Source organism: Callospermophilus lateralis, chromosome 6 (assembly GCF_048772815.1).
Source record: "Callospermophilus lateralis isolate mCalLat2 chromosome 6, mCalLat2.hap1, whole genome shotgun sequence".
NCBI lineage: Eukaryota > Metazoa > Chordata > Mammalia > Rodentia > Sciuridae > Callospermophilus > Callospermophilus lateralis.
The window spans coordinates 102377897-102522075 of NC_135310.1; the positions used below are offsets into that span (position 1 = coordinate 102377897).

Consider the following 144179-nt stretch of genomic DNA (forward strand, 5'->3'; position numbering starts at 1 on the left):
AAACTGTGCAGTGTTCATGTTTCCCCATTAAAGTGGAAAGGGGTGAATGCTAGAATCATTACTGAGTTAAACTGATTGTTACTTAAGAGAGTCAGGCCAAAGTAGATCTTCTCATTTTTTCAAATAACCACCCCTACTTTGGCAAGGATAAACATTGCCATGGAATGCCTTAGGATATAGTGGAATACAGAAATAGCTTTCTTCCCAGAACTAACAATAAGGAGTAATATATTCTAGCAATTCAATTACTTGTAATACTTTGAAACTTACAGCAAAGTCCTGGCCATGATCAGGTCATCATACTAGCAGCTACAGATAAATTCCCATCAATGATACTACTCGACCACACAGGTGTAGTATGCAGAAATTTAAATGGTATTAAATATATAACTCATTCATCCAGGGATAAGCAGCAATGCTCTACACAGGTTGGGGCAGGAGTCAACTTTTGATAACTGTTAGCACTGTCAGACTGAGAAATAGTATCAGACCTTCAGAGATATTTTTAAAAATCTTATACTTTAATCTAAAAATAGCAATAAAGATAATAGATCAATCAACTTATTTGGTGCGAACTTTTCAACAGTTCTACCATGCTCCTAATTTCATTTGGGCAGAGAACACTCAAGCCCTGTTTTATTGCCTTCTTCCATACCTTTTATCCCTGGATCCAGTGCACATTCCTGAATTTGGGTCAGCACTTGCCTGGCTTATGGGTGGCAAGGATGTTGAACACTTGAAGATAATCATTATCTGAGAGCTATTTTCTTAAAGTGGTTTTTGGTACAATTTTGGAGGAGTGGGTATCTTTGTTGACATAGCAGGCATTCATAATAGAGGATCCTTCAAAAGGTTTTACATGTAAGATAAAAAACATGTGCCACTGTAGAGAAAACCCCAGTGAGAGTTTCTTTAAGGAACAGCTGATGGGTGAAGCATCACTATGAACCCTTAGTGATTAACCTCACCTGACACCCTCCCTGTGCCTCTCAGCTCAGATTAGAGAGATCTGTTCCCACACATTAACACATTTGATCCCACAACAAATAAGGAACATCACACTGGGCTTATGGCCAAGTTATCCCATTACACCAGAGAAAACAGTATCTCTAGCAGGTCCCTACTTAAGCCCAAGGACAGCCTTTATTCAGATTAAATCCTTTTGTACTTTTTTCCCTCTATAGCACCCCGCCCCATACTGTTTTATACATATTTTACCAAATCCTAAATTCATGGGCACATCATTATCTGCTACTTTCTTGCCCTCCTTTCAAGCCACTTTTCTGGAGCTGCAGACATTAGGGAAAACTTTGACACATGAATTTATTCTTCTCAAAGGGTTCCAAATTCTCTAACCCAGTGCTGTCCAGTAGAAATGTGGGAAAGCCACCTTTCTTTATTTACTTGTTTATTAATTTATTTTGTGGGTATGCAACTTTATTTGACAATCAATGGTTAGTTCTCATTCATGTTGAGTATAAAGCTTTTAAAGTGGTGACTGGTATGTGAGCAACTGAAGCATAGAGTTTGTTTGACAAATCCTTATCCTCATAATGTGTTGTTTGTTTGGGGCTGTGCATGAACACAGTGTGGGACATGGCTTGTTCTTTGGTCCAGTTTTGTTGAATTTGGTATTAATATACATATCTGAGTTCCCATTACCTTTACGGCAAATTTCTGGATTTCTCAAAGTGCCAGAAATGCAAACTTGTTGACACTTACTCCATGCACACACTTGTGAATGTTGATAGGGTGTCCACAACCTCACTGATGGCAGAATGACACTTCTCACCATTCTACTTTAAAAGAGCCATTCTGCCAGTTCAAGTAGAAATCTGGGAAAGCCACACCTGTAGTTTAAGTTTTTCTAGTGACTACATTTTTAAAAAGTAAAAAGAGCTGGGTGCAGTGGTACATGCCTGTAATCCCAGTGGCTTGGGAGCCTGAGGCAGGAAGATCATGTGTTCAAAGCCAGCCTCAGCAAAAGAGGGGCACTAAGCAACTCAGTGAGACTCTGTCTCTATATAAAATACAAAACAGGCCTGAGGATGTGGCTTAGTGGTCGAGTGCCCCGAGTTCAATCCCGGTACTTCCCCCCCCCCCCGCAAAAAAAAAAAATGTAAAAAGAAACAAATTACGTTAATTTAAAAATATTTTATTGTGATAAATTGTGCATAACATAAAATTTACCACTTTAACCATTTTTAAGCATGCAGTTTAGTGGCAATAAGTACATTGATAATGTTATGCAACCATTACCACTATCTATTTCCAGAAACATCATTATCTTCCAGATGGAAATTCTGTTGTTAAACAATAACTTCCCATTTCTTCCTCTCCACATCCCCTTCCCTTTTACCATTTTTGTTAATGTGCCTTTCCTAGATAACTTATATAATTATAATAAAAACATATGTGTCCTTTTGCATCTGACTTATTTCTCTTAGCATAACTTTTTCCTGGTTCATCCATGCTATACCATGTACAGGTTCAGCATCCCTGATCTGGAAATTTGAAATCTGAAATGCCACAGTCTGGCTGGGCACAAAATCACGAGCCACTCAAGCAGGAACAAACTTTATTTTTTGAAACTGCAGCCAATGCCCCCTACGCACCCGGGAAGATTGCCGATCCACACACCGCGTTCTCCCAGATCCCAAAAGGAAATTCCTCCTCCGGAATTCCCTCCTACCGCACTTCCCCAACCAATGGGAACTCTCCAGGAGTCCCGTAGTAGGCCGAGGTGGACAGCAGGAGTCCAATATCCATATGAATGCAAATCTTAACATAATCATATCATCTCAATGGCTTCCTGGTGTCACCTTTCAACCCAAAATGCCATGCATCATATTACTTGGCTGTGGAAATAAATGGAGATTATTGCAAGATTTAAGAGCCATTAATAATGAGATGGTTATTATGGGACCTGCTCAATCAGGGATTCCCCAATTGTCTGCTTTACCAAAAACCTGGTTTGTTTTAGCTATAGATATTAAAGATTGTTTTTTTTCAATTCCAATTCATCCTGAGGATAGTCCACATTTTACATTTACTATCCCTGCACTAAATCAGGAAGGTCCTGATCAGAGATATGAATGGAAAGTACTCCCTCAAGGGATGGCTAATAGTCCAACTATGTGTCAAATTTATGTTAACAAAGCAATCCAGCCACTTACAAATCAAAATCCTGAACTACAAATATTTCACTATATGGATGATGCGTTATTGGCACATAAAGATAAAAACACATTGCTACAATGTTATGCCACACTTACAAATTTATTAAAAAATTATAATCTAGAGATAGCAATAGATAAAGTACAATTAAATCTTCCAAGTAATTATTTAGGAGTTCTATTATCCTCAACCATGGTCCATCCACCAAAAATTCAAATACGAGTAGATCAACTCAAATCACTTAACGACTTTCAAAAGTTATTGGGAGACATAAATTGGATAAGGCCTTATCTAGGCATACCAACAGGAGAGCTAGGACCTTTATTTGATATCCTAAAAGGTCCATCAGATCCAAATTCACCCCGCATGTTAACGCCTGAAACAAGAAAGGCATTAAAAATCATTGAAACATATATGGAATATATGCATTTGGATAGAATTGATATAAGTTTGCCTTTATTATTTATTATACTACCAACAAAAAATATTCCTACAGGAGTATTTTGGCAAGAAGGTCCATTATTGTGTATACATTTATCTTATTCTCCTAACACTATTCTTACTAGGTATCCTGAGGCTGTAGGACAATTAATACTCAAAGGAATAAAAGCAGCAAAGGGAGTGTTTGGAATTTCTCCCAATAAAATTATTACTCCATATACTATGGATCAAATTGATGAGTTAGCTAATGAGTTAAATACTTGGGCAATAATCATGTGTAAATCTAATGTTTCATTTGATAATCACTTACCATCTAATCCTTTGTTGTCTTTTTGGTCTAAGCATCCTGTAGTTTTTCCAAAAATGACAAGAAAAACCCCTATCATAAATGCTCCAAATATATTCACCGATGGGCCAAATAATGGTACAGCAGCAGTAGTTACCCCTGATCAAACTTTTACATTTTTAGTACCCAAACAATCAGCTCAAAAGGTAGAACTTAAGGCAGTATTACAAGCTTTTATGATGTTTAAAGATTCTGTATTTAATTTATTTTCTGACAGTCAGTATGTAGTTAATGCTATAGTATTCCTTGAAGATGCTGGTAGGATTTCCCCTTCTTCTACTGTTTTCTCTTTGTTTTCCACTATACAAAGTCTAATCTGGAACAAAAAAAGATCTATTCTTTATAGGTCATATCAGGGCACATACAGGATTGCCTGGAGCCCTTAGTTTGGGCAATGAATTAGCAGATAAATCTACACATGACATACATATTTTCTCCACAATAGAAGAAGCTATAAACTTTCATAAAAGGTTCCATGTCAATGCTAATACTTTACAAAAGTGTTTTAAAATAACTAAAGAACAAGCCAGACATATAATAAAACAATGTCAAAATTGTGTGACATTTTTACCACAAGTTAATCTTGGAGTCAATCCTAGAGGACTGATACCTAACCATATTTGGCAGATGGACGTCACACACTTGCCAGAATTTGGAAAATTAAAATATTTTGCATGTTACAGTTGATACTTCTTCTGGATTTTTGATGGGCTCCCTTCATGCCAGAGAAAAAACTAAAGATGTTATAGCTCATTGCTTACAAAATTTTGCCACTGTGGGCGTTCCAAAACAGTTAAAAACAGATAATGGTCCTGGTTATGCTTCTACCTCTTTTAAACAATTTTGTTCATCATTTGGCATTACTCACATAACAGGAATTCCATACAATCCACAGGGACAAGGCATAGTTAAAAGAGTTCATCAAACTTTTAAAATTTACTTATTAAAACAAAAGGAGGGAATTGGAAAGGGGTATATATCCCCCAAAGATAAACTTAAAATAACCCTTTTTACTCTAAACTTTTAAAATTTGGATTCATCAGGGCTTAGTGCTGCGGAAAGACATTTGTATCCAAAAAATGTACATAAGCCTAAGGTACTTTGGAAAGATATTCTAACAGGACAATGGAAAGGTCCTGACCCAGTGATTGTCTGGAGTCGGGGCTCTGTTTGTGTTTTTCCACAGGGAGAACAGCAGCCAATTTGAATTCCAGAGAGATTAGCCAAAACAATTTCTACAGACCAAAAAGAAGATGATTTGACTCAAATCCATAACAGCTGATATCCAGAACTCCAGGTTGGCTATTCTTACATCTTCGACAGTGATTAACCAGGATGCTTTTTTCAATATCTATTTTATTATTGCTTTTTCCCACATCATAAAGTTCTATTTTATTTTTGAGCTCATACAGACCTAGGTTAATGTTTTTCTGATCAGTTTTATTTTTTGACTGTGGAGTTTTTAAACATTGCAATGGAGATTTCACCTAGGTAAAGCTACAAGGCCTTTACTAATGTCTTATGTGTTGTATGTTACGTGTGCACACTTCTGTTTTGTGTTGTATGTCTGTATATGCGTATGTCCATATATCATATATGAGGAGCGCTCATGAATAAATGGATCCGAATTTTTTTTACTATTCACGTGATTTTAATGGTTTAATTTAAATTGGGTAAACAGCTGTTGAGGATTGTTTTAATATGTGTACAAATAAGCAGGTTAACAGATCTGTTTGTTTACTTTCACCTTTCCTTTTCATTACATTTAATAATTCTGTTCAGGATAATGTAAATTGTTCAAAAAATTGTTTTCTTAGTACCTGTTGGGATGTTACATAATTTTTTTTTTTAGCATCATTGTCAGAATTCCTATCTTCATCCCAGTGCCGGTGAAGACAAAGATGAAACCAAACTACAGTTTCTTCGATAGTTATCACAACAAACTGTATAAACTGATGCATCAATGAATAATAGCTCAACAAATAATGCTCAATCAATGAGTCGATTTATTTTGGGAGGAAATGGACATATTGGTAGATTCCTCCGCTTTGAACTGCTTACAGAACTTGCCTGGACTATGTATCACTTGTATGCATTGTGATCTATCTGTTGATGCAGCAAATTATGGTAATGCTGGCTTATCTTTGCTGATGTTTCACCAGTGATGCAATTTTTCCTAAGGAGCCGTCAATTGACTTGGTGTCGTGGCATTTCTGTATCCTCCTCCCTTCTACTAGTGATGGTCTAATTTTGGGGGCCAACAGAGGTGAGGCAAAGAACCTTACCCCTCCACTGGTGCATAGGCCTATCCACAAGTGTGGCTATATGCTGGACCGGTAGTCAGTGATGGGTATGATCCAATTGCAGTGGTATCAACCTAAGACAGGTGGCTGACGCCTAGAGGTCAGTTCATCCCATGACGGGTAAGAACCATATGTTGAATTGGACAAACCTAACAGGCACGGTCCCTAGCCACATTGCTTATTGCTTAATTAAACAGAAGGGGGGAGATGCTAAGAGCCACAGCCAAGTAATATGATGCATGGCATTTTTGGTTGAAAGGTGATGCCAGGAAGCCATTGAGATGATATGATTATGTTAAGATTTGCATTCATATGGATATTGTCCACCTCGGCCTACTACGGGACTCCTGGAGAGTTCCCATTGGTTGGGGAAGTGCGGTAGGAGGGAATTCCAGAGGAGGAACTTCCTTTTGGGATCTGGGAGAACGCCGTGCGTGGATCGGCAATCTTCCCGGGCGCGTAGGGGGCATTGGCTGCAGTTTCAAAAAATAAAATTTGTTCCTGCTTGAGTGGCTCGTGACTTTGTGCCCAGCCAGACTGTGGCACTGAAATATTCCAAAATCATATACTTTTTGTAGGGGGGATACTGAGAATTGAACTCATGGAAATTCAACACTGAGCCACATCCCCAGTTCTATTTTGTATTTAGAGACAGGGTCTTACTGAGTTGTTTAGTGCCTCGCTACTGCTGAGGCTAGCTTTGAACTTGCAATTCTCCTGTCTCAACCTCCCGAGCTGCTGGGAAAATCAAAAACATTTTGAGCATTGATATGACACTACAAGTGGAAAATTCCACACCATGATTCCTTGTTTCATGCACAAATTTATTTAAAATATTATTGTATAAACTCTGGGTGTGGTGGTGCACACATGTAAGCCCAGCTATTCAGAAGGCTAAGTAAGGCAGGAAGATGGCAAGTTCCAGGCCAGTCTGGGCAACTTAGCAAAACCCTGTCTCCACTGCACACCTTTCAAGTCACATTTCAAGGGCTCAGGAACCACACAAACTAATAGTTTCTGTCTAAAACAGCACAAGTCTAAACAACTGGGTAAAAATGCCTTTCTCTGACCTCTCACAATCTGGTTCCATCCTACTTCACTCAATCTGTCTCCCATTACTCCCTAACATGTATCCTGCACCAACTGATCCTAGACATTAAATCAACAAATATCTACTGAGCATTGGCCATGTATCAAGCATTGTGTTAAGCACTGGATGTAATAGGAAACAAAACCAGGTCTTCATAGAGCACAAAAACAGGTGGAATCAGCAAACATAAACACTGCCAATTGCATAAATAAATATAGGATGCATTATAAGTCCTATGGGGAAAAGGATGTGATAATAGGACAGGCAGATATAAAAGAGATAATCAATAATGACATCAATAACAGTTTCTTGTAAATTTTGATAAAAGTATGTTGGGAAGGATTTGATAAGAGTTATAGCAGTGTACCTTATTTATATGGAAAGCTTCTCAGAGGAAGCAACTTGAAGATAAGATGAAAGGACCAATGAGATGAGAAAAGGGGTAGAGAAGGGTCAGGGTGGTAAAGTGACAAAGCAGAGGGGACAGCATGTGCAATGGGCCTGAAGAAAGAACAACTTGAGCTTCTGAGAAACAGAGATGAATAGCATAATGCCCATGAATGGAGTGGTCCTTGGTGAAGATGGACAGGGAGGCAGGCCCTAGCTCATGCAAGCCTTTCTGCTTCCTAAGGATTTTGTACAAGTGCGTGTGATGAGAAACCTATTACAAGTGTTTAAGAATGTTGGCATTTTCTTTTTAAAAGCCAGTCTGTCTGCTTGATGTAGAAAAGCCCCAAGTCCTCAGCTTGGAATCTTAAGGAACCTCCTTTCTTTTCTCTGAATTTTGACCTCTACTGTTCTAACAAAGTTCATTGCGTCCACCATAATTTTTGCCTTGTACTTATCTATTGTCTCTTTATATGCTACCTTCCTCTACCAGTTATAGGTAGACTTGATCCATTGATAGACTCTACCCCAATTGTAATCTTTTTTCAGTGGACAGAAAAGTTTTCTCACCTATCTTTATGTGCCTGGAGCATTAAACATAGAGCAGATATACTTGGCACATCTGTTCAACCAGATAGAGTTAAAAGTTTTATCACAGTTTGGTACTTTCCCCTCAAACTGTTGTCTCTAATCTCACTGATCTGTCCTCCATTTGTCACAAAGACTGAAGTCCCTAAACAAGCCTTAGGCAGCATTCCAGCATCTGGGCTGGCAATACTTAACCAAAGGGGTTTGTTTTAGGTCAGGCTGGGGTTACAAAAGGCATCAACCCATATGTAACCTGGCCTTTAAGAGCCTAAAGTAACTTTCCTTCTAACCCTCAAAGTTCTGGCATGGAAACTATGTACTTAACTGAATTCTCAAGAAACAAATCCACCGCCAAGAAGAGCTTGCACTTGGTCACAAGCACCATCCTTATTAAGGATGCCAAGAGCATTAGATTCCCTTTCACCTTCCATTTATTGAGGACTGAAATTTCATGATCTGGAGAACAAAGCAGGGAAAGGGCCTACATTCTGTAACTTAAAACCGATGTCCTGGCTGGATGTATATGAGTTTGTTTGATCATCTAAAACTGGTGACACTTGCTCCTACAAACTTATCAGGAGGATTAAATGAGAAGTGAAAATATTTAGCAGCAGTTTATGATCAAACTATTTTGACTTTAAGATTTTTTTTTTCCCCCTGGGGGGAAGGGATAAGAAGGGAATGACCTTTGGCTACAACTGAAAAGCCAGTAAATTTCCTCCTATTATCCTCCCTGGTGAGGCTTTATAAAAGATAATCTAAGAAAAAGAAGCCTATTTATGAAATACACCAAGAGAAACATTTGCAATATTATACATTTTTTGAGTTTACAAAAAACAAATTTAATGATTACTTCAGCAGCAGACTTTTTGTGTTTTATCCCCACCTTAGGCAGTCTGGAGAAGCATTGACGAAGTCTACAATGCCAGTCACAGATTATAAAGACGACTGAAAGATGAGTAACTATTTAAGGCTTCTCTCCAGAGGCCTTTCCCTGAAACCAGATGGCCGAGCTGCCCACTGCACCTTTTCTTGCTTCCTCTTCTCCCCTCTTCTCTTTCACCCAAGTCAAGCATATCTTGAACCGAGAGCATCTTAAGCGTCAGACTGGATGTTCTGGGCTTTGGATCCAGCCACCAGCAAACCGGGCCGCTTGGCTTTCTTGCCCCAAGGCCTCTACCAGCCTCCTATCGATCGCAGAGCTGGGCTGCCTAGACCGCACAGCTCGCTCAGCGCCTCCCCCACCCCGTTCCATGTCCCCTTAGCAGGGTCATCGCCGGGACTCGGTCGGGTCATTGCCCGGGAATAACCCGGCCAGAGCGCCAGCTCGAGCCGGGCGGGGCCAAGCGCGCTCCCCGCAAGGCCCCGCCCCATCGCCAGATGAGGCGCCATTGGTGCGCGGTGATTGGTGGGTGCGGCCGCCGGATGAATGGGGTGACCGAGGCGGGGAAGCGGGGCGGTGCCGCCGGGGGGCGCGGGGGCGACAGCGGCACCGCCCTACGCCGCGGGCGGTTAACGGTCCCCGCGCCCCGCGAGAAGAGAAGGGTCCAGGTGGGCGGGCTCCTGTTCTGGAGCCGCAGTCGGGCGCGGTTGTTGGGTAGGCCCTGCCGGGTTCCAGGGATCCGGAAGGTGGCCCCCGAGGGACCTCGGTCCGGATACCGGAGGGGGCGAGAGGGCTGGGTGCGAGGGAGGTTGTGTCCACCTCTCGGGCTACCGACAAAGGGCGCCCCCACCCCTGAGGCGCCCTCCGGGTTGCTCGGTGCACGACGTGGAAAGGTGGCCTGGTTCCTTGGAGGGAGAACTAAGGTTGAAGTCCGTGGCTGGACATCCAGGCTTTTTCTATCCCTGCTGCAGCACCCCCTTTTTTATTCAGCATTTTAGTTTTAGTCATTCCAAACGCACCTGTTGCGCGCGCATTGCTTATGCCAGCAGACCCTGGGGAACAAAGTCGACTATCATTCTGAAACATTAATAATGGGGAAGATAGGGAGTAAAAATAAGCCAAACAGTGACAGATGGTGACAAGTGCTGTGAACGAAGTAGCCTAGTGGAAAGAGTAGATATCGATTATAGTTAGATTGATAGAACAGACCTGTTTGAAAAGATGTGCGAGACCTGGGAAGCGGGGAGGAGAGTGGTTTTAAGAGGATGGTGTATGGTTAGCCTTTGCAGAAGCCTGGTTGCTTCAGTGCCATGTTCCTCATCTTCTCAACATCTGAATTTCCATCACACCTTTATTGTTATTACTACTACTATTATTTTTTACATTTCCTAAAGCACATCACTTTTCACCGTGTATTGTATTATTTGAGTTACACACACATAAATACACACCAGTTCCCCCAAAGAATAGTCAGTAAATAGGTTCTTAGCATCCACTGGCTTTTAGATATTCTCCTAGGTACAGAGGGTAACTTAAAAAGTGAACAGAGCATTCATGAATGCTTTCTGAATATTGGTCCTGTCCTTTTATGCCCATCTTATACATCCTCGGTGGCTCCCTTTATCCTTACTCCTTGGGAATTTTTCATTAATATTTAACCACAACCCAACTTTCCAGGCTTTCTTCTGGCTTTCAGAACCTAGTTACTTAATTGATGCATCCAATAAACTAATTGGGTCCACCCATTAGTGAAAAAAAAGTACATGTATTATTCTTCCCATATGATGTTTGTGTTTGATTTTGTTTGGTTATAATAGTAACCTGCAAGGTCATAATTCACAATGATGAATGAAGTGAAAATTTGAGGCACTTGACTAGCTAAGTTGAGAAAATGTTTAATGATATTATGAATATGGACTAGAAAATGATGGTCTCTTCTAAGTCTTAAAATGAAGAAACTATTTGTTTAATGGCCTACCTTGATCTCTGCCTTATTTATTTATTTATTTATTTATTTGACATTTGGCAATCAATATCTACACTTGCCAGTGTTTTCCTGTGACATGAGAAGCCATATTGGGAAAGCCGAATTCTTCTAACTGGAATATTGATCTAATTATCAAAAATTAGTTATACCTTGATTATTCTGAAAAGTAAGTAAACTTTAATTCAATTCTCCTGATTCTGTTTTAAAAAGTAAGAGTATTGATATTGTCTGTTCCAAATAACCAATTATCCCCAAATTTAGTGGCCTGACACATTTTTTAATTTCAAAGTTTTTGCAGGTAAGGAATCAGGGCAATTGTTTGCCTACCAGGGTTCTCTGCTTCAGAGTATCTCACAGACTGCAATGAAGTTATGGGCCAGACTTATAATGATCTCAAGGCTTTCCTGGGGAAGTGTTCACTGTCAAGTTCTTTCATATTCATTGTCAGGATTCAGTTCTTTATAGGCTGTTAGACTGAGGACATCAGTTCCTAGCTGTCTGTTGGTAAGAGATCAACCTTAGTTCCTTGCCACATGGGTGTCTCCAATATGGATGGCACCTTGCTTGATCAAAGTGTACTGCTAAGAGGCTACAGAAAGAGTGCCAATAAGCTAGGCGTTACCTTCTTTTCTAACCTAATTAGGAAATATGATTCCATTTTGTACCATTGCTGTATCTACTAAAAGCAAGGTACTGGGTCCAGCCCAGGTGCAGAGATTATTTGGAGCCATATCAGAAACTGTCCACCACATAAGCAAAGCACAATAAACTAATTATATTAATTTGAGGCTCTAAAAATTTTTCTTGAATGTCCTGAAACAGTCTTATTTGCTATCTTTATCATGAAGACAGTAAATGGTCTTCTGAGTGTATGACTTAATAAACATTTGTTTTTTGCCTGCTGTGTTCTGGCACAGCACCGTGCTAGAGGTACAAAGATAAATGACACTTTTTTTTTTTTTTTCTGCCCTTGACTTACGGAAGAAAGATGTAAGAAACAATTACTAATTAATATTATACATGATAAAACAAAAGCTTCACAGAGTGCTCTGGTCATAGGGAAAGGAGGAGAGAAACATTTTGTTCTAGGTCACAGAGAAGTAAACAGAATAGGAAGATACGAGGAGAAAAAGGAAAATATTATATGTGGATTAAGACTAAGTAGAAAATTAATCTTATGCATCAATAAAATATAAAAGTAATATATACTGTATTCTGTATTTTCTAGGCTTTAAACCATCTAAAATTGCCCCCATTGTATGCTCATAGAGTATCTTTTACAACTTTTAAGTTTTATAACTGAATTCCTTCCATTGAAATATACCTGATAGATCATATCATGTCATTTTTAACCACAAAAAATTAGAAAAAAAGGTAGTTATTAAATGAAATAAAGCAATTATGAAGTGTATCTTTTGATAACCAACACAGTAAAAAACACTTGAGACTCTGTCCTAGTTCCAAAATCTTATCTTTAGCCTATTGTAGCATTTGAAGAAGTTGAGAACTGAAGCTGATTCAAATTTTAATTTTACACTAACTGGCTTTGTAGCCATGGGTAGTTCTCTCCAAGTGTTCAATTTTCTCATCTCAATATGGTGTTGAAAGAATAAAATGAGAGTCTATTGGGGATTAACTTAGAACTTTATAAATAATAAAAAGGAGAAGATTTGGTTACAAATTTGATTCACTGAAATAAATATAATCACATTTTCTATTTCTAGAGGAAGTACTTCATATTCATAATAATTGATTCACTTATATAGAGTAAGCTACCCTGAATAATACTAACTTAAGATTTAATATTTTTTTCATCATAACATCAGTTGTAAGCATGTTAACTTTTCAGATTTTAAAATATCAGTAAGTAGAAGGAGAAATTGATCATCATTGTAATAGGGAACAAAAAAATGATACTTATTGCTAAGAGCCATAGCCAAGTAGTATGATGCATGGCATTTTGGTTGAAAGGTGACGCCAGCAAGCCATTGAGATGATATGATTATGTTAAGATCTGCATTCATATGGATATTAGACCCCTGCTGTCCACCTTGGCCTGCTAAGGGACTCCTGGAGAGTTCCCATTGGTTGGGGAAGTGTGGTAGGAGGGAATTCTGGAGGAGGGATTTCCTGTTGGTGTCCGGGAGAACGCTGTGTGTGTGTGTGTGTGTGTGGGTCGGCATATTTCCCGGGAGCTTACAGGGCATTGGCGGGAGTTTCAAAAATAAAATTTGTTCCTGTTTGAGTGGCTTGTGATTTTTGTGCCCAGCCAGACTGTGGCAACTTATATTTTTAAAATTTTTAAAATTATTGTAGTTGGTATTTCTCTGACTTAATTTTTGACCAAATGGTACTTGAAAAAGTATATCCTGGTGATTTGCATTTCAATTATCCATTCACTCATTTGTTCATTTATCCACTCAATAAATATTTATTTAGATCTTACCAGGTACCAGCCAATGTTCTAAGTGTTGGGGATACAATTGTGAACAAAGTCTGTGCCCTCAGTAAGCTTTTTGCGGGATGGGATAATAAATAAATATTAAAAAGGAAATCTAGGTATGTCAGACAGTGATATACCCTAAAGGTGAAAATTAAGCAGAGAAAAAGGGTTTCTGAATGTGGGAAGCATAGGGAAGTGTTGCACATTTAAACGTAGTGGGTTTTTGCTCCCTAACAAGATGACATTTATGCATGAATGAATGAAACAAAAATGTAAGCCTTGGCAATTTCTGGGTTACATCATTTTAAGCATGGGGGAACAGTAAGTGCAAAGACCCTGAGGCAGTTTAGTGTTTGGTATATTCAAGGAATTAGGAGGAGGTTATTGTGGGTAGAAGGCAAGTAGCTTTAGAAAATCAGAGAAATGGCAAGGCACTAATAAATCATGAAGGACATTATGGGCCACTGTAAGGACTTGGTTTTTCATTCTCTGGTGAGACATGATGTTGGTCGATGGTATTGAGCAAACATGTGATATGATTTAGCTTTGGTTTTAACAGAAATCACTCTGGCAGCAGGGTTCCCAATAGACTATAAGAGACAAAGGCAGAACTAGAGATCTAGTCAGGAGGTGCTCTGTTTTGGATAGGACTTGTCCCTTCTGAAAAACATGTTGAATTTTTTTGCTATTGTGGTGGTGTTGGGAGGGGGGCCTTAAAGAGGTGGTTAGGTTGTTAAAAGGGATTAATGCCTTTATCACAAGAATGAGTTCTTATAAAGGGAACCCAGAACCTCTTGCTTTTTTTTTTTCTTCCAAATGTGCTCACTTGCTCTTTAGCTTTTTCACCACGTTGTGGAAGAATACAAGATCCTCACTATATGCCTGATCTTCCCTTCTCCAGAACCATAAGCTAAATAAGCCTCTATTTATAAATCTCCCAGACTCAAGTATTCTGTGATAACCACTGAAAACAGACTAATACAGGAAACTATTGCAAAACTTTGGGGAATGATTGAGAGTAACTTAACCTAGATCATTGTAGTAGAGATAGTGAAAAGTGAACAGATTCTCAATATATTTTGAAGACTGAGTAATAAGATTTAATTGATGCATTGGGTGTAATAGGTGAGAGAGAGAGTTAAACATAACCGTAAGGGGATTGGCCTGAGAAACTTTATTGATAGAGTTATCATTTACACATCTGAGGAAGATCAGATATAGGGAGAAATCTAGAGATCATCTTTGATTACACTAAGTTTGAGGCGCCTTTTAGACATTAATAGGCAGTTAAATATTTGAGTCTGGCATTCGGCTGAAAGATATGAGCAGGAGAAATACATTTGGAAATCAGCAGTCTAGATGAATTCCAAAATTCTGAAATTACCTTGAAGCCAATATAAACAGAGAAGACTGCAGACCCAGACCTCTTTCATTGTCAAGTCACTCCCAGAGTATCAAAAGGAAGTGGAGAGGAAAAGGCTAGAGAATTCAGAAATAATACAAGTTGTTCATTCATTTGGTAGATATTTTTGAGCATCTGCTATTTGCCAAAAAATCTGCTGGGGAAACGACATGGCAGACCAGGTACAGGTAGGGCCTTCAAGTAACTGACATTCGTCAAGTGGAACACCAAAGGACAGGAACAGAGATATACTACAGTACACATTGTTGAACAGAAGGAAGAGAAGGAGTGACAAAGAAACAATGGTAGTGCAGAACAGATTCCAAGGTCTGAGAAGGAAAGGAAACTGTCTTTAATCTCCAGTTTATCCAAAGATATGCTGGGCCAATGGCAATCCCTGGCAGCAAGATAACAGAAAACAAAAATTATAAGAGAAGAAAGTAAGGTTACAGGAAGTGGCTGGGGGAAGGAGGAATGTAGGAACAATGGAGACTACATAGTGTCATCCTTAGCATAAAATAGTTCATACTTGGCCTATATTTTAGACAACTTTGAAAGACAAACACAGGCTTAGATCTTGTAAAAAGTTTCCTTATATCATGCAAATACTCCCAATAAAACAGCAGGTTTACTAAATAGATTGTATTCTAATGAAACTTTCAATTGTATTTTTTGTTGTTGTTGTTCAACTGCAGCTGCTCTAACAATAGAATAACTTCCCCAGGATGATAAATACTTTCTTTCTCAAAAGCAACACTGAAGCAACCTTTAAATACACTTGGAGAAGTGTGTGCTGGAGGAGAGTTGAGCCTACTGATAAAAATTAAGAGTAAAAGGAAAAATGCTACCAGAATTTAAAAATAAGGAGAAAAAGAAAATAGTTTCTTAATGAAGATAATTAACAATCATTTTCTGGGTTACTACCACAAAGATGCTATAAAGAAATAGAGAAGACTTACAGGGTTTTTTTTTAATTCACACTGCATCCTAGATCACATGATAGGTCAGTTAAAATTGAGCAGTCATTTGAATTGTCGTGTTTCCTGCAGTTTTACCCAAGAATGCAAATTATGCTGAAATATGGAGTAACTCATACCATTGTCATGTTCACTCTGGTGTGTAAGATTAGTTATTGGGGCAGGGAAAATTTCCCACAAATTTCCGACTTATGTATATTGAGAACTCTAGGTCTCTGATTAGAGGAAGAATGAGACCATGGCCTTACTAATTTATGTTCAAGAGAAATTAATAATCCTGGGATATGACTATCTGACAGAAGGTTGGAACTATGGAGCAGGAAATGGAACCACCAGGGTGATGATGGAGTTGGGGAGAGGGAGTAAGAGTTAATTTACTTACCCAAAACATATTTATTGAGCTCTTATTATATACCAGGGATTATAATGTAGATCTGCAGATAAGTAACATGCAAAATCTGATATATTTTCCTTTCCAGTGGAGTTTACAACCTAAAGCAGTGGTAATTAAAGAGGAGTACATGTACCCTACGGACTGAGTGAGATGATATAGTCAGGAAATAGCTACAGTGAAGTGATAAATGCTGTAATGAATTCAAGACTCATATCAGCTATCTGTGAAAGGTATATTTTAGGAGATGGAAAGAAAATATTAAAGCTTTATATCTATTTTAAAATAAAAAACATTTCACACAATGTATAGTTTGATAGTTACATGATCTATAATTAAAAATAAAAAATATAGGTATTTTGATAGTATGGGCTTAAAACATGTTACTGATAAAAACAAAAACAATTAAGTAGGGTGTTAAACTTGAGATTTTTGGAATCTTGTTAAATATAAGACTTATAGCCCAGCACAGAGTACATGCCTAGAATCCCAGCAACTCTGGGCTAAGGCAGGAAGATCACAAGTTCAAGGTCAGCCTCAGCAATTTAGCAAGGCCCTGTCTCAAAAAAAAAAAAAAAAGCATATATATATATATATATATATATATATATAGAGAGAGAGAGAGAGAGAGAGAGAGAGAGATAGATAGATAGATAGATATGGGTAGCCCAGTGGTAGAGTGTCTCTGGGTTTAATCTCCAGTACCACTGAAAAAAGAAAAAAAAAAGTTTAAAAACCAGGAATTTAGTGTTACAGAAATTTAGTATGACACCTCTGGTCTTGTATTGTTGTTGCACAAAGAGTGAAAAATACAGGAAATGCCCAGAAATCTTTTATACCAACAAAATATGCCTTCAACATATCCCTTGAAAGAAACTTCTGTGTATTTGATTCCATTGTAGCATTTACCACTCTGCATTGTAATTATTTTCTGACTCTATAATTTTAAAGGTCGGGGAATCCTTCCCCCAACCCCCCCTTTCCCCCTAATGCCTTGTGTAGTAGCTGGCAAGTTGCATTGAATGACTGTTAATAATCTCAATTATTTGTGTATGTTTGAATTACCTATTTGTAGGTAGTTTGTATACCAGTATTTCTATGGTAATGGTCCACTGTCTGAAGCACAGCTAGCAAAAGGTAATCATTACTTTGTAAATATATAAAAGAATAAGTTTGCCTATATTAAACAATTGACTGTTTTGGGTCCTTGGACATTGAGTAGTAGAAATACAGCAAAAGGGGCACTAGAAGAAAGGCTAAATTTTGAAGGGTTGAAATGGGGGAAATTGTAGGACACTAGGATGATGAAGACCTTATATTACCCATACATCAATGAAAAACAGCCTGAGTATCTTTTAAGTGCTTAAATTTGCCCAGCTGAACAGCACCCTGCACACTACCATCATTCCTTCTTTTACAACGCCTTTGAAATAATTTTATACAGTAGGCATAGGTGGCAGTACCTCTTAAAAAAAAAAAAAAGTCTAAATCCGTAAGAAAAGCACACAACAAATCTATCTAAAAGGAATTAAGGTTGTAACAAGAGTTTTGAATGGTTTTGTTATTGCTTTGTTAACTTCAGCCCACTGCTCCAGTGGTCTCCGTTGGCATTTAATTATTTCAGCTAAAAACAAGAACTGGTTCCCATTCAGAGTTGTAGAAAAGACCGTTGTGAGGGTCGGTTTCTGCCGCTCAAATACTACCAAAGAATGTCACTGGCATTAAAAGAATCAGAGTTCAGGGCATTGGGAACTTCACTACTGCTATTGCGCAGACTCTGGGTTCCACGCAGGCTTATTAGGAAGAAAGAGGGCAAAATTGCCCGAAGACACGTGAACTAAGGGGGACCAACCCCGCGTCTGCTCCCCACTGCATCAGATTCTGGAATTTACAATCACGAAAGTTCTATTGCCTGGGGATTGGCTCCGGAGCCCCATGACATCATAGCGCTTGATTCATTCTTTGGGCCCGGATTGGCTGGCCGCGCCATTGTGACGTCACGGTCAGCCCACGTTCTGATTGTAGATACCGGGCGCCTTCCTCTTCCCATCGCGGCGGATCCTCGCTACCGGTGCCTCCCTCCTACATCCTCTCTGCTTCAGCTGGCCAAGGGCTCTCCTGCCGCCGCCTTGCTGCTTCTCCAAGCTGCTGCTGTCCCTCAAGCCAAGAGGTAAGCCGTCAGCTCCAGGAAACTTCGCCGGGGCCAGCCGCTCGGCCATGACACCCTCGCGAGCGCGCGGCCGGAACGCGGGCTGCAAGCCGCTGTTAGGTCCCGAACCTAGTGCAGAGGAATAGCTGCCGGCTCGGCCAGAACTCCGCTCGCTCCGCCAGCCGGTCGGCTCCTGGGGGCAGCCCGGCCCCTGGAGCGTGGACCCCGGGTGCGGGTACAGCGGTGGAGCGCACGGCAGCCCACCCCGCCACCCAGGTTGAGGTAGCGCGCCTCGGGGGTTTCCACCGGGATGCTGTCGCACCTGTTTGGCCGTGCGAACCGCAGGCAGCCCCTTTTGCGTGCTGACAGACGCCGCGGAGGCTAGACAGTGCAGGAGACCAGAGGCAGGATGGATATGTTTGTGCGCCCAGTTCTCCCTCCTTGTCAGCGCTTTTCTTTAGGAGAAACAAAACCTGGATGATTCGCAGAGCCTCTGCGGGGACGTGGGTCGGGTGGGCACCCTGCTGCCGGGTGCGTTTGCCCTAGCTTCGCGTGGGGCTCGCGGAGGGAGTGATGCCGATCCTCTCCTCCGGCCTTTTTCTCTTCTTCCTTTGCCTCCGCCCCTCTGAGGAAAACCCGCTAGCTCGGGACCACTTCAGTTTTTATTAAAACCAGATAACTGCAGCCCTGGGATGGGGTTGATAGGAAAACCAGAGGGTGGGGACTCGCTGTCGACCTGGGCGGCCCTTTTAGGGAGTCCGGGCCTCGGAGAGGTGGGGAGGAAGGCGCGGGAGCGGCCCTCAGCCTGGGGAGCTGTGGGGTGCGTTTTGTTGTGAGTTATTAGGAAAAGTGCCCTTTTACTCCTTACATACCAGTGAGACTTCCCACTTCTTTACTCGAGGTGGAGGTAGAAATGCCTAGAGCAAAAGTTGTTCTTTTTGAACTGTCTTGCAACCGTTCAGTGCGTTTGCACTTGGCAGTTTGCTCTCCTCACAATTAATTGTGAGTTAAAATCATCTTGCTCCTTGATTGCAAATTTAGAGAATGCATTTCGCCGAGTTTTGCAAGGGTCTCTGTGTGTCCTCTTTATTCGAATGTAATGTATAACTTATGTGCTTGGCTGGATAACTGAGAGGTGCTTGATGGGGAACCAGCAGCCCCCCCTTTTTTTAAGCGGGACCCGTGGCAGGAAGTGTTTTATGGGGTTGTACGGAAAACCTAATGTTGCTTGTTAGGTTTTGTAATTCGTTCCCCTAACCACTTGGCAAAAACCTGTTGGTTTGCACTTGTTTTGCTTGCACGTCTCAGCAGCACTTGGTGCTTCATCTACACATTCAAACAGATAGTTTTGCATTAGGTGGCTGTGTATAAACACTTTAGCTTTTATCTGCGATTGGGGACAAATGGATCACTTTTCTAGTTAGCTCAGACACTGACTGCTGGGGGTTCTCCAGGAAGACTCTGCCCTTGGAAGAGAAATGTTGCTCATTTTCCTTTTAGATTCTTAACCCAGTCATTGCCAGAAACTTTCTGTAATCTCTCTCTCTCTCTCTTTTTTTTTTTTTTTAAATTCCATTCCTAACTTAAGATAAAAGGAAAAATATTATGGATATTAGATGGATAATTTTACAGAATCTGGGATAGGACTCTGCATTAAAGTGAAAGCAGAAAGCATATTAAAATTTGGTTGTCAAGATTTTTCAAGGAAAGTATCTCCTATGTTCAGATACTATCCTCATCGCTGTAAATCTATTTCTTTGTCTATCAGTGGGAGAGGGGGTCCACATTGCATATTTATTATATGGATTTCAAGAGATGATACAAATGAAAGAGACCAGCACAGGTCTGCCAAATGGTTGATTTGATGAATGGTTCCTTTTCTTTCCTGAAGCTTTTGGTTAGAGACCTTAATTTTTGTATCTTTAATGTTTGAAAAAGTCTTTCTTTTTTAATACTGCTTTCTCTTTTGCTCTCAACATAATTATTGCTTGTTCTCCTATTTGTAGAGGTGAGTACTTATCCTTGGATGTCTTAATTCTAACTTGAATTATACAAATCAAGGCAAAACTGTTTACCTTCCTTCAGGGTAACTGAGGAAGGTTGTAGAGTGTGAGTAGATACTTTTACCTTTTTCCTTCCTGACATTATACTTTCCCTCTTCTGATACATTTTGTAATTATTTTTTTTTAATTTCTTTGTATCTACCAATTCTTCTGTTACCAATAGTCTAACCCTCCCATTAGTTACCTATAAGTCTTTTCCTTGCATTTATTCTGTTTCTGGTACTATTGTGAAAATACTTACTAATGGTTTGTTTTCCACACATAATTTATATAACCTCCCTGTGAGTTTTATCACCCACCTGTTTTTCTTTTCTTCTTCTTCTTCTTTTTTTACACTTGAGAACTAAAGCCTAGAGATGTTAGCTGACTTTTCCATATTCACAAAACTTTGCCTCTTGCAATATACCTTCTCCTTCACCTGTCTAGGATTATTTGTTCAGTTTGCTGTGTGCCATTCACATACCTTGTTAAAAATCTAATTTTGTTCCAACCTAAGCCATTCAAAATTAACATTTGTTGTCTCAGTTTTACCTAAAATCTGTTCCCCCTTTTAAAGCCCATACATGGTTTCTTTTTTATTAATCCATTAACTGTCAGTTATTTGTTGTGTTTAGATACAAAGATGAATGACACAGTTCCTGATTCCAAAGGCTTCCTGATTTAGCCTTTTACACACACTTTGAACAAAGGGGTGTCAGAAGCATATTGCTGGGGTACTCGTCTATGTGTATCTGGGAAAGCTTTATAGCAGAGCCATCCACATTAGGCATATCAGTTTCTTGAGCTGCTGAATTGGTCAAGATGCTCTTGGTGCAAGAGGTAGAAAGCCAAATTCAATTAGGTTTAACCTCACACCTGCCCTGAAAAGTCCTTGAAGGCAGGACTTTGGCTTTGTATTTAAGAGTCCTCTTAGGTATTGGTTATGTTCTTAGGTTGATTTTATAAGATGACTGCCAGCAACTAACTGGACCTTCTTGGCACTACAGCAACACAAGAAAACTTTTCTTCCCAACATCTTCAAAGAGGGGGCTTTGGCCTAGGTCTTGAAGAAACCTTTGGTTTCTTGAAGCAATAACTTGGAATATATCTGATAATAGATTATCAGTAAATATCTGATAATCTAGGACCCATCCCAGAAGTGAGGTTGAATCTCACCTCACCTAGCTGGCTATTGTACCTTAAGGAAGAGCCTGGGAAAACAATAGAAAGTCAGCCACAGTGTCTTCTGTAAGGTCTTCCAGGATGTCAGTACCCAAACAGGTGACTGAATTGAATTAAACTGAAGTGAATGGACATTGAAATTTAACCTTCCATGTTGTAGAGGATCTTAGTTGGCAGGCATCAATATGAGGACTTGTTTTATAAGCAAGAGGGAATTTGGAGAGCAAACAGGTACAGAATCATTGGGCAAGAAATAAGTAGCCCAGTTGGCTGATGCTGAGAGGACAGAAGTGGAAAAAAAAAGGTTAGATAAGCAAGGTACTGGTGTAGTAATAATGGTTAACTTTATTTACTGTGTGTAAGATCCTATATAGATCATTTTGTGAGGACTTATCTCAGTTATCATTAATTGGTACTAGAACATTCCCACTTTACAGATGAAGATCTGGAGACTCAGAAATTTTAGGTATTTGCCCAAGGTCACAAAGCATCCAGCCCAGATCATCTTGACTCCCTAGTCTGTTCCCTTTCCTGAGGTGTTTGCTAATTGAATACCACTGAACTTTTGAACCAGGAGGGTAAGTTATGAGTGATGTGCTCCAGAAATAGGAGTTGTCAAAGTATGTAAGATGGATCAGCAAGGACAGAGACTGGGAACGTAAAGAGGGGAGAGAGGCTATTAGAAGTGACAAGGTCTGACCTGGAGCAATGGTCACACAGACTGTAGACAGGTGACTGTAGTAGATTGTGTTTAGGATAGGGCCTAGAGACCACTGGGACTCAAGGGCCAACCAGAGGAGGAGCATTCCAAGACTGGGTGGTGGAAGAGGCATGATATTATAAGGATAGGAGTGACATTATAAAGACAGGAGGAAACTTTGAAACCAGATGGAAATATCCTAACAGCCCAGTTTAGATATTCAAAAAGGCCATTTCTTCTTCTTGAGTTTAGATTCCTATTCTTTGTGGTTAGCTTCTGTCTTAAGAGGTTGGTTTTTTTGGTGGTTCTTGTGCAAGTACACATTGGTACTTTATTTCATCGGTTCTTAAATGGTTTTCCACATTTTATCCTCTTGGTAGAGATGTAGCTTATAACCAACAGATCTTAAAATCACTGTAGGTATTTTCCAATGTTTTAATATTACTAAAAATGGGGTGCTTTTCATATCTTTGAGTTAAATGGCATTGGTGAGCAAAAGGAGAGCCCTAATATTATTGAAGTTTACACAAATAGTGTCTAGCAGAGCCAGGAGTAAGAATCAGTCTCCTGGGCTCCTTCCATCAAATGAGTTACCTCACATAATAGTCCATATAATAGATACTAAAGTAAATACAGTCCCCTGATGCAGGATTACGTAAAGCACATAGGTTAATCTTCTGCTTATTAAAACTTTAGTTGAAGAAGACTGCAAAACATGATTGTAGGTAGGGTGCCCTATTGTATAGAAACAGACTGTTGTTCTGGTTTCTTGTCCTAATTTGCTACCAACCATGAGAAAATCAACTCTGGGCATTGGTTTCTTTTCTTCAAAAATGGAAGATTAAAATTTCTTATTTTCATTTCATTTACCAAGAATAAATCTTTTGTTTCTGTTTGACAAGGGATAAAAAATGAAAATGGATATCATTTAGATCTTAGGAAGATGATGTCAGAGTTGGTGATGGAAATCGCAGTAGCAGAAGCAAACTGTCAGTGTTTTTTACTATTAAGGGGTTAAAGCATAACTGCTGAGGAAGATCTTGCATAGTGAAGCAAATTGTCACAGAAATATGAATCTGACCTAATTTTAAATTTCTGTAATGGGACCTCCCTACCTACCCAACCCCAATTTCAACCCATAAATGTTGCTGTCGCCAAATATTTTGGTTCCTTCTGGGCTCTCACTGACATGTTTCCTCCATGGGGACATTTTTAGTTCATTTGTAGGCACTTGCTCTTAGAATTGTGTAGCCCCTAGATTTAAAATATTCATACTTGGTGATTTTTTTTTTTTTTTTTTTTTTTTTAGAAAAACTAATTCCACTCTTGCTCCTCCTCCCTCTTCCCTGCCAGTACATTTGTAATTGTTTTCAGGCAAAAGTATGTCTTAGTATTCCTTATATTTTAAGGGGCTGTGGCTATGGCTCAGCAGTATTCCTTATATTTTAAGGTAGTCTTTTGTACCTTTTTTTGATGTCTTTTTTTACTGTCTGGGATTTAGGAAATTGTTTCAATTTTTAGTGCTGATACTGTTGTTTTTTCTGTAATTGAGAGAATAACTTTTTTTGGGGGGGGGTGGGTGGATGGGCAGTACTAGAAATGGAATGCAGAGGCACTCTACCACTGAGCTACACACCTCCTTGCCTTTTTAACATTTTTTAAAATTTCAAGAAAAGGTCTCACTAGGTTGCTGAAGCTGGCCTCGAACTTGTGATTCTCCTACTTCAGCCTCCTGAGTAGTTAGGATTACAGGCATGCACCTCTGTACTGCCTGAGAATAACCATTTTCTTGAAACATACATACAGTTTTAAACTATAATTCTTATAGTAGCTAACACACCCCTGTTAGCACATGCTGGTTATAGGTGCCATTTCTCCTAAGTTCTACCTTTGCCTTTTCCTTTTCTCCAAGTCAACAGTTTCATCCTGTCAGAACTAATCTTTTGTAAGCCCATACTAAACAGACCCTAATTAAAGCCTTGCTGCAGAATTGGCCTCTCAAGTACATATTTTATCTGAGTTTCTGAACCCCAGAGTACTGTTCCCCTTTTGCCTTGGCACAGCAAATGCTATTACAAAGTGATTGTTATGAATTTCTGCTTCCCCAAAGAATAGTTCTCAGGACACCAAATTCAGTAATTATTCATTTGCTTCCTTGGGAGTTTGGGCAATGTGGTGTATGTCCCTAGGGGTGTGTTCAGGGTACCTCTGCTTCAGTCTGTGGCAGAAGAAACAAATTACTTTAATATTTACAGATCAGCTGTATTTGTTAGTTGATATGACCCAGTGAGAATTTGAGTTTGCTTCTGATAGAACTTCTGAATATTTACCTGTTATGGATCTGAGTTGGATGTAAGATACCAGCATTTATTCTTCTTTTAAGTAATGTAAGAAGTGGATTGAAGATGATGCTGTTCAGATTAGCAGCCACACATCTGTGTGGAGTTCCTCCTCTGCCACATAGGTCTGTGTAGACTCAGGTAAATCATCCCTCTTCTTTGAGACTTCAGGCCGTATCTAGAACTTGGAGCTCATAGTACCTGTGCCCAGTGGAGGGTATTGATAGATGAGTATTGTGCATGACAGTTAAGTAGGCATTGGCTAACTTCATTAACATGATAGAAGATACATCTTATATAAGATATTAAGTCATTATTTACAATAACGGAAGATTATAAGACTTAGAGAAGATATCCTTTAGAAGAATAAGTTGTGCTACACTTGGACAATGGAATACTTGGCAGATTTAGAAAAAAAAAACAAGACTGTTCTGTGGGATTCTGAATATAACTGTTCAGTGTCACATACCAGGCATCTTTCCAAAGTACTCAACCTAAATTAATTCATTTTGTGCTCACAAAACCACATGTTGTAGGGATCCCAGTTATACAGATAAGGAAACTAAGGTGCAGAAAGGTTACATCACTTGTCCAAAGCTGCACAACTATTAGATGACAGAATCAGGATTCAAATCCAGACAGGTGGGCTGAAGTCTGCTTATAGCCACCCTGCTCTTCTGTAGCCTGTCAGACCTAAATAGTCATGTGCATCTGCAGCCTTGGGTTCAGAAATCAGAAGAAACAACTAAAAATTGAGTTTCTTATTCATCATTACATTCTGAGAGGTTGATAGTACAAACAACACAGGGCTTTTGTGGATAGTAATTAAACATTTAGACAAAGAGAGCTGGTAGGGAATAACATTTATGATCAGTCCTTGAAAGGGGTGACCTTTTGTTTCCTGCCTACTATTCTTTTGAATATTGTGCTTTGTTTTTGGACATCAGAAATGCAGAGCTGGTGATATTAACTCTGTGGTAGAGCACTTGCCTACCTTGTACAAAACCCTGGGTCCTATCCCCAGCACTGGGAGTGGGCGGGGGATACAAACATAGAACTCTATTGGTATGAGAAATCAGTGTTTAAAAGTCCTGCCTCCAGTTGAGTAGCCTATGGAATCTAGCATTGGTGTCCTTACCTGGCCCCAGCCCTATCTGGGTTTGATATATAAGATGTGTAAAAGACCTAAGAGGTGTGGGAAGGGAGGGAAAGGTGTCCAAAACCCCTAGGGAGAGCTTTCATCTCTAGGTCATCTAATTTCCTTTGGGTGGAGGCTTAAGTCATATGAGTATTTTGGAAACACCTACCAAGTCATTCTGATACAGACCCTGTTAAGGGCTGCCATGTTGGGCCATAGTATTCAGGGTGTTGGATACCTTTCCTGCCTTTAGTTGTCTCAGGATTCCTAGACTCTTTCAGAACTGAGTTTTCTTTCTGGATAAGAGTAACTAGTTCTGATTAGATGGTGATGGCTAAAAATACCGTATTTTCTAAAATTAAAAAAATTACAATATTTACATGATGTCTTACATATTAACATGGAATCTGACCAGGTGATTATACCCTGTTGACTTTGGCTACCTTGTCTAGAAAAGATGAATGTATGATTACTAGGTTGTGTTTGCTTTTAAAAAATTCCACATTTTTTGGGTACATTTTATTCATGCTTCTCCCTCCTCATTTACCTCCAGACCTAATCAACAATTATAAAATTTAAATTTTTAGATCGTTTTCAAAAAAAGAAATGTGTTTTTGTGTTATATTCCTTGTATTACACAGGCTTGAGTTAGAATCTTTTTAAGACATTTACACTGGGGGGAGGGTGCAAAACTATATATTAATTACATTTCTAAACCTTCTTTTAATTTCAGCCAAGGCTGTAATACTGCCTTTGTACATTTTGTTACAGATTAGTTTGGAGAACATGATAATTTATTTTGAATATTCAAGTGATCACATAGGTTATGAAACTGCAGTCAGATAAGAATTATAAGTAGCTGCCCATAGGAAAATATGTTGCTTAAAAGCCTCTTGACTATTTGTCTCCCAACTATTTGCAGCTGCAGTGTGTTGGTTCAGATGTTTAGAGTATGACGGAGATAGAGCCAGCATCTCCAAGCCAGTCTTTAAGGGAGCCCTTAGAACATGTGTAGTATCTCCATGTCTGTTATCTGCATTGTCTGTCAATTGTCTTTTCTACACAATGCTCCCTTCAAGCAGGTAGTTGTCCTGTGAAACAGGTGGAAACTTCTCCAAAGAGCCCCATAAAGACCGAGTCTCAGGACCTCCATGTTTCTCCAGGACAATGCAGTGGTAGTTTCATTTTCAGAGCAGCTTTTTTTGTTTGTTTGTTTGTTTCTTTTGCAAGGAGTAGGAGGGTTTGGAATGAGCTCAGTGACCCTGAAGAAAGTTGGCTCTGATTGTAGTGACAGTGAGATAGGTGATTGTCTTTTTTCTTTCTTGGTGCCAGGGATTGAACTCAGGGCTTTGTGCATTCTAGAATGGCAATGCACTTGACCACTGAACTACATCCCCAGCCTGACTAGGTGCTTTTTACTGAGCCATGGTAGAGAGTTTAGGATTGAGTTTACCATCTTTTTGAGAAATGAGACTGGCTTATTTTAAAGGGACTCGCATAATTCAATACTAAGGTAAATAGTTGCAAAGTACAGTTGGAAGACCAAATTTCACTAGCTCTTCTGCTTATGACATCTGTAGGATTCTATCCACTCACCCATTGTCCATCTCAGATGTTTATTTCTGAGAAAGTAACCATATGTTCTTCTGGGTACTAGATTCATAACTCCTCATTAACTAGGTTTACCTGGATGCCCCACAAACCTTTCCTATTGGCCAACATGGTCAGGATCATCACTGTCGATCAGTTTGTTCAAACCATCAAGCTGGAAGCAATGCTTTGGTCCTTTTCTTTCATCAACCATTTTCATTCTTCAAGTGAGAATGACCAGTGCTTTCATTTCCTTGATTCCTAGGAATTTGTCTGGCATGTTTATCTCTTATCCCAGTACCCACATACTGTCTAGCAGGTGGTATAGGTATTTAGCAATTAATGTGCATAATTAGTGCTCTAGATAAACATGTACCTTTCAGATATTATCGGTTTTGTAATCTGCACTAGTGGCTGTGTGAAACTGAATATGCCTTGATAGCCTGAGATATGTTATACTTCACGAGTAGCTTAACTGGGCAGTAGACTCTGGCAGGAGCTTCCATGCTTCCAGCCTGAAGGAGTAGAACGCTTTAGATTGCTAGATGCTCATTCCACCTACCCAGAAGCAGAGGTGATGTGCTTATTTGCATATTACCTTATAGAATTTTAAGGTAGAATGTGCCAATGATAGACTACTCTGGTGGTACTATGCCCACGAAAGGAAATGAGTCAATTCTGGTGTCTAAGCACCCAAGTATTCCATGAGTAAAATAATAGTGGAAACCCACTCTTTAAATCTCATTTTGATTGAAAGCAACATTGAGCTTAAAGTAGATCACATACATGGAAAAAGCCTGTTTCAGTAGCCACTTGGCCATTAATTTATTGATGGCTTACAATTCTGTGTACTGCTTTCTGCTAAGGAACATAGATACTGCAGAGACATGACAGTACACTTAGCAACAAAAAGATGACGCAATAGAAAAGGTGACAGTTTTTACTTGAATCAGTAAATAACTAATTACTGATACTGCAGATGTTGACTATGTATGTTGCAGTTAGGTTTGGCAACAAATGATGGGGAATTCCCCAAATTAATAGTGGATCAATTATAGGATCCCCAAGTATGTGGTAGTGTACTGGTAAATGTTCTAGGGTTGGTTTAACCCTTTGTAAGCTGCTTCTAGCTAACTATACATCAGTCTTAGTGTGTGACTTCCATCTTACAGGTAGCAGAATGGGAGAAGAGACAGAAAGTAGAAGAAACATGAATGGCACTTCCTTAAAAGGGAAATTCCCTGAAACTGCTCCTGTGTACTTTTGCTTATGTCTTATTGGCTAGAACTTGAAAATGTGGCCACATGAAGCTGCAAGAGGCTAGAAAAATTTCATCTTTTCTTTTTTCTTTCCCTTCTTTTTCCCTTTCTTTCCCTTTTTTTCCCTTCCTCTTTTGCAGTTCTGGGGATTGAACCTAGGACCTTTTGCATGTTAGGCAAGAGCTCTTCCACCATGCAACCAGCGCACTGGTTTCATTAAAGAGGTTTGTGGCATAAAAGTTAACTAGTGAGATCAAAATAAACACACAGACTCAATTACCTTTTTCTATGACCAGGTCCAAGACGGCTCTCACCTCTTTGGCTCATACCTCGAACCACCCGGTAGGGCAGCAAGGCTTACTCAGGGCTAGCAGGAGAGAGAGAGAGAGAGAGAGAGAGAGAGAGAGAGAGAGAGAGAGAGAGAGAGAGAGAGAGAACACGCCAGGGAGTGGCCTTTTATTGGGGAACAAGAAATTCGTGGGAAAATTCCATCCAATGAAGGTCGAGGGGGGCAGCATTCCAAAGTCAGGGTCAGTGATTGGCCTCAGGGTCAGTGGTCAGTCACACCCCCACAGGGACAGGCTCTGCACCTGGAGAGGGTGGGGAAAGCTCCGACACAGTTTAGTCAGAGTGCCTCACACCCAATCCGGGAGATGCCCAATCACGTTCGAGAATGGCTTCCCACAAGCTCTGCTACTGAGCTACATCCCCAGCTCCAAAATTTTGTCTTGATTCTGGGTATCCACGTACAGTTAACAGTTTTACTGCTGTGTATATTGGGTAACAACCCATAGTCTGTACCACAGGCAGGGACAAGATCTGAGTCTCCACCTACCTGGAATTTAGAGTTTGGAGGAGGGTGCTGACAAAAGGAACAGATATGGACGATGAAGTGACAAAGTTTGTGGTAGAGTAATGAGGAGTGCCATGGAGCAATCAGGAAGGATACTGCAGATTCAGGGTACTGAATCTGTTCGGTGGAAAGAGGAATTGGGCAGGTGTGGGCGATTGAGGAGCACATGAGGGCAATTGAGGAGCACGTGAGGAACCTGACAGCCAGGGAGGAAAACAGAGAAGCAGGAGCCTTATGTAAGCATAGGGAACAACACTGAGGAGTCTGTACATTTTCCTAAAAGCCTTTTACTGGCTTTGGGCAGGTGAATAACCCAGAAATATGCTTTTGGGGTCAAAACAACAAAAGACTGAAGGCAAGAAAGATCCATTGGGATGGGAGTGTATGAATCCAATTGAGACATGATCGTAGCCTTAATTAGATAGTGACTTTGGGGATTGAGAGAAGTAGATATAAATCTCATAGAGCTTAGGGACTGGGAAAGAATTTAGAAATAATTTGGTCTACCTTTTCACTTTACATATGATGAAACCAAGTTTAGAGTTTTAAATGGCTTGCTTAGGGTCACACAGCTAGCTACAGAGCAACACCAGAAACTCCTTCTCTTTCTAAAGTCTTTCCTTTACTGTCACTATCCAGTGATCTAAATTTGGGGAAGCAGCATTGTGGACAATTTGGAGAAAGCATAATTCACTTCTGGCAGGGAAAGCAAGACAGCTGTGGAAGGTGGGTGATGTTTAATTGGGATAGAATGGAGAGGGCAAATTACATGAGGATCCGTGGGGAAGAAGCTCAGGGTATTTTGGGTGCTCCTTACATTTGTGATCTGTGTATAGTTCTAGAGTACTTCTACGAAGCAGTGTAAGATAATGCTGTAGACATATTTTGAAACCGTGAAGGGCTTTACTTTAACATAAGTGGTTCAGTGGGCTAAGGATGTACCTCAGTGGCAGAGCCCTTGCCTAGCATATGTAAGGCCCTGGGTTCGATAATCCCAGCACTGGGGGAAGCAGGGAAGAGTTTGTAAGTGATTTAGACTTAATTCTCTCCCCCCCCCCCTCTTTTTTTTTTTTGGTACCAGGGATTGAACTCAGGGCACTCAACCACAGAGCCACATCCCAGCCCTATTTTGTATTTTATTTAGAGAGAGGGTCTCACTGAGTTTGCTTAGAGCCTTGCTGTTGCTGAAGCTGGCTTTGAACTTGAGATCCTTCTGTCTCAGACTCCCGAGCTGCAGAGCCACCATGCCTGCCTAGACTTAATTCTTTAGCAACAGGAAGCCAGTTAATATTTGTTATGAAAGGACTAATGCAGACTTTTAAATACTAAGATCTGTATTTATTAGGCAGTTGCCTTTCACAAGTTGGTGGCTGTGGTCATCAGAATAAGCCCCTCCCCTTCCCCCCAAGAAACCAAAAAACATACCCGTCTTCCCTAGCTTTTCTGTCTTGGAGCCAACCATAAAGAAATTCCCTGACCTGCCTCATCTGATAGCAGATCCTAAGTTGCTCATTTCCGAAGGGGTTCTGCCCCACACCTGGAAGGAAGGAATGCTGCAGAGAGAGGCCAAGAAGAATCTGAACAGACAGGCCTTGCTGGGTTTCCCCACTCAGCCTATTCACATGGACTATACTCTTTTTGTCCAGTCACATTTCTACACTTGAAGCCTCCACAAATCCCAAAGAACAGGTTTCCAGGAGCTTTTGCACAGTTGAACCCAAGGAGGCTATGTTATTATGTAACTGATATTATATTAATTATATTAGTCCATTTTCTGTGGCTTTATCAAAATACACAAACCTGGGTCATGTATAAAGAAAAGAGGTTTGGGGTAAGGATATAGCTGAGAAGTAGAGAGCTTGCCTATTGTGCATGATGCTGTAGGTTTGATCCCCAGCATTGTAAAAATAAGTAAAGAAAATTAAAAAGAGTTTTTGTTGTTGTTGTTGTTTTTATAAGAGGTTTATTTAGCTCACAGGTAGAAAATTCAAGATTGGGTGGCTACATTGGTTGTGCCTCTGGTTGAGGTTTCCCTTGGCTGCCTTACAACATGGCACATGATATCATGGTGGGAACACATGCAAGAGGGTGAGATAAGAGGACAGAAAACCAGTTAGCAGGGAGGGGAATAGCCCTGCTCTTTTTATAACAACCCATTTTCACAGGGTCCCTGAAAGAAGTGCATCAGTCCTTTCTGAAAGCAGTGCCCCCAACAACCTAATTACTTTCCCCTAGGCTCTACACTTCTCATATTGATACCCTGGGAACCAAGCTTCCAACACAAGAACCCTTGGGAGACAAACCACATCCACTGTAGCCAATGTCTGTGTCCTAATCCCCATTACCTGTGAATGATTCAAGTTATAGGCAAAGAAAAATTAAGGCTGCATATGGAATCGTGTGTCCACCTCCCCACATGTGGATGAATTCTTGTTTACCTTCCAGTGAGCCTTCTTGGGTTCAGCTGTGCAGAAGCTCCTGGAAATTTGTTCTTTGGGATTTGTGGAGGCTTCAAGTGTAGAAATGTAATTGGACCAAAGAGTATGGTCCATATGAATAGGCTGAGTGGGGAGACCCAGCAAGACCTGTCTGTTCAGATTCTTCTTGGCCTTTCTGCAGCATTCCTTCCTTCCAGGTGTGGGAGAGGACCTCTTTGGAAACTAAGGATCTGCTATCAGATGAGGCAGGTCAGGGAATTTCTTTATGGTTGGCTCCAAGACAGAAAAGCTAGGGAAGATGGGTATGTTTTTTGGTTTCTGTGACCTGCTTTGAGAAAGAGAAATTGTCCTTGGGCAGGAAAAGGAACAGATGAAATGGTGTCAGGGATGCGTCAGAGGGAGACTTTGCTTTCTGAGGCCTGAAGTGCCCCAACATTACAGCAAAAGACTGACTGTCCTTTATCATTCTGAAGCTGCTTCAAGAACCAAGGGCAAAAATCCAAATACTTTAACCTCATTGTTCTAGTGATTTAGAAAGGGTAGTGGAACATATAAGCCAGGAATTACAGAGGAAAACCAAACTACATAGTCACAAATTGCTTAATGGTGATGCTTTTCAGAAATGCATCATTAGTGAATTATATATTAGTGAATTATAACATCATAGAGTGTACTTCCACAAACCTAGATAGTATAAGTCAATGAAGAGATACAGGAGATGTAGCCAAGAGATTGTAAGAGATGGAAGAGGCTGCTGCCAGTGTAACATGGTACATGCATTGCTTCACATTGTATGCAAAAGGGGTGTACTCTAAAATAATAAGTATAATGCAAATCTATAAACCAGTAATATAGTTATTTTCCTTACCAAGTGTTATGTACTTACATGATTGTGTGCTTTTACAAGACTGGCAGTACAGCAGGTGTGTTTATACCAGTATCAACCCAGACATGTGAGTCTAGAACTCACATGTGGCACTAGGACTTTATGACAGCCATGATATCACTGGGTGATTGGAAGTTTCTGGCTCTGTTACGGTTAGTTCCAGTATGTTCCTTTGGATGGACCCCCTTTGTATGTGTGGTTCATCATTAACTGAACATCATTGTGGTAGTGCATGACTGTGTACAACAGTATCACACCTGCCTTTTTTCCTAGTGTTCAACCTAAATTACTTTTGCTGCAATTTTGAATTCTATACCCTTGAGCTTTTAATGCATAAAATATAATAAGTTAATACTAATTAGTAAATTAAAATGAGCTAAAAACAATTCTGTAGCTTTCCCTTGCCTATTTTTCCCAGTGCTACTGGTCTTCTTTCCAGAAACATCTCTGCTTCCAGTTCCTTTGTCACCTAGTCTCATCTGGTCACAGGCTCTGCTGAGGGTAGTGATGGTAGAAGCCCAAACTACACTTTATGGTGTACTGGAAAAGAGGAAATGGAAGCTACTTGATATAACATTTTTACATGTTTTGCAATTCCTGGGTTTTAGAATTCCTTTCTTCTTCATAATTAACTTGGCTATAGTGATTAAAGTTAGTCTCTGTATCCCTAGAAATGAGAAATGAAATTATTTTAGAGCAACTTTGGCACTGGAGATTTTTTTTTTTTTTCCTGTGATATCACCTTGCCCCTCTCCCTCTCCTACCTTTTCTTTTCTTTCTTTTTTTTGGCACTGAGGTTTAAACCTAGGGAAGCTTTCCACTGAGCTGTTTTCCAGCTCTTTTTACATTTTTCATTTTGAGACAGGGAAGTTGCTAAGGCTGGCCTCAAGATTGCACCCTTCCTCCTCAGCCTCCTGAGTAGCCGGGATTACACCACCATGTGTGGCACTGCTTTGCCTCTCTACCTGTCTGTTGATGCTGTTTCTCTCTGTTTGATCATTGTCCTACCTAAGGACATCTTCACCATGTAATTTGAATTTACAGGTGGAAAGGAAGATTTTTCAATGAAAGCTGTACTGCATGTAATGTAAAAATTTTAAATCCTATAAAGATGTGAGATATGACTAATAAATGAATGACTTCCATAGCCTTGCATGAAAACCACTTTAATTGCAATTATCTTTACTTATGTTTCACCCTCCAGGAAGGGAATAAGGGTGAAACAAGAGGTCCCATTCATTCTGAGTTGACCAGCTAAACTTTCTATTCTCTTCCCTTTGACTTGATTAAAATATGATTGTTGTGTGCTAAATTGTGGATTGTCATTTACATAAGTCACATCTCTATAAGACAAAGCCCCCAAAGCATAAGCCACATGCAGCATGACTGAGCCATGATATGGGGAAGAAAAGATGGGTCAGTTCTGTTCTTCAGTGTTTCAACTGTACTATCCACTGTGAATAGTCAAGATTGGTTTTTTTCTTTATTTAAATCAAGTTGTTTTAGACTATATATATGGTTCATAAGCATTTCTCTGTATTGTTTTCCAATCTGCAAAAGGCAAACAGAGAAAACATTTTGTAGGGAGAGACCTGCAAATGTTTGTATGGCTGTGACCTGATGATGAATGCTCTGAGCTCTAGTCAAAAGCACTGAGTTTCTTCATATTCAGGGGGATATGTGATGTACCCTTATAGCAGGTAGGTGTGGAGCTTCATTGAAGATTTCTTCTCATTGACACTGCGCTTTTGCAAAGAAATACTTTTCCAAATCATGAAAAGTGTTCTCCAACAGGTGAAATGTTATTTTCAAATTCTTATTTTGGAGAAAGAAAAGTCATGTAATTTCCTGTCTTACTTATTAATTTGTTCATTCATTCATCCATTTTCTCCTTCTTTCCTATCCCCTGCTTTGTCCCCCTTCTATCTCTTTTCATAGGTATGTGTGGATATAAATGCTTGAGCATTTATGCAGAGATTGATAATTAAATCCTTTCTATTTGTAGTACTATCTAATGCAGTTTAGCCTCAGGAAACTTCTGAGAGTGTCCTTATTTGGAAAGGGAGCTGGTATCATGCTTTGGCTAAAATAACTGTTTTTATGTCTGCACAGTAATGTGAAACTCAGCTCACTCTTGTTTGATTGGTTCTTTCCAATTTCTCTTAATATCACACTACATATGTGATAATTTGATGAGTTAGTAGGGAACTAATTATCTCACAAATACTTTTAATTATAATGAATTTATTGTAAGTTTGATTCAATATTGCTAGCTCATTTTCAAAACGATGATTTTAACAAATTTTAAGTACTAAGTGTTCTGTTTTTAAACTGTGTACTCCAGGTTTAACTCCTGAAATATAAAGACTAATATTTTAGGTGCATTTATGATATTTATTTTTAAGTATGGAAGGTAAATTTATGTTCTTTTTAGAAACAAAATGTTTGGGGAGAAATTCTATACACGGTTCTTAATACAACAGCTGTGAAACTTCTTGGTCTTATGACCTGTACTTTTAAAAATTATCAAGAAGAGCTTTGGTTTATGTGGTTTATATCTGCTGATATTTACCCTATTAGAAATTAATTTTAAAATTATTTTTAAATAAAAATTTTAAATCATTACCAATCCATTTTAAGTAATAATCCATTATCTGATAGCATAGACAACCTATTTGTGAAAACAAGCAATGCTAGGTGTTTTTGCCCGTCCCTTGCATTTCTGGCTTAATGAAAGACAGCTGAATCCTTTATCAGCTTCTGCAAACCATTGAAATATCACACATCATGATATTTCTCTTTACATGCTCTTTTCCATGGTGTAAAGCTGAAAATAAAAAGGTAGTATTATGAAAGTTGCTTTTATCTCATCAAACTCCTGAAAAAGGCCCCAGAACCCTAAGGGTTAACTGGATTCCATTTTGAGAATCCTTCTGCACATAGATTCTTTTTATTGTATTTTAAAAGACCACCCCCTTTTAGTTAGCTATTAAAATATCATTTTTTTTCCTTATTTCAGCAGCTATTGCTTCTTGTTTTCTTGAGTGTGACACAGAATGTATGTATGTCACATTTGGACTTCACCAGGTGGACTGGTTTTGGTCTTTTTATCAACATGACTGTATCTGCAGGCTACCCTACTTGGGTGGGATAATCTGTAAAAGTATATTCATGCCTCTCACTAACACTGGTTGCTTGGTTGGGCTCTATTAGTACTATAGTGGTCAATTTTAAAAGTACAAATATGAAAGGAGTAAAGAAGACTTTTAATGTAGCCATAACAGTTTTTTAGATGTTCATTTTACTTTTTAAATTCGTCCCTTTCTCTTTGCTATCTTTGTTTTATAATATTTGGCCTTTTGGGGTTGGCTGTCATTTGGAGTAGTTTTAAAAATAGCCAATTTCTTTTTGGTTCATGCGTGTTTTTTGTTCAATACTGTTTGACCTTTTCTTCTACTGTTGGTGTTGGACAATGCCTTTGTTTTAATAAAATTTTGCTGCATCATGTCACACATCTCCATCTTGTTTTATATAACTATTTAACTCTTAATGTGTTACAGAAGATTCCTCTAGTCTTTTTGTGTAACATCTGATGGTATAGAGCTCTACTTAGTCTCCCCTTGACCTTACTCTGGGGAATTCTTTTGAGATGTTTATTACCTTGGATTTTGTGGTAATCAAATCAGGTATCAGTACAGTGAGCTACTGTATTTCTAGATATTGAGATTTATAAATGGAATATATTTTTAAATTAATTTTTAAAAAATTTATATGACAGCGAGATGTATTACAATTCATATTATACATATAGAGCACAATTTTTCATATCTCTTGTATACAAAGTATATTCATATCAATTCATGTCTTCATACATGTACTTGAGATAATGATGACCACCACATTCTATCATCATTTCTAACACCATGCCCCCTCCTTTCCCCTCCTACCCCACTGTCTATTTAGAGTTTGTCTATAAATGGTATATATTTTGCATTGTCCTGTGTAGTGGTCACTAGTTAAATGTAGTTATTGAGCACTTGAAAAGCGGTTAAGGCAACCTAGGAACTGAATTTTTAGCTTTATTTAATTTTAGTGAATTGAAATAGCCACATGTAGCCCCTGTCAAGGGTATCTGGAAGGCTCTTATACAAATTTTTAGTTGATACATAATAATTGTACATGTTCATGGAATACAGTGTGATAATTTGATTATGCATAACATGTAATTACATATAACATGTAATGATAAAATTGGCTAATTTGTATTTTTTTTATGTTAGGAACCTTTGAACTCCTTTTTCTAGTTATTTTAAAGTGCATAATAAATTGTTGCACACTGTAGTCATTCTACTGTGCAATAGAACACTAGAAGATATTCCTCTTATCTAACTTGGGTACCTGTTATCTTACTTGTCTCTATCCCCTTATCCTCTACTCTTCACAACCTTTAATGACCAATATTCTGTTTTTACTTTTATGAGATGAACTTTTTTAGCTCATTCATGTGAGTAAGAACATGTGTGGTATTTATTTATCTTTCTGTATTTATTTTACTTAATACCTTCTAATTCTATTCATTTTGCTGTGCATGACAATTTTATTCTTTATGGATGAATAATATTCTATTTTGTATATATATCATATTTTCCTTGTCTGTTCATTTGTCCATGGGTACTTTGGTTAATTTCCTGTCTTGGCTGTTGTTAATGGGCATGCAGATATCTTTGACATAATGATTTTATTTTATTTTATTTTTAATTTTTTTGGTGGTAGTAGTGTACTGGTGGGGATTGAATCCAGGGTCTCACATGTGCTAAGCAGCTATAAGCTAAGCAGGTACTCTGCCTCAGGCCCCCTGACTGACTTTTATGTATAAACTCACTAGGGGATAATATGATAGTTCTGTTTTTAGTTTTTTGAAGAGCCTCAGTATTGACACCAACAGTGTTTTCTAGTAATAGTTATACTGACACCCCCAGTGTATTGGAGTTCCTCTTTCTCTCCATCTTCACCAGCATTTATTTAATAATAACCATTCTAGCTGGGGTGAGGTGATATCTTGTTATAGTTTCCCTGATGGTTAGTGATGTTGAACATTTTGTATACTTGATGATCATTTTCTTTTGAGAACTGTCTGTTCAAATCATTTTCCCACTTTAAAAAAAAAAATATAGTTGTAGATGGGCAGAATGCCTTTACTTTATTTGTTTATTTTTCTGTGGTACTAAAGATCGAACCCAGTGCTTCATACATGCAAGGCAAATGCTTCTCTGCTACTGAGCTATAGCCCCAGCCTGCATTTGCCCATTTTTAAACTTGGATTACTTGGTTTCTTGTTGCTGCGTTATTTGAGTTCCCTGGATATTCTGGATATTAATCTCTTGTTAGATTAATTATTTGCAAACATTTTCTCTTATTTGGCTGATTGTCCTTGACAGCTTTTTTAAAATGACTCATTCTGATCTGAGTTTCTTGCAGGTTAATCTTTATCTATTCATTTTTTAACGGGATTTTCTTCTCTCAGTCAATTTTATATGTGTTATAGCAGGGAGGTTTTACTATCTGCTTATTACTGGAAATGGAGCTAGAAAGATATAGGAAGTGAAAAATTGGAGGCTCTTCATATTGGCTGCTTTTTTGAAATCTTGAGATCATTCTAGATAAGATTAAGGGAACAGTTCAGGAAATGAATTTCAGATTGGGGAGACTGGACCTGTTTTGTCAATAGGAAGAAGAACCCTGTGGAGAGGCAATTGAAGGTAAAATGGGAAGTGAATAAATTCTTGAAAGAAGTAGGAAAGAATTCAGAAGAAAATAGAGTAATGGAAAGACATTCTTTGAACTATCATTTGATCCAGCAGCCCCTCTACTGGATATATATCCAAAGGAAAGGAAATCAGTACGTTTGAAGAGGCATCTGCACTTATAAGTTTAATGCAGCATTATTCACAATAGTCAAGAAATGGAAATGACCTAAGTGTCCATCAACTGAGGAACAGGTAAAGAAAATATGGTAAATAGTACACAATAGAACACTATTCGGTTTGTAAAAGGAAGGAAATCCTGTCATTTGCAGCAGATTGAATGGAGGACATTTCATTAAGTGGAATAAGTCAGACAGAGAAAGACATCACAAGTTCTCATTTACATGTGGAAGCTAAAAAGTTGATCTCATAGAATGGTGGTTAACAGAGATTAGAAAGAATGTAGGAGAAGGGGAACATGGAAAAGAGAATATTTAATTACAGGGGTACAGTAGATAGCAGCAATAACTTCTAATGTCTTGTATCTTGTATCATAGATAACTATGATTGACAGCAGTTAATTAAATATTTCAAAATACCTAGTAGAGAAGATTTTAATGTTCCTACACAAAGAAATGATGTTTTGGGGCTGGGGTTGTGGCTCAGTGGTAGAACACTGTGAGGCACTAGATTCGATCTTCAGCACCATATTTAAAAAAAAAAAAGGTATTGTGTCCGTCTACAACCAAATATATACAGAAATGATATGTTGATATGATCATTACATATCATATACATGCATTGAAATGTCTCACTCTACCCCATAAATATGTACAATTGCTATATGTCACTAACAAAATATATTAAAAACAAAGACACTGTAGAGGGAAGACTTTTAAAAACATTTGAATTTTTAAAATTGAAGTTCTCATAATAACCATTTTAAAGTATTCAATTCAGTAGCATTTAGTACCAGTCCATGATGTACCAGGTACTCTAATTCCAAAATGTTCCAACATCCCTGAAGAAGACCCTTGCCCATTAGCAGACACCCTCTTTGCTCTTCTCACCAGCTCTTGGCAACCACTGCCTGCCTTCTATCTCTCTGGATTTGCCTATTATGGATTTTTATATAAATGAGATCATAACAATGTGTGATCTTTTGGCTCCTGTCACTTAGCATGTTTTTGAAGTTCATCTACTGCCCTTGCAGTGTGTAAGGAGGGATGTTTGAAAAGTAATTTTATTCATATGGACGTCCTGAGTCTTGGCAGAACAGCTGTTCAGCCAGTTGGATTTACTTAGGATTAAGGCTTCATGGGGCGTGTGTGACATCAAGAGTATTTGTGGAATGGCTGATGGGGAGTCAGCCCCAGCAAGGGCATCCTGTCATGGGGCTAGAGATGGGTGTGGACCCCAAAGGTCTGAATCCTGATGCTGTCATTCACCAAGAGCAGATGGAAAAGAGGAGGGTTCCAGGTATTTCAAGGAGGGAGGGGTTGTCCTTTTCAGAACCAATGGGGTTTGAATGCATGTGGAACCAGCCAGGCACAGTGGTACACATATGTAATCCCAGTAGCTTGGGAGGATGAGGCAAGAGGATTTCGAGTTCAAAGCCAGCTTCAACAACAGTGAGGTGTTAAACAACTCAGTGAAACCTGTCTCTAAATAAAATACAAAAAAGTGCTGGGGATGTAGTTCAGTGGTCAAGTGCCCCTGAGTTCATTCCCCATCCTCCTCCTCCCGCCTCAGGAAAAAAAAGAATGCATTTGGAACCAAGTGCTCATCCAAAATGGGGACATCCCTTCTGTTGTACCTTAGGGCATTCACCCATGACTTAATATTACAGCAGGCAGGTGGCCACTCCCAAGTTTCTATGGAGGCAAATGATTGAGGGTAGTCTATATTTTGTCTGGCTGGGTAGTGGCATTGCTTCAGATCTCTGGGCTTCCCACTCAGCTGGAACAGGGTGATGGAAAACAGACCTTGAGTTTCTTTCTGCTTTGATGGAGGACTGGAAAGCTGAGCCAGCCATTCTTGTTGTGCCTAGGGCAAAGGCCATCACAGAGCCATCTGTCTTCTCCAACTGCCTACAGAAAAAAGGTCACAGGACTTCTGGCCTTTAAGGTCTTCCCTGTTTTTCCCCCAATATGCTTTCTAGCCTCACAATCCAGCCCACTGTTCATCCTACAGAGAGGGAATGGGCAGTCTGTGTGCCACGTGGCCAGTGGTTCATGGTGCACCAGACAGGAGCAGCCTTTGCCTTCATGTTAACTGCACATTAAATAGTTTGTATTTGAGGTGTGATTAGAGTGTCAACAGAGGGACATAACCTAGCCTGGGGATTTAGTGAGGAGTCAGAAGATTCTTTGGAGTATACCTTTCAGCACAGTGAACATGGGAGGTAGGAAACAAGTAAATGTGTAAAGGGAGCTTTCCCTGTGTATGATCTGCCTGAGAAAAGGGCGCACTGGAGAAGGTGAAGGGAAGCAGTTGTGGTGGTAGAGGGCAATGAGCCAGGAAAGGGAGGTGAGGAAGGGCAGAAGTTACTGGGGATTGGGCCTGGACGTGAAGGAACCTCTAAGCCAAGTGGGAGATTGTAGACTGCATCCAAAGAGTAGGGAGATTGAAAGGCTTTAGGCAGAAGTGGCCCTGTCAGTTTTGGTTTACAGTTCTGGTGCAGTGTGTTGATGGATAGGCAGGGGTTAAGAGTGTATGCCTGGGGGCTGGGGTCATGGCTCAATGGTAGAGCACTTAGTTAGCATGTGTGAGACACTGGGTTTGATCCTCAATGCCACATAAAAATAGACAAATAAAATAAAGGCATTTGTGTCCATCTTTAACTTAAAAAAAAAAAAAAAGTGGATTCCTGAAAGCCAGTTTGGACTCTCCATGTGAAAGAAAATGGCCTTGGTCTGGGGTGGAAGCACAGGTGGGAAGAAGGGAATATTTATGAAGTTATTGGGTAATCACATCAACAGTATAAAAGAAAGGGATGAATTATTCTGATACCCTGCTCCTTCTTCTATTCTGTATTTCTTTTCATCTGTGCCTTCAGCTTTAAATAATCCACCAGCATTCTGCTTACTAAGCTCTCTGTCTGGTAAAATCCTTACCAACCTGGCCAAATGCCACTTGTATGAAGTCTTGTCTGATGCTCTGCCTGGAATTAATTCATTCAGTAAATATTTGTGAAGCAGTCACATGTTTTAATGTGCTTTGAATGGTTGCCTATTTGGTTTCTGGTGAAGCGCAGTGTTAACAAGCCAGTCAATTACATGGCTGCTTAATAAGCTTGAGGTGGAATTTGATACATTCTCAGAGTCACTCAGGTTGCAGTCCTTCCTGGTAGCTGTTTCCATTCCCCTTTCTTGGCCTGATCACATCACCAGCATCCTAAGAGGCTGGGGAAGCCCTGTGTCTGGTGAAGCCCCTCCAATGTCCCAGCCCTGGCTCACTCTCCTCACTGCAGCCTTCTGGAGACCCTTGGGCTCTCCCTTTCTCTTGATGGGTGCTAGTGTGATATTAACTCTCCGTGTACATGTGAGTAAACTCTTTCAGACCAATTCCATCCAGAAGAGTGCTTGTAAATAGGTAAACATCTTCATGGCACATCAACTTAATACTTTCCCATAAGTGATAGGTAAGATATGGGCACTTAAAAAAAAAATGACATTTTGAGCCAGGCTTGCCTGTAATCCTAATGGCTTGGGAGGCTGAGGCAGGAGGATCTTAAATTTAAAGCCAGCCTCAACAACTTAGCAAGGCCTAAGCAACTTAGCAAGTGTAGTTCATTGGTTAAGCACCCCTGGGTTCAATCCCTGGTGCTCAAAATAAATAAATAAATAAATAAATTGACATTTGGACATTAATAACATTCTTTTGGCTTGAAGACATAGTAATGGGTCTCTTAGCTTAGACATTGTGTTTTACATTGAAGAGTAATGCCCAAATGATTCTCCTTTGCTGTATTTTCTCCTTAATTGTCCTGTCCTTGGATACAACACTTAGATACATGCCAGTTTGGTGAGTAATGAACCCAGTGTGAAGCCCAGCATTTTGAAGGGTAAGTCATGAATCAGCCTTCCTGGAAGAACTTAGCAGTCAGTTAGGGTGTTGACCCTAGAGAGTGGACCTAGAGTGCGGGCCACACCTTGGAGACCAGGTGATCTTTAACATAGTGCTTTTCTACCTTGATTTAGTCTGTGTGGAACAACAGGGTTATCAGTGTCCCAAAAAAGTCCTTGGCCTCAAGTTAATCTGTACTTGCAGCTGCTGATAAGAGGTGGTGGTGGGGGGTGCATTTATGCAACATCTCCTCAGGCCTTTTCTACTCTTTTGCACATTTCTCTGAAAGAACTTCCTTTTGTCAGACCTCAAGCTAATCCTTCTCATTTTTGACATCTGCTTTGGAGATGAAATTCAGAATTTTTTCATTTTTATTGTGACCCATTTCACTCCTTTCTGCTTTAATCTAAAACTAGGTGTTATCTCTAACTCACTGTCATCAGCCCATAATTTTTTCCTGTTCTCTATTAATGTTTTTAAATATGCATTTTAATATAACTTACATAATTAATATCTAGATATAATTCTATAACTGATTTTCTTACATGCTGCATATTTGTATTTTAAAGGGATCTGGGAGAAACTTATACTCATTCTGGCTCTAGAAATCAACCAGTGCCAAACACAGTAGACACTTGTTATTCCATGTCCCGTTGTCCTCCAAGATACGCAGACCAGAAATTTCTGCTTGAGACTTTTTTAGTTTATAGCCTCACTGAAACCAGGTTATCACTATATTTGCTTTTTGTCATTTCTAAGCAGTCCTGCTGCCCAAGAATTATATGACCTCCCTTATGCTGTTTCCAGGACATCAAAGTCTGTCTGATGATTCATTTATTTCTTTTTATTTTGGGGGTACTGGGAATTGAATTCAGGGGCACTCGACCCCCAAGCCACATCTCCAGCCCTATTTTGTATTTTATTTAGAGACAGGGTCTCATTGACTTGCTTAGCACTTCTCTCTCTCTTTTTTTTTTTTTTTTTTGCTGAGGCTGGCTTTGAACTCGCAGTCCTCCTGCTGCCTCTCAAGCTGCTGGGATTACAGGCTTGCACCACCAAGCCCAGCATGATTTATTTAAATGGGGAAGAAAAACTAAATCAAGTGTATGTCACATAAGTGTTGTAACTATGGGCTGACATACCAGCATTCTATCATGTGCATCATTGTCTTGATGTTAGATTGCCCTGAGCATGAATTGTTTCTTACAAAACTTCAGGTTATTACTTGAGAATCCATAGTGTGTCATGGGCATCTGTGGATTGCTTGTTTGATTCACTTTTCTATTTTTCTAGTAGAAATGATTAAATTTAGTCTCATTTGAGTGAAAGTTTAGAGTTCAGATTATGGAGCCAGCAGCCAGGGTTTGAATCCCATTTTCTATTAGGTATAGGCTCTGTAATTTCAAGTGTGTGAGCTTCCATTTCTCCTGTGAGTGGGAACAATAATCCTTTATAGGGCTATTTTTATATCAGATTAAATTGGAGAAGATTAAATTGAATATATGATGTTCATGCCATAATGCTTAGCACCTATTAAGTGTTCAGTGTTATCTGCTATTATGATTATTATCATTGTTGTGTTTCTATTTTTAGTGATGTTACCAACCCTGAAGCCAAGGAATCACCAAAGGAAGAACATTATGGTTTCATAATGAAATCCTCTTAACTCATTAGCAGGGCATCATAGTTTATAATGATGCAAGATTTGTTTAATGCTGGGACAAATTAGGCCAGAGTTAATGCTGTCTCATCCTATTAAACCTTGGACGGCTTATCTCTGTACTTGCCAGACATTTTGCTGAGGAGAAGGTTTCCTTTCAGTGTGACTTAATTCTGGTTAGTGGGCCACTTGTCACTGTGGGGATTTTATGACCCACGTTGAAGTGACTAATTCTAAATAGAAACTGTTCTGTCCTGCCATCTACTTATTGTGGTTGTGGTGACTGAAAAGTGTAAGCAGAGGGCTCTTCAGGGTTTCTCCCATGTGCCCTCTCACATGCATATGAAATTTCTCTGTGAGCAAGTCAGAATCTTTTCCTTACTGATCACTGAATGCTTTCACATGGGATTGGAAAAAGCAAGCTATTTTATGCTGCTTTATTTGTAATAATACTAATGATATAAACTGAATTTGACTATCTCAGCGACTGAGTAACAAAGATGGCTTATCTTTTGTTTTTATATGCAGAATTTAAAACCAACTAGAAGTTTTTTTACTTCAAGTTCTTAAATATACAAGAATTTTGGATTTTTAAAGGTAATTTTATGACCCTCTCTCATCAGAACTGAAGTTATGCTGTCGTAAGAGGGCTCTGTTCTGATTGGGCTTGAAGATTCCATTTTTTTAAAAACAATAGTCCTCATCCTTAGACAAAATAGATAATAAATGCTTGAACTGTGCTTCTTAAAAAAAAAACATACTTATTCTCAAGTATTACTATTGTTTGTATAAGGTATGATACTTCTTAGAGGTTTAAAAATAACCAGACTTAGCTCCTTGGTTTAAGGAGTAATTTTTGTGGAATACAGACAGTTGCACATACTATTTGCTAATAAACAAAGAAAAAGAAATTTCTTAACAGAAATGTCCAATTAGCAATTACTAGCTTGGATTCACAGATTAATCTTTTAGAAAGCCAAGGATACAGAATTTACTAATCATTTTTCTGATGTGTTAGCCAGAAATGACTATTTACACAAACTTTCAGTGTATATATTCAGTGTTTACTTTTTCAGCTATTGGGATTTCTGTATGATTTATATTTTTTTTTACATGCCCACAGAACATTTTATATCAGATTGAATTGGTGAAATTATTTTCCTTCATGTCGGTTACTCCATTCTGGCCAGGGGCAGTTATGTGGGTTTTTCACACAGCCTTGCTGGTGGGGATAATAGATAAAAATGTTTCGGAAAAGAGATTTCACAGTATAAATTAAGTGTAAATTAAGACCCTTTGAGCTAATTAGCCAATATCTGAGGATTTCACCCATGGAAATAATTTAGAAAACAACTAAGGTTTGATGTGCAAAGATGCTTGTTGCAATATGATTTAAGAAAATAAAAACTTGGGAATGTTAAGTGGCCAATGATGGAGGAATAATTAATAGCATTTATAAAAAAAAAAGTATTGCTCCAAAACTCCAATTAGTTGTATGAAGAAAATGATTGCTACAGTGTTAAAATTTAATATCATAAGTATGTGTTTTATTAGAGCACAGAAAAAGGAAGAAGAAATAAAATTATGCTTATTTATATATTAGAATAGCTGCATGCTAAATGCTCTATATGAACCATTTTTCCTTCAAAATAAAATGTTTTTTCTGGAGTTCTAAATTTTCACAAATAAGCATCTCTTTTTTTTTTTATATTTATTGTAACTTGAGGAGTTCTATTTTGGGTAAATATCTCCCAAAGACCTATGTTCAAAGGTTTGGTTGTCAGCCTGCAGCACTGTTGGGAGGTGGGATCTGGTGGAAGGAAGTTAGATCTTAGGGGGCATTCCCTTGAAGGGGATATTGGGACCCTAGATACTCCTCTCTCTCTTCCTCCCACCTGCCATGAGCTAAGAAACTTCTTCTGCCACACCCACCCACCACTGATGCACTGCTTCACTGTAGGCCCTAAAGCAGTGGGCGAACCAACCACAGAGTAAAATGTCTAAGCCTGTGAGCCAAAATAAACTTTTCCCTTTTTTTTTTTTTTTTTAAAGTTGATCATCACAATGAAAGAAGTTGACACAGGGAGGCAGCAGGTATAGTAGTTTGAAAGAGCTTAAAAAGTTTTTTCTCTTATTAAGTTGATCATCACAGTGACAGAAGCTAACACGAAGAGGCAGTAGTAGGTACAGTAGTTTGAAATACCAGGCTCTGGAGTCAGTTGGCTTGCTTTCATTGTGACCTTGGGAAAATGATATAAGTTCTCTCTGCCTCAATCTGTGAAAGCGGGGAGGTACATCCTACAGGGCTGATATGAAGATTAAGTTAGAATATTCTTGTAAATTTATAGTAGAAAGACTGGCACATAGTACAGACTGAATTATTGTTAGTTACTATTATAATAACTGGGATCTTCAAGGAAAAGGGCTTGATTTTAATTTGTCATTTGAAATGGTGATTTTGGTTAGGTTCTAAATGGTTATGATTCTCCTGGAGAGAGATGTTAATGGGATAGGAGAAGGCACTTTGGAAAGCTTTCTTGTAAGCAGTCATTAGCAGACCATTTAGTGAAGGAAATAGCAATTTGCTAAATATTTAATTCAACCTCCTAAAATGTGTAACTCATGGTTGGGCATAGCTGGCTTAATGTTTTCTTAGGACCACAGTGTAGAGGCAGTCCTTCTTATCTGTGGATTCCTCACTCTTAGATTCAACCAATGGCAGGTTAAAAATATTCAGAAAAGAAAATTTTGTCTGTGCTAAACTTGTTCAGATTTTTGTTATATTAGGTATTGTAAATAATCTAGAGATGATTTATAGTATTTTGGAGAATGTGTGTAGGTTATTTGCAAACGCTGTTATTTTGTTATTTACTTATTTTATGAGGAACTTGAGCATCTGCAGATTTTAGTAATCTCTATGGGTCCTGGAATCAGTTCCCCCCATTGATGGTAAAGAGTGATGACTGTATGTAAGTTCCTAAGAAAACAAGTGACTTAGGTCCGAGCTTACCCTTGGCCTTTTTGACACTTAACATTATTAATTCAATGCACAGTTTATCTTCTGTATTTCCCCCAAGAACGTGTCAGCACAGTGAGTTTTTACTAATTATCACTCACTAATCCAAATTATATAGTTTGCCTTTTAACTCAATAGGCTATAAAGCATTCCCATATGATATTGTATAATGGACTTATGATTAATAAAATTAGTAGTAGAGCATTAAATTTCTAAGTGGGCAAAACTTTGTATATTCCCTTCTTCCACCTTGCTTGTCCCTGTGCTCCCTGTCCTGTTGTGTGATACCCTCAGTGTGCAGAGTGAGATTAGTTCTAGGACCCCTCCACAGATAAAAAAAAAAATCTGCAGGTGTTCAAGTTCCTTATATAAAACAGCATGGTTTTGCAAATAACCTACACCCATGCTTTCCATATGCTTTAAATCAGAAGGCAGAAGCTTGTGCTTTCGCTTCTCTCTACCCTGTCCACCCCTGGACATCTCTTCTTTGTGGACCTTGCATCATCCCCTCCACTGCTCCCTCCACCACCACCTTAGGTTGCCCTCATCTCTTGGGAACTACTGCAGTCATTTTCTGAAACACTGATCTCACCTTCTTTTCAGCTTCCTGCCCACCTCATTCTTAGCCCCACAACTACTGTGTTGAAATCACCAGCGCCCCCTACCATCTCCTCCTGTACTGTCTTTCATTTTTGTTTCCCATCCCCTGCCTGTGCCATCCCCCACTGGTCCCCATGTAGAACTGATTGCTCTCTTGATCTCCCCCTGCCCCCCCCCCCCCCGTTTCCCCTAGGCAGACTTGATCACAGCACTTTGGTCACTTTATTGTAATTATTTATCGTTTCTCTATCCCTCTGAGGATCTTAGGGGTAGCAAACACAGTTTCCCCTACTGTGCACTTAAACGCAGATCACTTTTCTGATCCCAAAATGTGTGGGGATTATTCCCCACTGGCAAACAGGCATCACTTCTGCAGCAACACAGCTGACTATTCTCTAATTCAATTCAGTTCTGACACCATCTGCCTGGAAATAGGGTTAGATCCCATAACTTGAGGGCTCGGTCCCCCAAGACACCACCACCACTGCCACCACCACCACACACACAGATACCTCACTTCAGATTCCACTTCAGATCCTGAAACTTCTGACCAACCATCTATAAATTGGGGTTACCACAACCCCCTCCTTGGGTTCCATTAATTTCCTATATCTGCTACAGAACTCAGGACCATTATACTTACATTCACACTTTTATTTTAAGGATATTTTATTTTAAAGTATACAATTAAGTAGTCAGATGAGATACATAGGGCAAGGTCTGGAAGGGTTCCCAACACAGAACCCTGTCCCGGGAGTTGGAGTGTGCCACCTTCCCCACATGTGGATGAATTCTTGTTCACCTTCCTGTGAACCTCTTCATATTCAACTGTCCAGACGTTTTTGAAACCCTGTCTTTTAGGATTTACGGAGGTTTCTTTGCATAGGCATAACTGAAACATGAACAACCAGGTAGTTATATTATTGGACAAAAGGGTATGGTCTGTGCTAATAGGCTGAGTGGGGAAACCCAGCAAGGCATGTTTGTTCAGATTCTTCTTGGCCTCTCTCTGCAGCATTCCTTCCTTCCAGGTGTGGGCCAGGACCCTTCAAAAATGAGCAACTTAGGGTCTGCTATCAGATGAGGCAGGTCAGAGAATTTCTTTATGGTTGGCTCCAAGACAGAAGGGCTAGGGAAGATAGGTGTATTTCAGGTTTCTGTGACCTGCCTTGGGGAAGAGAAATTGCTGTTTCTGTGGTGCCCTTGGGCAGGAAAAGGAGCAATGAAATGGGGTCAGGGGTGTGTCAGAGGGAGAAACTTTGCTTTCTGAGGCCTGAAGTGTCCTAACATTACAACAGAAGACTGGCTGTCCTTTATCACTCTGAAACTGTTCTGAAGCTGCTTCAGAACTGAAGATTAAAAAGGACAGAACATACTTGAACAAAGATATGCTTACTGTTCTAGGCATTTAGGCAGTGACCAGTTATGGGAGTTATGAGCTGGGAACCATGAAGGAACACACATTCTCTCCCCCTTTCCCCTTCTATCCCTCCCCCTCCCCCTCCTAATAACACACTCTCTTGTGTTCTGGCTGTGGTTGGGCATCTAATATAACTTTCAAACCTCTTTGAAAGCAGTTTTATTTTCTTTTGGAAATTTTCCCCCATGCATATGATATAAGTGTATGTTTGATAAATGTTTACGGAAAATAATAAAAATAGCCACCTTGAGTTTAGGTGTTTATGCATTGAGCCAAGTGTTTCCTATAATCTTATTTAATCCTCACAGCAAACCTGTGAGGTATAAAATTTATCCTCCTCATGCTTATGGATCAGGAAATGGAGCTCTGTGTGGTTTAGCAGCTTGTTGAAGTTCTTATTTCAATATGTACTATTACAGTATAGTGTCAAAGCCCAGAGGACTCTACTCAAATTATACATATTACAGGTTGCATTTTCTCTTAGGAATAATAAGAATCTGTAGTCCTGTCATTACCACTTGATTATGAATTAAATAGTTTAGGACTGGTCTGGACTTCTGTCAACTATTGACAGCTAGATTCTTTACTCAAGTACTGAGGACTCCTAGGATTTTGAGGACTCTATAAATCTCAGTTGGTTTTATCAAAATTCTCTCATTTGGGATAGAGAACAGGTCTCCTTTGCTTTAATAAGAATTTCATAATTGGTGTGGGACCCACAAAGAGTTAAGAACTTTTTAATATTATTTCTATGAAAAAAATCATTTTCCAAGGCTAACTGACTAATTTACAAATCAACATCTGGAATATAGCCTTTTCATAAAGGGGAGATTATATGTTTTTTTATTAACTTGACTGAATGAAATGAAGGAAATGTATTTACCTTAAGTTTTTTTTTTTTTTAAAGCAGCAATTTTCTTTAGACACTGTAAACAGGTCATCCCCTTTACCTCTTAAGTGGAAGATATCTGTGTGTTGTGGGCTAGATCTTTGGGTTCTTTTTGCTCCATTCCTAACCCTATGCCCTAACCTGCAATGGGATGGTATTAGGAGGGAGGGGCCTTTGGGAAATAATTGTTTAGATGAAGTCATGAGGCTGGAATCCCCATCATAGGAATTAGGGTCTTTATAAGAAGAAGAAGAAGAGAGACCAATGACCCTCCCCATGTCCCCAAGTAAGGATACAGTCATATGCTGGGCTATTGTTAATTTGTGATGAATTTCTATATTTTGAAATGAAATGAAAATATGGATTCCAACTGGATGACAGCTAGATTTCTGAGCTTTGGGGAAAAGATCACCTTGTCAATCCCCATCACCTGCCATTACTGCCTTGAGTACATTTGGTGCTCAGTATAGGCATGTTAAACCATTTTACAATCTAAATTTTTTTTCCCTAAAATTTTTACCTGTTTGACTTCTCCAGGAGAGAATTTTTATAGCTTCTATACACAAAAAGGGGTTTGTTGTTGTTATTTTATTTTCTTGTTTTGTTTTTTCTTTTTAACTGTGTCCTTAATTTTCATTCTGGGACCTGTTAGTGTTTCTCCCTTTGTGTTCTGGCTGTGGTTGGGCATCTAATTGACTTCAAGTTAATTTGATCACTAGCTTTTGTCTTTGTTTCATTACAGCAAAATGGCTTTTATGACAGCTTTGTGTTGAATATTGGTGCTTGGGGAGATCTGAAATGAAGGAAAAAAATCTTACTAGCCAGTCAGACTCTTCAGTTACATTAATATAACTTGCTCATATCCTTGCAGTTCTACCAAATTGAAATCACCTTTGGGCCTAATACTCACCTATTTTACTTTTAATGGTTGTCAGGGAGGTTCTGAACATGATGGCACACATGTTCAAAGTAGCCCTTGGTAAAAAGAGGAAAAGCATTGTCAGGAAGAAGTCTAATCTTGCTGAAGAATTTTCAGAGATGATTACAGAAGTCACCTCAGCCTTTTCTGGAGAGCATCCACAGAGCTTTGGAGAGCTGTGGGAGTTGAGTGACTCCTTCCTGTGGTCAGGTAGCAAAAAGCCCAGTGCAAAATGTGACCCCTGCAAATATGGCTAACCCCCGTAACCTGCAGTCACATAGTAACAGGACTTCTCCATGTTACAAAAATGCTTCTTAACCACCTTTTTTATTATTCAGTGGATTATTGGTCAGAAAATTGTCCAAAAGATAGAAGAAAACACAGTTTTTATAATGCAGTAAAATTTTATTATTATGTTTTCATTTTATCAGAAACTCCTGGATTTTATGAGCTAAAAATTGGTGAAGTTTTCGGTGTTCCATGTCCAAAAAAGGGAAGTAGCAAGGAAACTGAAAGCAGGAACTTCTTACATAAAGTCAGAGTCATAATAATACATAGATTTATTTTGGTTGCTATGTCTGTTCATCTACAATCCTATAAGTGATATTTGCATTTATATTTCTGACTCAAATATTTCAAGATCACAGAATACCTCTGAATCATTAAAGATAATGTTTTGTTCAGGGAGATTTTATTTGGCATTTCTCGCTGATTTTCTTCCTCTTTGAAAACTCTGTGTGAGATGTATGATCCCTTGAAGTGAATCAGAACATTAGGCTTCTCACAAGGGTGTTCCTGTCACCTGAGTGGTCTGGATAGGTCAGTGTGAACTGGGAAGCAAGTTGAAATGCTGTGAAGATGAGGGCAGTTAAAACAGCAGCATTTGGGTAAAGAACCTCTAGGGAATGGAGTCACACTTCAGAGTTCCCTTTCTAACACATACCTTCCTTTACAGTTGCAGATGCCCCAAAAGTCACCACTGTGTGGATTGGGTGACAGACACTGATTGCATATTCATTCATTCATTCATTCATTCATTCATTCATTTATTGCTCTTTATTTATTTATTTATTTTGTTGAGGATTGAACCCAGGGCCTTGTGCATGCGAGTGGTTGCATTTTTAAAAGTCAAATGCTTGGGGCTGGGGTTATGGCTCAGTGGTAGAGCGCTCGCCTCGCACATGCAAGGTCCTGGGTTTGATCCTCAGCACCACATAAAAATAAATAAATAAAAGGTATTGTGTACAACTACAAAAAATAAATATTTTTTAAAAAGTCAAATGCTTAATCTCATTTGTTTGGCCCCTTTTCCTCACTGTTGTGAATTTTTTTCATGGAACTTTTTGAGACAAATGTAGATTTGTACGCAGTTTAAGAAACACTAGAGAACCCTAATCCCTTTACCCAGTTTACTCTGCTGGGAACATCCTGCAGAACTGCAGCACAGCATCACAATCAGGACACTAGGACAATACAGAGTGATTCCTGTCTGCACATGTCACATACTGCCACTTCCCTCCTGCCCTCATGCCGTTTCTAACCTTGGTAACTGCCAGTCTCTTCCCCATATTTGTAATTTTTTTCATTTCAAAAATGTTATATAAGTGGATTGGCTCTCTTTCCATTCAGCTTAAGGTGGTTGTGTATAGCAATAGTTTGTTCTTTTTTACTGCTGAGTACTGTTCCTTGTGTGGATGTACCAGTCTGTTTAACTACCCACCTGTTGAAGAACATCTTGGTGTTCTGGTTTTAGACTACTATAAATAAAGCTGCTATGAATGTTTTTGTGTGAACATATGTTTTCATTTCTCCAGAATAAATGTTCAATAACTTCATTTTAATGATAGCATAATATTTGTCTGCCTGTGCTATAATTTTTATAGCTGGTTGATTTGCAGATGGATATTTAATAATTACTCCCTCTCCCCCAGTTTTTATGCAATTATAAATATCACTGATGACAGTCTTTAGGTAAATATTAACCACATCTGCTTTTATTTCTTCAGTATATATTTATAAAAGTGGGCTTGAGGATCAAAAATTTTAAGCTGCATATTTAGTATCTCTTTTTAAAAGTTTATTCTTAAGTGTGTATAATTCTAAAGCATTTTAATCACACAAAAAAGAAACACTATACATACATCAGTCACTGCATTCTCCCTCCTCTTCCGCCAGCCTCTGGCATCTACTACTCTACTTTCTTCCATCCACATATTAACCAGGCCCTACCCGTGCTTAGCTTCCAAGGTCAGACAAGATCGGGCACGTGCAGGTGGTATGGCCATGGACTGTGCTTGCTTTTTCTATGATAATTTTCCGATTCAAGACATTTCATGGAAATGGAATTATGCAGCCTGTGGTCTTTTGTGCCTGCCTTTCACTTCCCAAGATGTTTTTGAGGCTTGCCCACAGTGTAGTTAGAATCAGTATTTCATTCTTTTTTATGGTTGACTCACATTCCATTGTATGGTTGTACCACATTTTTGTTCATTGATTAGCAAATGGAATTGGGGGTTGTTACAAATAAGTTGCTGTGAATATTTTTGTATGTTTTTTATATGAACATATGTTTTAATTTCTCTTAGATGTATACCTAGGAGTGAAATTGATGGTTCATGTGGAAGCTTTGTTTCACTTTTAGAGGGCCTGTCAAATGATTTTAATAGCAGATATACCATTTGATAATCCCACCAGTGATTAATATGGATATCACTACCAACATTTCCTATTGTCTGTTTTTATGAATATAGCTATTAAAGTGGCTATTACACAAGTCTTTTTAAAACAAAGGGCCACTGTCTTGCTGACCCACTATGTGACCATCATAGGAACACTGCTTATGTTGTGGTGTCAGCTGTTTCAGGACTTCTGAAGAAGAGAAAGTTTTGTAACAGCTGGTCCCTCCTTCCAGAGCACCCAACTTTGTATGAAGATTTGGTAGTTGCCCACGCACTCATTCATCATCTCTTCAAGCCATACTGGAGGCCTACTGAGACCCAGGGGTTGTTATTTGTATCCTTTGGATTCCCTTGTTATTTGAAACAGAAATTTTTGGAATTTTTAAAAAATATATATATTTTGTAGATGAACACAATACCTTTATTTTATTTATTTATTTTTATGTGATACTAAGGCTCAAACCCAGTGCCTCACATATGCTAGGCAAGTGCTCTACCACTGAGCCACAACCCCAGCTCCAGTTTGTTGAATCTTGAGATGAAAATTTCTATGCTAGTATATATCATAAGAATAGCAATTGTTTCACTTTCAACAGAAAACAGATCCAATAGCATCTTTGGTACAGTGTGATTAAAAGCTAGAGAGGTTTGTGGTTTTCATTTTAATAGCAGGTAATATTTCAAAATTCATTGTGGATCATAATCTGCCAAATGATAGCTATAAGATGGACTTTAAAAAGTCAGCTGTGTGGTGACTTGCAGAGGGCACAAGATTTGGACTAACCCCAAAGTAACACCTTTCTGATCTACTGAGAAGTAAGGTGACCCAGTGCTTCCTGTGGTGTCTGAAAATTTCCTGGTTTTAGCACTGTAAGTCTTGCTTCCAGGAAACCCCCAAAACTGAGACAGTTGTCTACCCTTACAAACCTGGAGTTAACTGAATGGCTCTATTTGTTTGTTGTTTGACTGAGTTACTTAAAATTCCTGAGCGTTAGTTTCCTTACCTAGACAATGACGATAATTTCTTACTGAGTCTGAAAAACTGAGTTCATGGTAGATAACTCAATATGTTAGGTCCCTTGTCTCAGGCTAGTGATAAAAGTGTTATTTTCACAACCACATGCTATACTTTAGATAACAAGTTTTTCATTTCTCTTCCCACTTCTAGTTCAATGATGGTGGTGGGGTGTATTTATATTTCATGTGACCATGCTTGTGTTTGGTGGTATGTAGTAACTTAGGAAGGCCAGCAAGGCAAAGGAAAAGTTGTTGACTCTTAAGAATTTCTTCCTCCAGTCCCCTAACTTCAAAATTTCTAAGCCTTTTATCTATTACTGAGTAAAAAAAAATTATGCCTTACAAACATTTATTGTCCTGAAGAGTTTCTGAGTGTTAAGAATCCTGGAGTGCTTAACTGGGTGGTTCCAGCTTAGGGTCTTTCTTAAGGGTGCAGCCCCAGCTGCAGTTATCTTAAACTGCCTAGAGTCTCAGGACCTGCATCTAAGCTCACTTGGTGGCTGTTGGCAGAAGGCCTGTTTCTTGCCACATTGACTTCTCTGCAGGACTGTCCCCACCATGACAACTGGTGTCTCTCAGAGCCAGTGACGGAGAAACAGAAACACAGCGCTGACCAAGACAGAAACCACAGCATTCAATCCCCGAATGCCAAAGGTGATCTATATTTCTTTGCTGTGTTCTGTTGGTCACATATACAACCCAGGGTCAAGAGGAGAAGTCACTGGGGAGTATCACAAAGGCAGCCTTCCATAGATACCAGGTTCACATGAAGAAAGCCTGAGCTCATCCAGTCCAAGTAATGAAACAGCATAATAGCCGGTGGCTCAGCTTAGGACGGATGGAAACAGCCCGAATCCATGTGTGTCAGCCAGTGTCCAGATTCTTCCTCCTGTTGTCTACCTTGCCTCCATCCAATTGTGTACACAATTTGACTATGACCAACCATGTGCCATTGGTGGTGGCAGCCCAGCAGTGTCCCATCCTGCCCCAGTTTAGTATCATTAAACAAGTAGTTACTGAATTCCTTCTGTGTACCAGGAACAGCTGCTGGGAATTAACAGAGAGCAAGATCGATAGGTTCCCTGCCTTCCCAGAGCTTTACAGACATGACTACAACTGATGCCTGTCTCAGGAGGTGGTAACAGGTGTTAGAGGTCCCTCCTTCTCACAGTGGTATTTTTACAACATTCCAAAACAGAGGAAGACCTGGCACTAGAGTCTTAATGGACACTGTTTACATGTGATGTGTACCATGTGACTCAGTGTTTGAAAAGTATGAGAATTGGTCTCTACCTTGACAGGGTTTTATTTCATATTGAGGGATGGTTTGAAAAGAAATGATTCCCTTTCACTCTCAGCTGATGAAGTTAGAGCATATAAGGAATTGTAACAATTTGTTGAATAAAAAATAGCTTGTCCTTTTGACCATGCTCCTAGTATAGACTTTTGTCAGTATAACATGGACACTGTCAACATGGACACAGAACTTCAAGAGTATAACATGGACACAGAACTTCACAGTATAACATGGACACAGAACTTCAAGAGCTGCAGGGGATTTTGTTTGAGTGCAAAAGCCCAAATATATACATATGTATCTCAGTGGTTCCCAAAGCAGGTTGTGCCTCAGAATTACCTGAGGAACTTTAAAAACAAACAAATTTCTCAGCCTTTAGATATTAAATCAAAGGTTCTAGGGGGTGGGCTACAGAAATCTATGTATTTTAAAGCTCCTAGGTGATTCTGAGATGTAATCACATCTGAAAACCATTGATATGAAACTCTAGAAAGCTGTGAAGGCATTCATTCACTCTTCATTCATTTGTGGTTTCAATCAGAATGCACAATGTCATGTACAGTTCCATGCTCTCTGGAGATACAAATGGGAATGCCAGAAGTGCCCCATTGAAGAGCTTGGAGCCTAATGGGGGTTGTGGATAAAGGACAGATAATTGCATTATAACTTATAATCACAACACTTAAAGCTAATAAGCCTGGAATTTTATCACTGATTGAGATATAGTAAAAGTGAAGATGGGAGTATGAAAATGAGACCTTTTTCCTCCTAACTAGGTCTTAGTTACAGAGATTTCTAATGCCTCTATTACTATTTTAGGTGAACACAACTGGTTTTTGTTTTGTATGGTTTAAAAGCCTGGTAATGTTATTTTAAATTATGCTGATCTCTTATTCTCAAAGGTAAAGCTGTTTGTATTCAAATAATACTAATACATATTGTTACCATCTTAACAAAATATACATGAAGACATGCCCTTGAAAACTGCAGGGGCTATTTTAAGAGTGGTAAATTGTAGAGGAGGAGACCTAGGTTCATCTTGTGGGTGAGTGGACACTGGTGTGCACTTGCACTCAAAGAGAATTCACAGAGAATTTAGCATCGACTTAACATTCTAGAATTTTTCTAGTGTATCTTTCAAATCCCATGACTCACAAGCATCATTATAGCATGTGCTTCCATGTAGAAGAATAGGCTGAGATATGAATATCAGCAAGCTTCAGTTGCCCTTGACCTTGTATAGAACTCCAATTTATGGCCTAGCAAAACACTTCATAAAATATGAATGTGAAATTGATCAATTCAAAAATATTTGTGGTGGTGATGATGATGATGATGATGATATGTTTTTTCAGCACTTACTGTGTGGAATGCAATATTCTAAGCATTTTACATATATTAAGTCATTTAGTCACTTGAAGAAGGTACTACAATACCCTCATCTTACAAACTAGGAAACTATGGCACAAAAAGATTAAATAACTTGCCCAAGGTCACACAGCTGGAAGTGGTGGGGTAGGGATCTGAACTCAGGCTAGCCAGCTCCAGACTGTATGCTTCTAACCAGTACTATTCAAATATGATTGACTCAGGTATCTTTGTACATTGCTTACTACTACAAATTACAGGAGAGCAGGGGTCATGTCCTTATGTGGTAGTCACTCATTAAATATTTGTTAACTTTTTGAGTCAACTGCCTTTCAAAAGTAGCATGAAGAGCAGTCATTCTAGAAATCCTTGAGAACACAGAAAATAAAATCAGTCACAGGGATGACTGGATCCCCACTCTGGAAGCATCTTTTACCTTATTTCACTGCAGCCTTACAGGCGTTAATTAGTTACTGTCAGCAAAGTTATGTAGCAGCCAGGTTCTAAGTCCAGTCTCACTCTCCAGCAGAGAGCATTCTGTGTGTCTTTTTCCAAACAGGACAGAATGTGCTGCTTCGTCTAAGCAAAAAATATCACTAGTTCTTAATTCTTGGGTTTCAAATGAAAATTAAGTTGGTACTTTTATGATAAGTAATTTTGTCCAGTAACAACCCTCCCCGCCCCAGTTATTAGTTGACTAGCTTGTTTTGTTGGGGGTCCATGTTCTAAAGGCTAAACCCTGCTAAGAGTTAGGGGAAAACTTTGAACTTGAAGGTGCATTCTGTACTTTAGCTATGAATAAAAATTCCCCTAAAGTAATGTTATAATAATATCATATTAGTATCCCCATTCCATTGCTGAAAAAAATTCTCTTGAGTTTCTTAGATCAGGTATATTTATATATTGCCTTTAAAGACTAGGAAAGAAAAATTTCTCTTTGAGTTGGAAAGATGTTCCCTTGAATTTTGAGGGGTGTTTTTTTCTTCATAGTTTTTAATTGTTTCACACTTTGTAAAATGCCTTTGCTGGCCATGTAGTAGATAAGAGCATTTTAGATCCCTAGCATTGAGGATGTTCTACCTGAGCAAATGCTCTCTATAACTAGGATTTAGTCCTATAACTAGGATTTAGTTTTAGGAAGCTACCATTGTAGGTTAGGTGTGTTGTTTTCCTCTTTTTATTTTGAAATAGCAGTTGTATCCCTGCATTTGTATTATCACCCGTGGACAATTACTATACTCAGAACAGTTAGTAGCCCTGACCCTTGACAAGTTTGGACTTTAATCAAGGAGGGTGTAGAGTATGTTCCCTAATACCTGAATCAGAAGTATCCTGGTCACATCAGGGTGGAAGTTGCTGTGGGCCAGATGAATGGTCCAGGCAGCACAGCTACAAGAGGATACAGAAATGGGGCTGTGTCACTCCTAATGTGCCCTTGGAGAAAGGAGAAAGGTTGGAAGTGAAGACAGCAGAAAGGACGGACCACAGATGATTTAGTTAAGAACAAAGTTACTAGAGTGACTCTCAATTGCTTTAAAATAATATCCTTCTCCAGTGAAAGTTGAGATAGTATTTTTTGGGGGGGAGGGTCATTGTTGAATTGCTGAGGATCAAACCCAGGGCTGCACACATACTAGGAAAGCACTCTACAGCTGAGCTACACCCCCAGCCCCTGAAATAGTGCTTTTTAATTAGTGGTAGCCAAGGAGCAGTATTAGAGGCTTCTCTTTTGACCTGTTTAATCTCACTTTGGTACAAGGGAATACTGATGGTTGCAACATATAAAACTTTCCCCCAAATCATCCATTATAGAATAAGAAGTTCTACCTTTTTACCCTTGGGTTGACTTGTGGCAGTGCTTTGAAGAACATATCATAGGTGTCCCCACTTTTGCATTTACTTTATATGAGACCTCAAAGAAGGCTTTTTCTCCATGTATAATGTAGGGTATGTAAAAAAGACTTCATCAAAGCATTAATGAGAGTTTTTTATGCCCTTGGAATGGAGGTTAGGACATATAAGAATTCTACGGGGGGGGGGGGGAATAAGCAGAGGTTCATAGATTATTGGAATGACCGTAGAATATCTGAGGTACCACTGTTGATATAGCAGTTATTTTCTGGAGCCAAGATTTGATCCAGCATTGTCATTTATTTAAATGCCAGCATTTTAGAGGGATATCTGAAAACTCATTAGTACGTGTATGTTCTTTCTCTTAGTCTTTTGTATTTTAACATTTCTGAGCAAGGTGGTTATTTTTCTCCTTTTACTTGAGAGCTGATTTTCCCCAACCTAGAAAACCCTTTTAAATTCAAGAAACAGGGTTGTGACTACCAAGTTAAAGTACCATTTAATTTTTTTGTTATTCTGTGTAATTGGCAGCCAACTTGAAAAGTGTTCCCATGCCTGCTTAACAAGTTGACTGTTAAAAGGGATGGATGGGCATGAGAAAAAGAGAACCGGCAGGACATTACAGGCTGTCTTCTTCCAGCTCATGGGTTTGTAAGCTCAGCTTGGCTGACTCATTTTTTAGACCAAATCTTACGATTCAATAAAATAACAAAGCCTCCAATGGGAAGTTATGCTTAGACAATAGACTTCTATTTTTAAACCAAAAGAAATGTTACTTGACTGCTTTCACAGGAAGAGAAACTTTCAAAGCTGACTCACTTCCACCTGCTAGTGTTCCCTTTGCAGCCAGATGAACCAAGGCCTGACCCCAAACATCTTCACTGGATTCGAGACAGCAATTGGCTTTGTTGTGAATTTAGGAAGTTACCTTTATTTATTATGATTCATATAACAACTCTTTGACACACACACACACACATGTATGTATACACATGTATACACATGTATATGTGTGTGTGTGTGTGTGTGTGTGTGTGTGTACCTGTTTTTATAAACAGATTTACCTCAGGATCCCAGTACTTCTCATTTGCAGGGTTGGGGCAGCCTTCTCACTTTTCCCTGCACCAGATAGAAATGGCCAGGAGGCTCAGCATTTGCATTCTCATGGAGACAGATGCTTCATGTTGAGAACTGCTAGGGCAGTAACTCACTCTGTCCTGTCCTGTCATTCACCCCATCTCCTAAGAAGAAAAGAGGAGGGGACCGCCTGGCTATAAAGCTTATTGTGCTGTAGTGTGGTTTTTCAAGCATGCTTCCAGTAGCGCGTTTGGTATTAACTTGGGAATGAGTGCTGGCATTTATTTAACCTCCTACATGATTCACTTAGGCGTATACTGCACTTGGAGGGGCAGTCGGTGGGTGCATGGAGGGTGGGCACAGGTGATAGATTTTCACATGAGCAGGGCTGTCTTTGGGGGATTTGTTTTTGCCCTTTTGTGTTCAGTATTTCCAGGTTCCTGTTTTTCATGCTGTTTTTCAGTCACCACACAGAATCACAGTGGTGATTCTGTTCTTTCTCTCTAGTTCAGTCTTAAAGATCCTCAAATTCTAAGACAATACATGTCTCAGGAACTTGGTGGAGGCCACAGAACGAGTAGATGATGAGGTTGACTTAGGTGAAGGTGTGCTGAACCCTTTCATTCTCCCCTCCTTTTTCAGCTGTTCTTTAAATGTAAGGTAGTTTATAAGGCAGTGGCTAGTCTCAATCCTAATTTTCTATAGTGAGATACTGAAACAAAACACAATTATAATATAGTTGCAGAGTTACCAAAAATACTTCAGAATTTTATAGTGGGAAATGGCTCTCAACAAAGAGTGTCTTTTGGGAAAATAGGTAGAAAAAAAAGGAATTCTATTCTAGTTTGCCTGCCCTTACTCTGTTTTCTTTATCATCATTTTCTGTGTGTGGTTTTTGAACTAGTGAATAGCTTTGGGATGCTATTATAGTTGGAGTCTTGAAAAATGGATCTTGTTACTCCCTGTTGTGACCTATAATTCTGGGAAACTCCTTAGGTTGAATGAAGGTCAGGGACTCTTGGTTAAAAAGGATAGGAAGTGATACGTGGAGCTTTGTGTCAGCAGGGTCCAGTGCTGACCTCCCTCAGTCATGCTCTCTTTTCCTGTCAGTTTGTGGAGAACTAGCCAGATCAAAGAATGGCCTATTCTGCTGCTGCATATAGGACCAAAGCTCCTTTTCCAGCTCAGTGCATGGGTTTGGTCCCTGTTGGAACAATTGTACAGAGCCAGCTGTGTTCCCACTTAGCTCAGAGCACTCAGGCTGCCTGTAGGGTGAGAAGGGTTTTTGAGAAGTGATGTCACAAACCCACACAGCCTGCCTGTGGCAGTCAGGCAGGCTGCACACCTGGCACTGTGATTGGGTATCTTGTGCCAAGCGGGCTGTGCTCTTCTCCCAGTTCAAGATCACTAGGCAAAGCGTCAAGGACTTTGCAGGGCTCTTTGCCTCCCATGCCTTTAGAAAAGTACAGAAGAGTGTAGGTTAACCCACAGGCCACTCAGCAAGTGCCCAATTTACCCAGCAGAGCAGGCCAGCCCAGCCTAGCTATGAAGAATTCATTTGCCTAGACCTTTTGTACTGTTCATGTGGCACAACAGATGACACTCAGCAAGGGAGATGAGAATGGAAAGGGCACATTGTTGTTAGGCAGGCTGTAGCCAGGAGGGTGAGGAGCAGAGGCAATGTGAGCAGTTAAGGATTAGCACTCTCTTCTGTTCCCAGCCCATGGGCCATATGCTTTTTTCAGGGTGTTGTGGTCTGCGACTGTCCTCTTAAGCAGAGCTCCCACCCCTGTTGTGGCCAAGCATGTCCTGGCCTCAGGGCCATTGCGCTTATACATCCCTCTGAATGGATCACCCTTTCTCTTAATAGACACATGGCTTCTCTTGCCATTCAGGTCTTTGCTCTGTTCCCACCTTCTCTGGGCAACCTTCTGTAACCACACTTTCTAAAATAAATACCTACTCTATGATTCATTTCATTCCCTTTACCCTGCTTTATTTTTCTCACTAGCAATTATTTCACATGTATGTGTGTGTTTCTGTCTATAATTAATATAGCAAGTCCCCCCTTTTCCATAGGAGAGACATTCCATGACCTAAAATGACCTGAAGCTACATATAGTGTGAGATACTATAGATGCTATGTTTTTTTCTATGCATATATACTAGGATAAACTTTCACCTTTTCACTTAAAGGAGGAACTTTATGGCTTCTGTTTTTTATATTCAAACTGCTAGTATTTCTATTTTTAGGGCCATTATTACAAAGGGCTACTTGAACACAAGGCACCACGATAATTTGACAGTCAATATGATATCCGAGAGGGCTACCAAGTGACTAATGGGCAGGTAGCATATACAGCATGGATACCCTGAACGAAAGGTGATTCACATCCTATCCTGGATAGGGGAAATGGTGTGAGATTTTTATCATGCTACTCATCATTCATGTAATTTAAAATTTAGGAATTGTTTCTAGACTTTTGTATTTAATATTTTTGGACAGTGATTAACTGTAACTGAAATTGTGTGGGGGGGTACTGTATATGTTTTTTTCTTCTTTCTGTGTATTTCTTCTCCTTCCAGCCTTAATTTTGATTTGTTGCCTACTGTATCTCTCAGGGCCTTAGGGTCTCAATCCTGTTATATGGTGTAGGCACTTGGAAAGTGTTGGTATGAATGAAAAAGTGAAGACCTATTGTTGAGATCTGTGACTGCTGGACAAAAACATGACATTGTGCTGGGTAAATGATAACAGAGAAATGTTTAGTGAGGGTATCTTTTGGTAACTTGTATAAAAACAAACAACCTTGCCTGTGAAGAATATAGTACATTTGCAGTTGAAGGCATATAGCAGGGAGAGTTTGGAGAAAAATTTTTTTTTTTTTTTTTTTTTTTTGGTATTAGTGGGGATTGAACCCAGAGCCTCATGAATGCTAGGCAAGCACTGTACCACTGAACTACATCCCCAGTCCCTGGAGAAAATATTTAACATATCCATATCCAGCCCGGAATCAGGCCTGTGGTTCATGGGTGAAGATGCTACTGATTAGGGGCCTGTGTTCCAAGGACCACCATCACCCACCTTTCTCCCTTTGCATCATGGACATTTCAGGAACAATAAGCAGCTCTAAAAATCATTGTTGTTTTCTACATATCTTTTCTTTTAAAGAATGTTTCGCTGCTTTTTCAATATGTTCCTAAACTTGATTTTGAAAAGTTCTGCAAATCCAAGAGAATTCTCACACTGAGAAGAAATGCAGTCTAAGAACAGATTTGCTGTTTCTGGCAAAGTCGTCTCTTGCATGTGCTTTTGTAGTAAAGACATTCCACTTTATAAAGACAAAAAACTGCTCCTGTGTTCACTAGCTTCTGCAGGGCCTCTATTCAAGATGGATTTAGACTCAGATTATTCAGGACAGATGGCTTGTCACAGGACTCTTCAATATCTCCAAATACTAAATTCCACAGTCTCTTGTGATTGCCTGCTGCTAGGTCCAGTGCTCTTGGACTGAAGTTTTACCTTATGTTTAATCAAGCTACTTTTCTGGAGGCATGATGTTAGCCTAAATTCTCAAACTGGTCTCTGTCTAGGCTGCTGTCCTTGTAATAGTGGGTCATATGTAGCAATTCCTGGGCCTTAATTTTGTCCCAGACCACTAATGTTCTTCTACCTGTCTCCCAAGCCAAATTCCATTATTTTCAAACATTTCTTCCCTCTTCTTTCCAGCTTTTCTATACTCTTTTTATGTATATTTCTCCACACATAGAGACAAACTGGTTGCAACCCTCTGAAAGGCCCCTTAGTTAAAAAATGCAATGAATGACGCCCTTATTATTTTTGTTAGGTATATTCCTGGTGTTAGATTCCAAAGTACTGTTATTTGAATTTATTCTTACAGCATGGTATTAAATGCAAATATGCAGTTTCTATTCTTTTAGATCATTCTAACATCTACTCATTTTACAAATTGGATTTTGCTTTTGATTTATGGCTTCTGGCTTCTCTTCTGAACCTCTCACTTGTTCTAGGTGGCCAGGTATGCTTGTTTGTGTTTATCCCTATTTGGCAATCCTTTGAAATACACAGTAGATGCTTGACATTTACATGTGTAATTAGTGTATTCATTTTAGCCCTGCCATTCATGTTTAGAGAATGTCTCTTACTGGCAAATTCCTTTTCTGAGATATTAACAGCTCCCCTTACCTTCCATTGCTGTTTCCCTAGGCTTGTGTTAAGATTTAGAAGTGTATATTGTGGGTTGTCATAATGATGGGGGTTCACTGGTGCCATGTAATGGAAATTGACCAGGGACAAGTTAACCATCCATAGTGCACAGGATAATGATTTCAACTCAGAATGCCAGCCAGCAGCGCTGCTGCAAAGCAGCATGGACAGCCACGGATGGCTGATGGTGTTCATCATGGAGTTGGTCCTGTGGCAGATGTTCAGTAAGAAACACAGGCTTAATATATGCCAGGCACCACTTTAAGGGTCTTATGGTATTAAATCATTTCATCATCTTAATCTTGGAGACAGTCACTATTTTCCATATTTTACAGATAGGAGTTTAAATAACTGTCCAAAGCCACATTGTTAGTAAGTAGGAAAAAAACAAGTTTCAAAGCCTAGCTGTCAGATAAAGGTCCCAGCATGAAACCACTCATCTGCCAGCTAGATATACCTTTGTTCCTGCTTAACACCCATCCCGCCTTAATGCCTGACTATTGTACCTGCAGTGTGACCCATTATTAAACAGCAGAACTACCTACCAGGTAATAAGATCTAGATTTAAAACCTCTTAGAAGAAGGTAAATCTGTCTCCAGCAAGGAGCTCACCTGCCAGTTATCCAGTCCAGTACTCATGGCCTTTATTTCAGAAGGGACCAAGTGTATAACTATGAGAGACAAAGGTGACTGCCCTGGGTGTGTGGGAGCTGGTGCTTTCTTGGATTCTGGCCACAGCATGAGGGAGTCACAACCTCCCGAGGTCCCTTCAGGACAGAACCCAGGTAGCTGTTGTTTTCACAGTAATATCCCTGTTTCCCCTCTCTCTGCATACCTCTGTATCCCATCCAGGCTGGATTGGCTTAATTGTAAATTACTAAAACCACCAGATAATTTCATGAATAAAGTAGTTTATTTTGAAATTAGCCAAAAATACATGTGCTTCATTGTTGCAAGCCAAGGAAGAGAAGTATCACTAAATGATTGACAGTTTAGTTGAAAAAACAAAACAAAAAAACTGATTTTTTTATATATATAAAAAAAATCATATATCTTTAACCTTGAAAGTTATAGTATTGGTGGTTTTGTATAAGAGGAATGGCCGAGAAATTTGAATATGCATGCTTCCTAAATTTAATAAAGACAATCTAAGCAAATCCTAAATGTAATAAAGACAGTCTAAGCAATATGCACATGAAGATGCTTGGCTACTCTCTAAATGTAAATCCTAAGTGGGAAGAAATACAAAACTACAGAATCTTAGAAGATGGAGGTACACTAACCCTCCCCCCCCACATAACAAAAACAAGTATATATAAGTCTATAGACAACATGCTTCTATTGTTACACGTAACCCCGACTATAGCCCCTACCACCACCTAAAAGTTTGACACAGTAAACTAAAGTTGTACTCATTTTATTCATTCTCACTAAGGGCAAAGCTTTTTGGTTCTCTGTTATGATCAGATTATTTTTAATACTAAGTTGATTTGGTCATCTGCTAATGGGTTGCAACCCAAAATTATAAAAACACCCATTTAGCATGTCCCATTTGCTCAAAAAGGGAACTGTCTCTGGAAGCTGTTCTGACTGGAGCGGAGGGATTAGGTTGAAGGAAAGTGATGAGATTTTTAACCCTCTTTTTCAGTGTTTAATATTTTAATTTTTTTTTTTTTTTACTGTAGACTTGAAGTGTTTTGAGATAATAATTAACAGAAGTTACAAGTGAGGACACTGCCCCTCCACACCTCTTCTCCCTGTGGCATTCCATTCCCGGGCAAGCCTTCCTGTCCCTGTTGTGTGAGCATAGGCTCCTGCCCAGACAGATCTGGATGTCTCTGTCTGCCACCTTTAAATCCATTTCCACTCTTTTCTCCACTGAAATTTCAGCTTCACGGGAAGAGTTTTTATGGAACTGAGAAAAGTTCAGAAAACTGGCGCTTCATTTATAAAGTGAATTCACGAGATTGCGTCTTTCCTTTTGATTTTCAAATTAGAATTAACACATAAGTTTCTTTGGGGTGTTAAAAAGAAAACTCTTGTTTTAACATGGGAAATTTAAACTTGTCCATCACAAAGTCTTTGAAAATAATTTGTTGTTCTTCTTTTATGAGAAACTGCTATACAAAAAGCATTTTGAGGAGAGACTAATCAATGACTTTTTTTCTCCTTCTTAATAGGTTTTAAAATGGAACATTTTGATGCATCACTCAGTACCTATTTCAAGGCCTTGCTGGGCCCCCGAGGTAAGGTGGTTTTGATTTTGCTCCCCTACCTGACCCCTGTGCCCATTATAGCCACTTGTAAATATTGCATGAGGTGATTCTAGAAAACGTTAGCATTTTCTGTAAAAGACCAAACTTTAGCCTGGGTTGCAAGGGGCTTGGCGAAGTCCTCAGCATTTGTGGAAGTTCCCCTGACTCCAGGGGCAGATACAGCTGCCGTGGGTGGCCTTCTGCTGCTTCAGCTGGAGATCAAATTAGGTTACAAAGCTTATAGCTTGAGAACACCACAGTCTTCACCATTATGGTAGTATGCTGCTCTCAGTTCTTGTGAATCTCTAAAAGAACTGGTTTCCAAAATGCACTGCTGAAGAAGGTGGTTAAAATTCCTCTGCTTTCACAATTTTAAGGGCTGTTCATTTATTTATTGAGGCTAAACTGGCCTTGAACTCCTGGTATCAAGTGATTCTTTTGCCTTAACTTCTCCTGAGTTCTAGGACCACAGGCATGTGCCACTGCACCAAACACACACATACGTACACACACACACACACACACACACACACACACACACACACTATTGATCAAACTTAGGACCTTTGCTTGCTAGGTAAGCACTATGTCACTGAACTACATCCACGGCCCTTAAGGTCTTTTCATGTTCTTTCACTTTGTCAGAGGAGAGTACATGCACTTAAATTCACTTGTTAGACTCCTTAGCCTTCGTTATCTTTTAGACAGTAAATCAATTTTATATTGCCTTCTTTTAATGTTATCTATAATCCCCTATTTTAATGTCTCTATTTCTGAACCCTTTAGGTTCACATAAAGATTTATAGAAAAACCATAAATAGGCTGGTGCATTGGTGCAACCCTGTAATCCCAGCTGTTCTGGAGGCTGAGGTGTTAACAGTTCCCTTATTGAGGTCTCTGGGGCCTGCCTCCTCTGAAGGACTTCTCTGAACCACCACTTCTGTAGTCCTGACACTAACCCCTCCACCCTCCTAGCATAACTATTGGGGGGATGTGGAGGGAGCATCTCTGAGAAGCATGAGAGAAACACTGGGAAGGTACAGGGTGTCTGCAGGAGAGAAAGCTTGGCAATTAGTTCCCTGTCCAGCCATCAGCCCCTTTGTTGTGGGCAGCTACTTGGGCCTGGTTTTCTTTTCCCTCCCTGTTCTAGCCTGGGAATCGGGGTAGAAGAGGGAGAGATCTCTTCTATTTCAGTAGCTCCCTTGAATCAGTGTAGGTCTTCTCTCTCAAGCTCCTCCTCAAATAGCTCCTTAAATATCTTAAATAGCCCTCATCTGATCATGGCTGCATCACCAGCATGTTTCCTGTATTTTTCATCTTTGTCCACTCCTTTGACCACTGTGTTAATGGCAGGTGCTGCCTTTCTAATCAGGGGCAGTCACTACTCTAGCTAAATGGCTTGTTTTCTGGGTCTGCACATAATGGGGCATTCTTGCTGAGAGGAAGAACTGGAGTTCAGACTACCATTTCTTGGATATTTTGATTCCAAGTGTAATTCTACAAATATAGCTAATCCAATCAATGGGAAATATGGTATTCTCCGAGTTTGCTTTTAGATTTTTTTGCAAAGCATATTTTTATAATTATTTGACTTAGCAAAAAAAAAAAAAAACACACACAAAACATGTACCTTATTATTCAGAACATATAACAAGGAGCTTCACCTTGTGTATATTGAAAATTCGTGCCTCCTTTTTGCTTTGTCAGGATTGGGGGCATTATTAATATTAGGTGACTTTGGGTTGGGGATGTAACTAAGTAGGAGGCACTTGCCTAGCATGCACAAGGCCTGGCGTCAATTCCCAGCATGCCCCAAAAAACAAAAGTAGTATATGTGTGTATGGGTTGGGGATGACTTATAGAATTGTGGTTAGAGGTTTTTAATGTTTTGGAAGTTGCAATTATTTTTATATCTACCTTATTAATCACTAAATATTTTTCTTTTGTTTTTCAGATACCAGAGTAAAAGGATGGTTTCTTCTGGACAATTACATACCTACCTTTGTCTGCACTGTCATTTATTTACTAATTGTATGGTTGGGACCAAAATATATGAAGAATAAACAGCCATTCTCTTGCCGGGGAATCTTAGTGGTGTATAACCTTGGACTCACGTTGCTGTCTCTCTACATGTTCTGTGAGGTAGGTCAAAGGGTGATATGGGCTTCCTTTCACTTGTATTGCTATCCTTAAATAGGTGGTAGGGAGAGAACCAGCCAGCAAGTCTATTAATGCATTCTGAATATTCTTCAAAATTGATTTTTCAAAATGCCAGAGTTGTTTATCCAGATGTCTTCTAAAATACATAAAATGGAAGCCTTTGCTATTGATTCTTTCATTGTTTATGTTTCATGTGATATTCAGAGGTAAAATAAATATTTTCAAAAATACTCTCAGGCAAGCAAAAAATAAAGAGTGGAAAATGAACAAAATGTGAAATCAGATCTATGTGCATTTTATTATTAAGCACTTAAGTGCTTGTTTATGTGGAGATGGAGGAGGAAGGAAGTGGGTGGTACTTTTGTTTGATAAGTTTTGTTGCAGTTCAGCCTCTGTTGTGATCTGATAACTTCTCAAATCTCAGGTTTTGTTTGTTTGTTTTTAAGCGCTCAGAAAAGTAGATGATCACATCCACGTTTAGGTTTTGAATGGTCTGTGAGTCAGGCCCTGTTATTTCTTTTACACGACTGGAATGTTGAAAATCAGACCTGATGGTCCACGTGGTAAACGTTGTAGCTTACCCATCAATACTTCAGTTCTCCATATTTTTCAAGGGATAATAATTCAGCCTGTAAAGCTAAAGTGGGGAAGATAACTGACCCTCCAGCGGTAAGCACAATTTGTGAACACTTTTTTTAGAAGAAGCTTCCACACTTTTCAGCTTATAACACTAACCTATTGCTAAGTTCTCTTGGGTGGAGAATAAAGCCATACATACATAGAAGAAACACATTCACTCCAGACTTAAGTCTTTAAGCTTGAATCATGGCTTTAATTCTCTAAGGAGTACTGAAGAGGAGGATAGGGTGGGTGCAGGTGGAGGAGCTAGTGGGAAACACTGTATTTGATCATCAGAGGTGCCACAGCTGTGAGATCCATGGCTCCTTCTCCCACGTATTTCATAAGGTATAGATTTTTCAACTAGAATGGTAGATGGCTACTAGCATTGCTTTTTTGCTTGACACTCCCAAGAAATGCTTACAACCCCTTTTCTGCTTTTTTCTGTCCTATTCTAGAATGAAGGCAGTTTAATTAGCCTCCAGGATGGAGATGGCAGGATTGGAGGCAGGGGAAGTGCACAGGAGCGACTCCTGGCCCCAGCGCTGGGCACAGCTCTCAGTGCTCAAGGGACAAAACCACAGCAAGCCCTCAGGTTCTTCAGAGCAAACTGTTTACTCTCCTGTAATTGATGATAGCTACTTCTTTAAGAGAGTTTTATAAAGTTATTCTTATGCATACAATATTCTGGAGAAAAAATATTTAAGACGATTAAATCTTAGAGAACTTACATGTTTGTCTTAGGTTTCTCAAGCCCTGGTGATATAACTACATAATTTAACCTCTTTCAAACAGATGCTTCCCTGGTATATAAATTGCTGCTGTATACACCTGAGTAGACTGGGGGTATTCTGAAAATTTTCTAATAGAAAATTCAGATTTTCCTCTGGCATCTTAGCAAGAACCATAGAAGACTTTGAGCAGTGTCTAAGTACTGAATATACAGATTTTTTTTAAGTGTACAGAGAAAAAAAAATCACACTTTTAACTCTAAAATAATTTAGAGTCCATAAAAGGGTAATAGATAAGCAATAGTTCCTTATATTAAAATCAAGTTTATAAAAACATATTCTGATCAAATATGCCTGGGTTGAAAGTAAACCCTGCTTCTCCAAGTTAGATTATAATTACTTTTGATTTTTGTCTGACTTTGTTTTTATACATACATAAACCCATCAGTAATGCCATCGTAGTGCCTTTGTCAAATTTTGAATTTCATTTTAGCTCCATATTTTTCTGTTTTCACTTGGCATTTCTGCTACATTACTATTAAGATGTGGAAGGGAAGTCATGGAGTTTTAAAACAGAGTGAACTGAAGAGATTAGGAAGCCAGTTGGGTCCCTCATTTTTGAGAAATGTCCCAGGAGGTAGAGCCACCCATGTGTGGGATCATGACTGTCAGTCTTTATTTGTCTTCCTGCATCTCTTCATATTTTCATTGTAAATAAGTATTCATTGGTATTTTTGTTTGTTTAACTCTGTGGCATAAATTCATAGCGGCCTTGACAATATCTGGGTTGATAAAAGGAAAATGAGCAGTCATTTACAGGGGACAGAAAAGAGGAAGGAAAAAGGAAAGGAGAAACACCAAAATATTAAAACTTGGTGAAAGGAAGGAACTAAATTTTTACTTTTTTTTAATAACTTAATTTTGTTTATTTTTTTAATGTGGTGCGAGGATTGAACCCAGTGCCTCACACTTGCTAGGCAAGTGCTCTACCACTGAGCTACAATTCCAGCCCTAAATCTCACTTTTAAAACTGTGAAAATGAGTTTAAAATGTAGAACTAATATGGACTTGTTCATATTGGCATATACATTAATGCAAATCAAAAGAAAAAAAAGTATTTTAATTATCTCATTTACTCTTACTGTTTATTTTCAGGAAAAGTCCACAAATCCCTGATATGAAGTGTATTTGAATAATGGTATGCTTTAGTTTGTGAGTGTAGGCTTTTATGGCAAGCATTTTAAAAAACATTTGCTTATTAACTTAGTAGGTGTTACCTTATGTCGCAGTCAGCGGTGGAGATTCAGAAATAAAATTCCAAGTTATAGAAGAGAAACGTGGTTTGTATTACTCAGCCTTATAAGAGTAAATCTGTGCTCTTATAGCAGATGTAACAATCTCATGTACCTTCTGCCCCTGAGATCAGGCATATTTCACGTGAATAGAAGTCCAGGTGTTTTTTCAAATTATCTGTATGTTTTCCTTCTTATCCCCAAGATGCAAGGTAAGAACCCCTGCATCTGTAGTGCTGAATTCTGACTTTTCCTTATTCTATAGTATCTACCAGGCTGACCTGCACACACACACACACACACATACACACACACCCCTCCCTTACCAATACTGGCTAGCACATGCACACAACTCAGCAAGCTATCAAAGCTACTTCTAATCCTTTGTTAGGGTTTTACACCTGCTTTTCCCTCTCAGGCAGCTGCTGTGCCCTGACATGGAACCTTTTTGATGTGTCTGCTCTTCTCCCACTGTGCTTCTGACCTCTTAGCCCTAGTCAGAGAGGATCTAATTGCTTGATTTTGAAAGAGAACATCTCTGTTGATCAGCCTGTGCCTCATGAGCTGATCCTTGGACTCATCAGCAACTTCCAGGGAGGCGGGTCGGCGCTGTGCCGCCTGTGTGGCTTTGATCAGCCCAGGGACGCTGTGCTGGGAGTACTGCTGCTCCTCTCTGGAGGGAGGCTCCCTGGGTTTTCTTAATCTGTTTTGTCAGCTCTTCTCAAACCCCAACACTTGGCTTTTTCATTCTCCTCCGCCTCTATCCCTTAGAAACTTCTGTACCCTCTTCTCAGACCTGAAACTTCCTGTCTGGCAGTCTCCACATCAATTTTGGGGATTTCATTCCAGAACCCCAGTGCCACTAAAGTTCAGAACATGGAGGGAGAGGACTCATCTCCAGAGTGGGGATTTTCCCCCCTCGTTTTGTAAGCCTCTTTGACCTCCCTCTTGTTCCAGAGGAATATGACTCTCCTTCCAATTGGAGTGTTTTTATGATGTACCTTATGACATCCTGTCCCTCCCCGCACCTAGACTCACAGATCACTGCCTTATGAGACCCTATAATGGAAAAATTTTTTCCACATCTTTTCCTTTCCATTATGAATATGAATGAGTACTCTACCACATCCTGAATTAGATTAGGAAAAAGGCAAATGCCAGAGCCATATCTTCATGTTAAATAACCAAAGGTAAATCATAGGTTACAAAAAAATTAGTTTTTGAGTATTTATATGTTTTTTCCTTTGCATTTAGAACTGTATGTTATAAAATAGTCTGAGAGAATTATCTTTCAGATATTCAGAACATTTAAAATATAATTTTTAAAGGGGCTGGGATGTAACTCAATGGTTGAACACTTGCCTAGCATGTGTGAGGCCCTGGGTTCAATACCTAGCACTGCAAAAAAATTGTGTGTGTGTGTGTGTGTGTGTGTGTGTGTGTGTGTGTGAGTACGCACGTGCAGGCACAAAATTTTGAAACAAAAGATGAATAGCTGGATAGATGGATCTGGTTTGACATAAATCTAAACTTATTCTTTCTTCCACTTTGCAATTTTTATTATAAATTGTGATTTTTGAGTTGTTTAAAAATATTTAAAAGCCATGTAGCTGATACCTTAATCTGTTTTGTCATCTCTGAATGTTGATATTTTATTGGTTTGATTTTGGTTTTGCTTTTATTTAAAAAAGAGAAGATGGGGCTCTGGATGTAGCTGAGTAGTATATGTGCTCATCACACATGAGACCTGGGTTTAATCCCCAGCACTGAGGAAGGCAGGGAGGGAGGGAGGAAAGAAGGAATGAATTAAATAAATAAGAGATCTTTATAAAAATGCATCTAAAGTACAGTATTTTTACAGTTAACGGCTTTTTTCAAATTTCATGTTTCTTTCTGGATATGATTTTTTTATATTTTTGCTACATATGTATGTATACATGGCAACATATAATATGTTCTGAGGTGTTTCTTAAGTTTCATGAGTAGTATACTGTATATGCTTTTAAATAGCTTTTTTCAGTCAACATTACATTTTGAGATGAATTCATGTTGTCTTATGGACTCAAATCTATTCATTCTGTTTATTTTAGTGCTAGAATGTATTATGCTGTTTCATCCATGTTTCTTTGGATGGAAAGGCATACTATTTATGTAGGTTTTTGCACCTAACAGTTCTGCATTTAATGAACTTAGACCTGTATCCTTGTACAAATGTGACCTTTTTTTTTTTTTGGAAAGGGATATACCCAGAAGTTTAATGACTGAATATAACAGTGTCTTGTCTTTTAATGGGGAAATTCAATACATTTTCATTTAATGTAATTGTTATTTTGGAGAAAGTTCTTTAACTTTTTTTTTTTTTTTTTTGAGTGAATGTTTTCTTTGTCCTTTTTTCCTCCTTTCCTGTTTCCTGTTGAAGTTTTATGTTCTAGTGATTGGAAAGTTATTCATTCCAGGTCTGTTATTTGAATGGTATCCCATGCAATTTTAACATGCATCCTTGATTTCATAAAACCTAAGGTGAATAAATATTTCTGTTCTCCTGAAGAGTACAAGGACCTTAAAAGATTTTAGCTCTGATCCACCCATTTTCCCTGTCTCCTTATCAGGTGTTCAGGTCCACCTTTTTGTGAGGTCCTAAACAGTCACCACCATTGCCATAGATGCTTACCTGGTTGTTTTCACTCACTGTTGACCTGTCACCCTTCTCTCCTTTAAGGTTCAGTTTTTTATTCTGAAGTCCTTTCTTTTGTGAGGAATGAATGCTCAGCTTCTGTTTGAGCACCATTGTATTTGCCTTTACACTTAATATTTTATCAAAACATAGAATTCTAGATAAGTATTTTTTTTCCCAGCACATTGAAGTTTCCAGAGAAGTCTATTACATTCCCCTTTTTATTCATTTGTAGTTTATCTTTTGTTATGTTTTTCTTTCCAGGTGCTTTTTTTTTTTAACATTTTTCTAATTGTGTCTATTTTATCCATCTGTTGTGTTTTGGTTTAAGTGACCATAATATTATATCTTCTACTTATTTTTTTAATATTTATTTTTTTATTATTGGTTGTTCAAAACATTACAGAGCTCTTGACATATCATATTTCATATATTAGATTCAAGTGGGTTATGAACTCCCATTTTTACCCCAAATACAGATTGCAGAATCACATCGGTTACACATCCACATTTTTACATAATGCCATATTAGTGACTGTTGTATTCTGCTACCTTTCCTATCCTCTACTATCCCCCCTCCCCTCCCTATATCTTCTACTTCTGAAAGTTCACTATTTGTTTTTTTTTTTCATTCTAAAACACAGAAACATTGTGTTTTTTTAACTCCAAGATAAATATCTACCCAAACTTAATGATTACTCTAATATTGCTCTTTTTAATATTTATTTTTTAGGTGGATACAATATCTTTATTCTATTTTTATGTCGTGCTGAGGATTGAACCAGTGTCTCATGCTAGCGAGCCGAGCACTGTACCACTGAGCCACATCCCCAGCCCTCTAATATTGCTTTTTAAAGCATACTTTAAAAACTTTGCTTATAGTTACCTCTGTGATTTCATACCTTTGAAATAATGATTAAGTCTGTTAAATTTCTTTACACATTTAAAACGAAAACAAAGGACTGTTGAATGTCCTGGTTAAGCTTCTCAAACTAGTATTACTGGGATCATCTTAGATAAATATGTTTTCCCCAAAACAAGAAAGGTTTTGAAAGGACTTGAATGTACACTGACCTCCTCCTTCCTGCAGAAAGATTTTTTGAAGCAGAAAAGCCCCTTTGTTAGGTAGGGGTCCTCCGTGTTGGAGTCTGATTGTGTTTTATGTAGCATGTTGTTTATCGTGGAGTTGGTTCTGCTTTTGCTCACTTCACCATGTTGTCAAAACCAGAAGTCAGTATTGCTTTTTCTTTGAATCATCCTTTGAAGATTTCTGATGCTTCTTTATGGGAAAGATGAAAGAAGTTGAGCATTTGATGGGTTGGACGTTACGCGTGTGCTTTCTAACCTCTGTAATTATGGGGCTGTTAAAGCAACTCCCCAGGCACCTGGCAGGCACCTCTCTGGGCTCAGCTTGGAAGGTCCTCTAATGGAACCACAGAGCAGTTGCTTTAGAAGCATTATATTTTAAACTCGTTTTTCTTTTGCTTCAGGCTTTCCTAAAATACTGTGTTATTTTAGGAAAATAGGATTTGGAAAAACATTTGAATAACCTGGCAATTTATTATTGAATTTTATAAAATAATTGTTTTGTTTACCAAAATACTTTGGAAAAAAAAATACTTGCTCTTCTCCTTTTGCCCATTTAACAGAGGTAAAGAGAAGTTGAGACATCCCTTATTTACGCCTGTTTAATGCCTAAAATACTTGTCACTTTTAGTTCCCTTACAACTGAAATCCCTTGCTCAGAAAGAAACTTCTTTCAGGAATGAGAGGGCCGTTTACTTGGCCTTCTGTTTATCTGACACTGCCCTGAGAGAATGCCTCCTAGTGGGGAGAAGGAAGAAGATACAGCCCACACTCCCTTCCTCCTCATTCACACCCAGGGAGAGAGTAAGAATGCCTTCCCTAGAGAGGAAGCTTTGGAGTTGGCCCAAAGCCAGGCCACACTCCTCCAAACTGACTCTGGACCTTTGGTTAGTTGGCTTTGCAGCTGGTGTGAAAAAGGTGCACATCACACTTCAGATCTTCTACTAAAACAGACTTAACTCTGCAAAGCAAGACTCAGTAGGTGGGCTAGAGACCTTTCTTTAAATTAAACAAGGAATTCTTTGAAGAGGGCTTCCTTATAGTTGGAGCAGCACCACTTCAGACCTAGTTATGGGCCCTTTTGCTAGAATCATATCAAAGACTTACATAGTGGCTACCTTATGCCAGTTACTAGACTTATTCCCTTAATGTTCATTTCACTTTCTACTGGGGGAAAGTTCCAGGAAGTCTGGACAGTAAGAAAAAAAGACCTACAGCATAAAAGGGCAGGGCCTGGGACTTGAAGATGCTAGATATACCTGTTTCAGGTTGGCCTGAGGACAAATTCTTTGTGCATTGTTCTAAAGACTTCTCAAATGTACAGAACCTGTCTGACTTAACCAAGAGGATGCCATTCATCTGGAACCCAAGGGTTTTCCTGGACATAAAGAGAAGGAAGAAGCACTTATGGAGAGCTTAGATGCTAATTTATCTTAATGGACTGGGACATGAGAGATTTGAAATTCAAAGCCATGTTCTTTGGCTTGACTGTGTTCTATAATGGCACTGCCAAAATTGGTCAGCTAAACCACTAGAGGATATAGGTGCTTTTAATTTTGTAATAGCTTACAGTTAAAATGTTTTTCCTAGTACTGGGGATCAAACCTAGGGCCTCCTGCATGCTAGGCAAGTGCTCCACCACTGAGCTATATCCCCAGCCCCTGGTAGTTAATTTTAAACCAAAAGTCTGCTCAGGATGAAGATATAGCTAAAGGTCTACTTTTCTCCAGAATTATGCAGGGATAATGTATCTCCATCATGCCCTTACTAAGAATTCAGAAACAGACAAGGAAGGTCAGAGGAGCTTAGAACTTCTGTCTGAGGTGCACTTGGACTGGGTCAGAATTCCTGTGTCCTAGTCCCAAGGTGCCAACCACCAAGAAGCTGTGTGGCCTCAGGCTACCCGTATCACTTCTTCATCTCCTTTTTCTCATTTAAAACATGTGCTTGTACCAGATCTAAAAATTATATACTTGGGAACTCACAAAAATGATCAAAGCTATGAAAAATGTCAGCTCTGCTTGCTCTTAATAGTGTGGCTTAGCAAAGTGCCTCAGGCCCTGTGATGCAGTTGAATTCAAGTAAGAAAAAAAGTGTTTTTATTGCCTGTCATTCCATTCTGTTTAGAGGACAGTCTCCAGATCATCTAGCTAACTCTTATCACTAAAAGAGCCATCCCCTTTGGAAAGGAGTGATCTTATTTTCTGAGATCTTGGAATGTTAGGGTGAAGGTCTGATAAAGGCCACCACCATCCCCTTTGGAAAGGAATGATCTTATTGCTCTGAGATCTTGGAATGTTAGGGTGAAGGTCTGATAAGGGCCACCAGGGTGATATTTTTCTACTTAGTCTTTAAGTGTTTCAAATGACTTTATTTCCTGAGGTGCTTTGGTAGCATTCCAGAAAGTGCCCTGCTAAAGGTTATACTTCATTTGTGGTTAAATGTGTTGTTAACTGGGAAAAGTCAGTTCTCCCCACTAAAAGTGATTGAGTCCACGACTTTTAACATCCAGGCTCAGCTGTGATACTTGCCTAAATTTTCTTCATTTGTTGAAAAGATGTACTAAACCACCTTTGGCTATTGAATTTGTCTCCTAAGGAGGAAAAAAAGCTTCTGTGTTTTAATTATAGCCCTTCACATGCTCCTGGCCTAATTAAAGTTTGCATTACTCCAGGGAAGGAGAAAGCACATAAGGTTTTACAGTGGTACTGCTTATATCTTGGTTACTTGGAAAAGGCCATGTAAATAATGCTTCCTGGGTTGTTCCTGGAGTAGCTGGTGGTATGGAGAGTTGGGAATGTGGCAGGTGATTTGGTATGGCCTGCTTTTTCACACTAGCATGGTCCTGCCCTCTTTTGAGCTTATATATAGAAGCCCAAGGTAGCCAACTGCTCTTACTTTCAGTGTCTCGCTTGTCCATCTCTGGGTCCCTCTGCCCCTGCAGTATCTCTTAGGTGCAGCATGATGAATTTTCCGGCATTAACCAAGGAAACTTGTTGGCGAGAAGCCAGGCCTGAGCCCTAAAAGGAAATAGTGGCTAATATGACTTTGATTGAAGCCTCATCTCCACTGGTGTGTTCCTAGTGGTCTGGAGGGAAGATCAGTCCTATGCTTTGAGAGCTTCTGGGATCCACTACCCATGGGCACATTGTGTCCTCTCACGAGGATGGAGGGAGCCTCTATACTGCCCCCATTTCATGGAGGTTTGATAGTCTTAGATGAACACACTTGTAAATCAGGTCCTTGGTCAGTGTGGGTTAAATTCCTTCTCTTCTGAAACCAAGGATATTTGAAAATTTCAATATCCCCAGAATGAATGTTGATATGGAATTGTTTTCCTTTTATAAACAGAATTCAGATGTCCATTATCATATTCAAGCCTTATTGAAGTATTTTCTGGCATTTTAATTTCTCCATTTGCAAAGTAAAAATGAAGTAAAGCTTTTTTTCTGCAAATGGAACATTAGGCATGGATTTTGGTGAAAGAAATGCAGTGTCTTAAACTTTTGTCATTAGTTTTGCAAATATTTGTTTAGCACCTCCTGTTTACTTCCTGTACTGAACCTATTGATGTGGGAGTCACAGTCACCACCCTCCAGAAAGTTACAGAAGAGCTTAAAGCAGAGCACGAAGGCTGAAAGGAGCATGTGATCAAATAACTACAAGTCGTAGCAGGGTGAATCTACAGGAAGGGAAATAAACTCCAGTGTGCAGTCCTCAAGGGAGAAATCATGAAGAAAATAGAAGTTTGACTGAACTTTGAAAGAGGATTTTGAGAGCTGGAGATTGGGGGTACGTGGGTACAGAGAACATTCTGTTGAAGGGAAATAATGGTTATTGCCAGCATTTGTTATACTTATCCTATATACCATGTGGGTAAGATAAACATGACATATTTCTTCTCACTGACTTCTAATCACATCCTTTTGAGGTAAAAGCATATATCCCATTTGAAGAGTAAGGGACTTGAAGCTTAAAGCGATTAGAATACCTTGGTCCCAAGGTTCCTGGCTCAGCATGCAGAAGCTAGGATATAATGGGCTAATGCCCAGCCTACAGTTTTCCCCCTTCTATCAGTAGTTAAGTACAGGGTGTTTGGAAAATAGAAAGAGATCTGGTTTGACTATAGGTAGGAAATAGTGAAAGGTAAGCTTAGGGTTAATTATAGAATAACATGAATACCTGAACACTGTGCCTAGGATTTGGGGTTTCATTCTGAAGGCAATGATGAATCTCTTCAGGGTTTTAAACATGGAATTAATGGTTTGAGAGGCACTGTAGCCCCAGGAGAAGTGGCAACAGCAATGGAAAGAGCATTGCAGTGAAGCTTCAGGCCCCCACAGGGGCTGTACAGGTAGAAGAGGAATGCTCAGCCCTGGCCAAGAGAAAGACCACAGAATGAGTAGCCTCCTGGGTGTGCAGCTGGTTCATGCTTCAGTGGCCAAGGAATTCACCACCCAGTGAGGGCTTGAGTTTCTTCACCTTTCCAAGACAGTATTTTATCTAGGGACTCCCCCCCACCATTTATCGGGGGCAGTGGAGAAGGGCAAATGAAAATTTAGCTTAATTAGCTTAAAGAAGCAAGGCAGTAGCACCTATATTCCTTCTGGAAGACAAAAGAAAGGAAGCAGATGTCAGGAGAGTCCCATCTGCTGAGTTAACAAGAGCCCCTTAATCAGCACCCATGCCGAAGATTAAGGCACCTACAGAATTAAAAGGGAAGATTTGTTCTCTTATTCTCCAGAGAGTGCCTTTATTTTCCCCACCCTGCTGGACTGAACATGGCATCCATGAATGCAGTCATCTGTACCTGTACATTCATGTGCACACACTACCCATCCAGTTACAAGTTGACAAAAGAAAAATCAACTTACAACATCTCAGGACACTACAAACCAAAATAGTAGCTGAAAGAAAGATAACAGTAGGTCCCAGGATATAATATTTTTAAGATGATAGAAGTTCAAAAGTTAAATCTAACGAAGACAATCATGTTAGTAAATTTTTAATTGTATAAAATTATCTTCATGAAAACTTTACTGCGTTATTAAGTGAATATTTCAATAGAAAGTGTCTTTGCTCTTTCTGTGTCCTCAACCCACAGAAGTGGCTCATCAGTTCCCTCATGAGGAGTAGAATAAAGGCAGAAAAGAAAAGAGTGCCTGGACAGTACTTCCTCTCTCCATTCAGGTCTCCTCAGGACTCCACACCCTCCTCCTCTCCACTCATTTGTATCTTGAATCTCAGAACTTCTGAAAAGTCTGCATGTGACCTACTTAACTGGTGATGACTTTGGGAGGTATAAGACCAAAAAAGTGTGTAGGTACTGATCTTTCAGAGAGAACATAGAATATTGTGCAGTCTGTTTTTAAAGTCCTAATGGAGAATTGAAGAATAGAATTGAGAACCATTAGAGATAATTTAGTCCACCCTCATCTCTGACAGTGAAAATGACAAGGACCTGTGGGAATTGGCCATCTTGCCTCAGGTGCTGGTCTCCCACTCAAGCCTCCTCCTAATCCACAGAGCTTGTCATTATAAAATGATGTTTCCCTACGTGGGTCCAGTAGCACAGAATCCCAGTGCAGTTCTTTAGCCACAGTAACTGTGTTAACTCTTAATGCTTTTTTGTGTGTAGAAGATGATGAAGCAGAAGGAAAACAGCACAAAGGATGTTAGAAGAAAAATCAGATACTAAGCCAAGTGTTCAGTGTGAGTTCAGTGGCTACACCCACGCCTGGCATTTATTTTTGAGGTCAGACTGGATGGAATTACAGCAGTATGTGTTCAGACCCTTGTCTGAACCTGCTGTACTTGGAGGGAATCTGCGTTTTTCACCAGGCTAAACTCCTGTGCTCGAGGGCAGTGGGGGTGTAGCTGGAGTGTCTGGGTTCTGTACTCTTTTTCCCAAAACACTCTTGGTAGGCAAACCATTTCCTACTTTAAGTTCAATAATTTGAAACCTTTGGTTCCCAGCCCTGGTTACATGCTGGAATTACCTTGAGGACTGTAGGATCCTGGTTTCATGGATTGGGGTGAGGCCAGGCACTGGTCATTTTTTTAAAGCTCCTCAGGTAGTCCTGCTGTGCAGCTAGAATGGGAACCACAGCTTTAAGCTAATGGTTTTCAAATCTTAACTGCATTGGGGGTGTGGTAGTGCACACCTGTAATCCCAGTGGCTTGGGAGGCTGAGGCAGGAGGATTCTGAATTCAAAGCCAGCCTCAGCGACAGAGAGACACTAAGCAACTCATTGAGACCCTGTCTCTAAATAAAGTACAAAATAAGGCTGGGGATGTGGCTCAGTGGTCAAGTGCCCCTGAACTTAATCCCCAGTACCCACCACGTTCCCCGCCAAAAAAAAAAAAAAAAAAAACTTCGTCAAAATCACCTATTAAACATGCCACTGGACCAGTCATGGTGGCACACATCTGTAATCCCAGCTATTCAGGAGGCTAAGACAGGAGGAGCCTCAGGTTCAAGGACAACATGGGAAATTTAGCAAGACCCTGTCTCAAAAGTAAGTAAAATTAAAAGGGCCGGGAATGTAGCTCCATGGTAGAGTGCTTGCTTAGCATGGACAAGGCCCTGAATTCCAATCCTAACACCACAATAAAGGGCAGGGGGCTTTATACCCAGAAGCTTTTGGTTTGCAAGATCTAGAGTGGGGCCTGAGACTGCTTCTGACAAGTTCCTGGTGGGGGACTGGGGGTGTGGGACTATACTTTGAAAACCACAGCATGAGGTTCTCAAAGGGGTCTGTGATCCAGGACTCTGAGGCCTAGCCTTGGTGGTTTACCCCAGAGTTTTAGATTCTGAAGGTATGGAAATGGGTTCAAGAATTTAGACTTCTTCTTTTTTTTTTTTTTTTTAAGAGGGAGTGGGGGGGAGAGAGAGAGAGAGAGAGAGAGAATTTTTTAATATTTATTTATTTTTTTTAGTTCTCGGCAGACACAACATCTTTGTTTATTTGTGGTGCTGAGGATCGAACCCGGGCCGCACGCATTCCAGGCGAGCGCGCTACCGCGTGAGCCACATCCCCAGCCCACTTCTTTTTTTTTTCCCTCCACATTTTTAAAATGTTATATAATTTTATATAACATTATAGTTATACATAATGATGGGATTCATTATTACATATTTATACATGCACACAACATAACAATATAATTTGGGCAGTATCACTCCCTAGCACTTCTGCTCACCCCCATTATCCCTTTCCTTTACTGATCTCCCTTTGATTTTCATGAGATTCCCACCCCCATCTTTCTTTTCCTTTCCTGTGTAGCTTCTACATATAAGAGAATACATGCAGGTCTTAAGTTTTGTGTATTTAAATGTGGAAGCTAGAGTTTGGCTTATTTTGCTTAACATAATGATCTCAAGTTCCATCCATTTTCATGAAAATGACAATTTTATTTTTCTTTATGGCTGAATAAAATTTCATTGTGTATATTTACCGTTATCTTTAACCATTTATCTGTTGATGGACACCTAGGCTGGTTCCATAGTTTGACTGTTGTGAATTGTGCTGCTGCAAATATTGTATGCGCGTATCACTGTAGTGTGGTGACTTTAATTCTTTAGGATAAATTCCGAGCAGTGGGATAGCCGAGTCATATAATGGTTCTACTGCTAATCTTTTGAGGAACCTCCATATTGATTTCTAGAGTGGTCAAACTGATTTACAATCCCACCAGCAGTGTAAAAGTGTTCCTTTTTCTTCTCATCCTCTTCAGCACTTTATTATTGTCTGTGTTCTTGATGACTGCTGAGGAGTTTGCATTTCTTACAAGTTCCTGTGTGATGCTGATGTTGCTGGTTGTGGGAGCAACTTTGAAAACCTGTGGCCTTCCTGTACTGTGTACTGAACAGAATCTGGCTCAAGGCAGGTCATCTCAGATTTCTCCCCTGCTTGGCAGCAGCTGGTCACCAGGAAAACTCAAGGTTGCTCTGGGCTTCAGGAGAAAGCTCAAAAGGAGCAGTGAGCTACAGTTTACAGAGACAAACTGTAGCATCTCATGGTATCAGTCTGGAACTTGGTGGATGGACAGCATGAAATGGTCAACTTAAACTTTCTGTGTCAGCCATTAAGGTCATTTCTTCTCTTGTGTCCAGGAGGAAACAGCTCCTTTGGTGAGGTAGGGATAATTGCAGGATGGTAACACAGAGATTGCACCCCAGTTCTGGGGTCCTTCCTTTGACACCAAAATGCTAACTACTACAAGTGAATTATGAGATACAGGTGCAGTCTGCAGAAGTCTAATTCATAGCTCCAGAGGATGACACAGCAACAGGAAATGATGAGGAAAATGAAATTGAACTGAATTTTCCCAAGACCTGTACCAGTGATTTTCAAATTGTGTTCCCCAAAAATCATCCTCAGTACCACTTGGGAACTTGGTAAAATTACAGATTCTTGGATCCCATGCCAAACTGCTAGGTCAGAAATGCCTCACCCTGACCCTGTGATTCTTGTCTGATTTGTAATTTCGATGCTCTGCCTTGGTGCAGGGAAAGTCATTGGAAGCAGCTGGCTTGGGATGGTGGGCTAGGTCCAAGCTGGTGATGAACTGAGGATTCTTTAGAGAGACAACCAGATAAAGGAGGTTCTCTGCAGGCAGCAGCCTGGAAATGACTCCCAGGTTCCCACTTAATCTGCCAAAGTGCCCACACTTTGTGAAATGAAGGTTCAAGTATTTGATGTTTTCTCTTCCTTCAGACTTCCCCATGGTTGCTTATTCTTAGAGCAGTTGCCTCAGCACAGCCCAAAGTAAATCTTCACAGATTATGAAACCAAAGAAATTTAATTGAATAGTGCTTTACATGGTTCTGATACTGTGGGTGATTTTCCCCCCTCTTTTTTAGTTGGTGACAGGAGTGTGGCAAGGCAGCTACAACTTCTTTTGTCAGGGCACACGCAGTGCGGGAGAATCAGACATGAAGGTACTGTATCTCATAAATAATATTGATTAGATAAGTGTTGTTTGGTTTATACAAAAGACAGAATTGACCATAACCTCCCCTCTCAGATAATCCTTGTTGATATTTTTAAAAGAGTCAGAAAAGCAATGTGTATACATGGTATGAAAATTTGAACATGAAAGGTATAAAGTGAAAACTAAAACCACCATCTCTATAAAAATAACTCCTGTTATCAGTTGACAGGGAAAAATCACAGACATTTATCATGTTTTTTGTTTACATAAGTGGGATCATAAGGATAATAAACTTAAAATCCCTCTTAGAAGTACCTTCTCCATTAATGGTTTTAAAGATAGAATTCTCCTACTGTGAGATTTTGTTTTTCAAATAAAAGGCTAACAGTTGAAACTCAGTATGAGCAGGCATTTCCTTTGAATATCTATTGGACATGTTAATTGGGCAGTGACCAGACGTTGCAAGTTCTGGTTCCTTTACCATATCTTATGTCACCTGCCCATGTCAGCCCCTGAAATCAAATGCATCTTTTTAGCAGTTTTTTCTCTACTAATAGCTCTGCAGACTACTTCCAGAGGCAGTAAGTCACCTTCAGAGTTTTAAGTCTTGCACTTCTTATCATTAGAGTGTTGAAGACGGTCAGGGGCCCTTTGAAGACTTTCCCTGTTGTCATTTCAATTCCCCATCGTCCCCCCATCCTCCCACCCACCAACATGTCCTTTGGTTCAAGGCATTCACAGTGACCAGAGCTACCAGGGTGACACCTGAGAGGTGTTAGAAGCTAGTGGAGCACTTGGGCTTCTCTGGGTTGGTACTGGATTCTGGGATGTCAGTGAAACTTGTCAGGCAATATTCCAGAGCAGCATCAAAGATAAACCTTTACTCCTTTGACCCCTTTGTCTCAGATCATCCGCGTCCTTTGGTGGTATTACTTCTCTAAACTCATAGAATTCATGGACACATTTTTTTTCATCCTGCGCAAGAACAACCACCAGATCACAGTCCTGCACGTCTACCACCACGCCACCATGTTCAACATCTGGTGGTTTGTGATGAACTGGGTACCATGTGGCCACTGTAAGTATTAGAGAGGGGGAGGCTTTGGGAACAGGTGTGAACAGAGTCTGAATTGAAACTAAGATTTTTTCAGAGATGCTGTTTCTGTAGATCCCTAGGTTAAGCTTTTGAATTTTGTGTCCAAGTAGATTTTAACGACAGTTTATGCGGCCTATGTGCACACAACCTTTTTCTAGCTTAGTGAACATCCTGTGGTGATGGAGTGAGATGAGGGGGATACCAGCCTAGGACCAATTAAGGGATGGAGACAGCATTCATCATAGAGGCAGCTGTTCCTGGTTCTGTCAAAATATTGGTTCTCTACAGTGTGGAAAGTGTTTTGCCTGACAGCCACACCAGGAAAATGGAGTCAGAGCACCGAGTACGTGCCAGGAAGCAGGCTGGTCATACATCAGGTCTCTACATGTTCTAATAAAGTGTGGTCTTCCCGTCATCAGAAGCATGTTTTCTGACTTGTGTCAAATATGATAGAAGTATGCTAAGGTCTCAATTTCCAGAAATTAAATTGTTGCCTTCAAGTTCAACTTGAGAGTTTTAACAGATGTCTGGATCACAATTTTTATCATTCTAACACTGAAGAATTTGAGGAACTTTAGATCTGTTCATGGATTTTTTTCCTCTCTAGGATTGCACTTCCCATGATTAGCTCAGTCCACCAAGCTCCATAGAGCATTAAAGTTTTAGAACCAGAAAGGACATTGCAAATACAGCTCCTTTGGGCTTGGAAGGAAATCGAGACCTTAGAAGGGTTGGTTTAGCTCCCTGCTTCCCTAGTGTTTCCCCACTCAGACCTCATGACTGACCAACATTCTAATAGAGACAGCCCTTATTTACATTTAGAGGACCTCTCATTAGTGGGGCTTGATGGCATATGCCAATAATCCCAGCTACTTTAGAGGCTGAGGCAGGAAGATCATAGATTCAAGCCCAGCCTAGGCAAGTTAGCAAGATCCTATCTCCATAAAAAATTAAAAGGGCTAGGGATGTAGCTCAGTTGGTAGAGTGTCCCTGGGTTCAATTCCCAGCATAGGAAAAAAGGACTTTTAATTTTCAAATTTTAAATCCCACCTGGTCGGTAAGAAACTGAACCAGAGAGTGGACTTGACTCGTCCAAGGTCACAGGCCAATTCCTGTCACAGCCAGTAGAAGCTCATTCCCTAGCACCTGCTTTGTCCATCTCCAGCTGCACAAGGAAAGTGCTAGTGCCATTGTTTTATTGTTCACTGTCAAGGAGGACAGATAGTCTGAAAACCCGTGGTCCTACTGGAAATTGGAGGTCATGTGATGAGATGGATCTTTCATCCCTAAGGAACTGACACTGGACTCTGTTATTAATAAAAACCATGACTTCAGCATTGCAGTACTGGGGAATAATTAGAAGGTGACTTCAAAGGCCTCTCCAGACCTCAGCAAATGTGTGGAAACAGCTTGTTTTGAGCATGTCACCCATCAGCTGTCTGCCCCCGACCTTCAGAATAACACATCTGAGGCAGTTGGGCATGGAGAAAAAGCAGCTGCCTCTGGGAGTGTGGGGTGTCTGGCAGCCAAGCCTGCAGGTGCCAGAGCATGGCACATGGAATGACGGCTTCTGTGTCAGATGGCTACCTTGAGACTTAGCTGACCCCTGCCGGGGCTTAAGGCATCTTGATGGCTGCCTGCCCTACTGGGGACTACACTCTCCTTACACATCCATGCAGTGCTTGCTGCTGCTTCTGCTCAAAAGCAGCTCTCTTTCTGGCTCAGAATGTATGTTGGATTTTTTTTTCACCTGTTATTCATAAAATGCTAATACATCCTCCTCCCAAATCCCCCCTGTACCTTCAGCTTATTTCGGTGCCACACTTAATAGCTTCATCCACGTCCTCATGTACTCGTACTATGGCTTGTCATCTGTACCTTCCATGCGCCCATACCTCTGGTGGAAGAAGTACATCACTCAGGGACAGCTGGTGAGTGACTCGGCCCATTTCCCCCAGGACTTGCTCCCTGCTAGACACAGACCTCTTCCCATCCTTATGGTTTACTAGCATCTCAGATATTTCTTCCCCACCCTTTTCATTTAATCCAGTGAAACAGGCAGATCAGGGAATGTTCTTATTTTTAATGAGTGGAGAAACTGCCATGGACATGCAGCTAATTGAATTGTAGGATGAGGGAGGGCAGGCTTAATCCAATTTCTCAACTTCACATTCAGTTCTTCACTCTTGGTTTGTATACACAAACACACATGTATGCACATGTGTGTATTATTTGGGTTTTCTAATTATAGTCCAAAATCCACGGTGGAAACTGTGTTCTCAGGAGTTTCAGGTGGAGCTGTGGAGTATTGTGCATCCGGGGTGCCTATAGCTTGTTATTTGCCAGCTGACCTCTCAGCCCCCAAGTAACAGAGCACCTGTTGGTGAGAATGGCTCCTGCTCAGCTTCCGACAACAGTCCCTTCCCAAGACTTATCCTGCCAGAACAGGCCAGAACTGTGTGCACTCGATAGTTATTTCTCACCAAACTTTCTTAAGCCTTCCCCAGTTGTCAGTATATTATAAGCCCCAGTTCTCTCCCCTTGTGAATTATTTGAACTATTTATTAATACTGCAACTACTCCTACAAATGTTAAATACTGTCAGTCACTCATGCTAACTAAATTAATGATTTTACATGGATTGTTCAAGTAGCCTGACTATATTTTTTGTTCCCATTTTGTAGATGAGGACATGGAGGCAGTGGGCCAAAGCTGGCTGACCGAGGGGTGTAGACATCACACCCTCAGGCCTTGTCGTACCTTATTCACACATTTTCCCAAACCAACCAAGCTGATTCAGATCCCTCCCTGTCATTTGTGGTTTTTCAATATAACAATCTTGAGAAAACCTTCTGAGCTACTCCAGTGTTTGACATTTCATTAACACCTCTGCCAGCTGCTATACAGTTCTTGTTAATTTTTTCTCACCACCTGGAAGGGGGATAATTGTTCGTTAGCCTCCTTGTTACACCTGAGGAGAAGAGATGCAGAGATTGATTGGTGATGCACAATATGGCTCTGGCAGAAGCAGAACTTGAAAGAACAAACTGAAGATGTTGGTTGCCCATTAGGCTCTGTACTTTAAAGTAGAAGATTGTGCTCATGAATCTGTTTAGATTTATGTTAAACATCACTCTCAACTACTCCTCAACCTAGAGCACTAACTTTAAAAAAAGAGTATACTGGGTATAGTGTCAAACTCCTGTAATCCCAGTGACTCAGGAAGGCTAATGCAGGAGGATCACAAGTTTGAGGCCAGCCTGGGCAAATTAGCAAGACTGTCTCAAAAAATAAAAAGGACTTGGGATGTAGCACAGTGGTAGAGCACCCCTGGGTTCAATTCCCAGTACCAAAAAAAGAGAGAAGGAGGGGGAACAATTATATATTCTCTTTATTGAAGCATTGGAAACTTCCAGAAATCTAGTGGGCAGATCCTTATCCTCTGTTGTTTTTCCTGTAGGTGTACTTCCAGTAGCCCATACACCTTTTTAACCCTTTTATACTGTGTCTTCAAGCAGCACCATGTGCTTTCAGGGTTTGCTCTTTAGCAGTCATCTGTAGACTTAGCATTATTTGCCAAGAATTTAAATCTGCTCATCAGTCTTCACCAAACCAAAGGGTGCATGGGTAAAGAAGAGAAAGAATGTCCAGTTGGATTGTTTATAATGCAGTAACATCACCAGTTCCCTTTAAACACCCCCCACCCCCACCCCGTATCCTTCCCTCCTGTCTTTAAGGAAAAAAAAAAAAAAAAGGTAAAAAAGTTGTTTTTGTTTTGACACTGCATCCTTGAATTTTGAAGAAAATGGTTCAAGGAGCTTGGGGGGGAGAGGGAGAACGTAGAAAACTCACACACAGCATTTAGGACAAATGTAGTATGTATATCGTGTTCGTGAAGTACCTGCCATACATACAGAAATGTTAGCAAATGTTGATTCAGAAACTTGGGGATGCTGGGTACCCAGTGCATCTGGCATGGGACCTCTTCTGTGCTGTGACTGCTCATCTATGTCCTTTTTCTTCCTCCAGGTTCAGTTTGTGCTGACAATCATTCAGACCAGCTGTGGGGTCATCTGGCCATGTGCATTCCCTCTTGGTTGGCTATATTTCCAGATTGCATACATGATTTCCCTGATTGCTCTCTTCACAAACTTTTACATTGAGGTAAATCACACTGTTCGCTGGAACTTGACATTTGGGGTCTTTCCAACAAAAGCCTTCATCCCATCTTTTAACAAGGTCATGTGGAACCACTTTGGGTGCCAGAAGTGCTCCATTCATGCTCTAACGGAGCCTTTGTTGGGTTGGAGGGTAGCTGAAATCTTTTCTAGATTCTGGAAAAAGGGGTCTTGCAATCCAAATGGAAAGCACAGAACTGTTAACAAGATGCTGAACTGCTTGTCTCTGATCTCCAGCAGAGATAGGAGGAGAGATGATATTTCAATCACAAGTCTTAGGCTGCTATCTAGAATGTCATGACTAAATGAATCTTCAGAATAAATTTTCATCACAGTTCTCAGATATAGATAGAAAGCTGCTCCTTTTGTCTGTCTGCTTACATATCCACCGATACGTGGATTTGTTTGCAAGTGGATATGTGGATATGCTCAAGTTTGAGGGTTTAATTAACTTCCAAGCACATGATTAGGTTTTTGCTCACAGAAGGATCCATTTTGGACAGATTACCTCCAAGGGAGACTGACCACTTGGTGGACACCATTGAATCTTCTTTAGCCTATCACCCTTGGATTATGTGTGTTCTTGACTTTGTTGTCTGTGTATGGTAGTTGTACTGTACACAGACTTAGGGAAGGAGGACACAGGAGGTCTGGAGCCAAGGAGTAGAGGCCATGAGTCCTGAGTCAGGAAAATCCTGTAGTGTGAGCAGCCACTGGGGGCTCAGCCACTTCTCTTCTCTGACCCATGCATAACTTGTTACATTTTTATTCTGCTGGGCTTGATAGTTTATGACTACACTGTGGAACATACCAGGTACACAGGTGGTTAAACGTTAGGGCCTTTGCCTCATTGCTTTCGGAAACATAGCACTTTGTACAAAGGGCAGAAATAATTGCTGAGGTAGTGAGAAAATTTTAAGAAAGGGACATGGGTTTCTGGAGAGCTACTTCCTAGCAAAAGAAACTAATCTGGCCACATAAGCCATATCGTCTGCCATTCAGAATCAGATACTAAAAAGACAGAGTGAGTGAAGTGTACAATTTTCTTTGATGGTTTGAACAGTATTTCTACTGTAGCCTGTGATTCAGGGAACTTAAACTCAGCCTAAGCCTCAGAACAATGGAAGAGTGATTAAACCAGAGCAAAAAGCTGGCACAGGGTTACTTGACCTCAAGAGTTATCTCTTACTAAAGGAAATTTGGCCTAGTGTCAGGGATGCAATTCCTAGTAAAGAAAACCTCCCCATGGTCACGTGGCTGTCATTGCCCTTTTGCATTTCAGACTTACAACAAGAAAGGAGCCTCTCGGAGGAGAGGCTACCAAAAGGACCACCAGAATGGGTCTGTGACTGCTGTCAATGGACACACCAACAGCTTTTCTTCCCTGGAAAACAACGCGAAGCCAAGGAAGCAACGGAAGGATTGAAGTGGCAGAGTCGAACACCTCCAGACATGCCATGCGATTGTAAGCACAATGATTTGTGCCCAACGCTCGTTAACAGCTGCTGTAACTAGTCCGGCCTACAATAGTGTGATTTGTGTAGGACCTCCTTCATCAGTTCAAAACCCCTAGAATACGTATACAGATTATACAAGTAGGCATAAGATTTCTCACATTTCCGGGCTCTTGTCGACCCCTGCGCTAGACTGTGGAAAAGGGAGTGTTACCGTAGTACTCGACACTGCTGTTGCCTTATTAGTTATAACATGATAGGTGCTGAATTGTGATTCACAATTTAAAACACACTGTAATCCAAACTTTTTTTTTAAACTGTAGATCATGCATGTGATTGTAAATGTAAATTTGTACAGTGTTGTTACAGTAGAGAAACACACATGCCTTAAAATTTAAAAAGCAGGGCCCAAAGCTTATTAGTTTAAATTAGGATATGTTTCAAGTTTATATTCATTTGTAATAGCTCTGTTTAGAAAAATCAAAGACCGTGATTTATGAAACGAGCGTGTAACACGTCATTTTAAGTGACTGGCTAGATGTGAAATCAGAAACGGCACCTTCGGTTTTATAATATTGGCTTTCAATCAAGCAGGCTCAAATCTAGTGGAACAGTCAGTTTAACTTTTTAACAGATCTTATTTTTTTATTTTGAGTGCCACTATTAATAATGTAAAAAAAAATTTAAAATTGGGGGTGGGGAGCTCTAAAGGAGTCATGATGAAACTTAAATATATATTCTTTGTCCTCAAGATTTTAGGAAGAGTGTAGGGTAAGTAGGCCATTTTTAATTTCTGAAGTGCTAAGTGTTTTTATATAAGAAACAAAGGTCCATTTTGCTTTACCCAGTGAGAGAGAGGTTGGTATTTTTTAAGAGATGATTGAGTATTTACCATTTGACAGAGTCCCATAGATGAACTGGTTGCTAGGGTCCAAATTTGGATTGGTTTCTGTACTGCTATCTGTTTTGACAGACTTCCTTTTAAATGTGCCTAGTTTACCAAAATTAACAAAGGAGAGGGGAGAACTTTAAAAAAAAATAAGGTAAAATTAAACAGATAGCTACAGCATAAGAGAACTGGGAAATTGGATGGAGAGATAACCTGTTTAATGTAAATCTAATAGCATCTGTGATTTTTTTTTTCTACTTAGAATTTAAAGATTTGTTTAGAACCACTTGTTTAAAAACAATAGACTGCTTATCTAAAATCATGTCTTACACTTCAAATTGAGGCAGTGGTCAAACAGATAAGGACTTTTATGTGTCATTTAAAAGTGTTGGAGTTTAGCCTCTGAGTACTTTCTCCATTTGGAAAAAAAAAATTCATTGAACCACTCATGACACATCTTAGAAGGTCATTGACAATGTATAAACTAATTGTGGGTTTGATATTTATGTAAATATCAGTTTACCATGCTTTAATTTTGCACATTCATACTGTAGGGAGCCGTTTGGTTCTCTTATTAATCTTGTGGGTTTTCTGTTTGGAAGGAGTCACAGCATCTGTTTACATTTACCTTATCAAATCTAGAATGTGTATATTTGTAAATGTATGTCTTCATTCCTAGGTACTAGTTTGCAAATGTCTTTACATATTTCAATACAGAAACTATAACATTCAATAGTGTGCTTGTCAAAGTGTGCTTAGCTCATCTGGATATACCCACACTGTTAAATAATGTCTAAACATTAATCATTAAAACATTTTTGATTACCAGTGCTTGTGTTTTACATTGTTTATGTGCTACTAATTTTGAAAGATGAGAAGAAGAAAAAAAAAAACCACTTTCTTCACCCTCTCGGAATTTACTAAGTGGATGTAATTCAGTATCAAAGATTATATCATTGCTCACTTCACAAGGGAAAGGACCCTGCATGGTAAGGCATAAGAGGTGTTTCCACCTTAGTTTGTTTTCTGTCATCTTTGGTTCCCACTAGAGGTCCCAGCTCCAAGCATATTTCTTTGTCCTTATTTCCTTTGATCCCATGCTCTCCCTTCACCTGCAGGCTATTTGAGTCACTTTCCTAACTCTAGACCACAGGTCCAAAAATTCTTTTCCGTAAAGAGGCAGATAGAAAAAAACTTTACGCTTCACAGACCAAATGATCTGTCAGGTTTCTGTGCAGCTCTTCAACCATGGAAGGCAGGAGCAGCCATAGGTCATAGGCATGTATATGAATGGCCATGATTGTGTTCTAATAAAACTTTTTGCAAAACAGAAGACTTTCTAGCCTGCTGACCTCTAATCTGAAGCAATAAAGTTTTTTCTTAGACCGAAAGCTCTATAACTTACTTTACCAAAGGTCATTTGAGGTCCCAGATCCTTCCCCTTCCAGCCCACCCCAGTCCATTGACTTCAGTCTATCCACGTATCTATGATGGGAGGGATGGCATAAATATCCATCTTCCTTCTGTTCTCTCCATATCATTACAATCCCAGTTCAGGTTTAATTCTGGCTTTTTGAGTATCTTTGAGTTTGTAAATATAACCTCAAAATGTCACTTGAAACTGAATTTAGTATTTGGGATATTATCAAATGCAAGAGTTGGGAAGTTAATTGTAATAATCATATCCTGTCCTTCCAAGTCCAGAACAAATTGGAAAAAAAAAAAATAGACACAAATCAAAGCAACAGAAATCAAAATAGCACATCTTTCCTGAAAAGACTGGATTGGAGAAAGTCAGGTCACAATATAGCTCCCTCCATCCTCACTGAAAACCCTGCTGAACTAATCTCACCCAAGCTGGGAGTGGGACACCAAAGGTGATTCTGATTATTGGTCCGGTAATAAACTGTTTATTTGGAAAGGCAGCCTTATGATTGCATGAGCTGCCCTTATAGTTACAAATTCTATCCTCTTGACCTTATCACACCAAGATGGTATGTTCATTTGCATCTCCATGTTACTAATCAATGGAAATGAGTTCACTCTCCTGTGCCCAAAAAAGGAGGATTCTTGTTTCCCCTGTTTAGCAGCTCATTCTTCATGTGGAAAGACAACGTAGCTTAATTTAAGAAACACAACTTGGGGACGACATTGTCTGGCTTTAAATCCTTCCTACAGGAACTTTAGGCAAATTGTTTGAACTTTACCTCAGTTTTTTTCATCTGCCAAACAAATAATGTTTATTCCCTACACAGTAGCGTCATTTTGAGGATTACATAGGTTATAGCGTATATGAAGCTCTTGGAGCCACATCTAGCATGGTATATGTAAATTTGTAAAGATTCCCATAAGAAGAGATTATGGGAGATTCCCATAAACCCAATGACTGAGAGACCAGGGAGGGGGGAAACTTTCTAGCAAGGGGGTCATCAAGAAGAACTCTGAAGGAGCTGGCTTTAATCTGAGCTTTCAGAGACCACTGATTTTCTTCTTTTTCTTCCACCTTTTTTTAATTGATGCATTGTAGTTGTACATATTGATGTGATTTGTTGGGTATTACATATTCATACATAAACACATTATATAATTTAACCAATATCACTCTGCAGCACTCCCCCTTTCCCCCCCACTTGCCTCCCACTCTTGGTCCCTTTTCTCTTCTGACCTCCCTTTGATTTTTAGGAGATCCACCCCCACTTTGTTTTGCTTTTTCCTCTCTAGCTTCTGCATATGAGAGAAGCCATGACCCTTAGCCTTCTGAGTTTGACTTATTTCACTTAACATGGTCTCTAGTTCCATTTTCCTGCAAATGCCATAATTTCATTTTTTTATGGCCAAATCGAACTCCATTGTGTATCTATACCACAATTTCTTTATCCATTCATCCATAGTTTGGCTATTGTGAGTTGTGCTGCTATAAACATGGGTATGCATGTATCACTGTAATAAGATGACTTTAATTCTTCAGGATAAATACCAAGGAGTGGTATAGCTGGGTCATACAGTGGTTCCGTGCCTAGAAGACCACCAGATTTCAATAGATGGATCCTGGAGGTCATCTGGGAGGATGTGTTTTGAGTACAGAAACCATCATCAACCAATGTGTAGAAGGCTGAGACAGTTTGATTCACTGAGTTATTGGATGTGTGGGTGAAGCTGCTTGTTTTTTAAGAGAGTGGGAAGAGGGTGGAGTTTGAGCATTCTCATGGATGAAATGTGTAGAATCTTGCTCAGCCTTTCCAAGAGGAAATAGTAATTATACCATAAAGACTCATTCGGAGCTGTGCCTGCTGTAGATTGCTTTGCTGCTCCCATTGCCTCTCCCTGCTCCCCTCAACCCGCAACCCTCAACTCCTAACTAAAAAGATGGCATTTAAACTCTGAAAACGTGGGGCACCCCAAGGATGGGTCATGTTGACCAATAAATAAAAATATTCTTAAGCTGCTATGTTAACATACTCCCGGCATACTTTGTTCAAACAACAAACACAGATAGATTTCCCTTGATGGATGAACAGAACAATGATGCTTTAACCAAGCTAGCACTTTTCAGCAAATTGTGTGTCTTCCCTTGAAAATGTTCCCATCAAATGGGGTGCCCAATTTGTAGCAAAGCCCCAGCAACTGCTTCCAACAACCTGGAGGACTGACTCCCTGCTCCCTCCTGAATCGAGGTGAAGGGCTCTGTCCCGGAGGAAGAAAGACTGTGTAGACCTCCCCTGCCTGCTCCTTATGCCGTCCATGCAGAGCTCTGGCACTCTGCTCTAAGAGGACTGGACTAAAGGTATTTTAAGACCCAGGCCAAAAGTCACACCATGTGCTTCCAAGGAAAGATGGGAAACCAAATCCTCAGTGCAAAGCTGTTTTTTTTAAGGGGGATGGAAGTACATATCCCAGGGCACAGAGCACTCCTGTCCTGCTAGAATTGGGTCCACATGTTTGGTGGTAGTTCGCATGTCCATCAGGACAGAGGCTGTGCTCCTTACCTCTGTGTGATGGCAGCTCTCTTTCTGAACCCTCAGTTCCCTCTACTGTAACAGAAAGATGGATGCCCAGCTCAGGTGGCCAAGGCTAAATATGGACATATAAAACCTCACACACAGCTTTACAGTAGCAGTCCCTCAGTTTTAAGGGTACTTGTTACCAAGTAGATTAGAGAGAGAAAGAAGACACACATTGGTTGATTACTCATCAGACTTAAAATTCTATTGGTCTACATGTATTATTTGCACTAAATTATCCTTGGTTGAAGCTCAGTTAATATTAGCTGTTAGTAAAGAAACTGAAACTTGTTAACAAAAATTAAAAAAAAGGACAAATAGTATCTTAAATTTAGTTGACTCAGAAAATGATGTTAATATGAGAATTGTCTAATTATAAGTGGTCACTCAAAAACAAAGATCCTATTATGTTCTTGCACTAACTGGCATGGAATTCTGGAAAGGCACATCACGACTCTTGGGGTATCTCACCTAGACGTGAGGGGATTGGAGGAGTGTTCAAGTTCTTTGATTATGGAATGTTCTGTAATTCCAAAGCAGGATTCCAACATAGCCCTAATTTGCTTCTTGCTCTTTTCCTTTTCAGGATGAAATCAGGCATGCATCCATGAGGATAAACTTTAAGCACAATATGTCATACAAGGACTCCTGTACACAGTGAGCCTCCTGGGCTCTATGGGTCTGTGGGCAGTGGCTTCTTCTCACCTGAAAGTCAATAACCAAAGTGTGAAATTGGGGCCCTCCTCATATATTTAGTATCTCAAACTTTTATTTGACCTTTTAGATCAGTCTCTAAAGATTAGACAGTACACTTGATTAAAAAGAAAAAAAGGTTTATGTAATTTGTTATAGCACATTTTAAATTTACCACAATACAAGAGAATTGGTAGGAGATGAAATTTAAATGCAGTTATTCTTGAAACAAGGTCAAGGAATTAAGTAACCTCTCAAGTGTCCACATAGGTCCATGATCCAAGTTAGTGTGGACTGTCTATAACTTGTGGGATTTGAAAACAGAGGCAGGTCTAGAGTAGAGGAATTATGGAGTTTGGATGAAAGCAGAGAGAGCAAGCACACTATTGAAGGAATACAAACACCTGAGGAGTGTGGTTCTAGAGAGACAGAGCTAAATAGCACTGGTGCTCCCAGCAACCTTCCGAATTGCTGTTGGTGCTCACCACTGGTTGGGAAGATTTTCTAGAAGGAATTCCTTTGGGGACCACATGCCTCCTGAGAGTGAGATGCAGGTGTTTTTCCTGTGTCCAGGTCCTGCTGGCCTTCTTCCCCATTTTACAGATAAGGGAATAACCTGCTCAGGTAAGCATGATGCCAGAGTTCAGTGGGGCTCTCCTGTTCCAAAGCTGTTGCTGGCCATTAGAGCTGCTGAGCAGGAAGATGGTGTGGAAAGACCAGCTCCTCCAAGCCCATTAAGCTATGTGTACTCAAATTGTGCCAGCAGACTTGCTTTTAACCAGGGTGACAGACTGCCTACGAGGGACATCAACGTGACTTTAAATTATTTAGAAAACCCACATTGTCTAATGAGGATGTCCAGTCTGCGGATAAGGGAAGAGATGTGGGGAGAATCATTCCAGGAAATCCCCAAATATTAAAATATTTGACTTATAGCTTTGATTTTTTTTTTTTTTTTTTTTTTTTTTTTTTGGTGGTGGTGCTGGGATTGAACCTTGGGCATGTGAGGCAAGCATTATGCCAACTGAGCTATACCCCCAGCCCTGAAATATTTTTTATTGGGACTTAATATTTGTGTATCTTTATAAAGTACATTATGATAACTCAAAATAGGTATATAAAATGTAATGGTCGAATCAGAGTAACAGGTACTTCTATCTCTTCAAACACTGATCTTATTTTTGCTCCCCTTGGCAGTACTGAGGATTAAATCCAGGCCTCCTGCATGCTAGGCAATCACGCTACCACTGACATTCTTTTCTTTTCTTTTCTTTTCTTTTTTTTTTTTTTTTTTTTTTTTTTTTTTGATACAGGGGCCTCCTAAATTGCCCAGGCTGGCTCCTGCTTTAGCCTCCTGAGTAGATGGCATTATAGGCCTGTGCCACTACTTCCTGCTGTTTGGAAAATTTTACATTTCTTTTCTACTTATTGTGTAATATAATATAAATTGTTGTAACCAAAAGGGACCCAGAACTAAGTCCTCTCCTGTGTTTTGGTGTCTATCCACCCATCAGCCTCTAGGGACCATTCTTCTGTGAGATGCACTTTTTAAGTTCCCCCAAATTAATGAGAACGTTGTATTTGTCATTTTGTCTAGCTTATTTCACTGAACTTAATGTCCTCCTGTTCCATCTATGTTGCTACAAGTGATAGGATTTTATTCTTGTTAATGACTGAATAATGTTCCATTGTGTAGATATACCACATTTTCCTTATCCATTCATCTGTTCATGAACATCTTGGTTACTCCATTGTGATTAGTCCCATGACAAATGTGGGAATGCAGCTATCTCTTTGATATGCCGATTACATTTCCTTTGACTCTGTATGCAGCAGTGGGATTTCAGGATTATATTACAGTTCTGTTTTCCATAATGGCTATACTAATTTACATTCCTTGTTAATAGTGTATAAGTGTTTCCCTTTCTCTGTATCTTTGCCAACATTTGATTCGTATGTATTTTTGATAATATCCATTCTAACTGGAGTGAGATGATATCTTACTGTTTAGATATCATCTCACTTATTATCAAGGCATTCACATTTCCTTGATAATTTGTGATATTGAACATTTTTTTTCAAATACTCAGCTCTTCCTATGACCTTTTATGGGAAGTGTCTATTGAGATAGTTCATTTTTAAATTGGATTATTTGGGGTGTTTTCGTGTTCAGTTTTGTGAGCTCTTTATATATTCTGGATAATAACCCGCTATTGAATAAGTAGCTGGAAAATATTTTCTCCCTTTCTGCAAATTGTCTCTTAACTCTGTTGATTGTTTCCTTTGCTGTGCAGAAGCTTTTTCATTTAATAAAATCCTATTTATCTATTTGTATTCTTACTGCCTGTGCCTTTGGCTCCTATTCTCAATGTTTTCTTGTAATAATTCCCTAGTTTCAGGTCTTACATTTAGAAAACCATTTTGAATTGGTTTTTTGTATATCATGAGAGGAATGGATCTAATTTCTTTCTTCTGCAAATGCATATACAATTTTGCCAGCACCATTTATTGAAGAAATTGTCTTTTCTCCATTGTTTGTTCTTGGTACCTTTGTCAAAAATCAGTTGGCTATATGTACATTATTAACTTCTGGGATCTCTATTCTGCTTTATTGATCTACGGGTCAATTCTTATGCCACTCTTGCTGTTTGAGTTACTATAGCTTTGTGGTATGTTTGTTTGTTTGTTTTTTAAAGATTATTTTTAGTTTTGATAGACCTTTGTTTTATTTCTTTATATGCAGTGCTGAGAAATAAACTCATTGCCTCACACATGCCAAGCAAGTATGCTACTGCTGAGCCCCAGCCCCAGCCCCTGTAGTATGTTTTGAAGGCAAATAATATATCACCTCCAGCTTTCTTGTTTGTTTTCAATTTCTTGCTCAGGATTGCTTTGGCTAATAGGGGTCTTCTGAAGTTCCATATGAATTTTAAAATTGTTTTTGTTATTTCTGTGAAGAAAGTCATTGTGAATTGCATTGACTCTATATATTGCTTTGGGTAGTAGGTAATTTTAACAATATTAATTCTACTAATTCATGAATGCAGGATATCTTTCCATTTTTTATCCTCTATAATTTCTTTTATCAATGCTATTTGTATACACATATACACAGATATGTGTGTGTGTGTACATGCATATATCTTTTTTTTTTGTACTGAGGATTAAATTTAGGGTGGTCTACTACTGAACTACACCCACAGCACTTTGTATTTTTTATTTTGAGGCAGAGTCTCAAAATAAGTTGCCAAGGCTGGCCTCAAACTTGTGATCCTCCAGCCTCAGCCTCCAGTGCTGCTGGGATTACAGTCATGCACCACCATGCTCTACTAATACTTTGTAATTTTTGGTGTAGAAATAGTTCACTTTTTTGGTTACATTTACTCCTAATTTTTTTTTTTTTTTTTTAGTTCTGAGTGATTTTATTTTCAGCAAGTCATTATCAGGACGTAAAAATATTTTTTTTCCTCTTTGTATGTTGACAATGTGCCCTACAACTCATTAAATTCATTTATTAGTTCTAACAAATCATTTTTGAAATATTTAAAGGGCTTTATATTCATTATAGTATTCCCTTCAATTTATGATGTCACCGAATAAAAAAAAAAACTTCCAAGTCACAAAAGTTGGCACAAATAATATCCGTAAATATAATAATCTATTTTTTTGAAAAATATCACATAGCATGTCTATAATTTTATTTTTAAAAAGCTAATGGTAGCGTGTATTTGTTTATACAAATACATGCTACTGTAGGGAGGCTGAGATAGAAGGATCAAGAGCTCAAAGCCAGACTCAGCAATTTAGCGAGGCCCTGAACAACTCAGTGAGATCCTGTCTCTAAATAAAACACAAAAAAAGGGCTGGAGATGTGGCCCAGTGGTTGAGTGCTCCTAGGTTCAATCCCTGGTACCAAAGAAAACAAAAACAAACAAACAAAAAAAAACTATTGAGTCTAAGTTCCTTCCTGACACTAAAGAAAGTCAGCTGGAAATCCTTTTGGCCAAGGGTTGGTCTATAGCATCCAGAAACAACAAGGTTCACCAAGTGCTGCCTCTGTTCCAGGAATCTTTCCACCTGCTGGGGAAACAACAATGAGAAGGTAACCTTATCTGTGGAAGACAGAGACAAGCAATCACAATCCTTAGGAAGCCTGGTAATTGCTGAAGGAACAACCAGGTGCTGATGCTGAAAATATTTTCTTAGGCTCTTGTACAGATGATTTTTGAAGTTTGCGTTTATTAGTTTGGTGCCTTTGGGATGGAACCCAGAGCCCCATGCATGCTAAGCACACAACCCAGCATTGATCTACACCCCCAGCTTCAATGCTATAGTTTTTGTCTTGTTGTTGTTTGTTTTGGTGCTGGGGATTGAATCCAGGGGCACTTAACTACTAAGCCACACCCCCAGCCCTTTCTATTTTTTATTTGGAGACTAGGTCTTGCTAAATTACTTACAGCTTCCCTTAGTTGCTGAGGTTGGCTTTGAGCTTGGGATCCTCCTGCCTCAGCCTCCCTAGTCACTGGGGTTATGGGTGTGTGCCACCGCACCCAGCCAGATACTGTAGTTTTTATGTGTGTTGTTAAATTTGTAGTTCATATTTTCCTCAACCAAAGGAAATGTCACTGGGAAGTTTCACATCTCTAGAAAGTTATCCAGAAGCTTCTAATAGTGCTATCTGCTCTCCACCTCATTGATAGTCCTTCACTATGCTTGAGTCAATTCTACCCCAGTCCTGATGATTCTGGGGGTGCTCAGAGACTTGAACACTCCTGCCACCCTCCATTGGGTCGTACCATGTGATAGCTTGTCTCCTACATTGATTACTCTTTATGTTAACCCTACATTTGTAGTGTGATTTCTTTGAAGGTGTTTCTTTGGTTGGTTGGTACCGGGGATTAAACTCAGAGGTACTTTCTCACTGAGCTACATCCCCAGCCCTTTTTATTTTTTTATTTTGAGACAGGGCCTCACTAAGTTGCTCAAGGGGTTCTTGAACTTGCAATTCTCTGGCCTTAGCCTCCTGAGTTGCTAGGATTACACCGACAATTAAGGGTCCAAATTTACATGAATTCTACCTGATTGTGGCACCACTGTCAATTTAAAGCAAATGCACAATTTTCACACAGGCAATGACTGATGCAGACAATGACAGATAGGTCATATCCTGCCTGGCTGCTGGCAAAGTTCTTAATTGAGAAGGAGAAGACAAATCTCTATTCCAGAAAATCTAAACTGATGTGTAGTGAAGAGGAGGTGCCCCAGATTTAATCTCACTCCATCTGGGAGGTTTAAGTACAGATTCTAGACAACCTATTCAATTCCAAGACACTTGAGGGCAAGAACTGTCTCTCACTCATTTCTGCAACTTTGGTGTGCCCCACATGGCACCGAACAGATCTCAGATGTTGAATAAATGTTTTGATGAATGAATAGAAGCACTTGGGAAGTATTACAGAATGTGGTGCAGAGTGGGGAAAATAGGCTTTCCAGTCCGTTAGATTTGAGTGCAAATCCCTTCATGGCTCAGTAACCATGTGACCTCGTCAAGCTTCTTAACCTCTTAAATTTCATCATGGATCTCTGGGATTTGAGAAAACACATATAGATCACAAGGTCTACAGGGTAGGACTCAAGCACATTATGAGCCCCATGTAACAGTACATGAGTTCATAAACTGCTGGTGGCACAGCAGGAATGAAGTCGACTTCCATTAAAAATAGCCTCTGCTTTATGGAGAACTAGGGTGCTGGAGAGGCTTCTCTGAATTGTAAAACCTCCAAGAGGGTGGCCTGAGAACCACAGGGACCACTGCAGAGGACCTAGGGTGTTTCCCCAGAATTCCTAACTAAGTGCCTCCAGTTTACTGTTTGGACATGAGGTGTCCCCCCAAAAGCTCCTGGGTTAATACAGGACTATTCAGGGGTGGAGTGATTCGATTATGAGAACTGTAACCCAACAGGTCCATCCTAGTTTGAGTGGACTAATGGGGTAGTAACTGTAGGCAGGTGAGGGGAAGAGGTGGGTCACTGGGCGTGCCCTAGAAAGGTACATCTTCCTTTTGTCCCCTTCCTTCTCCCCTCTCTCTGCCCCCTGGCCTCTGTGAATGGAGCAGAGCTGCTCCATGATTCACATCTACCATGATGTGCTGCCTCCCCTTGGGCCCAGAGCAATGGACTCTGCTGACCATGGACTAAATCTCTAAGACCATTAGACAAAATAAACTTTCCCTTCTCTAAGTTGATTTTAATCACAGTGATACAAAGCTGACTAATACAGAAACCAAGGTTGTTACTACTGGGTCAGGACCTGTGAGAGTCTGGAGTGAACTGACTATTGGCATAGAGCCTGGTAGAACAGACTAAGGTCCCCTTGCCTTGGGGCCACCACTAGATGGTTGTGTCACAGTGAATAAGATCCTCTGTATCTCCTGCTACAGGGGCTCCTGCTCTGGCCCCTCAGGTCTGCCTTCCTTGCCCTCGTTCACCACATTCAGCCACACTTACCTTCTGTCTGGTTGCCTAGAGGAGCCACTTCCTTCTCGAGGAACTTTGTCCTGCTCATCCCTAGCTGTTTATTTGCACCATCTATCTCTGCATTTAAATACCACCTGTCTGAAGAGGCCTTTCCTTACTACCAGATCTAAAATACCACCCCTCTGCTCCCCACACCCCATTTTTACTTGCTTTCATTTTTCTCTGTGACTTTCTCCTGACATTATATATTTGATTATTTGTCTCTCTCCTAGAAGACCAGAGCTTTTTTTTCTTGCCTGGTGCATAGAGAAGTTCTAAATATTTGAAGAAGTGAATTTGTAAATGAACAAGCATGAGATGATTCGTGTGGATGTGGCCCACACCCTCCCTCGAGGTATAGCGGACAGACAAAAGGCAAGGCACCGAAGCTAGAAGGAAACAGTTTCATTTGGCAGCATCCAGGTTCAGAGGACACAGCTTTTGCTGTAATCAATTAATTCCCAGAACCCCGAGTTCAGGTAGTCTCAGAACTTTATACCCAGCATGTAAGGGGAGGGGCTCAGAAGTTCACAGTCTGCAGAAGTTCACATAAAAGCACTCTTTCTTTCACTGTTCTGGGAAAGTTAACCCTTCAAGGACAGCACCTGAGAAGGGGAGAGCTTCTTCTCCCCTTTTTCTCCTCCCCCTGCCAGCTGTTACCTTGAGGCCAATTGGTAACTTCTCTTAGAAATGTAGACATCTCTGGGAAGCTCCAGCTCAAGGCCAGAGGCCTTGTTAAAAGGTTTGTCTTTTTATTATCACATTTTTGCATTTGCAAACACACTTCTACAAACTACTATACTGAAAAAAATGTTTGTGAAAAACTTGTAAAGGGGCGTTCAGCACCTGGAGTGCTGATTTCTTCTAGGCCAGTGGCCAAGTAAAATAGAGCAACAGGAAAAATAAGAAGTTTACCTACATTGAACTCTTTTGTAGAGACTCTTTTGCTGATAGTCCTAAAATCAATTATGGTGAAGATTTCTGGAGAAGCTTAGTTAAGATTTTCTTTGGAGGAAAGGGTGACACTACAGCGGAAGCTGTTGACTTTCTCACATGTGAAAGGTGCTGCATTATCAGTGAGGTGATCAATGAGTGTTTATCAATGAGTGGACCCAGATATATTTTGGAATGGAGCATAGGATGATGAACAATGGAATCCCACCACGTAAGAATCAATGAGCTTTTTGTTCTACTTTCTCTTCTCCTATAAGCTATGTATAAATTTTGCTGCTCTGTAGCCATTCAGATTTAAACTGAAGACAAATTTCATTGTGAAGGTGAAGGACAGCATTGAAAACTATTTTGAGAACCCTAAAATAAATGAGATTAAAAAAAAAAAAAGCTCTCAGTTGAGTCATATTTGATTTTTAAAACCTCTCATCTGTTTCTTAAATTCTGTCTTGAGAATAGGGATCGCCCTAACTTTTTAATTAGAACCAACAAACAGATATTTCCTGATAAGAAAAGAAGGGAGGGATAGTAACTCAGTCCAGCAAAGAAATAAAAGAAATCCATAGGTCACATCATTGTTAATACTTTTTAAACTTCTTACTGCTTCCCATGGTTAGTTATAGCTAGGTTGCGGGCAGGTGCCCATGGGTGCTATGCTTTGTCATTCTTTGTCACAGAATGGTGCTATGGTTTGTCAAAGAGCTTCATGGGCACCATCTCAGATACTGTGACAAGAATTAAGTTTTCAGGCCATGTATGGGGTGGCACATGCCTGGAATCCCAGTGACACAGGCAGGGGCCTGGAGCAGGAGGATTGCAAGTTTGAAGTCAGCCTGGGCACAAGTTTGAAGTCAGCCTGGAACCTGTCTCAAAAAATAGAACTAAAGATGTAGTTCAATGGAAGATCACCCCTGGGTTCAATCCCCAGTTCTCAGGAGAGAGAAAGAAAAAGCTTTTCACCCTTGAAGATACTGCTCTGGGTTGTTGAATCGCAGTTTTGTAGAAAAAGAATACTTTGATTTTAGAGAGAGCTTTGACTCTGTGATCTTGCACAAATCATTAAATATTTGATGACTGACAATCCTTGGGGGGGATGAGAAAAGACACAATGCAGAGGTCCAAGTTCACGGTCAGCCACTTAGTGCTCTTGACACCTGGGGCAAGTCAGTTCTCTGAAAGGCAGTTTCCCTCTCTGTAAAGAGCAGAGCGTGGTCACTCTCTGATGACCTAACAAGATGATTCTTGAGTCTGAAAACCCACGTTCCATGGGAGGTAAGATAAAGCTGTTTTCTCAGGGTTGCAGTTAGACTTTTTTATTTTTTTATTTTTACATAGTATCTTTTACTTCAAGGCCAGAAAAGAGGCTAGTTTAGAAAAAGAAATCCCTGCAATCCCTGCCAGAGACAGCAGCGAGTCACCCCCGCCTGAGGTGAAAAGTGGAGGCGGCAGGAAGCATTATCAGAAAGAAGCCCACTGAGGTCTGAGACAGGAGGCAAGTTCAGACTTCCCAAAACACAGTGTGGGCTTTACACCTAGATGTTTTGACTGACTTCCCCTGGCACTATCAGTTCCCAGCCAGCCTGGTTTCCAAAGAATCTCTCTTCCATGAGAAGAGAGTGGGGAGAACAGGATTTCGGCTCCACTCGGCAAACACTGTCACCTCAGGGTCACAGCCAGGCACGCTGGCTGTCAGCACTTGACATCAACATGACCGAGTTCTCTCTTTCATTATTTTTTTTTGTCTTCCTTTGGACCTGTATTATATGTTCTCCCTTTATTTGGTTGTAAAACACTTTTTAGTAGTCATTTACCCACTAATAAAAATTTAGGTCCCTAAGTGTCCTCTACCAGTAGCATTTTAAGGTCCCCTCCCTGCCATATTGGTGACTTAACCCAAGGGTGCTCAACAACTGAGGTACATCCACCTTTTTTTAAGACAGGATCTCATTGAGTTGCTGAGGCTGGTCTCAAACTTGTGATCTTCTGCCTCAAGACTCTCAATCTCGGGGATAACGGGCATGTGCCACCACACTCAGCTACAGTCTGTTCTTAATGCAATGTTCATGGACTCTGCTTTGGGAAAGATGAATCAAAACTGGGAAAGTTGTGGAAATGGATAATTTGCAGTGTTGAGATCTTTCTCTGAAACTCCAAACATCAGAATAAAATGCAAACTCTTCATATGGGCCTGGAACCACACATGATCTGGTCCTGTCACCTGCCGAGTCATCTCCACCACATCCCCTGCTCTCTCTATTCCAGCCACACAGGGCCTCTTCCTCACAAGCCAAGCTCCTTGGGAAGCTTTTCTGGAGTGCTTTGCACTTGCTGTCCCTTTGCCTGGAATGCATGCTCTGCTCATTTATGGGCCTCATAGGGACACAAGGTAAAATTCAGAACATCAAGTTACCATTTGTATTTCAGATAAATGATGAATGCCTTTTTAGTACAGAAATGTCCCAAGTATTGCATGGGACATACCTATACTGGAAAAAAAAAGAGCATTCCTCTTTTATCTAAAGCTCAAATTTAACTGGGTATCCAAGCTTACATTTACCACATTGGGTGACCCTACATAGAAAGCCTCTCTCTCTCTCTCTCTCTCTCTCTCTCTCTCGTATTGGGGATTGAATCCAGGGGTGCTTTACCACTGAGTTACCTCCCCAGGCTATTTTTTTTCCAAACAGGGCCTCACTAAGTTGCTGACAGCCTCACCAAGTCGCCCAGGCAGGCCTGGATCTTAGACTCCTCCTGCCTCCACCTCCTGAGTCACCAGGATTACAGGTGGGCACCCCCTTGCATGGCTCCTTCCCTCTTTTCTCCTCACCATTTTTTCAAGGCACCCACTGCTCATGAAATTATTAGTTCACTGTTAATCACACTTACCAGCTTGGAAAAGTTTCATGCAGATGGAAACCTTGTCTGTCTTCTTTCCAGCTATCCTCACTTTCATCCATGGCCCATCCATCCATCCATATGGAATTATATTTACCCCATGTTCCAGGTCAATAGGCAGGAATAAGGCAGACAAGGTCTCTGTCTGCGTGGAATTTTCTAAGCCAGCAGGTTTAAAAACCCTTCCTCTTCCCGACTCTCCTCATTTGAAGGAAGAGCTTTCAGTGTTCTTTTTGCTTCCTTAGCTTCCCCTGCCTCCATCATCCACTGGATTCCTGAACAGTGACTCCTTTCCTTTCTTTCTGAAAATGCCAGTCTGCTTTACTGCTAACGTTCCTACCCACCACCCACACTCCTGCCCCCAGAGCAAGTCCAACCTGGTACCCATCTTCCCTAATGCTGGAAAATGCAGAGAATGATTACTTTGGTTTTAAGGCATCAAATGCAGATGGTCCTAGACGATAGCAGTTTGTCCTTTCTTCACCATGCTGATGGATTTGTCATATCACTTCCCAGGAACAGGTTTCAGTTTCAATAAAGAAGAAAGGATCACTGCAGGGCCCAGTGGTAGCTTTAAGTAGCTTTAGACAGGATGAAGGGGTTCTTTAAGGTGGAATTAGGGGTAAACTCTCATTTTGTTTAGGCCTGTGACTTCTGTCAGTGTCCACACGGCTCAGACTGGGCTTCCTTAAGGATTATTGGCAACCCTAACACAGTCCTACGCATCAGTCCTCAGAGGAGCGCTGGTTAGCAGTGGACGGTTTGTGGGAGACCTTAGGTGAGCATATCCTTACTGCTCTGGAAACCTGGCCCCGCTCAGGACCTGACTCACCTGTTTGTTCTTAATGCAAGCACTCCATGAACCCACATGACAGAGCACTGCAGCAGCTGCAAGGTGAGGCCTGTGCTCCTCTAGCCAACCACATCGCTCCAGTGGAACCTCCTGATTGATTCAGGGCATTTTGGTGTCTGACTTTGAATTCCTGTCTCATATTTGGGTCAGAGCAATGGGAGGGACACATGACTTGCTTTAAAATTAGCCTCAAGACTCATTGTATAACAGTTCTCATTTTCACTAAGCAGAATAGGTTCTTTAGAGGTCACACATAGCATTTGTGATTTGTCTGGTGGAGAAAATCCTTTGTCATCTTGGAGAAAATCCTTTTTTTTTTTTTTTTAGATTCACTAAGTCTCAGTGTTTCCACCTGAAAAATGGGACATAGATTTGCTTGAGAGAATAGAAGTAAGAAGATGGGCTAGGGACATAGCTCCAGTGATACAGTGCTTGCCTGGCATGTGGGAGGCCCTGGGTTTGATCTCCAGTGCTGCAAAAACAAAATAAACAAAAAACAGAATAGAAGTAAGGGTTACAAAATTAAAGCAACCATCTCATCCAGACCCTAACACACACACAAACACACCCTTTGGATTTGCCAACAGATCAAGAACAATCCATTCTAGTTCCCAAAAGACAGGATAAAACTAGAAGAAAAAAAATGAAATGCTTGCTTTTTAAACCATGCTGTCCCCAGAGTCTATGGTTGATATTCTGATAATTTAGTGAGCTCAGAGGACATATTTTAAGCCTTAAAAAAACAAACTCTTAAAATATTTCCCTTGAGACCGTGAGACAGTCCTTATACAAATTCAAAATGAGCAAACATATCCAACAGAAACAAACCATCTTGACTGTTGTCCTTCTTCAAGGACAAATAGTTTCCCAGATTTCTGATTCATCTTGGCAATATCTGCAAATAAACCCAGATGACCTAGAGGCAGAATAGATGCAAAGAACTTTGCATGACTGTTTTATCAAAAATGTTTCTTTACAGCGGGGAAACCATTTCCCTGTGACCCAATAGTGAAAAGAACAGTTGGTTGCGGTTTATGCCTCACTTTTGAGGCAGTGGTAAAGAGCTGAGGTTCAGAGAAGATGCTTAAGGAACTGGACTTCTAAGAGAGAGACAGAGAGCATGTGTGAGTTGGCTAGGATCCATCAGGCATGGGTTGGTGCTACAGCAGAATACATGACCAGGCCGAGAGGCTTCACTGGGTGCTACAGACAGATCTTTGGGTTCATACAGACCTGGGTGGGAATTCCAGCTCAGTTGCTTACTAGCCATGTGGCCTTGGGCAGGCTATTTGGCCTCTTTGAATCTCAATTTCATCATGGTTAATTGGAGCTAATGATAGCACCTATGTCATGAGGCAGTTGGGAGAATTAAATTAGACAATGCTTGTAAAAGGCCTTATCAGAGGGCCTGGCAAATAACCCCAGGCCTAGTAAATGCTCATCATTATTAGTAATTGTCATAATTAGCCCCACTTTCTTACGGCTGCCATAACAAATTACCACAAACCTGGTGGCTTGAAATAACAAAAACCTATTCTTTCGTGTTCTGGAGGCCAGAAGTCCAGATGCAACACACTGGCAGGACCCTGCGCTCTCAGAGGCACTGGGTCGAGAGGTGCTGCCTCTTCCAGTCTCTGCCTTATGTCTACCTGGCCTTCTCTTCCCCCATCCCTCCTCTCTTTTCATGGATCATACATATCTGTACGTAGGACATGTCACAACATGTAGGGGCATGCTGCCACATGTAGGGGCATGCTGCATCAGAAAAGAGGAAGTCTTACTTGCTGGCTGCTATCTGCTTCTCAGTCCTGGGGACACGTGTAGCTAAGATGGCACCTGGCGATCAGGCAGGAGGCGGTGCTGTGGGTGGTGACCATCAGACCATCTCTAGGATAGGCTCAGAACTCTCCCTACCCTGCTGACCTTTATCCTGATTGGCTCCTGTACATTATATTAGCTGTGTGTATTTTCTCATTAAACCGAGATCCTGCCTTGACGGGTCTCCCTGGCCCATCGGATTGTCCTTTGTTGAGGAAGGGCTGGGAGCAGTCTGACAGTCCACCTTTGCCTTTCTGGGCTCGTCCTGGTCGGGAGTGCTTTCCCCATCTCTCCCGCAGGTCAGGAGGAAATGAGGGGCTAAGAACCCCTGTAAAAGGTCCTTTTTCCAAAAAAGGTGGTCTCTGTGGCCCCAGGGATTAGGATGTGGACATATCCTTTTGGGGACCATTATTTAACACACTATAATTATGTTTGTGTAGTTATTTAGTAATTAGCACAGTATTGGCCTCAAACTGGGCCAGGAGGCATCCTGACCCCTCACTTTGGATGGCTTGTTGCTTGTCATTCAGCTCTGGCTCAGTGCAGACTGAACCCTGGGCAATATCACCACTAACACTGTTCAGATCCCAGGGGACCTCTAAGGCTTTGGCCCCATGTTCTCCAAATGAAAAGTAGCCACACCCAAAGCCCCAAAAGTTTGTACAGTGCTCCTGCTGACCGCTGACAGACACCGCTGCCTTGGACAGTGAGGAAGATGTAAGAGCCAAGACTGTCAGCTCTCCAAAGTCTTCACTCTGATTGTCTGAGAGCAACAGACTCTTGCTTCGTCTTCTAATTTATGACTCTGGAATTATGCATGAAATATCAGAATATTTACAAGAATTTATGTCATTGTCTGCCCCTTGCTTTTATTTTTTGGTACCAGGTATTGAACCCAGAGGTGCTTAACCACTTAGCCACATCCCTTTTGGTTTTTTATTTGGGACAGAGTCTCACTAAGTTCCTTAGGGCCTTGCTAAGTTGCTGAGGCTGGCTTTGAACTTGTAATCCTGCTGCCTCAGCCTTCTGAGCTGTTGGTATATGCCTATACCACCATGCCCAGCCCTACTTTTTTTTTTTTTTTAAAGACAGGGTGCCACTTTGTTGCCCAGGCTAACCTTGAACTTCTGGCTCTAGGAATCCTCCAACCCCAGTCTCCTGAGTAGCTGGGACTACAAACTATTTCACTCTTAAATGTACATATAGTCGGTTCAACATAATATGCATGAAACATGATATCAACTCCTTACAAAACTTCATGGGTCTAGATATTTAAAAGACATTATTTTGAAAGATTATGAAAATTGTGATGTAAATGATAGTGATTTATAGGATGAAATCAAAATATTTTGCAACAATGTCTATGATCTCATATGTAATCCAACTACAATGGAAACTACATGTAAAATTCATGATTCATTCCAAAATTGAAGAATTGTTTTAATAGACTTACAAGCACAGATGTTTCTTCAACATACTGATTTCACTTCCTTTGGATATACCCAGCAGCAGGATTGCTGGATCAGATGGTAGTTCTAATTCTAACTTTTGAGGAATCTCTGCACTGTTTTCTGTGATGGCTATGCTAATCAACATTCCCACTACAGTGTATCAGATTTCCTCTTTCTCCTCATCCTTGCCAGCATTTGTAACTTTTTTATTCTGTGTTTTGTTTTGATTTCGGGGTGGGGGGTCATACCAATGACTGAACCCAGAGCCTTGTGCATACTAGGCAAGGGGTCTACCACTGAGCTCTACACTCAGTTATTTTTATTTTGAGGTGGGGTCTCATTAAGTTGCTGAGGCTGAACAATTCTCCTGCCTCAGCCTCCTGAACTACTTGAATTACAGATATTGCACCACTATAGCCAGCTTCATTTGCTTATTTTTAAATAGGATTATTTATTCTTTTTCTGTTGAATTGTTTGAGTTTCTCATTTATTCTGGATATTAACCCCTTGTTAGATGAACAGTTTTCAAGTATTTTCTCCAATTCTGTAGGTGGTCTCTTCCTTTTGTTGTTTCTTTTGCCATTTAGTTTGAGGTACTTGAGGCTGTTTAGTTTGATGTACTCCCATTTATCAGTTTTAGCTTGCCTATATTTTTGGAGAAATGAAACCAGTATGTTGAAAAAAACAATTGCACTTACTTGTTGATTGCAGCGTTCTTCACAAGGGGCAAGACATGGAATGGTCCATCAGTGGGCGAATAGATAAAGAAAATGCAGTATATATGTACAATGGGATATTATTTAGCCAGAAAAAGTGAATAAAATTCTGTCATTTGCAACATCATGAGTGCAACTGTAAGATACTATATTTTTGGCAAATGGTATAAATTAGGCACAGAAAGATAAATACATGTGGAAGCTAAAGTTGAGGTAGAGAATAAGGAAGTGGCCACTAGATCCTGGGAAAGGTGTGGGGAAGAGGGAGGTGGAGAGGATATATAAAGGCACAGGGCTGTATTTAGACAGGAAGAATAACTTCTAATGTTCTGTAGTACTATAGGACAAGTATGGTTGACAATTAATTGTTTATTTTAAAATAGCTAGTAGAGATGAGTTTTTAATGTTCTCAACACAAAGAAATGACAAATGTCTGTGGTGATGGATACAATAATTTCCCTGATCTGATCATTACACATACATACATGTATTGCAATGTCACACTGCACCCCATAAATACATATAATTACTATGTTCCAGTTGAAAATAAAAAAGAGTGTAAGCTGGGAATGTAGTTCAGTGGTAGAGGATTTCCTTAGTAAATGTGAGGTCCTGGGTTTTATTTCTAGCAAACACACATAGACACACACAAATTGAAATTATGTTTATAAAAGAGTTGCTTTAAGAATTTTATTGATGATGGGCAGAAACTTGGGAGGCTGAGGCTGGAGGATGGCAAATTTGAGGTCAGCACTCAGCAACTTAGCAAGTCCCTAAGCAATTTAGCAAGACCCTTTCTCAAAATAAAATATAAAATGGACTGGGGTTGTGACTCAGTGTTTAAGCATCCCGAGTTCGATTCCTTGCACACACACACACAAACACACACACACAAAAAAAAGTATCGACAATTTCAGTTTCTGTTCCCTCTTTGTAACAGAGCAAATTTTCTCTAAATTGAATTCTTTGAAAAAACAATTAAGATTCAAAAAGGTAAACTAGCTTATTAGCATTACAGTCAGTAGAATACAAATTATGTGAAATAGTATTATAACAATGTAGTGACTTTCCTGAAATGGAACAAGACGTTAATTTTATGAATAAATATGTAACACATGAACTGTGTGTGTTTTTACTATGCATTCAAACGGAACCCTTAGAAGTATGCAATAATAATGAAGTTGAGTCATTTCTTCTTAGCTTTATGCACTTTCAGTCATATAGAAGCCATAAATTTTTATATTCCCCTCATTTTATTACTATGAAGGTATATTTGCCAAGCTACAAGGAAGAAACAAAGTGTATTTAAACACTGGATATTTGATGTGTAGACCTCCATTCACACTGTTTCCCAGGATCTGACCATGTTAGGTTGGTCTCTTATGTGACTCAAGGTTTCCATCTCTAACATGGGGAGACATCAGCAAGTGATGAGTGTCTGACTTACAGTCTCCTCTCTGTCCCTCGACAGGATGGTACCTGGTCCATCTAGTCTTCCAAAGTCATCAAACAAAAGTTCTACATACAACATCCAATGCGTAGGAATCTTGCAGTGGATCATGATTTATTTTGTATCGCATCTCCTGAATCAGATGTGTTTAATAGTCTTAAGTCATCTGTGTTATCTGTGTTCTGTTTTCCTGTTTACTTTTTTTGTTTTTTGCAGTACTGGTGATTGAACCTAGGGGCACTCTACAACTGAGCCAATCCCTGTCTTTTTTATATTTTAAAAGAGTGTCCCTAAGTTGCCCAGAAGGCTGACTTTGAACTTGAAATCCTCCTGTCTCAGCCTTCTGAGTCACTGGGATTACAGGTGTGCACCACCATGCTGACACCACCTGTGTTTTAAATTTAAGAAGGCTTTAGAGGTCTGTTCTCACTTGCAAAAGTGAGAACTCTCTTGTTTATCTTTGAAGCCTCTCACCACCTATGTCCTAAATTTTTAAATGAAGAGACTTGTTTGGTCAGACACAAAGGTAACTAGATTCAACCTCTTCTATGTGTTCATTGTGGGTTTTCCTCCCTTAGAATATTTTAAATCACCTTATACTCATTCCTTCAGAATACTATTGCCTTTGTAATCTGACCCTGTGTTGGATTAAAATTCTGACTCTGCAGGTAAGAAAGTCTGGTACTATTTTGGTGCCAATACCATGCTGTTTTTGTTACTATTGCTCTATAGTATAGTTTAAGGTCTGATATACTGATGCCACCTGCTTCACTCTTCTTGCTAAGGATTGCTTTAGCTATTCTGGGTCTCTTATTTTTCCAGATGAATTTCATGACTGCTTTTTATATTTCTATGAGGAATGCCATTGGGATTTCGATTGAAATTGCATTAAATCTGTATAGTGCTTTTGTAGTATGGTCATTTTGACAATATTAATTCTGTCTATCCAAGATCAAGGTAAATCATTCCATATTCTAAGATCTTTTTTTATTTCTTTCTTTAGCATTCTGTAGTTTTCACTGTAGAGGTCTTTCATCTCTTTCATTAGGTTGATTCCCAAGTATTTAATTAATTTATTTATGTTTTATGTATGTATGTATTTATTTATAAATTTTTGAGGCTATTGTAAATGGGATAGTTTCCTTTTCAGAGGACTTATCACTGATATACAGAAATGCCTTTGATTTATGGATATTGATTTTATATTCTGTTACTTTATGGAATTCATTTACTAGTTCTAAAAGTTTTTGGTGAAATTTTTTGGGCCTTCTAGGTATAGAATCATATCATCAGCAAATAGTGCCAATTTGAGCTTCCCTTATCCTATCCATATCCCTTTAATTTCTTTCCTCTAATTGCTCTGGCCAGTGTTTCAAGAACTATGTTAAATAAAAGTAGTGAAAGAGGGCATCTGTGCCTTATTCCAGTTTTTAAAGGGAATGCTTTCAATTTTTCTCCATTTAGAATGATGTTGGCCTGGGGCTTAGCATAGATAGCTTTTACAATATTGAGATATGCTCCTATGATCCCTATTTTTTCTAGTGTTTTGAATATGGAGGAGTGCTCTCCAGGGTATATAAAGAACTCAAAAAGCTAACCACAAAAAAACAAATAATAAGTGCGCCAAGGAACTGAACAGACACTTCTCAGAAGATCAATCAACAAATATATGAAAAACGTTGACATCTCTAGCAATTAGAGAAATGCAAATCAAAACTACCCTAAGATTTCATCTCACTCCAATAAGAATAGCAGCCATTATGAAGACAAACAACAATAAGTGTTGGCGAGGATGTGGGGGAAAAGGCACACTCATACATTGCTGGTGGGACTGAAAATTGGTGCAGCCAATATGAAAAGCAGTAGGAGATTCCTTAGAAAACTGGGAATGGAACCACCATTTGACCCAGCTATCCCACTCCTCGGTCTATACCCAAAGGACTTAAAAACAGCATACTACAGAGACACAGCCACATCAATGTTTATAGCAGCACAATTCACAATAGCTAAACTGTGAAACTAACCTAGATGCCCTTCAGTAGGTGAATGGATAAAGAAAATGTGATATATATATATATATATATATATATATATATATATATATATATATATATATACACACACACACACACACACACACACACAATGGAATATTACTCATCAATAAAGGAGAATAAAATCATGGCATTTGCAGATAAATGGATGGAGCTGGAAAATATAATGCTAAGTGAAGTTAGCCAATCACACACACACACACAAATTGCCTAGTGTTTTCTCTGATGTAAGGAGGCTGATTCATAGTGGAATAGGGAGGGGGAACATGAGAGGATTAGACAAACTCTAGATAGGTCAAAGAGGTGAGAGAGGAAGGGAGGGGGCATGGGAGTAGAAAAGATGGTGGAATGAGATGGACATCATTACCCTAAGTACATGTATGAAGACACAAATGGTATGAATACACTTTGTACACCACCAGCTATATTAAAAATTGTGCTCTATATGTGTAATATGAATTGTAATGAATTATGCTGTCATATATAACAAATTAGAATGAAAAATAAATAAAAATAAAAAGAAGAAAGACTTGTACTGAGATAGGGATTTAGGATACAGAGAAAGATATAGTGAATCTTAAAGGAAATGCCCATGAGCCATTGAGATGGAGAAAGCACAGTTGTAAATCTTGAGCAATGGTCCATGACCTTGGCCCATGCCCTTGTAAAATGAGGGAGACAAACAAATGCAGGGAAAACTGTCAAGGAATTGTGCAGCTCCTCCCTGGCTCCACCCCGGTTTGACCCCGACACAGCCCTTCTACAAATATTGGACTCCCAGCCCAAGGCAGGGCCTCTCTCTGTCTTGAATGTGTATCTACCTTCTAAATAGACCTCTGTCCATGCCTTCGTCTGGCTTGTGTTGAAATTATTTTCGGTCATGTATGACAAGAACTCCACTGGTCCTGAGTGGAATTCCCTCCTCTCTGGGAACTCTTTGGCCTCTTCTCTGGAGATATTGCTTCTCCCGTGACAGTGCCTCTCACAGCTGGGGGTGCTTACATGTTGCATCTCCTTCTCCAGGTGTCCTGTGTAAAGGTCTGTGTTACCTGGTATGTAAGAGGCAGTATGTATGACAGAGGCTTGGCCCTACAGGGGCTCCAATGCAGGTCACCAGGCTGGGTGGGGTGACATGCAGCTCTGCACTTCCCACGGGGCTAGAGATTCCACACCCTCTGCCCTTTTGGCCCTTCTCCCAGCCCACCCCCAGGAGACACCCTTTTCCAATTCATCCATCTAGGTGCGCACCTTTTCTAGTTCATGTTGTTATAGTTTGTAAAGGACAATGACATGGGAACCAATAACACATCAGGGTCACAGATTTCTAGGTATTGCCTCTAATGAACCATCAAGTAACTGATAGAACCACAGGCGTGCTAACCCTGAGCATGAACAGCTGGAAACAAAGGAAGTCAATTAAGAAATAAGTCAAGAAAGAAAGATCAATAGGCCTAACTCTTGGCAGGGTCCACTGAAGTCATTGCAAAGTTAGGGTTTATGGCCTCAGGTTTCTCAATCTATTTTGGAAGGGAAATTTCATTAACAGTGCAAGTGCATAACGCGACGTCTTGCCAGTCACTGCCCACAGCAATTGCATTTACATAGGATTGACTTGAAGAGGAACCTCCCACACCCCATGGGATGGTCACCATGACAGTTCTGGAGAGGACCATCTAGGGTCAAAAACTCCCCTGCCCAATGTGAAGGAGGAGGTCAACATTGGATTGGTGAGGACTGCAGAGGGTGAACCCTCGTTTTCCTGGAAAACATCAAAGAGCAGTGACTTTGGAGGCTGCCTTGTTTCATTTGTCATTTTCTGCTTGCAGCTAACCCATTCTCTCCCTCTTCCTTCCTCCCTCCCTCCCTCCCCCACCGCCTCTCCTTGAGTCTTACTATATTTTCACTCATTATAAAATTCCCTTGCTTGGCTTTCGGTGTCTGGCTTTAAATTTTCTTTTGTCACAATGCAAAAAAAAACGAGGTTTGGATCTTCAGTTCCCCACTCTCCTGTGACAGTGTGACAGCATGACAATGTTTATAGGCTGGAGTTGACCTCACTTGCATGGAATGTCTTCCCTGTCCGGTTTTTCTCCCTGATCTACAAATCAGGGGTCAGGAGGATAGGCAGGCGGTTAACCCAGAGGAAGTGAAACAACAGTGTAAGATCATAGGTCCCAAGCTGTTGACATTGCAAATGAGCATAGCCACTGCCTGAGTGATCTGACCTTAAAAACCTGTGCTTGCATAAGAAACAGACACCAGAGTGCAACCTCTGAATGAATTACACTTGGGTTCTCCAGCCCAACAGCCTGCCCCACCCAGCTCAGAGACCAATATTCAAACTGGCTGGACATTCCTGGTGGCTCCCTGCTGGCCCACCAGCGCCAGCAAAAGGCTGCAGAGGAGGCCCCTCAGGTTCTCACAGTGTCAGGGAAGGTCTCCTGGCTCTGGCTGCACCTCCTGGCCCACTGCTTCCCTATACTCTTCTCAACAGTATTGATTTTGCCCCACAGGGACATTTGATGATGCCTGGAGACATTTTCAGTTGTCACAGCCTGGGGAAGGAATGCCACCAACATCAGATGGGTAGAGTCCAGCGACACTGCTAACTTTCCCAAGATGCACAGGACAGACTCACACAACAAATCACCGGGTCCTACCTGTCAATAGAGCCAAGGTTGAGGGCACACATTTCATTCATATCCTGTTACTTGCATCTGGTTCTTACTCTGTGACTGACCCTTAGACAGTGCATCACCACCTGTGGCCCTAAGCCCCTCCCACTCTGAATACAGATATGTTCCTTTTTGTTTCACCTCCTGAAGCTCTCACCTCTGTGGCTCTTTCTCCCACTTCCCAACCTGAAAAATCGAACAAATCCCCTAGGGACAAGTTTAGCCAATAAGTTTGATTAATAATCCTTATTTTTCTGAATAGTGTGCTTTGAAGAGAAGAGGGGAGTCTTTATTCATCAGTCTTTTGTTGCTATAGTAAAATGCCCGAGACAAGCTAACTTATAAAGTAAGAGGTCTCATTAGGACACATTTTTGGAGGCAGAAAAAAGTCCAAACAACATGGCCCCATGACCAATGGCAGAGCACATGTAAGAGGAAGTATCATACCTTGGACCAGGAAGTAGAGATTGAGGAACCAGGCTTGCTCCTTTTATAACCACCCTCTTGTGAGAACCATCTAGATGTCACATAAGAAACACCTTAATCCTTTTTGATGACGTGCCCCCAAAGACTCAAGAACTTCCCATTGGACCTCATAAAGTTTCTACCACTTTCAATACCACCACCCAGGAGACTAAGCCTTTAACTCATGGGTCCTTGGGGATGCACAATCCCACTCAAACCGTGGTAGAGACCATGAGCCAAAGAAGATAGGCAACCTCTGAAGCTGGAAAGGGTAAGAATCTCCCTTTCTGATTCAGGAAAGAAACATGGCCTTGTAGACACCTTGGTTTGAAGTCAGGGAGACCTGTAGCAGACTCAGACCTCCCAAACTGTAAGATCACAAATGTGTTATTGTTTTCTAAGCCCCCAAATTTGTGGTATTTATTGCAGCAGCAATAGAAAACTAATGAAGCCGGGCATGGTACTCATCCCTATAATCCCAGCAGCTCTGGAGGCTGAAGGATGGCAGGTTCAAAGCCAGCCTCAGCAATTTAGCAAGGCTATAAGCAACCTAGTGAAACCCTGTCTCAAAATAATAAATAAAAAGGGCTGGGGCTGGGGGCTGGGTATGTAGCTCAGTGGTCAAGTGCCCCTGGGTTCAGTCCCTGGCACCAAAACAAAAACAAAAACAAAAACAAAACCCTAATGTCACCCCATATTTCCCATCCTTCCTATTCATCAAGGTATTTTTTTTCCCTTAAAACTATTATTGGCATCTACAAGTTTCTTTTACCTTTGATCTTTTTTTTTTTCTTATTTCCTTTCTGTCCAATTAGCGAAGATTTATTCAGACGTGCCATCTTGATTTTTCCACAAGCTGTGAAGCTGGTTTGTTGGGATACATCCTGGTGATTGCCTACAGATCTCATTTTGCAAATAAGAACAGGAGACTCCAGAGAATCTGAGGGGCCTGTCAAGTTTGTACGGTTACCAGACAGAAGACAAGCACCACACCCCAGCCCTGACTCACCAGCTCCTCTTATTTTCATTTCCTTCCCCTTATAAAAATAGGACTATCCCACCGATTTAAAAAGAAAGTATGTGGTTTTCCCCTCATACGGGAGCTCTGAAAATGTACTGATGGTTGACAATGTATATATCAAAGTTTTCTGGCAAAAGTCCCATGAATTGAGTTCAGGGAGATGCTCTAGAAAGCTTTTTAATAAGTTTGGGAAATGAAGCATGTTTATCCCTGCTTTGGAAAGTCATTATACATACACACACACACACACACACACACACACACACAACCATATATGCATAAGAGAACTTCACAGTTCTATAGTTAAGAAACAAGTTCTAAACCAGGTGCACATGCCTGTAATTCCAGCAGCTCAGGAGGCTGAGGCAGGAGGATTGAAAGTTCAAAGCCAGCCTCAGCAACTTAACAAGGTCTTAAGCAACTCAGCAAGACCCTGTCTCTAAATAAAATATAAAAAGGGTTGGGGATGTGGCACAGTGGTTGAATGCCCCTGGGTTTAATCCCAATAAATAAATAAATAAATGAAAAGAAATAAGTTCTAATCCAGAGTTTGCCCTTTTCACATAATACCTGCTGACACGTAGCAAAAAATATTGCTGCAGTCTCTCCAAGTCTTTTCTTTACTTCTGTGGTTGCTTCAGTACTGTAGTTGGACATGAGCATGCCAGGTGAGAGCCTTTGAGAGTAGAACCTTCTAATTACCACCCATTCTCACGCGCTTCCTCATTAACCAACGGTCTTGCTGTGTTGCTCTAGAACTCCTGGGCTCAAACAATCCTCTTGCCTCAGCCTCCCAAGGAACTGGGACTCCAGGTACGGCCCACCATGCCCAGCTAATGACTCAAACCTATTTTATTTGAGTTGATGAATGCTGAGTTAAAGCAACCTGATTTCTAAGGTTATCTTGAAGCTAGATGTGGCTATGTGACATAGTTTAGGCAAAGGAAATTGGAACACAAGTCCATAGAGAGTCTTCCAAAAAAGCTCATACCCACATTTCCTCTCTGTCTTTCCTCTTAGAAAGCAGAGATAAACCCTGCAGCAGTCATCTTGTGACCATGAGGCCAATAGCTATTTGCCAAGAACAGCGGTGCAGAAACCTAGCTGGAGTCTGGGCCTCTGATGATATGGAATTGCCTCACCAGTCTGGGACAGCTTTAGAGAATGTGAGAAAAATTAAGTGCTTTGTGACTAATCTACTTGAGGCAAGTTTCTATTCCATGCAGCCAAATGTCTTTCCAACCAAAATAATGTTTCAGTATTTATTTACAAGTATCTCATAATTTTGTTTGATAGGGTCATCTTGGCCTTCTTTATGAAAGATAATTACTGAGTAGGGTATAAGGAGTTTACAAAGTAGGCCAGAAACTGCATCCAAATCAGTTGTTCTAAAAGTGTAGTCCCTAGACCAACAGCCTAGGCCCCATATGAGAGTGTCTTACAAATGCACATCCTCAGGCCTCACTCCAGACCTACTAAATCAGGAGTCTGGGGCTGGAGCTCAGCAATCTGCACTTTAGCACATTCTCCTGATTATCCTAATATGCAGGTGCTCCTCAATTTTCAAAGGGGTTACATCCCCACAAACTCATAAGTTGAAAATGCAGTTATTGCTCTTAACCTACTGAACACCACAGCTGAGCAATACAGTCCGCTGTAGAGTGTCCGCTGCTGACTACAAGGGTTGCAAGAGAGTATCATCATACTACCTATAACTTACTGGGAAAAAGATCAAAATCTATAATTCAAAGAATGGTTTCTACTGAATGTGTATCACTTTTGTATCATCATAAAGTTGCAAAAATTGAAAATCAAATTATGATAGGTCAGGAGCCTCTGTACCCTAAAGTTTCAGAACCATGAACCTCAGTTACCCATGAATTTAAACTGAAGGAGGTGAAACAGTTCGAAGGAAATGACTGAGTTTGAAGAGCAGGGCCCATGCCCACAGCTAACAAAGCACAGGTTCCCTGGGAGGAGGTGTCTCACCAACCTTTGCAATTCAAACTGAAACAGAAGATAACAACAACATTAAACTTGGGGCTGGGGATGTGGCTCAAGCGGTAGCGCGCTCGCCTGGCATGCGTGCAGCCCGGGTTCGATCCTCAGCACCACATACCAACAAAGATGTTGTGTCTGCCGAGAACTGAAAAATAAATATTAAAAAAAAAAAAATTAAACTCTTAGAGAGTGCGGTGGTCATGGTGTGTGTCAGTTACCAAGGGGCCAAGGCTGTAATTTTCATAGGAAGCTTTTAGTTTACCTTGTCTGAGTGAATTACAGACTTTCCCCTTGCTCCCAACTCTGGTCACACGGCAACTAGATCTATCTATATATATATATATATATATATATATATATATATATATATATATATATATATAGGATTTGTATAAATCTCAGCCGTTTAAGAATTTGTATCTGTGGCTGGAGTCAGGTTTAGTGGTAGAGCACCTACCTAGCACTTGTGAGGTGCTGGGTTTGATCCTCAGCATCACATAAAAGAAATTAATAAATATTGTGTCCATCTACAACTAAAAAAATAAAATAAATAATTTGTATCTGCATCTGAGAGCAGGAGTAGGGTGGGGTGAAGGTGTGATTAGAAATGATCAGTGTGGGGCTGGGGATGTGGCTCAAGCGGTAGCGCGCTCGCCTGGCATGCGTGCGGCCTGGTTTCGATCCTCAGCACCACATACAAACAAAAATGTTGTGTCCGCCGAAAACTAAAAAATAAATATTAAAATTCTAAAAAAAAAAAAACGATCAGTGTGAGAGTCTGGGGGTGAGAGTCTGGGGATGTAGCTCAGTGGTGGAGCCCTTCCTAGCACCCACAAGGTCCTGGGTCCACTCCCAACAGAGTTAAGAAAAAGAAATGATCAGTGTTTTTGGAAATATTATGAGAATGCTTCAGGATATAAGATGACATCACTCCCTATGTGAGACCTCCAAAATCACTCTCCTTCATCCCCAGGTGACTGCTTTTCCTGCAATTACTAAATGTTCTCAGTTAACTTGAGTTGAATTCCCAGGAGAGCTGCATTAGGCCAGTGTGTAGTGGATGACTGGCACTCTTGGAAAGCTACCCTCCTTCCCCATCCTGCTTCGGAGCACACAGGTGATCGTCAAGCACTGGGCAGCAGCTGTCAGGCTGGAAGTTGAGCTCTGGCAACAATACCTAGTGTCCAGATGAGATGACATGGACACAAGCTTCCCAACTGGCTCAGTCCTGAGGACATTTCTTGCTCCCTGGCCTCCTGTGGTTTCTGCACATCTCATACACCTGGAGATAGCCTTCTTCTCTATTGTGTAAACTGTCCAAAATTCACCTTTTTTTTCTTTTGCTTTTTCATAAGCAAGCCCGAGTCATTTTTTGATAGCTTGCAACTAAAAAGTATGACTAACCTAATATTATTACTGTCTTTTTTCAGATGAAGAAACTGAGACTTGTGAGGGACTCACCCTTCAGGGAGGCCCCAATGATCCTCACTGCTAGGTATTCATGTCCTCATATAGTCCCTCCCAATTTGAATTAGGACTGGTCTGTGTTGTGTACCACACAGGTGATAGCATGTGACTTTGAGCCTAGAACATCGAGGACCTTGCAGCTTCTGTCTCGCTCTCTTGGACTACTTACTCTGGGCAAAGCCAGCATGGGGCTGTGGGGATGTATTAATTATGTCTTTTTTAATTTAGTACTAGGACACCAAGGGCCTTGCTGACCCTGGAGGGACTGCCTCTCCCTCCTACAGGTGGCTGATTCCTAGAGACCTGAAAGGGCTCTTCTGTGAGTGCACTTTTCACTTGCAAACCAAACAATTCAGAGCCCATACCGCCAACCTCCTCCTTTACTGGGTTCTCAAACTCTAGGCCACTATCCACCTGCCCTAATCACTCCAGGGCCAGGCACTAGACAACTAGAACTCTCAGAGCCCAATGGAATTATTGAAAGTAGCCAATCCATAAACCTCACTGCCCTGCCTTATTCACTTCTTCACACAGAAAGAACAACAAAAGCTCTTACCCACAATTACCTCCTGCTCCCTCCTCCTCCCTACCCACTCTGGTGTTTCCCACAGGGCCCCATGCTGTTGCATGCTTCTTCCTCTTTTAGGCCTCTGTGAGTGCAACAACTCTGCCCCCCTCCTTTGTGGGGCTGGGGATCAAATCCAGGGCCTCATGTGTGCTGAGCATGTGCTCTGCCACTGAGCTATATCACCCCCACCCCCAACAACAAACTGTCTTTTCCTTGGCTGTCACCTCCTGAAGCACTGATGCCACTGAACTTAAACAATGACAAAAACCTATATTTTAAAACAGAGGAAGCCAGTCACAGTGGCACACCCCTGTAATCCCAGTGCCTTGGGAGGCTGAGGCAGGAGGGTCCTGGGTTCAAAGCCAGCCTCTGCAAAAAGCAAGGCACTAAACAACTGAGACCCTGTATCTAAATAAGATACAAAATAGGGCTGGGGATGTGACTCAGTGGTCAAGTGCCCCTGAGTTCAATCCCCAACCAGCCCTCCCCCCCCCAAAAAAAAAAAAACAGAGGAAGTTCAAGGAACCCTGTGACACAGCCCTGGTGAAAAGCAGCTGAGGAGCTAAGGCCTCTCAATCCAGAGGGCACCACCTTGCAAGCTGTTCAAATGAGCCACTTCAGCAGCGGCTCCACTTGGCCCTGTTCAGCCTTCGGATTCTGGCATCCCCACCTGATACCCATTTGCAATCTCAGGAGAGAATCTAAGCCAGCATTAAGTGCCCAGTCAAGCCACCCCAAGTTTGCAACCACAGACACTGAGAGATAATGCATACTTATTCTCACAGTTGTCTCTATTTATCTGTGGTTTTGCTTTCCAAGGTCTTAGTCACCTGCAGGCAACTAAGGTCAGAAAATATTAAGTGGAAAACTCAAGAAATAATTCATAAATTTTGGGGCTGGGGTTGTAGCTCAGTGGTAGAGTGCTTGCCTAGCACGTCTGAGGTACTATGTTCAATTCTTAGCACCACGTGCAAATAAATAAAGTAAAGGTCCATCAACGACTAAAAAACTTTTCTTTAAATTCATAAACTTTAAATAACTTTTATTACAGCATGCCGCAGTCTGGCTGGGCACAATTCAGGAGCCACTTGTCAAAAGAAACTAACTTTATTTTTAGAACCACACATGATAAACAAAACAGCTCCTCAGGAAAAAACCCTCAGAGCCCAACTGCCACCACCGGCTTCCCACAAGCCACACACCCCAACAACAACTTCCTCCCACAATCCTCCTGCTCTTGAGGCCGATTGGCTGGGTCACATGGGCGGAGCCAAAAAAGTCCCCCAATGAGCAGCTCCGTGGTCTGAAAGGGCAGGGAAACAGCCCAATGAGCATCACCGCAGAGGAGCCAATCAGCTAGATGTTGCTAGATGTTGCTGGGGCTGCTGTGAGCCAATCATCAGCTGGTAGTCTGAAAGGGCAGGGAAACAGCTCAATGAGCATCTCCACAGAGGAGCCAATCAGCTAGGTGTTGCTGGGGCCGCTGTGAGCCAATCATCAGCTGGCAGTCTGAAAGTTTGCTGGAGCCCCTTCAGCTGTGGCTCTCAACAACAGCATATCCGTATAACTGTTCTACTTCATTGTTGTTCATTTCTTGCCAGGTGTATTTTACAAATCCAACTTTTTTTGTTTCACTATGAATGTATAGGAAAAAACCCAGTAGTACCAGGATTTGGTGTTATTCTTGGTTTCAGGCCTCCACTGATGTCTTGGGATATATTCCCCCCAACATAAAGGGGAACTATTGTATTTTAAGCCACTAAATTTTAAAGTAATTTGTTCTTCAGCAACAGCTTCTAAGCAAAGAAACTGAGATCTGACACCAGGCCCATGCAATTCTAAATGATTACCTTGCTGCCCCTCTAGTGTGCTAGCATCAACTATATTAAGCCTTGAGGGTACTGGGGGGGGGGGAATGTAATCTCAGATACCAAAAATTTGAAAGGTAGAACCCGCATGGTGGTACATGCTTGTAATCCCAGTGACTCTGGAGGCTGAGGCAGGAGGATCCCAAGTTTGTAGACCAGTCTGAGCAACTCCAAAATATCCTGTCTCAAAATAAAAAAAGAAAAAGGGCTTGTGGATGTAGCTCAGTGGTAAAGCACTCCTGGGTTCAATCCCCAGTTCCAAAGTAAGATAAAAAATTTTTTTAAATAAAAATTTTTAAAATATTGTGGATATATAGCTTAGTGGTAGAGCTGGGTTCAATCACCAGTACTGGAAAAAAGAAAGAAAAAGAAAATAGAAAATAATTCTCGAGATAGAGGGTTTCCAGGGCTGATTCATCGATTAAGCAGCTCAATTGTGTCACCAGGATCCAGGCGATTTCATTTCTCTGCTCAACAGAGTTCACTCGGCCTGACAGCTTATCATTCTCATTTTCAAAACAGGGTGGTGGCCTTCCAGTCCTCTCACAAGGACTTAGCTATCAGTGTAGTCCCAGAAGCCTCTCAGCTGACTCCCCCTCGTTAGCTGGAATTATAGCATGGCCATGCCTACACCAATCACAGTGAGTGGGATGGGAGGATGGGTGTGCAGTGATTGGCTTAGACCCACCCGGTTTTTCCTGAGACAGAAGCTTGGCAGTCCTTCTCTTAGTCACGTGGGGCCTGGAACCCCTTGACCTTGGACAAAATCTAGGTTCTGGTCTCAAGGAAAATGTGTGCTGAAGGATCAGGATGTGGTGAATGATTTAGGTACATTGTCTTCTCTTTGAGTCATTACGGAGCCAGTTGTCCTAGTAAGGAGGAAAAGAAAGACTCAGAAATAGAATCGCAAAGCTATTTACTATCTCTGATTGTGTGGGGTTAGCACACCCCGTTCTCCCTCCAGAGCATGGGTTATGTAAGAGCTGCCATATTTGCCTGCTCTTCTGCTTCACCAGTTTGGGTCAAAGTGACATGACCTAGGTGCCTCCAAACGCATCCCAACCTGGGGACCAGAGAGGGCTGTGAAGAATCACCTGGTGGCTGCTGACTGGCACTCCCTTGCATTCCCCAGGGTGGGAAGCTGTAGGAGGTGTTTATAGCCTCCTCCTCCTCCTCCTCCTCCCTTTGGATGAGGGAGGACTATTTGTTAAATGGTAGTTGGTGTTACCAAAAAACACATGCCCTCCTTTAATCTGGGTATGGAATAATCCAACATGAGTAGTCAGAATGGTAAGAACTTCATTTTATAGGTATGGAAAATGAAGTTCATACTGAGAAGTGACTTGGCCAGGATCACAAAGGCAAAACTGCACTAAAACTGAGCTTTTAGGTTCCTGCTTTTATGCTTTTTTTTCATTATACCTCTTGGGAAAAGATTCTATGTCAAATACCAGCCTGCATCTACAACTTGGTTTTTCTGAAACACAGAAATTGCCTTAGGTAAAATCTTCTATCAGTTCCTCACATTCATTTGAAAATACAAATTTTGGTTGATCCTGAGACTTTGAGAGGGTACTGGGAATTGAACCCAGGGGGGCCATACAACCAGGCTACACCTCTAGCCCTATTTATTTATTTAGAGACAAGAGTCTTGCCAAGTTTCTGAAGCTGATCTGGAACTTGCCATCTTCCTGCCTCAGCCTCCCAAGTAGCTGGAATTACAGGTGTGTGCTACATCACCCATGGGGCTATTTATTTTTAATGGCATCTAATTATATTTTCAGGGTTCCCCTCTTAACACTTTTTATCTGCATAGTTTACAATAATTTATTGTATATTTTGAAGTAATTAGAAGAGAGAATTTTTTAAAAGAATTCCTGACACTAAGAAATAATGTCAAAGGTGATCGATATGCCAAGTACCCTGATTTGACCCTTGCACAATATATTCATGTGTTGAAATATCACACAGCACCCATGAATATATACAATTAATATGTGCCAATTAAAAAAAAAAAGGCCAAGGTTCCAGCTAGTAATATTTTCTACCACTCTTTGTCCCTCTTCCATAAAGTACACAGAAAGTAATCGAGAGTAATTCCTTTCAAAGTGACAGCAGAAATTAAGACTTCAAGTCTCCAGTTCAAGGGTTCGTTGGACTCATTACTTTAAAGGAAGTGTACTAAGCTTCCTGAGATGATCTTTCTAAAATAGCTCTTTCCTCTACCAGCTGACTCACAGAACTGACTTCAGGCTTGACACAAACCCACATGACAGGGTGCAATGGGACTATCCCAGCAGCTTTGTCTTAGATGATTTTTCTTTCTTAGTTTATTTGAAGAGGTCAAAAGGGAGCCCCAGCTGCCAACTAAGTGAGCCTCTCTCACCCTTTTCTCTCTTTCAAAAACCCATTATAACTTTGAAAATGTAACGAAATTTGTCTTAAAAGACTCCAGTGAAGACAAGAGTCTGGTCTGGTGGTTCTAAGAGTGTGTGTCAGTGTGGGCAGAGGAGAGTAGGGAGATAAATTTGGGAGTTGCTATTGTAACACTTAGAACAACAACAATAAAAAAGATGTATGGTAATCACAACAAATGTGCTCTTGACTATTTTTAATTAGTCACATTATTGTTACACCCAGAAAAATAATTTAAAGCACTCATATGTTAAAAAAAAAAAATGATTCATCACAGAAAATCAAAATCCAGATCCACCGTCTGTTCAGTAAACAATTGCTATTTTCCCTACTAATCTTTAGGTTGCCAAATAAGTACCAGGAAAATATTCTTAGTCAAGCAACCTATTTAAGATTTATTTGTTCTTACCCACTTTGGCACACAAGAGATTAAGCCAATGTATGCTGGAAACAAGATTAGAAACACACTCTGATTAAACAATACATCCATCAAATGTACACGGAGCACTTGCTGTGTGACAGATTTTTATATTATGATGAAAGAAATGTTACCAGGAAAAAGAAAAGCATTTCAATTAGTATAACACTGTGATAGAGGCATGGGCAGCCTGTGTGGGAACCCACTGGCAAGGTATTAACCCTGATGTGAGCAAGGAGGCAGGTGGAGAAGGTTTCCAGGAGGGGGAGGTGGCCTGTGAAACAAATCTGGATGGGAGGGCAGGGTAAGGCAGACTTGGAGGGAAAGGGAGCAGTAAAAGCAAAGGTTGGGAGGGGTGAGGAGGGAGCCTGCGTCCTAGGACCTCTGAGAAGACAAGGTGAAGGTGAAGTCCTGGAAGGGAGGGAGGGAGGAGGGGTGGAGGGCTAGCTCACAGAGGACTACTGATCTGCTGTGTCGGGAGGTCAGACTGAATCCTGAGAACAGTGGGAGCTATGGAAGAAATCATTTCAAGCAGATCAGATTTATTTTGGGTTTCTTGGAAGAGGAAAGATGTTGGGGGAGGTGGGAGAGGGGAGGGGGAGAAGGGAGGAGGTAGAGCAGAGGGGGAAGGTGGGGAGATTAATCTTGTTTGGACAAGCCATAAGCTTTGTAAAGGACTATATGTATCAGGATGACTGTATGGTCAACAAACATTTCCTTCTTCTTAACATCAACAGACTTGTTTGGTGGGAGAGAAAGCAAAATAAAAGAGATGGCAAACGTTGGTGACCTTCTTTATGTGTGCCAAGATCTCACCACTGATGTTTCACCCCCGTGTTTCGCACTGACTTCCTCAAACTTATTTTTATCAAGTTTTGTTTTTGTGTTTGTGGTGCTGGGGAGTGAACCCAGGGCTTTGTGCATGCTGATTACTTTCATGGAGTTCTTAATCATTATTTAACATGTGCTCTTAAAAACTGTATACAAGGCACCTGCTTGGTGACCATGGGAGAGAAATCTCTCCCATGGTCCCCCTCTGCACTCATCTGGGCCCCTGTCCAAAGTCATTTATATTTCAGAGTTTAAAACCGTGTTCTTTAGATCTTGGATGCCAATTTTTATTTGTATGAGTCACACCAAAGAAACCGAGAATTTCCGAATGACTGTTAAGAACTTTGTAGAGACTGAACAGTAAGAGTCTCTCTCAGAGGCAGACCATATTTAAAACCTGCTTTAGAGAACCAAATGCTAAGATAGGCTTGTTGAAAACTTAGCCATCACCACCTGGAGAACCACCACCCCAGGCTCTGTACAATGTCAGAACCCCACAAAATGTATCCGTGTTTCACTGTAAGTTCAGGTCCACATAAGGTTTTGCATTTAATCTCAAAATGCTTTTGGGGGGTGGGGGGCTCCTTTTCTGGCTACCATATTCACATTTTTTTTCTAAAGAAATAATACATTTAATCAGAGAAGTCAACATTAAGAACTGCTCCCTATTACCATAGAGAATGTTCTGTTGCTTTAGCTACAAACATTCCCAAAATATAACTATTTGTGTTTGTTTTTCTCAAGATTTGAAAGATGCACAAAGGTTTTTGAGGGAAAATCATAACTTTCTCTTTGATTTTCTTAAAGATTACTCACGGGTAATTTAGCATAACAAACCATGGAATAAAGTTACCTTTCTAAAGTATTATGTTGATTTCTAAGCCAGCAGTGATTTCATCTGCGTATTCTATTGTACGACTAAGTTTTACTTAGAGTTTACTAAGTAAAACTTGAAGAATGCTGAATTGTGTACGTCCCTTGTCCTTTCATCTTTTTATATTCTGTATTTGAATGACATAAATGAGCAACTCTATTCGTTTGAAGATCCAACAAAGGCAACAGGCATGGTGGCCCATACCTGTAATCCCAGTGACTCAGGAGGCTGAGGCAGGAGGACTGTAAGTTCAAGTCCAGCCTCAGCAATTTATCAAGACCCTAGACATTCTTAAAATAAAAATTAAAAAGGGCTGGTGATGTGGCTCAGTGGTAAAGCACCCCTGGGTTCAATTGTCAGTACTCACAACACACACACACACACACACACACACACAAAATATCCAACAAAGTCAACCTTTGTAGGCACCAGAAAAGTTAAACTGGGCTGGGCACAGTGGTACATACCTGTAATCCCAGCAGCTCAGGAGGCTGAGACAGGAGGATCATGAGTTCAAAGCCAGTCTCAGCAACAGCAAGGCGATAAGCAACTCAGTGAGACCCTGACTCTAAATAAAATCCAAAATAGGCCTGGGGATGTGACAGCTCAGTGGTCGAGTGCCCTGCATTCAATTCCTGGTACCCCCCCCAAAAAAAAAACAAACATCAATGTGGACTTTAAACGCTATTTAAGGCTTTTGAGCTTAGGGTATAGCTCAGTGGAAGAGCACATACTTAACATATAAGAGGCCCTACATTCAATCCTCAGCACTAAACAACCATTCTTTTGTGTGGGGGTGGGGGTAGGGATTGAACCCAGGGCCTCACACATGCCAGGCAAATTCTCTATCACTGAACCACATCTCCAGCCCCTGCCCCCCCTGCATTAAAACATTCCTTTAATTGTATGATGCAACTACCTCTAACAAGCCTGCAGACTGACTGGAGATGATTTTAACAGGAAGTGGGTGAAGGGTGAAGGCCAAAATTGGGAGGTGGGGTTGGGGGGAAGGACTAAAAATGATTATTTTAAAAACAGGGTCTCTCGGTAGGAAAATGCGCTCGCTTCTCCAGGAGCACCCAGAGAGGGAAAGGGTTAAACTTAAGGGAGATGTTAAGAGTTAATCATTCAGGGCACAGGGTGAAAGCCTGTAGGAATTCTAAAAATAATACCTTCTCCTTCAAAACTGAAGTAGTCTGCAAGAAGCAGAATCGGAGAGCTTATTAGCTTGACTCCTTTGCCCTCTGCTGCTGATGTTCCCAGTTTAAATCCTGGCACAATCCTAAAATGGGAGTTAGCTTTAGTAAAGGTAAAAAGAATTGAGGACACCAAAGAACATCTATCTGATGAGTTTGGTGGCACAAAATGAAGTCACAGTTCTCTATTGTATGAGGGACAGCTCTGACCCCTGCGTTCTTGTTGCCATCCACAAAGGTAATCAAAAAGGAAGCAGAGTCTTTGTTGCCAGCCTTCCTCTTGTTCCACCTCTTTGTCATTTGTGGTATCAGTTGATTTGGGAGGAACAAGGGGAAGGGAAGATTGCCAAGGCATCCAATTGTGTGTGCACATCAATTCTATTTTCTGTGCCCTTTATGCAAGAGTCCCTCATTACAGATCCCATTTCCTCCCAAAATCTTGCCACTTAAAATTAACAACAAACCTTGTCAACACACCCTACAAATTGTCTTAACTCATCTTGCCACCCCCATGACTGGTGTCACAGGATCAACTCCTTCCTTTCTTTTCCTTCCCTAACTTTTCCACCCTCAGACATTTTGGGGTTTTATGCTAAACACTAAAGATACAAAAGCAAACAAACAAGAACTCAGAACATTCCCTCTCCTCGAACTATTTTCAGTCTAGTAAAGGGGACAGAAACTGAGGTCTGAGAAATTTGAATAATAAAGCCATTTGCCACAGAGTTCCAGCTCACGCTGCAAGTAGAACTTACGTCTTCTGACTTGTAATGAAGCCCTCTAGGCCCAACACCACACACACAAAGCACACGCTATTTGTAATTGGTGAACTCCATTATTAAATAGATCTGTATTCCAGAAAAGACTATCTGTGCTAAGGTAGCATAACTTTCCAGTGCTAATTCATAACCCCCAAACCTTTCCCTTTCAAAGAAAGATCTTATCTGAAAGAATATGTGTACCCACAATTTAAGAAGCCTGAGAACACAGGACTTTCTTACTGAATGGTTTGGGGCACGTACACGGAGAACCCTTCCTTCTTCAGAAGGCTTGTTCCTGACACTGTCACAGGCAGGGTAACTTTTTGAGCAAAGCTCTTATATTTTCTGAGCCTTGAGTTCTGTATCTATGGCATAGGGGTAACATTTCTTTTCTCGTGGGGTTATCATGGTGTTATAAGACCCCGGAACACTGTACGTGTGTGATAAATTGAAGTGGTTGTTATTAACACACAGTCTGCCAGCCATCTCCCCTCATTTTAAGCCCCTTCCTGAAAATGATGAAGGGAGAAGTCCTGACTAGCAAGCGTGACTTTCCAGAGGGAAGAAGGCCCTTGCAGATGTGGTGGCCCGAGACAGCAGAAGGGAAGGCTCAGATCTTCCAGACATTTGTTCCATTTTGGTTCACCATAGTGTTCCACTACAGCTGGGTTTTGGGGAATAGGAAACCCAGGATGTTAGAGTTGAAGGGATGGATGCTAGAAACCAGGAGAGGTCCTGGAAGGGATGAGAAGTTTTGGCGTTTATAGATAGGTGTGACACAAAACAGAGAATGCACTGGTTTATATTTATCTATGTCCTTAGGGCCAACCCTCAAATCTTTTGGTTTTACAAATTCGTCATACCATCACTGCAGCCTTGAGTCTCAGAGAAAGTTAAATCTCCCTTGCTGGGTAAATATCACTTCATCTGTCCACTCTCATTCCTGTCCAACCATGAACCATCAGGCCCCTTTTTCTTTCTCAACTCTTCTGTAGGGTTTCAAAAATGGTTCTATAAAGCACAATTTGATACAATGTTGGGAATCTTACATATATGCTAAAGCAAAAATACCACTTCTATTTCAGCCAAAGATCACTTCCTCAATGTTTTGGTTAGCTATAGTTATGTGGCAAACTACCCCAAAGGTAATGACTCAAAACAGCAACATCTGTGGGGAGTGTGGTTACTGGGGATTGATCCTAGGGGCTGCTTAACCACCAAGCTACATCCTTAGTCTTATTTTTTAATTTATTTTTGAGACAGGATCTTGCTAAGTTGCTTAGGGCCTCACTAAGTTATTGAGGCTGGCCTCAAACTTGTGATCCTCCTGCCTCAGCATCTGAGTCCCTAGGTTCAGAGGTATGTGCCATCACAACTGGTAAAGGAGCATCAATTTTATTTGCTCATGATTCTCTGAGCAGGAATGGGGGCACAACTCAGCCAAGTGCTTCTGTTCTGTGTGGTTCTTGGACTTAGCTGCATTCATCTGGTGACCAGGTAGGATGGAAAGGCCAAGAGGCTTCACTCCAATGTCTGGGGCCTGTACTCCTCCACCTGTCCTCACCACATTCCTGAATTGCTCCCCTTCAGTCTTGGTGGTCTCAGGGGTAGGCAGACTTAATACAATGGTTGGCTTCCCAGGGGGATCATTCTAAGCAATAAAGGCAGGAACTGTAGATCCCTCAAAAGTTGTATGTGTCTCATGGATGCTGTGTCCAATAGTCCAGACAAGTCATAAGGCCAGCCTGGTTCAAAAGGAGGACAATAGAGCCCATTTTTCCACAAGGGACACTCAAAGGATCTACAGCCATCTTTTATTCATCACAACAATGGCACTTTGCCTCACCTCCAGTTCAAGTCACAGATCCTGTTATAGTCACCCTTTGCCTCTTTAATGTCTGCTTACATTTACCACAAGTTGAGTTATGTGAGGAGCTGTCTCCCTCACATGAAACGTCTCTCCAAAGAGGGCAGGGAACAAGAGGATGCCCTGTGTCTAGGCCAGTGCCATATGCTTTGTATGTTCTAAAAAAATACATTTGAGAATAGGATAAACTCTTATCACGAAAATGAAAAACACACTTACGAACAGTCAGAATAACATAAGATAGTTTACAAGGTATAGTTCTTTGGAGACAAAGAGATGAGATTGTGCATCAAGAAAAATTTGACATTTTATACCAAATCTCTTATCAACCACCCATGATCTCATATACCACTGTCGCTTCTACCATGGAGAAAACCATCTGAACTATTTTGCCAAGCACCTCTGTATGTGAGTTTTTAGAAGACTCTATTTCTCTATTATTAAATATTTTTTAAATGATGAATTGCACATAACAAAATTTAACATCTTAATGATTTTTACACATACAGTTCAGGGTTCAGTTGTAGAGAGCATGCTCAGCATGCACAAGGTCCTGGATTCTATCCTCAGCACCAGAAAAAAAACAAACAAAAAAACAAATGCCCTGTTCAGTAGCATTATGTATATTCACATTGTTGTACAACCAGTCTCCAGAATGTTTTTCATCTTGCAAAACTGAAACTGCTAATTGAACAATAACCCCATGCCCTGTCTCACTGCCCCTTCACCTCCTGGCTGGCAACCACCATCTTCTTTCTGGTTCTATGAGTTTAATTATTCTAGATCCTTCATTTAAGTGGGATCATATAGCACTGTCTTTTTTGTGATTCACTCATTTCACATAGCAAGCCAGCCTCTAATTCTATTCATGTTGTAGTGTATGTCAGAATTTCCTTCCTCTTGAAGTTTCAGTAGTATTAAGAAGTAGCTTTATTCTTAAACTTTTTTTTTTAGTTGTAGATGGACACAATACCTTATTTATTTATTTTTATGTGATGCTGAGGATAGAACCCAGCGCCTCACACATACCAGGCAAGCACTCCACCACTGAGCTACAATCCCAGTTCCTCAGGTAGCCTCATTCTTGAGTGGGACCACCAACAAATTTATATTGCCTTCTTTAATCCAGCTAACAGCCTTTAAATATGTTGAAATTGATCCATGTTAGGCAGCAAAATGATGAATGCTAACTTATACTCAGGACCAACTGCAAAATTTGCAGAGCTCACTAGGGAGATAGCAGTATATCTCAGTGGTAGAATGCCTGCCTAATATGCATGTGGCCCTGGGTTTGAACCCCAGTAGCAAAATATGTATAAGAAAGAATTTTTAAAAAAATACAGAGCTTATTACAAAATGAAAGTGCAGGGTACTATGTTTAAAAAATTAAGAATTTTAAGATAGAAGAGCAAAGCATTAAACCAAGCTACAAGCCATTCTGAACATAGGTGCTTCTGTGGTTGTATATACACTGCATATCTCTGAGGCAGGCATTGCTTGGGCTAAAGATGCTTTCCCAGAAAAATGTGTCCTTGTCATTTCTACCCATGTCTGAAACCCTATTTATTTGTTTTAACTGATAATCTTTTCATCCTTGAAATTTATCAAAGTGATATCCTAACACTGCCCTCTTAGGAAATCCTTCCTGAGGCCCAGCTCTTGTGGAATATATCTTACTCCAGATAGGGTGAAGTATCATAGGGTTGGTGCCTATGCTGAACTCTAAGGCAACCTGGGAGAATTCTCCAAACATCTCCTGGTTTACTTGATTTGTATTATGATTGGCAGCTAAATTTATCAAGTGCTTTTTATCATTTATTCACGTGATTAATAGTTTTTTCCTTTAGTCTGATGATGTAATGCATTCTAATAAGAACTTCCTGATATTATACATCCTTACATGTCAAGGTCACACTTTAAATGGTTATGTGATAATCTTTTGCAGTTGGGTTTTACTTAATTGGTAATGCTTAGGATTTTTTCATGTATTTATAAGTAAGATTAATCTGTAGCTTCTTTCCTGGTTCATTCTCTCTCTCTCTCTCTCTCTCTCTCTCTCTCTCTCTCTCTCTCTCTCTGTTTTATTACTAAGATTATGCTGCTTTAGCCAGAGTGATTGTACACATCTATAATCCCAGTCACTAGGGAGAACAAAGCAGAAAGATCACAAGTTCAAGACCAGTCTCTGCCACTTATTTTCAAAATAAAATTATGAAAGGGGCTGGGCATCTCTACTGTCATATATATCTAAAAAGAATAATTTTTTTTTTAAAAAAGGAATTTTCTGTTCTTTAAAGGTTACATAAAAGTTTTTCATTTCATAGTTGATCTCTTTATTGGTAATTAGTTTACTGAAGTTAGTCTCCTTGGATCAAAGTGTTATTCATTTTTCTGAGTAGTGATTTCTTCAAAGTCTCCTTTGTATCCATGGTGTTGAATATTATACTTAACTTTTAATTCTTTTAATCACGTCAGTGTCCATGATCACACATATCTCCTATTTCAATATAATTCTGTATAATTCTGCTTATTCCTCCCCTTTGAAAAAGATTAATCTGGCTCAGGAGAAACTCCTCTCTCTCTCTTTTCTTTTAAAGTTGGGGGTGGAACCCAGCCAGGCCTCACACATGCTAGGTAAGTGCTCTACCACTGATGTACAACCCCAGCCTAGAAGTTTCTCTCTCTTCCTTAACTTTTCAAAGAATCAGCATTCAGATTTGGTTTTTAAAGTTATTCTTTCTTTTCATATTTTATTACTTTCAGGTTTTATCTTTATTATTTTACTCTTCACATTTCTTGAAGATATGTGTTTTTTTCTAATGTATAAAGGTAAATGTGACATTTCTTTATTTACTCTTTTTTTGAAATTGGGGGTGGGGGGCAAGTGCTCTCTACCACTCAGCTACATCCCCAACTCTTTATTTTCTATTTTGAGACAAGGTCACACTAAGTTGCATAGGCTAGCCTTGAACATGTGATCCTCATGGCTCAGCCTCCTGTGTAGCTGGGTCTACAGGCGTGCACTACCTGGCTCTTCTTTGGAAGTCAATGTGTTTACAATTATAAAACTTATTTTGAATACAGCTTTCACTGTATCCCCTCTGTCTTGCATAGAGTATTCTTATTTTTATTGCATTTTCTATTTATAATCTGTTTTGATTTTCTCACTAATCCAAAGTTTTTTAGAATTTTTAAAAAATTTATAGGTAACTATCTTTTTATTATTTATATCTAATTTCATTTTGTATAATCAAAGATTTAAAAAAAAATTTTGGGAGAAAAACTAATACCAATACTCTTCAATCTATTTCAGGAAATAGAAAAAGAGGGAGTACTTCCAAATTCATTCTACAAGGCCAATATCACCCTGATTCCAAAACCAGACAAAGACACTTCAAAGAAAGAAAACTCCAGACCAATATCTCTAATGAATATAGATGCAAAAATCCTCAATAAAATTCTGGCAAATCAAATAAAAAACATCAAAAAGATCATGCACCATGATCAAGTAGGATTCATCCCTGGGATGCAAGGTTGGTTCAACATATTGAAATCAATAAATGTAATTCATCATATCAATAGACTTAAAGATAAGAACATATGATCATCTCGATAAACACAGAAAAAGCATTCGACAAAATACAGCACCCCATTATGTTCAAAACACTAGAAAAACTAGGGATAACAGGAACTTACCTCAACATTGTAAAAGCTCTCTATGCTAAGCCTCAGGCCAGCATTCTAAATGGAGAAAAATTAAAGGCACTCTCTAAAATCTGGAACAAGACAGGGATGCCCTCTCTTGCCACTTCTATTCAACATAGTTCTTGAAGCACTGGCCAGAGCAATTAGACAGATGAAAAAAATTAAAGGAATAACTATATGAAAAGAAGAACTTAAACAAGCACTATATGCTGATGATATGATTCTATACCTAGAAGACCCAAAAGGCTCTACCAAGAAACTTCTAGAACTAGTAAATGAATTCAGCAAAGTGGCAGAATATAAAATCAACACCCATAAATCAAAGGCATTTCTGTATATCAGTGACAAATCCTCTGAAATGGAAATGAGGAAAACTACCTCATTCACAATATCCTCAAAAAAAAAAAATAAATAAAATACTTGGGAATCAACTTAACAAAAGAGGTGAAAGATCTATACAATGAAAACCATAGAACCCTAAAGAGAGAAATAAAAGAAGATCTTAGAAGATGGAAAGATATACCTTGCTCATGACTAGCAGAATTAATATTATTAAAATGACCATATTACCAAAAACACTTTACAGATTCCATGCGATTCCAAGCAAAATCTAACAGCATTCCTCACAGAAATATAAAAAGCAATTATGAAATTCATCTGGAAAAATAAGAGACCCAGAATAGCAAAAGCAATTCTAAGCAGGAAGAGTGAAACAGGTGGTATTGCTATACCAGATCTTAAACTATAGTACAGAGCAATAGTAACAAAAACAGCATAGTACTGGCACCAAAACAGGTGGGTGGACCAATGGTACAGAGTAGAGGACACAGAGACCAACCCACAAAATTACAACTACCTTAAATTAGACAAAGGTGCTAAAAGCATGCAATGGATAAAGGATAAAATCTTCAACAAATGGTGCTGGGAAAATTGGAAATCCATATGCAGCAAAATGAAATTGAATCCCTATCTCTCACCATGCACAAAAGTTAACGCAAAATGGATCAAGGATCTAGGAATCAAACCAGAGACTCTGCGTCTAATAGAAGAAAAAGTTGGCCCTAATTTCCATCACGTGGGGTTAGGCCCCAATTTCCTTAATAAGACACCTATAGCACAAGAATTAAAACCAATAATCAACAAATGGGACGAATTCAAACTAAAAAGTTTTTTCTCGGCAAGAGAAATAATATGTGAGGTGAATAAGGAGCCTACATCCTGGGAACAAATTTTTACCCCTCACACATCAGATAGAGCTCTAATCTCTAGGGTATACAAAGAACTCAAAAAGCTAAACACCAAAAAAAAAAAAAAACAAATAACCCAATCAACAAATGGGCCAAGGACCTGAACAGACACTTCTCAGGAAAGGATATACAATCAATCAACAAATACATGAAAAAATGCTCACCATCTCTAGCAATCAGAGAAATGCAAATTAAAACTACTCTAAGATACCATCTCATTCCAGTAAGAATGGCAGCCATTATGAAGTCAAACACAAGTGCTGGCGAGGATGTGGGAAAAAGGGTACACTCATCCATTGCTGGTGGGACTGCAAATTGGTGCATCCAATTTGTAAAGCAGTATGGAGATTTCTTGCAAAGCTGGGAATGGAACCACCTTTTGACCCAGCTATTCCTCTTCTAGGTCTATACTCAAAGGACCTAAAAACAGCATACTACAGGGACACAGCCACATCAATGTTTATAGCGGCACAATTCACAATAGCTAGGCTGTGGAGCCAACCTAGATGCCCTTAAATGGATGAATGGATTTTTAAAAATTTGGCATTTATATACAATGAAATATTACTCAGCACTAAAAATTAACAAGATCATGGCATTTGCAGGGAAATGGATGGCATTAGAGCAGATTATGCTAAGTGAAGTTAGCCAATTCCTAAAAAACAAATGCCAAATATCTTCTCTGATATAAGGGGGGGTGACTCAAAATGGGGTAGGGAGGAAGAGCATGGGAAGAAGATTACCTCTAGATAGGGAAGAGAGGTGGGAGGTAAAGGGAGGGAGAAGGAGAATTGCATGGAAAATGGAAGGAGACCCTCATCGTTATACAAAATACTAACAGAGTAGGGACGAAGAGCATGAGAAGAAGATTAACATTAAACAGGGATGAGAGGTGGGAGGGAAAGGGAGAGAGAAGGGAAATTGCATGTAAATGGAAGGAGACCCTCAGGGGTATACAAAATTACATACAAGAGGAAGTGAGGGGAAAGGAGGAAAAATATAAGGGGGAGAAATGAATTACAGTAGAGGGGGTAGAGAGAGAAGAGGGGAGGGGAGGGGGGAGGGGGGATAGTAGAGGATAGGAAAGGCAGCAGAATACAACAGTCACCAGAATGGCAATATGTAAATCAATGGTTGTGCAACTGATGTGATTCTGCAATCTGTATATGGGGTAAAAATGGGAGCTCATATCCCACTTGAATCAAAGTGTGAAATATGATATATCAAGAACTATGTAATGTTTTGAACAACCTACAATAAAAATTAATTTTAAAAAAAAGTAAAAAAAAAAAAAGAATTGTAGGGAACTGAAGTTAACTAAGCCATTGATTGCCTTCTACATAATAAATACTATGCAAGAACCTTCAAAATAAATAAATAAATAAATAAAGTTAGTTTCTTTTGAAAAAAAAAACAAAATACATGTATGATGATATGAGAAAAAAAAAAGAATAGCATCACCTTAGATTGGGTAGAGAGAAGTGATGGGAGGGGAGGGGAAGGGAAGGGAGGAAAGGAAGGACAGCAGAATAAAATAGACATTATTATTGCTGTGGGTATATACGTGACTGTATGACCAATATGATTTTGTAACCATACACTTAGAAAAATGAGAAATTATATCCTATCTGATTCAAGTGTCTGATATGTCAAGGTCATTGTACTGACATGTGTAACTAATTAAAACAAATAAAAAATTTTTAAAAACTTTTGATGGGAGGATTTTCCTTAGGGCCTGTAAACTTGGTTAAACTCTTAAAATTTTGTTAGAGGTTTTTTCGAGACCAAGTATCAAACAATTTGTATGAATAATCCATGGACATATTGGAAAAATTCATATTCTTATTTGAAGGAAAACAGGTCTTGTCTACTAATTTGAAGTAGAGCGTTTCATTCAATTTCTCCATATTCTTGCTTATTTTTTGACTATGAAATTTCTTTCCCTGTAATCTCAGAGATTAGAAGGCTGAGGCCAAAGGATTGCGAGTTCAAAGCCAGCCTAAGCAACTCAGTGAGACCCTGTCTAAAAATAAAAAGTGAAAGGGCTTAGGATATTAGCTTAGCAGTAAAACCCCCAGGTCTAATCCCCAGTACTATTAAAAAACAAACAAACAAACAAAAAATCATTGATTTTGAAAGATACGTTGAAAAGTATATACTAAAATTTCCTAGACAGTACAATTTCCCAATAATAATATGTGTATATATATATATTTGGCAGGGTTCTGGGAATTGAACCCAGGGGTGCTTAACCACTGAGCCACATTCCCAGTCCTTTTTATTTTTTATTTTAAGACAGGGCCTCACTAAGTTGCTAAAGCTGGCTTTGAACTTGAATCCTCCTGCCTCAGCCTCCTGAATCACTGGGATTATAGGCATGTGCCACCACTCCTGGCTTCAATAATAATAATTTTTAAAAAACATATTTCATCATATTTCCTTCCCTTACATTTAGCTCCACATTGTTTAGTGCAAATGGGTCTAAGACTTTTATAATACCTTTGAAAAGTTTAGGCTTATTTATACTAACATCTTTCTTTCTTTTGTTTATATTTGCATCACTTTGGTGCAATATTTTGTTTTCAAAAACATCATCACCCCTACTTTATGTACCTTTCTTTAAAGAAATTTACAGCTAACGAAGTTGTTTTCTGATGCAACCCTTTAGAATTTAGTGGGAAAAATCATTTTACTTTGAGTGAAAATTTGACTTCTTTTTTCCATCTTATATTATTATTTATTTATATTTTCTCTTTTTCTTGCTACTGCACATTTTGACAATCCACTCTTCATTCGTTTTCGCCTTACTGACTTGAATGGTTTACTTTATTTTGTCATTACAATATTGGTTACTTTCTATTGTCCCTGTGTGGCCACATTTCTTTAGTGCTATGTGAATACAAGATAACAGCAGTTTTCCCTTATACAAATGCTTAATTCTCCCACTCATTAAGGACTTTCCCATAAAATGAGACCTTCAGAATGCTTTTAATTCTCCACTATATCCCACTTGGCAAAATTGCAAAATCACATTTCCTTTTCCCTTCTCTCCAGCATTCCTCAATTCCTTGGTTTTGAAGAGATAGTTTAATCCATTCTGTTCCTGGACATTAGGTTTTCTCATGAGGTGTGTCTTTTCTATTTCAGGATATTTCATGTAATGTTGGAATTAGACTTTCCTGGTCAGTCTATCACTATCTTTTTGACCACATGCCAATGTGAAATAAATCTTCCTCTACCTAATAAATCTCTTCTTTGGCAAGAGTCCTCAGTGCCACTTGTGAGTGACAGTCCATGATTCCTTGCTCATCTGCAAATGCTTTTCTTTTACCCTGATGACTGGATGATAACTTGGTTGGATTCAGAGCTTTGAGTTGCAATTCTTTTCTCTTGTTAGTTTCAGGATGTTACTGCCAACCTATTTTTCCTTTCAGTATTGCAGGCCAAAAATCTCATATCAGTTTGCTTCATTTTGCTGCCTAGGAACTTGTAAGATTTCCTCTTTGTTTTTCCAATTCTAAATCAATCTGCCTGGAAATCAATCTTTTCTTTCCTCTCCCTCATGTTTCTTTTTGATACTTTTGCAACTACTGTAATTTGAACAGGAAGTCTTTTGGATCTATCTTACAAGTCTCATCATTTTTAAAATGATTTTTTCTCTCTTTTTCTTCTGTGTCGTGAGATAATTCTTCCACTTTTAGTCTTTCAGGTAAATATTTGGATTCTCGACAGCAACCAGCCTCCCCTTCAAATAATTTACTAATAATTTAGCTCAAAAATTATGTCTTTTGATTCCAGAAAGTATGCATGCATGCGCATTATTATACGGAGATTCTCTTAAATGCTGGGATCACTTTTTGATTTGAGTTCATTTGCTTCCTCCAACTGTTGGGCATTCATGGGAACTGCTGACTGCAGCTTCTGCTTGTTTACCCCCCTCTCTGGCTTCTGGGCCTCTTAGGTTTCTTTGCTCTTCTTCCTTGCTGGCTTACTGAGACCTGGGGAGAACTTCTAGTGACATCCATCCCTTAAGTGGTGGGAAGCATGTTACCCTCTTCTCTCATGACTCAGCATCCACGGCCCAGTCGTCAGAGTCCACCTAAGCACTAGGGGAAGCAGCTCTCCTCCCAGGTTTCTCAGTTGATTGACTGATATCCTCAGGAGTGGAGAGGACTCAGCTCCCTTCCTCCTCTGGGACATGGGAGAGCAGCCCAAACTTCAAGGAGGTCAGAGTGGCTAAACATCTCCTCCAGGGATCCACAGGACTTCTCTTCTTGAGCATCCAGAGTTTGGTCTGATTCTCACCCCGGGTCTTCTCTGCTACTGTTCATCTCACTCTTACCAGGCTCAAGTGGAGAAGATAACTGTGCCAACTCTCTTCTGTAGAGGAGACTCCTGAGCTCCACCACCCTCTTCACCTAGGAGAAGTGCAGGGTTTGGATTGGAGAAATGGACAAGGGCAACAGAGACGAGCCCAGGCTGCCTTGCCCAGCATCCCATAGTGTCATCTGTTGCCAAAACCATTATTGAAGCAGTTGCCTAAAAACTGTACTGAACATTTAATTAAATAATAAAATTAACCTAAACCTTTAAAGAGGACACATAGTCCTAACAAAAAGATTTTCATTGCTCAATGTCCCTTACTATTCTTTCTCATGTGCATGAAATTTCACAGGACTGAAATCAGAGTACAGGTCCCAGGTGTCCTGCTTATCTTCCTATGGCATCCACTCTTCCAATGGTTCCACGCCGCATCCCTGAGGACTGGGAACTCTCTGTGTCTGACAGTGGAGGAATACTGGAAGAAGCAGTGGAAAATCCTCTTCAAGTGATTATATTCTGGCCTTTATTCTAACAATTTTGCATACTTTCTTTTAAATCAGCAATCATTACTCCTCACCCCATCTCAGTGTTCTTGTTAACTCATCTCTTCAAAACCTTTCCTGTGAATAGCTCCTCCTGTGTTAGACCTCAGAGATATCCAGGGAGTCAGCTGGCTGTCTCAGCTCTGGCCAGATCATGCCTTCCCACTGACTGTTCCAGAGGAAGGTCATTTTAGCTTAGCTGACCAAACCCCCTCAACAATGTCCCCTAGCCTTGCTGTCCACAGCAGCACACGTGTAAGCCTGGATAAGCTTAATATATTTTTGTGTCTTATTAAATGTTTCCCTCTATAACTCACGGTTCTCCTGATTGTTCCAAATGCAGAA

The 144179-nt window shown here is 40.0% G+C and overlaps 1 protein-coding gene and 1 pseudogene across 2 annotated transcripts; both read left to right on the forward strand.

Moving 5' to 3' along the window:
- Positions 1–9860: 9860 nt before the first annotated feature.
- Positions 9861–93021, forward strand: Elovl5 (ELOVL fatty acid elongase 5). Of its 2 annotated transcripts, none has more exons than XM_076858588.2 (8): positions 9861–9883; positions 67004–67069; positions 69033–69220; positions 84506–84583; positions 85483–85654; positions 87479–87603; positions 89702–89836; positions 91133–93021. In XM_076858588.2, the coding sequence occupies exons 2-8, from the start codon at positions 67012–67014 to the stop codon at positions 91274–91276; spliced, it is 900 nt and encodes a 299-aa protein (XP_076714703.1). In that variant the 5' UTR covers positions 9861–9883; positions 67004–67011; the 3' UTR covers positions 91277–93021. The 2 variants fall into 2 exon arrangements, with proteins under 2 accessions (XP_076714703.1, XP_076714702.1); XM_076858587.2 differs by lacking the exon at positions 9861–9883 and adding an exon at positions 18366–18585.
- Positions 93022–143707: 50686 nt separating this feature from the next.
- The window catches only part of LOC143401947 (regulator of chromosome condensation pseudogene), a 12279-nt pseudogene continuing 11807 nt past the window's right edge, over positions 143708–144179 (forward strand).

Excerpts from the sequence above, each read along its gene's own strand:
- Elovl5 (XM_076858588.2), top strand. The coding sequence starts at position 67,012 with ATGGAACATTTTGATGCATCACTCAGTACCTATTTCAAGGCCTTGCTG. Across the intron at positions 85,655-87,478 it reads CTGGGTACCATGTGGCCACT|CTTATTTCGGTGCCACACTT; the intron begins GTAAGTATTAGA and ends CTGTACCTTCAG. Across the intron at positions 87,604-89,701 it reads ACATCACTCAGGGACAGCTG|GTTCAGTTTGTGCTGACAAT; the intron begins GTGAGTGACTCG and ends TTCTTCCTCCAG.